The sequence below is a fragment of the Rattus rattus genome, chromosome 15, assembly GCF_011064425.1.
Source record: "Rattus rattus isolate New Zealand chromosome 15, Rrattus_CSIRO_v1, whole genome shotgun sequence".
Classification (NCBI taxonomy): Eukaryota; Metazoa; Chordata; class Mammalia; order Rodentia; family Muridae; genus Rattus; species Rattus rattus.
Window position 1 is genome coordinate 3,614,135 of NC_046168.1, and position 130,499 is coordinate 3,744,633.

The following is a 130,499-nucleotide window of genomic DNA, read 5'->3' on the forward strand; positions in this document are numbered from 1 at the left end:
CCTCTTCTCTTCTCTTTTGGTTCTCAGAGCTAAGCTCCAACTGCATGAAAGAAATTTGTTGATCAGCTCTCCACTTGCCCACTTTCCATCACTCAACCTGGGTCCCTAGACATTTAATGAGTCCTGGCACTTTGCCCACAAGTTGCTGCTTCCCCTCTATCCTCTCAGAAAACTCTGAACACAAAGGGTCCCATGGGCATTTGATAATCAGACCCAAATAAAATGGACAACACTCTCCGAGGGGGGCTTCTCGATCTCTGTTTTAAAAGTCCTAGTCCTTGAATTTCCCTTATGTGCACACCTCTCCCCTCCTGCCTGGGCTGAGGTGCCAGCTGTACGTTGCCATGGTCCGAAGAAGGACCTGTGGGTCTCCCCTGGCAGATGCTGCCACTGTTTTAGCCTAAGGGCCCTGCAGGCAGCCCCTGGCAACATTTTAAATTCAACATCAAACTTCAGCTTGAAATTTTAAAAAGAGGGGGAGAAATGACAAGATGTCAATGTCTCAGAACCCAGCAAGTGGGGTTTGTAAATGTACAGTCTGGGTTTCTTTGAGCTGGGGAAGTTTCTTGTCCTTTAGTGGCCACTGGGAATGACCGTGCCCCATCAAAGAGACCCTAAAGGATGCTGTGAGCGCTAACAGGGGATGCTGCATCTTAAAAGAAGACCTTCAGACCCAGCCAGAGAGTGCTACAAAAACAAAAACAAAAAACAAGGGCAGGTGGAAAGATGGCCCATGTATATTCTTAACTCCAAAAGGTAGGCTATAAAATACTGTATTAAAATGACTCTGTGGGCAAATGTGTGTGTGTGTGTGTGTGTGTGTGTGTGTGTGTGTGAGAATACACATTGAGTAGTCTGGAAGACTCAAATTTTATCTTTCATCGCTGTCTAATTTTTTTTTACAAGGATCATACATTTTTATAACTGGAAAAGAGTATGTATACACAACTTGAAATTTAAAAAAGGTAGCTGGGCTGTAGTGGTTCACACCTTTAGTCCCAGAACTAGGGAGGCAGAGGCAGGGGCAGCTCTGAGTTTGAGGCCAGCCAGGTCTACAGAGTGAGTTCTAGAATAGCCACCCTTGCACAGAGAAACCTTGTCTTGAAAAACTCAATGATGATGATGATGATGATAATGATGATGACAATGATGATGACAACTCGATGATGAAGGTGAGAAAACTAGCCTCTAATTCCTTCAATACCCATTTAACTCCTATAACTGGAATCATGAAGCCCTAACCTGCCCAGGAAGCTCAACTAAGGACTCAGCTCTCCAGCTGTGGTTCAGGGAGATCCAGTTGCAGTTCACCTAGCAAAAGTTTGACCCCAAATGGGGTCAATAGCTCACAACTTCCAGAAGAGTAGCCTTACAGTCTCCCACTGTGCTCATTCTCTTTAACCTCTACAGCATCTCTAGAAAGCTTAGTGAGCTGTTGTTTTTATTTTCAATTTGCATGTAAAGAAACAGACCCAGAGAAATTGAAATAGTGGGTTTGGACGGCAACCTTGTCTGAAGACTTAAAGTCCACAGCACATGGAGACACTGTGTGTGTGCATGCATAGCAATGGGGTAATCACATGACTCTGATAAATGGTGCTTTTGTGGGGCTTGGGGAAAAGTTTTCTCCAGAACCAGAATCACACATTCTGAAATCATTTGTGAGTAATTGCCCCGATAGTCACACTGCCAATTAAAAGGCTCACACCTACCTCTCAACAGGTGTGCTGTGTCGCTTGTCTTCCAACAAAGATCTTGCAGGATCTTGTCTGTTGTTTAGCCACCTACCTCTGGATCCTAGCATGGGAACCAATGTGATGGGCTCTCTCTCTATGATAAGTGAATGGGAGTTTGAGTTGAAGCTTGAGGGGAGGTGTAGGATGATGTTATACAGGTGAAGGCAGGTACAAGATAGAAGGAGGCCTGTCATTGGACGAGAAGGAAGGGTGGGCAGGAGAAAAATTTGAGGGAAGAGGAGGAGACTGGAACTGAAGGAGATGGGAAGAGAAGCCCCCAGGAAAACATGGAGGCTGATGTTAAGATTCCACTCTATACATTTACAGGTTATTATGAATGTTCTTAAGGGATGATGTGTATAGGGCTTTGTGTGTCTAGGTGGGCAATTTTATCTTGTCAATTAGATCAGAGGTTGTTGTGTTGTGTGTTCTTTCATGTGATGATTTAAGTTCAGGAGAGTATGTGGTGGCTGGTGACACTAGGCTGCCATGGAATTGGGATGTGTATGTATGTCTGGCATGGTGGCAACCTGCCTTGGGAACTGGATGGGTAGAGAGATTGCTGCCAGGCTCAGAGAGAGGCATTGGCAGTGTGATATGGGATGGAGCAAAGCGGATGAGAAGCTTTGTTGACTGAGATGAAGATGTCTACCAGATACCTTGGGGCACTGTGGTGCCGTACCTAGAGTGGTATAAAAGAAAGCTTTTTTATAATTTTACAATTTTACAGCAACAGGGAGGAAGGGCCTTCTTTCTCTTTCTTAAGTTTCAAGTCTGGTTCTCAACTCCTACATTCTCAGCTTTTCATCTCCTACCAGACTGACAACTTGTCTCATCAACTCATCAGAACTCTGACAAGGAGAAGGGTGTCATGGAGCATGGAGGGAGGGAACATACTGAGTGTAGAAAAGAGACACACTAAGAAGCAAGTAGAGGGTAATAAAATCCAAGATGTTAAAAATAATCCCTTTACTACCCACCGCCCAGAAACAGTGTACAGCCTCCTCCATCCCCGTGGCTCTGAGAACCAGCCATAAAAATAAAACATGAGAAACAGAGTCGGTTGCTGTCATTTCAAATACAAATGGGTGCCTACATCCAGCCTTTATGACCGTGTAGCTTCCCCTTCCAGCGCTCAGTATTTATTGGCTTTGACTTATTGATAGAACATTCTGGGGCTTGACATCCTCCTTCCCACAGACCTAAGACACCACCAGCAACTGCTCTCTCCTCTCAACCATGAATAATAACGTGGATGATGATGGTGGCGTTATTATTATTCTCATTTGGTATTTAGCCAACGTGTTTCCCCGAAGTACTTAGGCCACTTTATAGGCACTGCCTTATCATTCCTTACAATACTTCCCTGGAGAGTGAGGGCCAGAACAGAGCTCTGGTCTTCAGTTCACTGGGGGCCTCAGAACAATGAAAGGGCTGCCTCAAGGTCACCTGGAGAAATTGGGTTGAGGTCAGGACGAGGACCAAGAGCTGGTAATGGCTGTTTAAGGGCGCCTTCCCACTGGCCACCAGGGAGAATGAGTCATTAGCTCATTCATTGAGTTCTGAGTATAACAGAGCATTAAAAGGGGAATTTTGGCAGACGCATGCTCTAAAGGGAGGCACTAGAGTAAAATGCGAACACTTTCAGAGTGGATGGCTGAGAAACCCCTCGCTTACCTCTAGAGTATTTTGTAAGAGCCACGGGTTAGAGATCCAAGACTTTTGGTGAGGATTTCTCCACACCAAAGGGAAATACAAGCAGCTCATCTCAAGCCTAAGGAAAGTGACTCCAAAGAGATTACTCAAACAGCTTAAAATGAGTCCATTGGTGTGAGCGGCACAACACAAACAGTGTGAACTATTTCTAGACAGCCAAGGAATGAGAGCCTAGCTGGAAGGACTCTGGCCTCTGGATAGGAGCTGGCTCTCTGGAAATGGCTGCTATCCTGGAGTTTAACAAAACAAACATTACAGGAGAGTGTCTTGATGTGATCCATGTGCAAGGGCTGGTCAATGTGCACTGGTTTAGACGTTGCCTTGGAGCACCTTCCTAAAGCAAGAGGACCTCAGAAGTAGGAAACTGGGAGTAGAGTCTAAGATGCTCAAGGGAGCTATGGACAGAGCCAACAGCAATCAGCTAGAACCGGAGTACACCTACCTGTGACAGGGAATCTGAAGTCAGTACCCTATGCTATGGAATCTCCACGGAACTCATGAGAGCCATGAAAACAGTGTCTTTGTGTTTCTACCCAGCTCACAGTGCTGTTCCCTACTGTGGGGGTAAGAACGTTGCTGCTGCCTCTGAGCCCTGCCTTGCTTCTGAAGAGTTAAGGATTCATGTGTAGAATGAACAGTATTTAAGCAGGTATAGGCAGCTCATTCTTCAACTCCAGGTCTAGAGCCAGAGGCGGGAGAAGACGAACATTTTGTTAGAGATCCCCAGATCTTAGCACAACTGATGCTATGGTGGAACTATCATTCAGGTTTTGGCACCCAGCATATAAGTAATAACACCTCCCAAAACGAGAATAAGAAGACCCCATCCATCGAAGTCCATATGGGAAAGCCCCTGTGCATACGAACCTTGCTTGTTGGCTTCTGTAGTTCAGATTCTGGCTACCTGTTCTTATTAACTGAAGAATGTCAGCCCAGCATGTGGTTTTTATGCTTAAGAGCTCACCTTGAGAAAGGTTCAGGACTGCACGGGGTCCTGTCACTAAAGTAGTCACCAGCATGCTAATAAAGACTTCCTACTGGTCTGAACCCATGTGTGAGTAGTCTTCTCTGCTGGATACCTCACGGCATTTCAATAGCAGATAAATTTCTTATTATATGGTGACTGGGCACCTTAATTCCCAAACTGAGGTGATGATGTATGAGTTAAAATGAGTAAAAATTACCTAACATTAAACAAAGAAGTCATATCGCTCATATCTTTCCATAGCAGGAGAATGATTCCTATAGAAAAAAATGAAAGGAGATAGGGTGGTCTGGGAATGTAGCTCTGTTGGTAAAGCGTTTGTTCGGCACGCATGAAACACTGTGTTTGGTCTCCACATACACAAACTAGAAACTGTCTGGAATTCTGAGGCTAGTCTGGGCTACATTAGACCCTGTCTCAAAGACAATGGATAGAGGAGGTGGGAATTAAACTGTACATTTCCTAGGACAAGATATACTTATTCAGCAAGAAAGGCTGATCTCTTTTGGGGGTGGGGGAATCAAGAGTTATACGAGGGCTGGAGAGAAGGCTCAGTGGTTAAGAGCACTGACTGCTCTTCCAGAGGTCCTGATTTCAAATCCCAGCAACCACGTGGTGGCTCACAACCATCTCTAATGAGATCTGATGCCCTCTTCTGTTGTGTCTGAAGACAGCTACAGTGTATTTATATATAATAAATAAATAAATCTTTAAAAAAAGAGCTATGCAAAATAACATGGGTGGACCCACAGCATGTTGACCCAATTGTATATGCATCGTAATAGGAGTTACTGTTCGTTAAATTTCTTTTATATCTTTAATTTGTTTATTATTTTTTATTATATCTATAATAAATATAGCAAACAAAATTAATATATTCATAATAAATATATTTATAATAAATATAATAAAGAAATAAACAACTTTTAATAAATATAATAAGTAATACATATATTATAAAACTATAATTTTAAACATTATATAATTATATACTGTATTATATAACAACACATTGTATATTATGTGACTACATGTAATTATATAATACATTATTACATGTGATTATATAATATAAAACACATTATTTATATAATAATACACATTATATATAATGTTATATTTTATGTATATGTATTACATATATGATAAATTATAATTAAGGTACAATATTTACTATAATGATTGATTGATTGATTGATTGATTGATTGATTGATTTGACACAGTCATTCCTTACTAAACTGACAGGGTAAGGCTTTGACTCTCTACAAAGAGGAAAAGCCAGACTCTTCCAAACTAGTTTTAGCAGGGGTTGAGGTCAGAGTCAGCAAATGAGGATGCTTAGTTTGTGTTAAGCTGTACCATCAAGAGACAAACTGTTACACTAATAACTCTTCCAACTAATTAGGCTCGTTCTTTCACATCAGTTGAGGTGCACAAAAACAAAACTCTGATTCCAAAAAAAAAAAAAAAAAAAAGCTTTAGCCAAAGGCAGGACAACAGAGGCTTTTAACTTATCAAGAGTGATGGTCAAAAACCATGGGAAGGTGGCTTTCCCCAGAGGGCTGTACTGTATCTGTATCTGCCGTAGACCTGAAAGCTACCAGGGGGCGGGAGAGATGGTTTTGTGGTTAAAAGCACTTAACTTCCAAAGGACCCAAGTTTGGTTCCCAGTGCCCACATAGGGTGGCTCACAATTGCTTGTAACTTCATTCAGCTTCAGGGGATCCAATGCCTCTGTCTTCCCTACGCACCCGTGCTCACATGCACACCCCACCCTCACATCCACATAATAAAAAGAACAAAAAAAAATAAACTCTGAGAAAGCTACTGGCTCTGTGGTACAGCTGAGGGGCCCAGGGCTTGTCTCTGTCAGAATCTTAGTGTTCCTTTTCTGCATTCTTACGAGTGGATCCTCTCACCTCTTCACTGAAGGCAGTGTCTTAAAGGCTATCTGTCCAGGACAGCTTTTCTTGAAGCTCTAACCTAGAATAGGTTCCTCTTCCCTTCTTAGCCACCGCCCACTGCCACACTCTACTTCCTTCAAAGCAGTGATCCTAACCTGGGGTTACTGTGTGTTCGTCTTTTTCATGGCTCTTCACTTAGTCTCTAAACTCTGTGATGACCAGGATAATAATGAATATCCATTAAAGGAATTGGACAGAAAAGGAGGTAGGAAGGCTCATGATGGTCTCTCTTGTCTGGGTAGAACTGTCTAATCACTCCATCATATATATGACTTCAGTACCCACCCCAGCTGCTGCAGATGTTGGCTGCTTATTGGCTCTCAATATATTATTCCTTCCTGCTTTCATTCTTTCTGTGTTCATTATCCCCCACCCCTTTTTTTAAAGATTTTTGAAAGGATTTGTCTTTGTTTGCAGAATCCTTCTTGGTAGATGATGCTCGGGAAGTCATCCCATCAACAATGTGTGACATCAGGTTGGTGGCAGAACAGGGAATCCCAGCTCCAGTATTCAGGCTGTATAACCACACAGATGGACAAACTGAGATGCACAGACTTTCCAGTAGGCCTATGCCTAGATGACACTTTTTCTAAACTCCCCTTCTTCCTAAACCCCACTTGTGCCCAGATCCATCTCTTGCCTTCCTCCTTACCCCTAATACAGGGCTCCTCAGAGGGTTTTCCCATAGTTAATCCATTGCCCAAGCGTCCATATCTAAGCCTTCTGGTAAAAACCCAAGGTTTTGGGAATTTGAGGAGGGTAGGCAGAGACAGAACATAGATTAAAGCTAATCAGGGACACCATCACAGTGCCAGGTTCTCTGTCCTGCCCTGTCCTTCCCTTCCTGGTCAGTGGTTCAGATGCCATGACTGTAGCCTGCAGAACTCATCAGTTACCGAAGAGATCCCGAAAGAAAAGAATGTGTATGAAGATCGAAGAATGCAATGGAAGACAGACAGGTCCTACAGCTTGGGGAGGACCTCAGCTACCATGACTGGAGATAGTATCTTTGCTTCCTGTCTGGTGTTGGAGGCTGATGAAGCTGTTCTGGCAAAGGCAGACCATGGTTGGCTGGACTGGTGCTCCTAACCCTGCTTTTGTTGATCAGAGGCAGGACTGTGAGTCTCGCAGCAATCACAGATCTCCCCTGCTGGTGCTCTGGCGTGTGTGTATTGTGGCATATACGTGCATTCACATTCCTTTGTATATGCACATGCGCGTGCTTGCATGTGGAGGCTAGTGGTCACACTGAATAGTTTCTTCAATTGCTTTCTATTTTGTTTTGTTTTTGTTTTTGTTTTTTTGAGACAGTCATCCCCTGAAGCTGGAGCTCATCCATTTGTCTAGGCTGGCTAGACAGAGAGCTTCAGCAATCACCTGTGCCTGCTTCTCCAGTGCTGGGATTTATAAGCATGTGCTGCTGCTCTTCCTCACCTGTCAGATGGGTTTGGACTCTGAGCTCCGGCTCTCATGTTTGTGTGTAGTACACAGTGTGCCTGTCTGTCTGTCTGTCTGTCTGCCTGTCTTAGTGTCTCTGCCCAGCTTTTGCCTGTTTTTTGTTTTGTTTTTCTGAGGCTCAGGCTGGCCTAGAACTCACAATCTTTCTGCCTCTTGAGCGCTAAGATTAGAGGTGTATATCATTGTGCCTGGCTTCTAAGACAGAAAAGAGTGGGAACTTACCTGAACAAAGGAGAGCAAATCCAGGATTCAGGTCAAACCTGAACCTTTTTTGCTCTGGCACTAGGAATCAAACTCAGGGCCTTGGACATGCTAGGCAAGTACTCTTCCATATCCCCAGCCCACCTTCTCAGGACTCTGAGAGATAGATGCAGATACATACAAATTTTGAGACAGGGTCTCACTAATTTATTCAGGCTGGCCTTGATGTCGTTGTTGCCCAGCTAGGTTTGAACTTTCGATTCTTCTGCCTCAGTCTCCCAAGTAGCTGGAATTAGAGTCTGCTAAGCAAAGCTGGGCTGGAAAGCTATTTTTTAAGTAACGAATTAATATGTATGTATTGTGTGCATCTATGTATGTGTAAGTGCACACATGCCACAGGATGCATGTGGACGTCAGAAAACAACTCTTGATTGTTATATCTGTGGGTCCTAGGGCTAAGATTTAGCCTGTCAGCCTTGTTTGGCAAGCTTTTTTAGCCTCTGAGCCATCCCTTGCCCTTAGTCTGCTTTTTAAAGAGCGGTATAAATGAGGTATTATTCATTATCCATCTCTTTTGGAGGACTAAATGAAAAAAGAAAAACAACAATTACAAGTATTTATTAAAAACTTAAAAGAATCCAGTTACTGTACTAGTCAATGAAATAAAGTGAAGCTCAAGCTGAGAACTGCTCATCTGCTGGGCCCTGGTGACACACACCTTTAATCACAGCACTCTGGAGGCAGAGGCAAGTCGATTTCTGTGAGTTTGAGGCCAGCCTCGTCACAGCAATAGTTTCAAACTAGCAACCATATCTAGGTACGCCCACACATGCAAGCCCTTCCATGGCAATCGCTAAAAGTCTAAGTTTTCAGTTTAGTACTAGTGGGGAGGCTGAGAAGACTGCAAGCTTTCTAGAAGCAGGGCTTTGCCTGCCTGCTCTCCCCATTGCAGTGTGGAGAGTGGTGTCTGCACCCTAGAAGGGGCTTGGTGTGTATTCGTGGGTTGGAGGCACGTTAAGTGTGATTAAAGTTAATCTGGCCACTGATAGCAGGGTTCCCTTTCCTTTTTTATCAAGGGTTCCTGGACTTTCTGAGTTTGTTTCCTCATTTGTAAAGTGAGAGGTCGATGACACTGTTTTCTCTGACACGAGTCTGTACACAGGGCAGTGCGCACTCGGCAAACGAGGGCTGCAATTGGTAGCCCTTCTCTGTTTCTTTTTGGGAGGGCCTTCAGGATCATGCCATTCTGGCTGAACGCCATGGCTGCCTCCCGTACAGGAGAACGGCCGAGCGGAAAGGCCCCTTCCCTGTTTTTTTCTTTCTTTCTTTCTTTCTTTCTTTCTTTCTTTCTTTCTTTCTTTCTTTCTTTCTTTCTTTCTTTCTTTCTTTCTTTCTTTCTTTCTTTCTTTCTTTCCTTCTTTCTTTTTTCTGGAGCTGGGGACGGATCCCAGGGTCTTGCGCTTGCTAGGCAAGCGCCCTACCACTGAGCTAAATCCCCAACCCCCGCTTCCCTGTTTCTTAAGACGAACAATAAAAATGAAACTTTACCAGAGTAAAACCTGAGTTCTAAGATTGTTGAATAAACAGAATTAAACGGACAGTGAAATCCCAACTTTGCCGATGAAAGATCAAAAAAGAACCAAGAGAGAGAAACGAAACCACTTTGAGTTGTTATGGAATCTAAAATGGCCATTTTGAAATGGAGCAGGCATCAGCGTACTGCGACCTCGAACGTGTCTATCCATATCTGTTTCAAACGACTTACAACTAAATGATCATAAAAAGATCAGTGAGAAATACCACTCAGGGAAGAAAGCAAGTTATCTAATTATGTATTTGTGAATTATATCTAATTGGAATACAAATTTATCATAAATATATTCATTTATAATAAAATCCGAATGAGAATTTAAAAGCATCCCGTTCAGCTTTGATTTTAGAGTGAAACGCTTAGGCGGGCACACAGATTGGATGTGATGTATCTAAGAGAACCCATGAATATTCATAGTTGGTGTACAGACCACATGTCCACATTCATATAATATACTTCTTATTCAAGCCGAAAGAGGCACCCTTTCTCCTCTGGAAAGGAAATAATTAGGGTGCGGTTGAACACTGTAAAAATCAGAAACACTCCCTTAAATAAAAGTCACAGTGTCCAGAGGGGCTGGGAGCCTAACAGATGTTTGTTTAACTCGCCGGCCACGATGAGGCTGACAGGCCGACAGGAAGCTTAAAGGGAAATCTGCCAAGGTGGCCAGTGCCCCGGGCGTAGGCCGCCTCGGGTGCTTCCATCGGCAATGATGAAAGTCTCAGAAGCCCTGAGTGCTCTGCTGGAAGCAAAGACAAAAATCCGCTGACCGATGTCAGTCAGAGATCTTGCCGGGCCTCTTTCAAGCACAGGCAGCCCTGGTCTTGGGGCTCTGGAGAGACTTACGGACTTCATCCTGCATCTGCCTGAGCCATCTCTCAAACAACTGCCCTGAGGAGATATCTCAGATTACATACAGCGTGGGTTTCTGAGCAAGTGTGCGGTGCGCACACACACAGGTGGACTTTAGTATAGTCTTCAGCTGTTCCTCCCTCTCTCTGTCTCTCTCTCTCTGTCTCTATCTCTCTCTCTCTCTGTCTTTCTGTCTGTCTCTCTGTCTCTCTCTCTGTCTGTCTCTCTCTGTGTCTGTGTGTGTGTATGTGTGTGTTTGTGTATGATGTGTGTGATGTGTGTGTGATGTGTGTGTGTGTGTGTGTGTGTGTGTGTGTGTGTGTGTGTGTGTGTGTGTGTGTGTGTGTGTGTGTGTGTGTGTGTGTGTGTGTGTGTGTGTGTGTGTGTGTGTGTGTGTGTGTTTGTGTGTGTGTGTTTGTGTGTGTGTGATATGTGTGTCTGTGCGCGCGCGCACCTGTGTGTGTGCTGTTGCTATTGTTGGGTGTCTTCCTCAATTGCTGTTCATTTTATTTGTGAGACAGGTCTCTTACTGAACTTTGGGTTCGCTGATTCTGCTAGACTGGTTGGTCAGCGAGTCCAAGCAAGGGGTGCCCCTGTCTTTGCCTCCCCAGCCCTGAGATACACAAGCATCAAACACGAGGCCTCTCGCATTGGGAAACCTGTTCCCTTCAAAGCTCCCTGAAACACTGGTTCTGTCAAGGGCAACATTTCACCTGTACTTAATCTTTTATTTCTCAGCTCTGAGGATTGGACTCAGGCCTTTCCATACGAGGCAAGGGCTCTGCCACTCACCTGCACTTCACCCACCACCATTAATCTTTAACAGCCGTCACTGCTAATGTCACTCCTTCTTTCTGCTTTTAAAAACCAACAAAGCACCCATCTCAGGCAGGACCCGTGACAGGCATAAGTCAAGGGCTGGAATCCAATACAACTGTTTTCATTCATTTATGGCAAGCACATTGGTGGCCCATTTGTGTTCCAATATTAATTCATTTGAATTAAATTTATCCCTTGATGTTTAAAACGTGTTGATTTCAAATAAATGCTAAGGTTAGGGAGATAGTTCAGGGGTAGATCCCTGTCTTCTGTGTGCAAGGTGATCAGCCTGACCCCTAACCCTGCAACAAAAGAAAACCTACAACAGCCCCCTACCTCCCACAGACACACATGAAGTCCTAACTCATTGATACTGTAGGTCACGTGGCTATGCACAAACTGTGAGAACAGCACGCACTGCAGTCTGATGAGGAACTCATCAATGAAGCCAGCAGGAATGGGAGCCTGGGAGGGAACACAGATAGATGCTCTCACTTCTTTTTTGTCTAGGGAAGAAGAAGATCGGCTTAAAGCCTGTCTGTGTGACAGACATAGTCAAAACCTTCTAAGATACTGGTCTTCACACCGAACAACAGGGTGTCTCCCAATCTTGTGTGAGGAGGAAGAATACAGGGAGTATGCTTGTCCATTCTTCTTCCTTAGGTAAGGCTGTTTCGTAATTATATCCTCTTTTGTTGTTCTTTTGTGTGAGTTCATGTGTGCTCCAGCGTTCACTTCAGTGCTGATGGCAGTAGATGGCTATCATCTCTTTGGCAAACCTAAAAGTCAGCGACCTTGTCTTACCAATGCCCTCTTCTGCTCTTTATTGCATATATCATTGAACCTCTGTTCCAGGAGACTTCAATTGCAGGAAACAGCTCACATTCTATTACTAGAGGAAAGAGATATTGATAGAGCCCACATTAGAATTGTGGTCACTCACAACGCAAAGCAGCGAGCCATAAATCCTCACGAGCCGGGGCCATGCTGTTTACCATCAAAGGGATCCTTCTTCCTCTCCAGTGTAACTAAATAGATGGGAGATAAGTGAAGCATGATAGCTGTTAAATTAAAGACGAAAACCGTTCAAGTTACAGAGAGGCTGTTACAAAAACAAACACGCCAACCAGCCCTCTCAAACGCCTACAGCAATGATGTGGCTCTCAATGACCTTGCAGCCTATCTTTCTGAAGACCAGGGAGCTGACAACTCCAAAATTACAGCCCCGCCCCTCTCGTATTCCATCCATAGAAATGAACACTGGTATAAGTGATGGTTATTAGGGATGTACATTGGAAATGTCACTTACGGGCTGGAGGGATGGCTCAGTGTGGTTAACACCTCTTCCAGAGGTCCTGAGTTCAATTCCCAGCAACCACATGGTGGCTCACAACCATCTGTGACGGGATCCGATGCCCTCTTCTGGTGTGTCTGAAGATAGCAATGGCGTATTCATAAACATAAAATAAATAAACCTAAAAAAAGTGAAAGAAATGCCACTCAATACCCAAGAAAGGTAGATTTAGCTGAACTGTCTAACACCAAGGGATTGGTTATACAAACTGTATGTTGCCTTTTCGTGCAAGAGAGCAAGACTAATCAGGCAGTGACTGTGTGTGCCTTTAATACCAGGGATTGGAGGCAGAGGCAGGCAGATCTCAGAGTTCAAGGACAATCTGGTATACAGAGTGAGTTCTAGGGCAGCCAGGGTTACACGGAGAAACCCTGTGAGAAAAGCCAGAGTGAGTGAGAGAGAGAGAAACAGAGACAGAAAGACAGAGAGAGACAGAGACAATGTCATAGAAAAGCACCCAACATTACCAAATATATAAAAATATATTGTTAAAATGGAAGGAGAGATTACAAAATTATAATCTCAAAAGGTTATACAAAAGGAGTCAACAGTAGGCATTTTGTTCATTGAATTTTGGGTTATTTGACAAAATTATTGCTAACCTCCCATTAAGATGTTGCAAAAGAGCCAAGTAAAATATTCGTTTTCAAGAAAAAAAGTATTGTCAAGGTCAGCATTGTTGGCTCATTGGACAGCCATTTACTTATTGAAGACATTTATTAAACCAGCTTCTGTAGGGATTTTTCCAGATGAACCTGAGCAAACTCCAGCCAATCTTTAAGTCTCCGTTAGATGCTACGTTTCCTGGACGCACACCATAACTGTCTCCATGGAAGTGACAGTCCCTGTCACTCACAGTAGTCAGAGAGAACTGGCTTCTGAAAGTCCCCCCTGGCCTCTACAAAGGAGGCAGTGGTACACATACACACACACACACACACACACACACACACACACACACACACACACACAGAGAGAGAGAGAGAGAGACAGAGACAGAGACAGAGACAGAGACAGAGAGAGAGACAGAGACAGAGACAGAGACAGAGACAGAGAGAGACAAAGAGACAGAGAGACAGAGACAGAGACAGAGATAGAGAGAGATATGCACACACATACACCATAATTAAAATAAGGTTTGAAAAGAGAATGTTAAGTGAGAAAAGCACAGAAAAGCTAAAGAGATAAACAAGGACAAATACTCAACACAGTCTGACTTAATTTTTCTTTAAAAGCTGATACAGTACACAGTAAAACTGGTGCTAAGATGAAGGGTGAGCTCCGTTTTCTTCCCTTACTGCAAGGGTGTTTTCTAAAATGTCTATGCTGAAAGGGTACGCTTTTACTTTAAGGGGGGAAAAGCAATGTCTTTAAGCTGGCCCCATTTAACCTGCTTAAATGGGTCAGCAACCCTACTCATCACCTTAAAAGTGTGTGTTTGTGGTCTTGCATTTTGCTGTGCTGATGTGCTTCCCCTAGAACCAAAGGGAGACACGAAACCTCTCTGCAAACTCTTTGTAGATTCCCATCTGTGACTTGATAAATATTTGATGCCGTGGCCAGTCAACATCCCTACATTAGTGAAACTTCTGCCCAGGAGCAAAAACTGCACCGCTCTCAGCAGTGAGACCGGAGTAAGTTAAAAAGAGTGGGTTCATTAACTACTTCAAAGGCTTTGGGTTCTTCTTCTTTTTTTTTTTTTCTTTCCATTGGCAATTTTGTGGACTGGATTACTGGCCCTGCTTTCTATACTGTGAGGACCACAACCACTACTGTATGGAGAAGCTTGCTTCTCCCTGTAGCAGAACATTCTCTTCTTTATGTTCACAGCCAGGGAGCAAATACAGCATGACATCCCTCACCACAACCCAATTCCTACCATCTTCCCCTTGGTTGAGCATCTGTGAAGATTTATTATTGAGTAAGTTCAAGATCTGCATGGTAAATCTGCATGCAGTCTGGTCCCCATATCTGGTACAGGTTTTAGGCAACTGGATGGACCGTTTCCCCTCTCTGTCTGGGTAGAGATGGCTGATCCTAGAAAAAAGCAACACAGTTGTTTCTAAATACTTAGTTGATGGACAAGTGGTGGGGAGCAAAATGAAGTTGAAGCTGGTTTTAATCCTAAATGCAGGATGTTTGTGTGTGTTTCATCATACATATATATGTACACACACACACACACACACACACACACACACACACACAGTAATGGGACACTGTTCTGTCCTAAGGAGAATGCAATCCTGCATTCATAACAACATGGAAGAAATGCAGAACATGAAGTTAAGTGAAGTAAGTCACACAGAGAGAAGTTATATGTGAACTGTCCCAGCACTTGGGAGGTAGAGGCAGTCGGATCTCTGAGTTCGAGGACAGCCTCATCTAAGAACCAGTTTCAGGACAGTCAGGACTACACAGAGAAACCCTTCTCCAACAGGTAGGGGTGAGTGGTAACTAGGATCCCACGGATACCATGTTACAATTGGATATGACCAAGAAGCTGGGGGAGGGGAGTATGGAGAGATGGTTCAGCAGTTAAGAGCATTGGCTGCTCTTCAAGGAGACTGGGGTTCACTTTCCAGCACCCACACGGCAACTCACAACCATATGCAACTCCAGTTCCAGGGGATCTGATACCCTCTTCTGGTCTTTGCAGACATCATGCACACACATGGCACACAGACATAGATGCCTGAAAAACACTCACACACATAAAAACAAACAAACCTTTTTATAAAACCCAAGCTGTGATATGCAGCTACACAAGAGCACCCTCCTGTGACTCTAGGTAGTGACTTTGTGCTGTAGCCTCAAGAAGTTAGAAGAACGGATTCTGAAGGTTTCTGGCATAAAGAAATGAAGATGCGTGTGTTTGACCTGTTGACACAAAGTATTAGTGTATGAAATACTTCCCAGTACTTCATCAATCCACAATTAGTGTTTCACATCTCCACTACATAAATAATTTTTAAAAAATGTTTCTTGGGCTGGAGAGATGGCTCAGTGGCTAAGAGCACTGACTGCTCTTCCACAGGTCCTGAGTTCAATTCCCAGCAACCACATGGTGGCTCACAACCGTCTGCAATGGGATCTGATGCCCTTTTTTGGTGTGTTTGAAGATAGCTACAGTCTATTCATATACATAAAACAAATAAATACATCTTTATAAAAAAAGACACCTTAAAAATTTTAAAAATGTTTACTAAGTAAGAAAGTTGTTATCTTTATCAGAGGACCTGGGTTTAGCTCCCAGCACCCGTACACACGTTGGCAGCTCACAGTCAGTTGTAACTCCAGCTACGGGGCCCGAAAAGCGTATGCACGTGCATCACTCCCACCCCCACAAAAACCAAAATAAACCTTTAAAATGTTATTTTCTACATTAGTTTTTATGACTCTTACCTGCTTCACCATTTTGGCAGAAGTTTGCATTCCTTTTTTTTCCTAATAAACTAGATAATTTCCATTGTCTTCTATGAATATTGCGCTGTTGGTATCACACAAAGCTGGGCTAAATGTGGATAACCCAATGGTATTTTGTGAGGCTCTTATTGTGAGGCAGCAGCGTCCATAAATGCATTTGTTTCCTTGTATGCCCGATTGTTTGCTATTATTTCAGACTTCTTTTCACCCCTTGTATTTGTCCCTGCCCCCCTTTTAGCGAAACTAACACTTTCTGTTCTTTTAATTAGAAGCCTAAGTAATCTGTCTATGAACTCTAATAGTAGGGGAAAATAACCGTGGAGATGGATGGGGGATGGCATAGCACTAGCACCAGCACGCTTCGTCTTTCCACTTTGACTAAAAGAAAGTTCCTACAATTTCTCCTTTGAAATGTTTTACCATGCTATTAAATGCTAATATTCCTGCCATTTTTACAATGAATAAATCAATAGTCAATTATTTGAATCAGTATGCTGTCTCGGAAACACGTTCCCGAGTTCAGTAGGCTTGAGCCATGTATTTCTAGACTCTCCTTCTGATGAGGACTTAGAAAGATTAAGAGCTTTTCTCTTCTTTCCTTGATTCACCAATTTCCTTGGAATTTTTCTTTGGGTAGTGGATCTATCTTGAATCTGCTCCTTCTGAGCTGTAAATTAGATACAAAGAAAACATGCTTTTTTTTTTTTAAGATCTTGTTTGGACCAGGAAGAAAAACATTCATTAGTAAAGAATATAAGGCGAGAGGGGATTCATCTGTCCTGTGGATTTGCTCTTATTTTAATTACTTTGCTCTGCAACTAAATCGTCATTAAATGAAAAGTTTGTAAGACTTCCCTTTGAATGTTATGCAGGCTATGCCTGGCAGAAGACTGCTTTCTGTCATAGCCTGCCATGTAAAAGAGCAAGGGGATACATTTCTGAGCATGCTGTTTGTTCTTTTCTGCCCTTACTCTGAGCTCTGCTTTCTGGCTTTTTAATTCTGCCCCACAGTTTCATTTTGTTTTCATTCTCAATGATACAAAAGAATAAAAGAGGTGCTAGGGAGATGGCTAAGTGGTAACAGTGCTTGCTGTGAAAGTAGGAAGACCTGAGTTCAAATCCTAGCACATAAATAAAAAGGTGGTTGTGACATGCAAATGAATGAATGGTTACATAAATTAAAATTTTAAATAAAAGTAATTGTTTAGTTCTAAATAAAATTTTAATAAATTTTTTATAAATATATATAGATTATTTGCAGTAGTTATGCTCAAAACACATCAGTTGCTAATTTAAAAAAGGTAATGTCATTGTGCTGTCTAGCTTTTTGTCAACTTGACACAAGCTAGGGTCATTTGGAGAGAGGGAGCTTCAGCTGAGAAAATACTCACTTCTCATTTTTGTATTAGATACTTTTTATTGCTAAGATTCCCATGACCAAGCCAACTTACAGAAGAGAGAGTTTATTGGGGACTTACGGTTTCAGAGGGTGAGTCCATGACCATCATGCAGACAGCATGGCAGCAGGCAGGCAGGCACAGCACTGGAGAAGTAGCTGAGAGCTTAATTCTTGAGATACTGCCATGAGGGAGAGAGAGAGAGAGAAAGACACAAAGAGATGCAGGGACAATCACTAATTGAAAATGGTGTGGGCTTTTGAAATCTCGAAGCCCATGTCTACCAGTGACTTACTTCCTCCAAGGCTACACCTCATAAACCTTCCCAAACAGTTCTACCCACTGTAGAGCAAGCATTCAACTATAGGAGCCTATGGGGTCCATTCTCATTCCAATCACCACTCGCTCCTACCCTCCGGTCAGCCAGTAGGCAAGCCTGCGGGGCACGTTCTTGATTAATGATTTATGTGGAAGAACCCAGCCCACTGTGGACAGTGTTGCTCCTGGGCAGATGGTCCCGGGTGGTATAAGAAAGCAGGCTGAGCAAGTCATAAAGGGCAAGCCAGTAAACAGGGTTCCTCCATGTCTTCTGCTTCCGTTTCTGCTTCTCAGCTCCTGCGTTAATTCCTGCCCGACTTCCTTGTAAGCTGATATAAACTCCGTGTTCCTCAACTTGCTTTGGTCAAAGTGTTTAATCACAGTTATGGAAAGCAAACCATAACAGGTATGCTTCATGCTTCCAACTTGCTGTGGGTATACTGTCTCTAACAAGGAAGAGTAAATGTTTACTATTGCAAAATGTTCCTTGGTCACCATGTGCAGCTGCTGCAGACACTGTATTAATCTGAGACTGCTTATGGGTCCACAGACTGGAACTTGGAGAAGCAAGAAAGTGAATGTTCATCACCCCTGGGAAACAATGCTTTATTATGCAGGAATCTATAGCATTGTGACATCTGAGAGGAAGGATTTGACAGGTTAATTAATTTGTCTTTTCTCTTGCCTAAATGCTGCCACAGCTCGAGTTCTCCTACTTAGGACTGTCCTTCCGTGGCATTGGCAGAAGCACAAGCCACAACCATCATGACATTTGTAGAAAGTCACCTTCTGCTTCCAGGACAAAAGGCAAGAAAGAAAAAGGAAGAAGGCAAGAGCATTTGAGGTGGCCTGAACGGTGCATGCTGAGGGCCACAGCTGCATCATGCAGTGGGCACCCACGCTCTTTAGTAAACTTGTCTTTCACTGTGAGTTTGTCATGCTGGACTCTAAGAAGATCGTTCAGAAGGGAGCCTCTTGTCCAGTCTAAAAACTGTCCCAAGAATGATATAAATTCCAACACCACCAAGAGGATAACCCCTAGGTGGAGAGTAGAAAGCAACCCAACCCACAAGTACCTGAATCAATTATGATAAAGAAATCATGGTCTTTGTTTTCCTATAAAATTATACTAACATGCACACATTATTTTATGTATTTATTATTATATTTTAGCTCAAGGTTTCTCTGGGAAACCCTGACTGTCCTGGATCTTGCTTTGTAGACCAGGCTGGTCTCAAACACAGGGATCTATCTGTATCTGTCTAGCTTTGTGTGTGTGTGTGTGTGTGTGTGTGTGTGTGTTTGAAATAGACAATGAAGATTACTATATAAAAGCTTTGATGAGCTTCATTTTCATCTAAAACATTTTACAATACTTTCCAAAATTGCTACTAAAATTTGTTGACTTTATCTTATATCAGTAAAATTGCAATCATCCCTTCTTGATTGACATTTTTCTTCAAGTTTATCATTATAAAAGTAATATGACAAATATCCTTTGGAGGTGACCTGATTTTCTTCATTTTTAAGCTCATGGCTGCTTTTGGTCAATTTTAAATAATTCTTAAATGTTACAACCTAAATAAATATATATATACATATATATGAGTGTATCATTTATGTTTGCATATATGTATATATGTATACATATATACAGGTGTACACATATAAAATATAGACAACATATATATTGTAAAATTGCTTAGTTCTTACTTATAGTTTCATCTTCTGAAGAATTTTATGAACAATTAAGTTATAGGTGAAAACTTTATGTCAGGGTAATCTGTCTGATACCCAAAGCAGATGAAGACTAACCACCGAAGGGAAAAAATATTAACTACCGAAATATTTATAAATTCAGTTGATAAGAAATGTCACATGGAAACATATATTTACATACTTTAATATTTGAAGTATGACATGTATTGAGACAGATAAATATATCCTTATGATACTGCGTATACATGCTAACATATATAATCCATATAGACGTAATTCAGATTGGAAATATATATGTGCAATGTGTGCATGCTGCTGTGTGCAGGTTTTGAAAACTGAAGCCAAACCAGGATGAAGATTCAAGTTTCGCTGACCCCAGTGCCCCTAAACCACACAATCTCCATGAGATTAGAACTCAGCGACGCCTCAAGGGTCATTTGAATACAGGAACAATTCTGCAGATACACAAAAGGGGTAGAGAGGGATTAAAGGAAAAAAATGATGGGGGCTTTTAACATTTATGTACGTCTTAACTTATTTAAATAATAAAAATGGATTTTTGTTATACTTTTGAAATATTAAAAATTAATAAAAAAATAATCTTTTACGTAGTTAGTTGGAATGTGAAATGCCATAGGCTCTTCGGAAACAGCTTGGTACTTGCTTATGGAGTTAAGCAAACATTTAACACATAACCCAACGACCCTCCTTACTTGTTTACCTACGGAAAAAGAAAACTTACGCCTTCAGAAAAATCAGTGCACAGACAGACGTTTCTCACAGATTTATCTGTAACATTTAAAACGATCCACTTGTCCACTTATAGGTGACCGCATACGTGAGTTGTGGTATAATCACGCAGTGAAACAATACAGTGGAAAAAAAGAAAACCAACTAACAAACCCATGTTACAACATGGCTGAGTCACTTATGATGGGTAGAAGATGCATAACACAAAAGGTTATTACGTTATATGGTTCTGTTTTCAGTGGCTCTCAACTTGTGGTCACGACCCTTTGGTGGTCACATATCAGATGTCTATATTATAATTCATAAAAGTAGCAAAATTATAACTATGAAGTAGCAACATGTGTTTGGGGTTGGGGGGGAGTCACCACAACATGGGAAACTGTATTAAAGGGTCAAAGCATTAAAAGAATGAGAGCCACTGGTTAATATGATCCTAAGGGAAAGGAAAATGACATTGTTTAAAAAAAATAAAAAGATTAACAGGGACTCAGTGGTTAAGAGCACTGGCTGCTCTTCCAGAGGTCCTGAGTTGAATTCCCAGGAACCACATGGTGGCTCACAACCATCTGTAATGGGATCTGGTGCCCTCTTCTGGTGTGTCTGAAGACAGCTACAGTATATATACAAAATAAGTAAATAAATCTCAAAAAAACAAAACAAACAGATTAATGGTTATCGGAGGTTGGGGGAGGCGTTGAATAGAAAATACCACAGGTCTCTCGGCAGTGATGGAAATTTTCTATATAATGGTTACATTAGTGATTCTATAGCTGGATATATTTGCTCAAACTCTTCAATGCTTGTCTAAAAGGACTAATTATAAATGAAGTAATAAATTATAGCTTATGTCATGGTTATATTTTAACCTATACTCTTTCCTATCTAACAGCATTTATTATACAGATCATCATAATATTATTTATATTATTATGTTGCAGATTATTAAATTGTATAATAGCATGTAAAACACAGGCTGTCTATTAGAGCCCACAAGGCAGTTGGAAGAAGGATCCTGGAAGTGGATGGCCAGTTCAGATGACAGTTTTGTATGGGCCTAAATGACTTACTTACAGTGGCAACTTGGGCTGAACTGTCAGCTGTACTCTGAAAGTTAATGGCACCAAGAGAATTTGAGGAAGCTCAACTGCTCCAATTCAGGCCTCAGAACTTGTGTTTGAACAACGGGTCAACAAATAAGCCAACGGGGAATAAAGTAACAGTAGTAGCAAGGCACGTAAGTCCTTCTAACTCCTCTTTCCCATAAAAGGATGGCTTAGGGGCTTGGGAGATGGCTCAGTGCTTCAGAGCACCTGTTCTTCCAGAAGACCCAGGTTCCTCAACTGTAACTCCAGTTAATCAACATCGTCCTCTGACTTCTGAGGGTCCCAGGTATGCATGTGGTACACATACAGACATACAGGCAAAGCACTCATACATGTACAATGAAATAAATATAGGTTTAAAGGACAGATTACATAGCAATGTCCATGGCCCAGTGTTAATAGTTCAAAACTATCTCAATAGATGAGACATCCCCCAAACCCCAAATCAGAACAGACCTAAGAAAGCCAACAAGGATAGTGAAAGATGCCCATGGTGTCAGTGTACACAGAAGAGAACAAGGAGGCGCGTGGGTGGCAGAGGTGAACTCGGTGATGAAAATAAGTCATGGCTGAGGAGCAGCGGGGGGTAGTTTGTGAACAGGACGGGACACTGCGGCGGATATGTAGGCACGCCAAAGGGAAGGTCTGAAGACGAGACAGTCTTGACTCTCTGACCTTTCAAAACTAAAAGGCTCCTTTACATGAAAACTTTCTCACTAAAGCAGAATGTGTGGAGAGCACATTCTAAGACAGCAACCCACAGTATGAAAGGAAATAGACCCAGGTCAAAGGTGAGGGTCACACACCACAAAGTTCTTGTACAGACACTAAAGGAAGAAGTGAGGGAGTTGTAAGGGAAGCTATTCTGACCCATCTTTCATCTTAAAGGAAAATCGAAGTTTGTATAAAAATGACAAAAAAAAAAAAACAAAAAACAAAAACAAAAACAAAACAAAACCCTCAAATAACTTGCTTATAAGAAGAAAAGGAAGCCCTGGTCAGAATAGCATCCCCAAAGGGAAGAAAAACCAGAATGAAATGCTTATGAAGACTGAGAACAAATGCAGTGTTCTATTTCAAGGTGGCCGAGCAGAAGAACGCTAGGATAAAGCCAATGATTCAAGTCAGAATTAGGAGCCTCGGAGGGTAAGACTCGCAATTCAAGTTGATAGAAATCATTTTAGATGTGAAGACTCAAAGAGAAGGAACAGAAGGGGGAATAGACAGACACAGCAGAGATGGACTTAAAATAAGGAAAAGTTAATATAAAGAGAAGGTAGAGGAAGGCATCTCAGCCATCAGACAAAATGAAGGTTGAAAAGAATTCCATGCAGCTGTTCACAGATCTACATGACTAAGCCTGTGGGCTCTAACCCAAGCATACCTTCCCCTCCCCTTCCCCTTCCCCTTTCTATCTCTTCTTTGCATAATCTACCCAGTGCCAACTGACTGTGCTTGCCAACACTCTGGGCTTTCCCACTCTTTTCTCTGAAGACCTTCCCTCTCTCCTCTTCATAGCATCTTGTAGACCTTCATTGCTGACCCTAGCTCAAAAGGCATAACTACATCTTTTTCATCTGCCTCCTGCAGGCTGCCGAGATGATCCATGATACCTGCCAAGTTGCTTTTCTTTTCCTTTCTCTCCCTCCAGTAAGTCGCCTCCCTAGGCTACTTTGTACATGAGCATGCATACGCACACACATGTGTGCGCTTGTATGGGTATGAAGGCCAATGTCTTTCATTGGCCTGGAGCTTGCCCATTATGTAAGGCTAGCTGGACGCCCATCTCTTCCTCCCCTGGCTGAGATTACAAGACGGTGTGCCCAACCCTGACTATTTCGGTGGGTTTTGGGGATCAAACTTATGTCCTTGTGCTTGCAAACCAGCACAGTACTGTCCCTAGCCTGACAATTGGAGGTTAAGATCTTTGTATTATATGATAGCATAATCAGTGTTAAACCTATAATAGCAATAATAATAGTAGTAGTAGTAGTAATGATGACAATAGTAATTCAGTTCTATAAAAGAACACCCTTGTTTCTTAGGAGATGAGTGTAGAACTCCACAGTGAAGCTTCACTGAGTCTCTAATTTCCTCTATTTACAGAGCTGCCAGCCAGAGTCTATCCTAGGACCTGAGAGACCTGGCCTGAAAAGATGAGCTGACCTGCATTGGTCAGGATCGTGCAGGCTTCAGGTAACAAGACATCTGAGTCAAGGCAGCTGAGGCTATAAGGTCACCTGATGTAACAAGACGTCCAAAGGTAAAGAGCTCCAGGAGCATTGGTCCACCAGCTCCGGATACAAAGTCCTCCCCTGTCACCTTTCCTATATTGCTTCCAGCCTTACCTCTGTTGCAAAACACCTACTCAACGTTATGTATCGTGCCCTCACATGACATACCCAAAGCAGGCCGGAAGGGCACAGGTTAGAACCCTCTCTGGTTTGTCCTTGTGTCACAGGTGTTATTCTTCCCCGTAAGCCTTGTCCTCTGATGATTTCCCTCACATCTCATCCCCCATACAGTTTAATTATCGCTTACCACCTGGGTATATTCACCAATACAAAACTAATGACGTCTGGTTGTTGGGTAAGAGCTGGCCATGCTTTGTATATGAGCCAATCAGATTCACCTGCTCAGGCATCTACAGGCAGAAACCCAAGTGGCCATTGCTGTCAGCTCTGAGTCAATGATAGGAGACTATGACAAGGCAAGGTCAGGCGAAAGCCAAGAACAGGCTCTATCAGCTACTTGTACCCTGATGTTTTCTGCCTACAATTTCTGTTCCAAGCCACATATAGAATATACCTAGTAGAACCCTACATTGGCCATTAACAGAAAATATTAAAAAAAAAAACCCACCATCCTCTCACAGAAGAGGCAGTAGTTATAAATGCACAGGGATGTCTTAAACCACTAAAGTCCGAAATGTAGTTGTGCTTTAGAAATATTGGGGGCAGATGGAGCTCACACCAGGTGCCTACTTCAAGCCTCTTGCCTCTTTTTTATTCTTATAGTTGCATGAGGTAGACTCTGTTTCCATGTCCCTGTTACCACCTCCCCTCCTCATCTCCTGAATTTGCATTGAGTTTTGACTTCCACTAGGACCCCACGTGGTGGTTGGTTTGTCCCTTGGTCTGAGTTTCAGATTCCCAGGGGAGAGAATCTGAGAGGTGAGGTCAGGTCAGGTGTCCAGTCCACCAAGTCCAGAGGCTTCAAGTGACAACAGATACACATGGAGTAAGGAAAGCATAACTAGACACAAGGATCCTGATGCCAGGCTGCAACAGTATCCCTGAATGCTCTACCTCAGGAGCGGTTCAAAGGGTTGGAGACAAAGTGTCTTCCAGCAGATAGCTGGCAACATCTGGAGACATTGTGGTTATTGCAGCCTGTCTGAGCTAGCTAGTTTTGTGTCAACTTGACACAAGCTAGAGTCACCAGAGAGAAAGGATCCTCATTTGAGAAAATGTCTCCATAAGATCCTGCTTTAGGGTATTTTCTTAATTAATGATAGGTCAGAGAGGGTCCAGCCCACTGAGTGTGGTGCTATCTGGGCTGATGGTGCTGAGTTCTATAAGGAAGCAGGCCAAGCAAGCCATGGGGAGCAGCACCCCTCCATGGCCTGACCCCAGGTTCTCACTCTGTTTGCGCTCCTGTCCTGACTTCCTTCGATGATGAACTGTGCAATGCGGAGGCATAAGCCAAACAGACCCTTCCCTCCCCAACCTGCTTTTGGTCAATCTGTTTAATCACAGCATAGAAACCCTAACCAAGACACTATTTGTGGAAACCGGGATGTCACGAACAATTTAGAATTCTCCTGCATTGTTATGTGGGAAAGAACTGTCTAGCCCAAAATGTCAGCAGTGCTGAGGTTGACAATCCCACAGCCCACTCTTTCTCAGCTGTGTTAAGGATCGAACCGGTACCCGGACGCACTAGGCAAGCGCCCTAATGCAGAGCTACACCACCAGCTCTTTTTGTATTTTTCCTTTTGAGACAGGATCTCACTAAGTTGTCAAGACAGTTTGGTCTTGAACTGGCTGTGTATCAAGCAGGCTTTGAATTTTGGATCCTCCTGCATCAGCCTCTCAAGTTGCTGGGATTATTGTAAGACTGAGCTAGAAAGCCTGGCTCCTTAGGGCTCTTTTGATTACTTACCGCAGCAGCTCTATCCACAGAGCACTGATCTATGTCTGAAGCCTATAAGAATGGAAGGATGTGCTGGCAGAATTAGGTAAATGAAGGCACTATAGGGAGCGGAGACACTATGTCTGACTATCCAGTTTCAGTGAAAGTGTTCAGCCCACAAAGTGTTCAGCCCACAAAAGCAGGGGACTTAAACCTTGAAGTTCTTGCCCTGAGGGGCCGGGAGTTCAAGATGTTCATAAACGGTGGAATAAGCAGAGACAGATGTGGAGAAGAGAGCGAAGCAGACACACCGCTTGTTCTTACTGGAACTGAAGCGCAAACCGCAGCAGCCTAGCTGGGACCTGCTCCTCCCACACAGAAGGGAGAGCTGTAAATCCCTAAATCCTAACAGCTGTGGAGTGTGAAGTGAGCATCTCCTCCCACTCTCCACTCCCGACTGGTTAGGCAGGCAGGTACAGGCTTCAGGCCTTTGGGCTCCTCTTTTGTCTTAGGCTATATAACATCTGCCATCGTTTCTTAAGGGTACGTTGGCAGCTTGAACTCTTAAAACAAACAAAAATGCCTTATAAGTGGTTCGGAGCGAAGAATGCTCCGTGAATAAGGGAGGGGGAAGAGTCTGTGTAGGTGAATATGTCCCTTAAATTCCCGATGAACGCCAGCTTTCTTTCTGACAAAGAGAAAGATGTAACAATTTAGAAAACTTTTAAGAGCAATGCCAGAAGTTAGACAATTGAGGGTCTTTGGTGCCCTCTATTGATAGAAATGAAAACTGCAGGTGGTTTGCTGGAAGACGCGTAGGTTTTTCTACAGAGCCCTGTATTGTGTGAGGCAGGAGCTACAAGCTGAGAGTATGCATGCCGTCTCTCTCCTGGTGGAGCGTGTCGTCTGGCTCAGGAGGCAGGCGGGAGACGTTTTAACGGCGTTTAAAGTGCTCTGAAGTGGGAATAGGGCTTCTCATGGTGCATCTGCAGCCTGAGAACAATAGAAGAAAACCCTGTGTTCCAAGCTTGGGCCAAGAGCTTTCCAGGAGTTAGAGTAGTCCACGGGGACTCCAGAGGCAGAAAAGAACATAGTGGTCACTGAAGTCAGAATAGAAACCAAAGATAATGAGAAAGAAAGACCAGAGAGAAGTGAGCAGGGTGCCAGCCATCACGGAAGGTTCACCGCACACAGGGACTTAATTCTGGATACATTTCTTTTATTCAGAAGCAGCTTTCAAATGGTTGCTATATTTTCATCTTTTTTTTTTTGACAGGGTTTCTCTGTGTTGCCATGGCTGTCCTAGAACTCACTCTGTAGACCATGCTGGCCTTGAACTCACAGAGATCCCTTAAAGGCTTGTGCCACCACCACCTGGCTATTTTCAATTTTTTAAAAGACGTGTGTGTGCTGTGTATACATGTATTTGCACATGCACAGATAGTACAAATAGTTTTCGTGTGGAGACCAGAGGCCAATGTTGGATTTCTTCCTCCATAGCTCTCTACTTATGTTTTGAGACAAGGGTCTCTCACTGAACCTGGAGAGCTCACAGATTGGCTCGGCTGGTTGACCAGCAAGCCTATGTGCTCAGCACTGGGATTGTACCACTCACTCATTGTTTTATATGCATGCCAAGAATCAATATTCAGATCCTTGTGCTTGTACAGAGCGATTTACCAACTGAGCCATCTCTGCAGTCTGAAAAAAAAAAAACCTTCTTAAAAAAAGGGGGTGGTGGTAAGAGCACTGGTTCCAGAGGTCACTGAGTTCAATTCCCTCAACCCAGTGGTCCTGATGGGATCAATTCTGGTGTGTCCAGAGAGGAGAGTGACAGTGTACCCACATGGTGGTAAATACAATCTTCTGTCGGGCTGAGGATCCAATGCCTTTTCAAAGGTCCTGAGTTCAAATCTGGCTCACAACCATCTGGAGATCTGATGCCGCTGGTCTGTCTGAAGACAGCTACAGTGTACTTATATGAAATAAATAAATTGATCTTAAAAAAAAAAAAAGAAGCTCCCAGTTTGTAAAACAATGCTACCTATGATCTAGGGAGATGGCTTGGTGAATAATATGCTTGCTTTGTAAGCAGAGGGCTTGGGTTGGATCCCCAGAACTCATCTTTTAAAAGACTAGTATTGTACACCTGAAATCCCAATGCCAGAAAGATGAAGACAGGCAGGGTCTCTGGAGCTTGCTGACCAGTCAGTCTAGCTTACTTAGCAAGCCATAGGCCAATGAAAGATCCTATCTCAAAACCCAAGGTGGATGGTACCTGCAGAATAACTGCGATTTTCCTCTTGGAGTAAGCATGCATCACACACACACACACACACACACACACATGCACGTACACATAAGCACGCACACATACACTATATGCTTACTACAAGATATTCATGAAAACCTCCCCCCCAAGTCAGAAAGTTTAAAGACTGTACAGAAAGCCGAGCATATGGTGGCACAAGTCTTTAATCCCAGCACCCAGGAAGCAGTGGCGGGCAGATCTTTGAGTTCAAGGCCAGACTGATCCACAGTGCATGTTTCAGGACCGCCAGGAGTTACGCAGAGATGCTGTCTTGGAAAACAAAAACAAACAAAAATATGGAGACATTCAGTAAAAAGATGTTGAGGTGACAGCTGTCCCCTGAGTGGAAAAGGATAATCAGTAGTGGCAGGAGAAATGGAAGGTTTAGGAATCCTTTGGGGTGGGTTGAATACGGAGGTCAGATCTAGCCACAGTTGCTGACGCTGCAGAGGGGCCCTGAGTCTGCTCTGCTCCTGACACATTTGAGAAGCAATGAATTCTGAACCTGTTCCTGGTTCCTTTGGAGCCAGCGTGGACACTTTGCTGTGTCCTGATCAGCTTGGGTGATTAACCCTGCTCAGCAAGGCAGTCCTCATAAAAATGGCCCTGAACCCTCTTACTAACATGGAGGTGCCATAAATGTCAAGCAAGGAGAATTAGTGCCCCGCAGGTTCATAAACGAGAAAGCGTGTCAGGGCTTGAGGAAGCCACAGCGACTGGAGGGCATCGAGCTGTCTTTCCCAGCTGTGTTTTAGTTGCAGGGAGATAGGAAGCCGAAGAGTTAGCTGCTGGCTTGGAGCCTTTTGTGAAAGGCCCAGTTATCAACATGTCAGTTACGCTTCCCTTCTGCTCAGGGCTGCTTCCAGGTGAAATGGGACATATTTTGAACTTGCACTAACTCAGCCAGGAGGAGGAGGAACAGTCTTAACATACCCTGCCTCGGGCAGCCTCGGATTCTGGGGAAAAAGCATCATCCAGTGTCCTACCTTTTCCAATCCTTGACCCACCTGTCAGCTAATTAGTAGGGAGCCCAGGTGTTCTCCCTGCCTTGATCCGATCCCCTGCTAACCATCTGTCCAGTTGGCTTTTGATGCACCCCACATGTCTCGCAGCCCTGGTCCCCTTTCTCTTCCCCCCTTTTAATTTTGCTTTCTCTTTTGCATGCAACCCACCAACTAAAAATCAGTAGGATCTGATGCTAAGTATGTCATTGTGCTGGGCCCTGGAACTAGTACGGGGGAGGGAAGGAGGGAGAAATGTGATCTGAAGGTCCTACCACAAAAGAACTAGCAGCTAGCTATGTGAGTACACACACACACACACACACACACACACACACACACACACAAGCAAGCACAGAGGAAAAGTAGAACAATTGAATAGAATAGGAGCTAACGGCAGTTTTTAAAAAAAAATTATTTATTTTATGTATCTGAGTACACAGTAGCTGTCTTTAGACACACTAAAAGAGGGCACCAGATGCCCATTGCAGATGGTCGTGAACCACCATGTGGTTGCTGGGAATTGAACTCAGGACCTGTGGAGGAATAGTAGTCAGTGAGTGTTCTTAAACACGGAGCCATCTCTCCAGTCCCTGAATGGTAGCTCTTTTTAAAATAAGCTTTATTATTTTCAGAAGTTGCAAAAAAACCAGAATTATAACACACCAGAATTAACCAGGCACAAAGTCTCCGCAACTTAATAAACTTTCGTACAGTTAGAGTTGCCGTAGCTCATATATACCTGAGGATGAATGCTTGCCAGGCCTGCCTCTCGGGGGGCATTGTCTCTGTGCTCTTTAGCTGGGGAGATGAGAGAGCACTGCTGCGATTCCCGTGTTCAGAAGAGGAGGCTGAAGCTTGGTAAAGAATGCTAGAACTCTTTCTTAAGGGCCCAACCCCGATGTTTGCACACTGTTCTGTTTGATGTTTTGGTGTGTCAGCCACGATAAAGAATCTAGGGTTCCTGACAGCATGGAGAGAGGGTGGGGTCTGCAGGGAGCTCATTTTAAGGACACTATGCCCTTTGTTTCCCCCCAACACCTCTTCTGTGCACTCGCAACCCCAACCTGATCCATACCCCAATTCTGAACCCAATCCTTTGCACCCTAGTATCAATTTGATAATGAACGAAATTATATAAGCACTGCTGCGAGCTCACAGAGCATCTTAGATGATCTAGGGACCAGTTCTAGTGAATGTCAACTCAATGACTAATGAACCTTAATATATACAGGTAAATTTATCGATCAACTTTATATCTTACATTTAAAGTTTTGATATGAAAATCACGAATTGAATTTACTTCTTTTTGTTTGTTTTGCTTCGTCGTTGCTGGGTCTTTTGTCTTGTTTTATTTCGACATATGGTCTTGCTATGTGACTCAGGCTGCCCTCTAACTCAGGAGCCTCCAGCCTCAGCCTCCCAAGTATTAGGGATTAAACACATGCACCACTAATAGCGATTGTCAACTTAAAAGTACCTAGATTGCTGCATGGTGCTGTCACAGGCCTTTGATTCCGGCACTGTGGAGGCAGAGGCAGGCAGATCTTTGAGTAGGAGGCCAGCCTGGTCTACAAAGCAAATAAGTTCCAGATCAGCCAGGCTTGTTACACAGAGAAACACTGTTTCAAGAACCATTTGTAGTGACTAATATGGCTACCCTCCCTTCTCTGCATTATTTCTGACAGAAGCAGTTTTTCATTCAATTCTGCTTCACGCTTAAGATCAAACCCAGGGCCTTGCCCATCCTGAGCACTTGCTCTGCCATTCAGCTGCAGTCCCAAATTCTCTCATTTAAAATTTAGAGCTTGGAGGCTGGAGAGATGGCTCAGTAGTTAAGAGCACTGACTGTCCTTCCAGAGGTCCTGAGTACAATTCCCAGCAACCACATGGTGACTCACAACCATCTGTAATAGGATCTGATGCCCTCTTCTGGTGTGTCTGAAGACAGAGACAGTGTATTCACATATATAAAATAAATAAATCTTAAAAAAAAAAAGAGGGTAAAATTAATCACCCAAGAGTAATGTGTGTATCAGAATCGATCGATCTGAGTTGTCTCTGGCATGAAGTCTCTTTGAGGACTGTTATCTAGACCAGATGCAACTTTCCAGGGTAGATTTATTTTTCTCCCTTTAATCAATACTACATTTGACTGCATACAGTCAGAGTCACTTTAAGTTTTCATTTGTGTTAGCGTTGCCAGCAATATCCATTATGAATCGGGTCTCGGCCTAAGAGTTCATATCTATTTCTCAATTAAAGCATTGAGAAAATTGAGGGCATTCTGTGCCACAGAAAGGACTAAAAGAACAGAGACTCAGACTCAGGCATGGAGAGATAAAGACGAGGATGTCCCACGTGGTGGCTAGTGTCAATCGTCTGTGTGACCGAATCTATATCCATCTGGAAGAGGGGCCTTTGGCCTCCTATGGAGGATTATCTTGATTATACCTGATGTGGGAGAAGCCATCTTGACTGTGAATGGGAATGTTCCCTGAGCAGGGGATCCTGGCTAATAGTCTATGCAGAAAGCTAGCTGAGCACTAGTTTTCCTTGATTGGTCTCTTCTTCTTTTTTTTCTTATTCTGAGACTTAATTTAGTTTATGGGCGTGTATGTGCCATACTGTATGCGTGGAGTCAGAGGACGAGTTAGGAGTCAATTCTCCGCATCGATTTTGTTGAACCAGGGTCTCTCTTATTTCCGGTGCTCCATGGCGTACTCTCCGATAGATGGCCTCGTGAGCTAGAGCTGATTCTACCCTGTCTGCTCTCCATAGGAGTATGGGGATTACACACACGACCGCATCAGATCCTTATGTGGGTTCCGGGGATTGAGCTCAGTCAGCAAATGCATTTACCTGCTGAGCCATCTTCCCAGCCCGTCCTCTGATATTTGATTGCAGGTGCAATACGGCCAGCTTCGATTCCTGCTGCGTTTCCGGCCCTGATGAACTGGAGGTGTGATTCCATCTTTCTGGGATTTGAGACAGGAAGGATCGCAAATGTGAGGCCAGCTTCAGCCACACAGTCAGACCCTGTCTCAAAACAACAGAAGAATAAAGACAACAAAAGAAAAAACAAGAGTAAAAAATGGCACTTACAGTAATGCCAACTGTTGTTGTTTATTAGAACTTACTACGAACTTTCTCTAAATACCTGTGGTGGTTCGAGTAGGTATGGCCCCCATAGATACTCCCACAAATTCCTCATGTGTTTGACTGTTGGGAGAGGGCCCACCCAGCCTTCGTGAGGCTCTGGGTTTGATCCCCAGAATCATATAAATCCAGTGTGATGGTATGAACCTACAACTCCAGCCCTCAGGAGGGGGAGGCAGGTGTTGGGAGCGATGCCCTTGAAGCCCTCCATTATTGATGTTATTATTATGGTTAGTGTTAAGTATGACTGAGTTCATGGAAAATCCCCAGCCAGCTACAGAAGACTAATACAAATCTGGTGGTCAAGAAAAATAATCATATGATAAAGACATCCTGCTGACTAATAGATATGACAAACCCGTGACCTTTCTGACAACCTGTCAACATCAGCCTACTCCCTGACCACACGAATATTGTGTCCTTGGCCTGCGTAAATGTTTCTTACTTCCCCCCTCCCTCTGTTACCCATGTTATGGTATAAATTCAGCCTTGGGGAAAAATAAAATTGTCGCCTTGATCAGACTCTTGTCTTGGCGTCCTTCTTCGAGTCCCTTGTCCCCCATTCTCTTCCAGGTACCCTCCAGACCCTTCTCTTACAGGCAGGAGGATCAGCATTTCAGAATCAGCTTCAGCTACAAAGTGAACTTGAGGCCAGTCTGGGCAATATGAGACCCTGTCTCAAAACACACATCAGCACAAGGCAGAATTGTTGCGCTTCCCCAACACTTATTCAGTATTTTCAATACCTTTCTGCATCAGTCTTACAGTAAGAAATGAAGGCAGTCGTGCCTAGACCCAGTCCTGCCAAGGAGCTTGTAGTTTAATGAAGGATACCAAGAAACGAAAGAAACTGGAGGCGTAGATTATAGTTCCAACAGGGACTAGCTTGGGTGCTGGGAGCCAACCGAGGACTGGGACTCAGCTCAGTGCACAGTGTGCCCTCCTCACCAGCACCAGGCTAAATATCCAAGAAGAGGCATCTGTGTCACACACAGTATAAGTGAGCAGGGGGCAGAAAGACAGGGTATGGAGGTATTTGCTCCCAAAGGGTACTACTCTTTGTTTTGTTTTGTTTCAAAATAATTTTTTTATTTATTATTTGGAAATGTCACATCAGGCTCCCTAATCATACTCACCTCCTAGGTCCACCTCCCACCACCACACACACACACACATACACGAAGAAAATTAAAAACAAAATCAAAACCAAGTCCAATTTATGGGGCTCATATCCTCCCTGGAGTATTGTCAAACTCCCAGTTGACGCCCCTTAAAGAAAACAGAGTCTTCCCCGACCTGCACACCTGCCAGAAGCCCTCAATAATGGAGAGCTACACTTTAGCATCTTACTACAATTTTTAAAAATCTATTTATTATGTATAGTGTTCTGCCTGCATGTATGCCTGCAAGCCAGGAGAGGGCACCAGATCCCATTACAGACGGCTGTGAGCCACCCTGTGGTTGCTGGAAATTGAACTCAGGACCTTTGGAAGAGCAGTCAGTACTCTTAACCTCTGAGCCATCTCTCCAGCCCCCTTATTACGATTTTTAAAACTTCTCTCTAATGGTGTTCTGTCTAGGTTGTTACTTGGGGGGGGGTGGTAGAGGTTGTCCTAGAAGTCTTTTCTGTCCTTCTTTCAGTATTAAGAACTTTGTGAAGGAGTCGTGAACACGAACGGCAATAGCCCCTTGATCCCAGCTCACCTAAGTTTGAATTCTGGGTCTGCCTCTTACTGTGAAATTTGGGGCAGTTTATTCCTAGTGCTAAAACATCTTGAAATGGAAGTAACTGTATCTACACACACACACACACACACACACACACACACAAGTTGCCATGAAGGTTAAGTGAATGTAAACCATTTGGGGTGTGTCTTAGTTCAGGTTTTATTGCTGTGAACAGACACCATGACCATGGCAACTCGTGTTAAGGACAACATTTAGTTGGTGCTGGCTTACAGGTTCAGAGGTTCAGTCCATTATCATCATGGCAGGAAACACGGCAGCATCCAGGCAGGCACAGGCAGACGTGGTGCTGGAGAAGGAGCTGAGGTTTCTGCACTTGCTCTGTAGGCAGCAGAAGGTACCGTGTACCACATCGAGCATAGCTTGAACATAAGATCTCAAAGCCCACCTCCACAGTGACACGCTTCCTCCAACAAGGCCACATCTCCTAATAATGCCACTCCTTGGGCCAAGTATATTCACACCTCCACAGTAGACAATACTAGCTTCTGTGGAAGAAGGGGCAGGAGTCTTAGAGACTGTAACCAGTTTTGGCTGTGGTTGTGACCACAGCTTGTGGAGGCCACGCTGAGGACAAAGAGTAGATGCCTGTCATCAAGCTGTGCCACCTAGTAAGGACATGACAATGGTGTCTCTGGAGCAGATATAGAGATCTGCCTTCTCCCTGCTGAGTAAGAAATCCATGATAATTGGCTTTTCCCTAAGAACATCCCTAAGGGATGAAGATTATGCCAGTGCAGACCCAGACTTGGCTGCCCAGCAGACCTGGTTCAAGGATTTTGTCAGTATTAGGGACTACAGTAGTCATGTTGATCTTGATGATAAATGCTCCAAGAAGACAGCCACTGCCATCGTCCTTGTGTGGAAAGGAACTAGGGAAACAAGATTGGCAAGCCTCACAGTTTCACGCAAGGTGACAGGCCAGTGTGTCTCTGTGATGATATGTCTCATCCCTCCTCCAAGAAATGTCCTCTCTGCTCCTGTGCCTAAGAAGCTGCTGCTGCTGGTCAACATAGATGACTGCTACACATCAGCCAGGGGCTGCACTGCCACGCTGGACAACTTTGACAAGGCCACCTTCAATGCCATCTCTAACACCTACAGCTACCTGACCCCCTTGTTGACTTTCACTAACCTGTGCAGATCTTTGTCTTTGAGATCTGGGATCTGGGACCTGGAAAGAGCAGGGTAGACTAAGCCTGACGCTGTGGACAACCTTACTTTAGCTTTAGTGTACTTTATACTTGAAGGCAGCAGAGGAAGCAAAGATCCAAGAAAGGTTGATTGAGTTCAGATAAACATGTAAATAAATGTCAGTAAAAACATAACAAATTTTAACAGAGCAGCCATTTCCCAGAAGTTTCTCAGGACAGGCCAATTTAAAGACAACACCTGCCATGTAGTGTAGGTTATATCTGGGAAAGCCTGAAAGCAAGACAGAGAAGGCCATATCCAGACTGAGGGCACACTGAGGACAGCACTCAACATAGCCATTCACTAGATTTGGTTCTAGAGCTCTATTCTGACATCCAACAAGAGTAAATGTGTCTTATAAGAAAAATGTAAACGTTTGTCACAGGGGGCATGAAATCATATCCAAGAACAATCCAGGGAACAAAATCACTTGAGATAAAAGGCTGTCTACCCTTTTTCCTGGTGCCTCTTCTCACAGTTCCCCAAGGCTTTGTTCACCATGAGTCATTCTTTTGACTGTGCTCCAAACACAACCTCTGGAAAGGGTTGGTGTTTGCCAAGTCTACCTACTTGGAATTCACTGGCCATCTTGTGAAAACACACACTAGAGTCTCAGTTCAGAGGGCCTGGCCTATGGCCACCTCACCTAGGGTTTTTGTTTGTTTAGTTGTTTGGGTGTTTTTTTTTTTTTGTCGTTGTTTTTAAGATTTATTTATTTATTTAATGTTTATGAGTATACTGTAGTTATCTGCAGACACACCAGAAGAGGGCATCAGATCCCATTACAGATGGTTGTGGCTAGGAATTGAACTCAAGAGTTCTAGAAGAGCAGTCAGCACTCTTAACTACTGAGCCATCTCTCCAGCCCCAGTAGGGTTTTAATATCAGAAAAATAAAGTGAATATCTGGGGGAAAAGTTAAACTCTTGGGTCTGTGAGACGGCTCCTTTGGTAAAGTACTTGCCTTTTAAGCTTGAGGACGTGAGTCGTTTTCTCAGAGCTCACGTGACAAACACTGTGCGTGGCATTGGGGAAGTGGAGACAGATTCCCTCAGGCTTGGTGGCCAGACTGCCTAACCTTCTTGGCCAGTTCCAAGCCAGGGAGAGATCCTGTCTCAGAAACCGAGGTGGAGAGCTTCTAAAGAACAACACTCCGCTGCCTCCTCACCCCCGGTTAAATTCTCACAGTCTCTATTTCTTTATCTGTTGAGCTGTGGTGGACAAGGCAATCTTGTAGAGCCATTTCAGCTCTTCAACTCTTTTTTGTAACTTTTCAAGATGGTACTTTGAAGAAACTATAGAGAAAAAGTAGCAGGCAAAATAACTGTATTATCATATGGTCTTAAATAGTATCGTTGTGTGATATATACAAGATCAACAAATTGCTCTTAATTTTGAAAAATAAGAATTTTTTTAAATAGTGTAATTTTAGAACTAGAAGGGAGGACAAAAGAGGCTGCTGTTGGTTACAGGAGAATGAGAGCGGCACTCTCTTTCCTCATGACATTCAGTGGACAAAATAGTACTGACCACGTGGCGATTTGAGAAAGTGTTTGAGTTAATAAATTCTCAGGTTACAGATGTGTTATTAGGGCAAATTTAAAGTTTCTGAGTAAATCAGGAAAATGCATACACAAGCAACTCTAGTATAGCCATCTATTTTTAATTTTAATTTAATTATCACAGGGAAACCACAAACTCTGCTCACCACTGGATTTAGTAAGTGGAAACCTAACCAGTCACGTGGTATCTTACTAAGAAAAGCAATTACGGAAACAAACAGGTAGTCATTCCCCAGCAATGTGAGCTGTGCCTCAGAGACCTCAGGTGGCCTACGGAATTATAGTGAGGGCCTTGTCACTTCATGAATTCAGCAGCCATTGTTTGTTGCTCAATCCAACCAATAGTGACCTGGTCAGCACCAACTTGTTTTCTCCATGTCCTGTGACCAATATGTATGGTTTCTCTAGCGATACTGTTTTACCAATACCTTATGGTGGTCAACCTATATCAATAGCAATAGTCTGTATAGTTTTGAGGTGGTCTCTAGTATAGCTCTAATCAACAGCTCAAGGTCAAGGTCAAGTACTCCACATCTGGTACTGAGTTTTTAATCTGGCAACACACTAGTTCTAGGAGGAACACAATCCCTGTGTGTGGGAGAGCATAAATAGAATTTTTATATATGTTTAGTCATTCATTCTCTCAACCCTCCCATCCTTCTCCACACTTAAATGCCTCTCCCCATAACCCAACCACACACACACACACCATCTTTGTTCTTTACCAAACCTGTAAGAGCTTACTTACTTCCTCTTCCCATGAAGTACTCCAAGGTCGACACTCAGGATATCAATATTCTGAATGTTCACATTTTGGGTTGGGGTTGCCTTACACAGTAGGATGCTTTCTGGCTCTATCCATTTACCTGTAAAGTTAATTTTTCTTTACAACTGAATGAAACCTCCATTGTACGTAAGCATTACATTTTCATGACTCTGGGACCAGCTGATGATGACCATGGCAACGCTTACAAAAGAAAACATTTAGTTGGGGCCTGCTTACCATTCTAGAGGTCTAGTTCATTATCCTTTGCCGCAGGATATTTGATCACAGTGTGAACCCCAAGATTGTGAACTGGAAAAATCTTGTAGTGTGGCTCAGCCTTTTCTGTGGGAGCTTTCTGTTTGTTGTAAACAAGTAGTTACGGCGTGCCTCAACCCTAGAACACACCTTTAACCCAAGAGTTTTCTGTAAACAGGAGCTAAATAAAGTCAATGAGGGATAGGCCAAGAGACAGCAAACACCCAGTTGACGGGGAGTGAGCGTAAGAAAACACAGGAAAGAGAAAGGAGGGTCTTTGGGTTGATGGGCATTTAAGACATCGTGGAGAAGGAACTGTTTTCCTTCTGGGATGTTAACTGAGGAGGAAGGTCATGGGGTGCTCTCTCGCATGTTTTCACCCCAACATTTGCCTTCTGAGTCTTTGCTGGTAAAAATCAAATGGCTGCGATTTTGTTGTTTAAGACAGCATTTTGGTGCTCCAACTTGTGGCCAGACCCCTCAGACAGAGAGATCACTCCAGCTGTCGACAAACTGAGAAGCCATCAAACTTGTTACGTCCTCTGGAAAGGCCTCAGGGAGAAAGTCCAAGATGAGACCTACCATAATAGAAAGCGTCAGTTCCCTGTAAGGTGCCACTGCAGATGGCTTGAAAATAGAAGCAGAAGATGAAGACTAAATGACTTAACTATAATTTGCTCAGTACTGATTATAATTATTATCATTTTGGTATTTTATGCTTTATTTTTAGCAGCCGTAATGGCTTTCTAAACCTGCTCAAAGAAAAAAATTGGATTGATAGAATACAAGCGTTAGAAGGAAATCTGAGAGATTTATAAATGAGAATAAGAAACATACTCAGACACAGGTGGAAGAATTTAAGACAAGCCTTAGAAAGACCTAAGGGGGAAAAATACTCAGATCCAGACGGGAATTTAGACAAAAGCCTACCATGCCACTGCATAGTGAAAGTGAGGGGGAAAGGCCAAGAGTTAAAAGGTAACCTTGGTTTATCCAGTTACTATACACGCCACGCCAGCAGACAATAAGTACCCCCAAGGTTATGGAGAAATAAAATGGAATCCTATAGTGGTTTTAGATCTGAGGAGATTTAAGGACGCAATCGTTTCCTATGGTATACATTCACCTGTAGTGCCAAGTGTTTGGTCCTCAAAAACAAACAAACAAATAAACAAAAACAAAATCAGACAGGAGTCAATCTGATGTAACTGAGAGCAGGGTCTCTATTTTATGGAGTTGGCTGCAGAGCACCTCCAATGTACCACCATCACACAGGACAGCTTTGGTGGTGGGGGAGCCAAGTATCCAAGTGGGGGGCAAGGCTTTAGAATAAGCAGCAAACCAGGGGTAAGTGTATAAGCATCTAATTGGGAAGCTACTGTGGCCTTTAATTGGCTGGTGCTGGAAGTCCTATCATAAATTTAAATTCTGTTCCCCTCTCCATTGGTGGTCGTCAGGCAGGGGGTGGGCTTGTAACCTGGGGTGCAGATTTGTTGTTTGACCTAGAGACTCTGGTCTTGTTGAGGGTGTAACCTGGAAATGCTGGTCTTGTTGGGGATGAGCCTAGAGACTGGAGCTAGGCCCAGGTTTTGTTGGGAGTGGGGACTTGAAAACTAATATTAGGTACCAGCCTGTTAGTTTACCTGAGTTCAAACTTAGGTCAGGTTCTCTAAAATGGAGTCTGAACTTAAAAGATTTGGCCTCTCACATCTTATGTGAAGCAGATGTTAAATCCTCGGGCAGCTCAGAACAGAATTATCTGGTGACACTGAAAAGATTTGGCAACAGCAATATTAGAGGCTGTTCCTCAGTTACCATGGTGAACATGGTGGAAAGAGGAAGCTAGGGCCAGAGAACAACAAAATCAGACTAGAGGCATTGGCACTTCCCAGGATTCGTTGCTAGGTGAAGGCAAATGTGCTGAGTTATAAAGTCAGCTCGAATTTGATGGACATACCATGGCACTATGTCATTTAGCAGCTTTAAATGCTTGGGATAAGGTTGAAGAATCAGGAAAGAGGTCTGAGTCATTTACTCAAATTTTACAAGACCCCAAAGAGGACTGCACTGTTTTTGTTTTGTGTGTGTGTGTTTTGTTTTTTGTTTTTTTGTTTTTTGTTTTTTTTTTTGCAAAGATTGTTTTCAGCTGTAAATATAATACTAGCAGATTCAGAAGTCAGAAAACTATCAATTGAAACTTTGGCTATTGAAAATGTTAACCCAAATGCAAAGGGATGACTAGACCATTAAAGACAGGATAAGCACCAATAGAGGAATGGATCAGAATGTGACTGGTATTTTATGATGCTTCTGTGGTAGGAGAAATAATTTCTAAAGATCTTAAGGAAAATAAAAATGGCAGATGTTTTAACTGTGATAAGCAAAGTCATTTGGAAAAAGATTGTAGGCAAAGCGTTCCCAGAAATAATGTTTTTTTTTTCCCTACACATAATCCAAAAAGAAGTCCCCAGCCTTCTGGAGTATGCAGAAGGTGTGGTAAAGGCCAGCATTGGACTAAAGAATGCAGATCAACAAGGGACAGACAAGGTAACTCTTTGCTGTGGAGGGAATGCCCTATGGGGCCTCCCAAGCCACACCCACCCGCCCCACCCCCACCCCCATCAAATTTGATTCAGTCATTCTTTGTTACCAATGGAGAAACTCGGGACAGAGCAATTAAAAAGTTTACTGCCTGTTCTTAAAAACACCGGCGCTCCAGATGTAATTAAGGTCAGACCAGCTTCAAGAGATAAAACAAAAATTTAGGAAAGATGAGAAAACAAGTATTTTGGCAAACTGCTATAAATGATCAGAGACTAAAGCTGACAATATAAACACATGGCATTGGAATTGAAGGTGCCGTTGACACAGGAGCAGCTGTAACAGCCATTTCGCCAAAATCTAGGTATCCTGATTGGCCTCTTCAGGAGGTAAATACTCAGTTTCTAGGGATTGGAACTTTATCCTGGGTAAAACAAAAGTACAAGATGTGTCAAGTGTACAGAGTCAGATGGACAATTAGGAAAATTAAAGCCATAGAGCCATGAATTTATGGGGACGAGATTTGTCGCAGCAATGGAAAACACAGATTAACATTCCCCCACTCAGAAACAAACCATAAAATAAAGAATGCTAAGAAAAATATTAAAAGGTAATATCAAGAACAGTCACAGACTTTTTAGGTTGTCCACAAGCAGGGCAGGACAGGTGTTGGTCTTTCAAAGGTACCAATTGCCCTACCTTTAAAGTGGTTAACTAGCCACGAAAAAAATGATAATTTTTTTGAATAATTTTTGAATGATAATTTACCAAAGCATACTTGCCTTACTGGTAGGAAATGAAATGTGGGTTTTTTTTAAAAAAACTATTGTCTTAATTCCATGTTAGAATGTTAGACTGTAGATTTCCACATAGCGCATGCCATCTTGGACATCAGCTTTTGAGTCTTCTCTTAAATAAAAGGAACACTTTTTTTGTTGTTGTTGTAAGACCCCAAAGTGGCCCTACATCAGGAGCGCCACCCACAGAGCACAGATTGTCAAAGTGACCGATGCAATAGCATGAGGGTATAAGTTTTTAATCCACTTTTGTGGGGCTGCTCATCCGCGCCAGGGAGAGGCAACTCCGAACCCAATAAGCACACAACTTTTATTCATTAAAGAGGGCAGACTTCAGCAACAGGGTTAGCTGGCTCATTCTCATTGGCCGTACACAGGACAAAGGATCTGCTCAGGTATTGGCTGGCCTGCTCAAGGGGCTGTTCTTGGCTCGGTTGGTCTCTTTCCTCATCCAGCCCCACACCTGGCCTTGGAGAATCACTGGGAAAGGGCTAAGTTGGCATGTCCCTTGGATGTGTGTGTTCACTGGATGGTGGGGCAGGGTCAGGATGACATCTTGTGGTTGTTCTGGGGATTCACTACAGGAAGGGGTAGGGGGGTCTTTCCGAGAACAGTTGTTTTTGATTTGGCTAGTTTCCATTAAGCCTGGTCACTCTGACCACCAAGACCTTGCTCCTGTATTCCCAGAACTTCGTTCTTACAGCTTTGTTTCTCGAATCTATGAAACTTATTTCTTCATTGTTTGGTATTAAAAACACAGTTAAGAGATTTAAAATGTTTAAAGTAAATTCAAAGGTTTACAACAATTCAACTTGTTTTCTAGACCTCTAAGAGTTAGAATGATTTGGAGTTAAGATAAAATATTTGCGCCAGAAGTGGTAGCCCTCGTCTTTGATCCTAGCAGAGACAGACAGATCTCTGTAGTTAATTTCTAAGTTCTAGACTACAGTGAATAAGGTGGTGGCAGTTCACACCGTTAGCCCCAACACTTGGAAGGCAGAGGCCGTCATACAAGAATTAAAATAATTTATATTTAAAAGCTGCTTGTAAAAGGCAAACTAAAATTCAACATGAATGTCCTTTGTGATCTAAAAATCGGTATGTTTGTCCACCAAGGTATATTTTGTTTCAAATTTTCAAAAGAAATTTTTAAAAATTTCAATTGAAGGATAATACTTTTCCTTTTGCCAATAACTATTTTGCCCTAGGAAAGATATAATCTGAACGTCCCCCAAAGGAATCCCCCAAGGTTAGATTTAGGGCAGGGTTTTGCTTTTTATCTTTCCAGGAGAATAAAAGCATCCAACTAAGGAAGCTGGAGACCTCTGGACAATCTGAAGAATATGGGGGATCATCAGGAGAAACTGCCCCAAGAAAAAGAATAAGTTGGCCAAGTACTATCACTGCCCTCTACAGACATAAATGGCAAATGGTATTTATGTGGTCTCAAGTCAATTAAAAATTAAAGCTGGCTTTGGGGTTGGGGCATGGCTCTCTCCTTCTCTAAACCCCACTCATACTTGTTAAAGGGAAATTCAAAATCTTTGCCTCATATCAGAAAAACTACCTGGCATGGGACAGAGGAAAACCAAAAATAAGGGACTATTCTATTGCCACTAATCTCATAGTCTTTTGATTTTCATTTGACACTCTAAAACTTTTTTTAAGTTATGAATATTATCTCAAAATGTATGATTATTATGTATATATAAACTTTCTGTCATGATACTAGTGTCATAGAGAATACTAATTCTAGAAATAAGCTTCATCTAGCTTCCTGTATGTGTTTGCAGGTTTGAGTCTGAAACAAGTGACTAGGAAGAAAGTTTGTGTACCTTGGATGTACTCAATAGACTGTGGTCCTCAAGCTTATCTGAGATTTGCTGAATGTGGTAGTTAAAATGTTTAGGTTTTCTACAAATCTTAATGTAGTGCCAGGGAAATGTTAGTGATCCCCAAAAGCACAGACAGGAGACAACCTGATGCAACTCACAGCAGGGTCTTTATTCTATTCGAGCTAGCTCAGGCCCACCCAGTGCACCACTGTCACACAGGATGGTTTTGGTGGTGGGGGAACCCCAAATGTCTATGGGGCGAGGCTTTAGAGTAAGCAGCAAACATGGAGTGCATGTTCCAGCATCTGTTTGGAAAGCTACTGTGGTCTTTAACATAATTGACTGGTGCTGGGAGTCATATCATAAACTTAATTTCTACTCCCCTCTGCATTGGTAGTCATTAGGCTGGGGGTGGGCTTGTAACCTGGGGTGCAGGTTTCTTGGGCAAATTACCTGGAGATGCTGGTCTTGTTGAGGGTGTAACCTGGAAACACTGGTTTTGTTGGGGATTAGCCTAGAGACTGGAGCTAGGCTCTGGTTTTGTTGAGGGAGGGGGAGGGCAACTTGGCAACTAATGCTAGGTAGGTACCAACCTGTTAGTTTACCTGTTTAAACTTAGGTCAGGTTCTCTAAAATGGAGTTTGAACTTAAAAGATTTGGCCTCACACTAACAGTAACCTTTTAGGTTTTCAAGAAGATGATGGGTCTTCACAATGGCCAATTCACCTGGACTCTGGTAACTCCACCCACTGGGAAAAACTGCCCCATGCTTCTTCTGCCACCAGGTTCTGTGCAAACAGTGGACACCTTTTGGGTTGACTGCTATGTTCTACCTAGTCAGGATTGCCACTAAGTCGACAAACAGATCAGCTTTGGATTACAAACTGCTCAGGACATTCAAATTGCTGAGTCCATGAGATTGACACGAACATTGTACAGGACTTCGATTTCAAAATACTTAATCCTAAAACTGCCAAATACAGCCGAGCTGGACATTGTGGAAACCTTGACAAAATAGCTTTATTAGTATAATTAGCTTTGCTGTGTTATGGTTTAAATCTTTCCTTTTTATTTAGACAAAATGCTGCAGGATATTTGATCACATTGTTCACCCCAAGTCTGTGGACTTGAAAAACCTTGTGGTGTGGCTCAGCCCCAGCACAGACCTTTTATCTAAGAGCTTTCTGTAAACTGGAGCTAAACAAAGTCAATGAGGGATAGGCCAGGAGACAGAACAAACAACCAGTTGACAGGGAGTGAATATAAGAAAACCCAAAAAGAGAAAGGAGGGTCTTTGAGTTGAAGGGCATTTAAGACATCGTGGAGAAGAGAAGGAGCTTTTTAATATATGAACCTGGGGTTGGGGATTTAGCTCAGTGGTAGAGCACTTGCCTAGGAAGCGCAAGGCCCTGGGTTCGGGCCCCAGCTCCGGAAAAAAAAGAACAAAAAAAAAAAAAAAGAACCTATGGGGTCCTTCTTATTCAGACCACCACACCCAGCTACAGTAAATAGAGCAGCTCTAAACATGGGCAGTAGTAGGAAAATGAACCTTGGGTATGGGCCCTGGAGTAGTGTAGTTGGGGCTCGTGGCAGATTTAGCTCATGTTGGGATGATTCCTATGGTGATTTATCCTTACTTTATTAGTAGACTAATGGGATCTTGCAGATTCATTTTTGCTGGGTATCAATTTAAGTACTTTTATTCAGCTTCGTGTTTTGATGGCTCCAGAACATTTTGTTTATTGAAGAAAAACTTCAGGTATCAATGACAGCAAGTACAGTCCCGTAAATCCTCATCATCTGGTTTTAAGAATCATCCATTATAGGGTGGCAAGATGGCTCAGCAGGTAAGGATGCTCAGAGTTCTGTCCCCGGACCCCACAAGGTGAGAAGGAAGGGGACCAACTCCTGATAAACTGACTTCTGTTTCCACACACATGGCATACTCCCTATCTCAAATCAATAAATGTAAAGGAATGGTCATCTGCTGTAGACAGCTCATCTCCTGCCGTCCATGTGCTCCTCGCCTTGTCTTCCCCATCCTTTCTGCTGTCTCTTCAGCCACGTTATGATGCTCTCCCATCTAAATGATGTTTAAACAAGATTGATGTACTTATTGTATATATACGACTACACTGTTGCTCTCCTCAGACACACCAGAAGAGGGCATCGGATCCCATTACAGACGGTTGTGAGCCTCCACGTGGGAATTGTACTCAGGACCTCTGGAAGAGCTGCCAGTGCTGTTAACTGCCGACGTGTCTCTAGCCCCATCATCTAAGTAATTTTTGTGTCAAGTAGAAACCATTATTGATTCGCTTGTTGAACAGTTGCTGTGCACTGAATGCACTACACTCAGGGGGGAAACAGGAATAAAAAAACCACAGATGTGCTCCTACTCTCCGACCATGTCCAAATGGTGGCTGGCGTTATCGTCCGAGTGACCTAAGTTACTGGCCTTCTCAGGTGTGTGGTTCTCAGTTACTTACTTGATCCCTGTCTTAGTTTCATCGTGGGTAAGTAAAAAGGCAGGGTAGTGATATTGCATATGGTCGTTATAAAGAGTTGGGTAATGTGGAGAGATTTGATCATCCTAATGATTTCTAACAGTTGAATATACCCCGTTAATTACTGGAAAGTGACTCTGTGTTTACACTACTACTTAGGAGAAGGAAATTACAAAACTAACAGTTGATATTGGTTGTCAAACCATCATTTCATTTGGAAAACTGTCAAAGGAGAAGAATCCGGCCTTTATTTACTTTTTAATAGAAACTGTTTTAGGGTCACTAAACTGCTCCTGTTATTGAAGGAAACATTTGATTACAGAAGACTGCCTGCTAAGTGCAAGTTACGTAAAATTAGAAAACCATGGGTTTTTTTGTTTGTTTGTTTGTTTTTGTTTTTCTGTCCCTAAGGACAATAGTTATTTACTGAAGAATAAGATGATTACATCATAGTTTAATGGCTGACAGGCCATTCATCTCACTTTGCCTGAGATGGTCCCACTTGATCACTGCTGTCCCCATGTGATTATTGTTACCCACTTCCCACCCCAGGTACAGTTTGTGTGACAAGCTACAGGACCGTTCTAATGAAAGAGGTTTTAGATACCTTTCTTTTCAGAGTGACAGAACACCTGACAGAAACCACTTGAGTGAGGAAGGATTTATTTTGGCTCAGACTTGTAGGGGCTACAGTTTATCATGGCCCAGGATTAAAGACTTGGCTTTGTGTGGGTCAGAGTGTGGGGAAACTTATTCACATCTCCGTGAACCAGGACACAGAAAAGTCAGTTGAAAGCAGTCTGGGCTCTAACCCTCAGAGACTACTGCCAAGAGATTCACTTCCTGTGGAGAGAGCTCTGCCTGTCAGAGATTCCACAGCCAACTAAAGGCTTCACATCCAGTTTCAGCAGCCGGGGGAGCAAGTGCTTAAACACATGAGCATGGGCAAACTAGTCATAGTCAAAACCAAAAGTATTTGAGTGAAGCCAAGATATTATGTGGGAAACAATTTGATTACCATGGAAGGTTCAAGCTGCCATCACTTCCTTCCAGTGTCAATCTTGGCATCACAGAGGATGAAACATCCAGATAGTTGTCTGTTCATGTGGCATAGAGAAATACACAGTACCATCAACCTTGATAAAGTGTTTGATTTGTTATTATTACTGTTGTTGTTGTTGTTGTTATTTTATCAGTTTTTTTTCAAGACAGGTTTCTCTGTCTATAGCTCTGGTTGTCCTAGAGCTCACTCTGTAGACCAGGCTGGCCTCAAACCCAGAGAAAGCCATCTGCCTCTGTGCTCTGAGTGCTGGGATTAAAGGCATGTGCCCCTCTTCATCCCCCAGACTCCCAGCTAAAATATTCAATATAAATCTGACACAGTGGTGTACACCTGTAATCTCCTCACTCAGAATCTGAGGCCAGCTTGGACTCATCGAAAAGCCCTATTTTCAGAACACCACCTAAAAAATGAACAACAAGATCCTATCCAATTTTTTGAGGAAGCAATCAGGCAGATCCAGAGGTAAACTGGTCTTGTCCTCACCAAGTCAGTATTAGAATACAAGGACTGCTCTAGGTTACAAGAATCGTTTAGGAGACATAGCACCCAGATCTACTGTTTGGTTCTAAACTGAGTCCTAATTTGGGCAATGCAGCTGGAAAGAACATTCTGGAGGCAGCTGTGGAAATCAGGTGGATTTGGTATTACTGATAGTCATTAGGTATAAATTATTTTACTATGTAGAAAACTTAAGAGTTTTTTAAAAATGGATTCTTTTCTCTCATGATACATCCAGATTACAGTTTCCCCCACCTCCACTCCTCCCAACTCCCTGTCACCTCCCTCTCCCCCAGACCCACTCCCCCTCTCTTTCCCTTCAGAAAGGAGCAGGCCTGCAAAAGACAACAGCCAAACAAAACAGGATACAATAAGGCATGGCAAACGCCTTATATCAAGGTTCCTATCAGACCCAATAGGAGGAAGAAGTCCCAAGAACAGGCAGAAGAGTCAGAGACACCTGCTTCATTGTTTCAAGTCCCACACCAAGACAACAGCCACAACACATATGCAGAGGATCTACTGCAGACCCACACAGGCCCCATGTTTTCCACTTCAGTCTCTGTTAGCCCATGTGAGACCTGCTCACTGAATTCAGTGGGCCATGTTCTCCTGCTATCCTCTATTCTTTCAGACTCTTACAGCCTTTCCTTTCTCTCTTCCCCGGGGGTTCCCTGAGCTTGGAGGAGAGGGACTCAATGGAGAACTCGAATTTAGATTCTGTCTCCGAATAATGTCTGGCTGCAGGCCTCTGCACCTGCTCCCCTCTGCTGTCAGAGGAAGGCACTTATCAAACAGTCTGAGCCAATGTCATTAGAAATCAAATGCTCTCTTTCTTGTGGCATGGGCCTCAAGTTAAACCAGACATTGGTTGGCCACTCCAGCAAATTCTGCACTGCCATTGCTCCAGCACACCTTGCAGGCAGGTCAGATCATAGGTTGAAGGTTTTGTGGCTGGGTTGGTGTCCCGGTTTCACTTTCAGTAGCCTGCATAGTACCTTCCTGCACCACAGAGACTAGAAGGTGGCGGTCAGGGCTCCATGCAAGCACCAGCTCAACCTTTATATCTTCAGTGAACTGGGCGGATGTTGTCCTCAGCAGCCAGGCCCTGTTGTCAGTTTGTAGAGAGCGACCCTGTCTTAGGGTTTCACTGCTGTAAAGAAACACCATGGCAAAGGCAACTCGTATAAAGGCAAACATTTAATTGGGGCTGGCTTACAGTTTGAGAGGTTAAGTCCATCATCATCATGGTGGGAAGCATGGCAACATGCAGGCAGACATGGTGCTGGAGTAGCCGGGAATAGACTCATCTGCACTGTTTGGAGCCTGTGCATAGGAGGAGGCCTCAAGCCCAGCCCACAGTGATACACTTCCTCCAAGAAGGCCACACCTATCCCAACAAGGCCACACCTCCTAATAGTGCCACTCTCCAGGGGCCAACCATTCAAACGCAGGAGTCTACGGGGGTCAAACCTATCTAAACTCTAACCACTATCTAAAGTCAAACCACTACATACACTTGCATACAACCAGGCACACCACCAGTTTTGCTTGGCTACAAAAGATGACCAGTTCAGACTCCATGTCCTCCATTACTAGGGGTCCTCATTAGGATCACCTTCGTAGATTCCAGGACGTTCCCACTGCACTAGGTCTCCATACTGTTTCCTAATTGCTACACAATTCCACCTATCTCTCCTTGCCTTCTTTTCTATCTCCCCACCCCATATACACACACACACACATGATCCCACCTGCAAAATCTATTTCCCCTTTCCAGGGAGTTCCATGAATCCCCCACTCACTCCTCTTTACCTAAACTCTCTGGGCCTGTGGACTGTAGCTTAATTATCATTTACTTAATCACTGATATCCACTTGTAAGTGTATATATACCATATTTGTCTTCTGCATCTGGGTTACCTCACGTAGGATGATTTTTTTCTACTTGCATCCATTTGCCTGCACACTTCATGATGTCATTTTTTTTAACAGTTGAGTACTATTCCACTGTATAAATGATCTACATTTTCTTTATCCCTTCTTTAGTTGAGGGGCACCTAAGTTGTTTCCAGTTTTTGACTATTATGAATAAGGCTGTAACGAACATGGTTAAGCAAGTGTCCTTGTGGTAGGATAGGGCAATCTTTGGGCATGCCCAAGATTGCTATGGCTGTCTTGAGGTAGATTGATTCCCAATTTTCTGAGAAACCACCATACTGATTTCTATAGTGGCTGTAATGACTATTCCTGGTTGTCAACTTGACTATATCTGGAATGAACTACGATCCAGAATTGGAGGGAGGGCACACCTGTGATCCAGATCTTGAGGCTGGAAGACACAAGTTTCTGATATGGATCTTGAGGCATAGTGGCCATGAAAAGTTTAGGCCCAGGCAAGATAGTACACACTCTCAATCCCAGGATACCTCTGAGTTCAAAGTCAACCTAGGACAAAGCAAGTTCCAGATCCAGGCATGGTGGTGCACATCTTTAATCTGGGCAACACCTTTTCCTGTTGGAGGCCTATATAAGGACATTGGAAGAAGGAAGATTCACTGACTGCATGCACTTACTTGCCCACACATTTGTTAGAACCTACTTCTATAGGAGAGCAGCTAAAACAACTAGCCTCCTGGGACTGAGCAACTACTAGATTCTTGGGCTTTCCATCCACAGCTGACCACTGTTGGGGACATGGACTACACACTGTAAGTCATCACACTAAATTCCCTCAATATAGAGAGACATTCCATAAGTTCTGTGCCTCTAGAGAACCCTGACCAATACAGTGGCTGTATAAATTTGCATTTCTACCAGCAGTGAAGGAGTGTTCCCCTTGCTTCACATCCTCACCAGCATGCGCTGTCACTTGTGTTTATTATTATTATTTTTTGAGATGGGTCTCTCTATGTTGCCTTGACTGTCTTGGAACTCGCTCTGTAGACCAGGCTGGCCTTGATTCTGCCTCCCAAGTGCTGGGATTAAAGGTATGCATGGCCACCACTTGGCTATCACTTGTGTTATTGATCTTAGGCATCTTGACAGATGTAAGATGGGATTGCATTGTTTCCCTGATGGCTAAGCGTGTTGAACATTGTTTTAAAAGTGTTTTGCAGCCATTTGATATTCCTCTATTGAGGATTCGCTTTTTAGATCTGTATCTCTTTTTTTGATTGAATTGTTTGGTTGGTTTCTTTTCTTTTTTCTTTTTTGACTATCTAGTTTATTTATTTTGGATATTAGTCTTATATCAAATGTGGAGTTGATAAAAATATTTTCCCACTCTGTAAACTTCTGCTTTATCCTGTTGATGCTGTCCTTTGCTTCACAGAATCTTTTAATCTTAGTGGCTGAGCTATTGGTATTCTGTTTAGGAAGTTGTCTCCTGTGCCAATACATTCAAGGCTAGTCTTCACTCTATCTTTTTTCAGGTTCAGTGTGTGTCTGGTTTTATGTTGAGGTCTTTGATCCACTTGGACTTGAATTTGTTCAAGGTGATAAGTATGGATTTATTTGTATTCTTCTACATGCTGACATCCAGTTTGACCAGCACCATTTATTGAAGATTGTTTCTTTCTTCCGGTGTGTATTTCTGCCCTCTTCAATAAGAACTAGGTGTCTATCAGTCTGTAGATTTATATCTGGGTCTTTAATCCAATTGATCAACATGTCTGCTTTTATGCCAGCGTCATGAAGTTTTTATAATTATAGTTCTGTAGTGCAACTTGAAATCACGGATGGCCATACCTCCAGCAGTTCTTTTATTGTTAAGTATTGATTAACTATCCTAGGTGTTTTATTTTTCCATATGATATTGAGAATTGTCCTTTCAAGGTCTGCAAAGAATTGTGTTGAAATTTTGAAGGGGATTTACTTGAATCTGTAGATTACTTTTGGTAGGATGGCCATATTACTATGTTAATCCTACTGATCTGTAAGTATGAGAGCTCTTTCTATTTTCTGACACTTTGTTTAATTTCTTTCTCCAAGAGTTGAACGTTTTTATCATACAGTCTTTCACTTGTTTGGTTAGAGTTACTCCAAGATATTTTATATTATTTGAGGCCATTGTGAAGGGTATGTTTCCCTGATTTCTTCCTCAGTCTGTCATCTGTATACAGGAGGGCTACTGATTTTTTCGGAGTTAATCTTGTATCCAGCCACTTTGCTGAAAGTATTTTTCAGCATAGGAGTTCCCTGGTGGGATTTTTGGAGTCATTTGTGTATCCTATCAGATCATCTACCAACAGTGATATTTTGACTTCTTCCACTCAAATTTGTATCTTCTTCAGTTGTCCTATTGCTCGAACTGAAACTTCAAGTACTATATTAAATAGATAGGGAGAGAGTTGATAGCCTTGCCTTCTTCTGATTTTAGTGGAATTGCTTTGAGTTTCTCTCCATTTAATTGGGTGATGGCTATAGGCTTGCTGTAAACTGTCTTTATTATATTGAGGCATCTCCTTTGTATCCCTAATTTCCAAGACTTATTGTCGGTGCGGGCATGGGACTTATCATGAAGGGGTATTGGATTTTGTCACTTTTTTGACACATGATGCAATGAACATGAGGTCTTTTTTTCTCTCAGTTTATTTATGTAGAGGATTACATTTATTGATTTTCATATGTTGAACCATCCCTGCATAAAACCATCCCTGAGATAAAACCTGCTTGATCATAGTGGGTGATCTCTTTGATGTGCTCTTGGATTCAGTTTGCAAGTATTTTATTGAGTATGTTTGTATCTGTGTTCATAAGAGAAATTGGTCTGTAATTCTCTTTCTTTGCTGAGTCTTAATGTCTTTTGGGTATCAAGATAACTATGACTTCATAAACTGAATTGGGCCATGTTCCTTCTGTTTCTATTTTGTGAAATAACATGAGGATTATTGGCATTAACTTTTCTTTGAAAGTTTGAAAGTCTGGTAGAATTCTGAACTAAAACCATCTGGCCCTGGGCTTTTTGGGGGAATGGGGGTTGGGAGACTTTCAATGACTGCTTCTATTTCACTAGGGGTTATAAGTCTATTTAAATTGTTTATTTCATCTTGGTTTAACTTTGATAATTGTCCATTTTGTTTAGATTTTGTGGAGTACAGGTTTTTGTAGAATGATATAATGATTTTTTTGGTGCCTGACATTATGTCCCCATTTTCAGTTCTTAATTAGGATACTCTCTCTCTCCATCTTTTAGCTTGGATAAGGGTTTGTCTCTCTTGTTGATTTTCTCAAGGAACAAATTCTGTTTCCTTGATTCTTTATATTTTCCTCTTTGTTTCTATTTTATTGAATTCACTCCTCAATTTGATTATTTCCTGCCCTCTACTCCTCTTGGGTGTGCTTACTTCCTTTTGCTCTAGAGTTTTCAGGTGTGTATTAAGTTGCTATGGTGAGATCTCTCTCTCTCTCTCTCTCTCTCTCTCTCTCTCTCTCTCTCTCTCTCTCTCTCTCTGTCTCTCATGCAGGACTGAGTGCTATGAACTTTCTGCTTAGCATCGTTTTCATGGTGTCCCATAGGTTTGGGGATGTCATGCACTCATTTTCATTGAGTTCTAGAAAGTCTTTAATTCCATTATTTATTTCTGTCTTGACCCAAGTTTTTTTCCCTTTCAGTAAAGAGTTGTTCAATTTCCATAGCTTTGTAGGCTTTCTGCTTTTTCTGTTGTTGTTGAATCCAGCTTTAATCCACTGTGGTCTGTTAAGATTCTGGGAGTTATTTCAACTTTCTTCTATCTATTGAAGCTTGCTTTGTTTCCAAGTATGTGGTCAATTTTAGAGAAGGTTTCACGAGGTGCTGAGAAGAAGTTATATTCTTTTGTGTTTGGGTGAAAATGTTAGGTTCATTTAGTTTATGAAGTCAGTCAGCTCCAGCATTTCTCTTCTTTACTTTTTATTTGGAAGATCTGTCCATTGGTAAGAGTAAGTTATCAGAGTCTCTCACTAGCCGTGTGTGAGGGTCAATATGTGTTTTTAAAGCTGTAGTAGTATTTTATTTACAAAAGTGGGTGCCCTTGTGTTTTGGTCATAGGTGTTAAGAATTAAAATGTCACCTCGGTGACATTTTTCCTTTGGTGAGTATGTAGTATCCTTCCCCATCTCTTTTGGTTAATTGGTTTGAAGTCATATAAACAATTATATAATATAACATAGATAATATTATAATATACATAAAATAAGAATATATATTAAAATAGTGACACTATTTAGCTTACTGTTTAGATCCATTTGATCATAAAATATTTTTCCAATCCTTTACCCTGAGGTAATGTTGATCCTTGATGTTGTGTTTCTTGTATGCAGCAGAAGGATGGATCCTGTCTTCACATCCCTTCTGTTAGTCTCTTTAGACTGGGGAATAGAGACCACTGATAATGATATTGACCGATGATTTTTCATTTGTTGTTATTGGTGGTGGTGGTGCTGTGAGTTATTGGTGGGGTGTGTGTGTGTGTGTGTGTGTGTGTGTGTGTGTGTGTGTGTGTGCTTTCCTTCTTTTGGTTTTGTTGATGTGAGACTTTTTTATTTCTCGTGTTTTTACAGGTATTGTTAACCTCCTTGGATTGGAGTTTTCTTTCTAGCACTTTCTATAGGGCTGGGTTTGTAGATAGATGTTGTTTAAATTTGACTTTATCATGGGATATCTTTTTTTTTCCATCTATGGTGATTGCACGTTTTGCTTGGTATAGCGTGTGGCTGGCATCTGTGGTCCTTTCTGGCTTTTAAAGTCTCCATTGAGAAGTTTCGTGCAATTCTAATAGGTTTGCCTTTATATGTTACTTGCAAGAGGACTGAGTTAGCCAGAGCCAGGCTGACTCCACGACAGGCTGCAAACTGGCAATTTGGGAGACTAGACCTAAGTTTCTGATTCCCAGAAATGAAAACCTGGATCCAAGAACCTGTGGTCAGCCAACCATAGATGTGGGTAGCCAATCTGAGGACACCTTGACATTTAGCCTGAATTAAGAATAGGTAACTAGAATGAGTAAGCAGCTCCCTGGGAATTCTAACCAACTGTAGAATCAGTCAGACCCCTAGAGATAGTGCTAACCAATCAAGGTAAAAGGTCACATAATCCTCCCTGGAATTCCCCTAACTGAGATTAAAAGCTGGGCCTACAAGTTCACCAGAGGTCTCTATTCCCAAATAGGGAGACCCCAGCATGCAGGAAATTCAGCCGAATAAATACTCTTTGCTTTTGCATACTATTTGAGTCTGGGGTATCATTCTTTAGCTATTCTTGGACCCCTTTGTCTTTTTCCCTTGCAGTTTTTAATATGTTTTCTTTATTCTGTCTGTTTAGTGTTCGGGTTATAATATGGGGAGGGGACTTTCTTTTCTGGTCCAATATATTTGGTGTTCTGTATGCTACTTGTACCTCTATAGGCATCTCTTTCTTTAGGTTATAAAAACGTTCTCTTATAATTTTGTTGAAAATAGTTTCCAGGCCTTCAAGCTGGGATTCTTTTACTTCCTCTGTCCCTATTATTCTTAAGTTCGGACTTTTCACAGTGTCCCAGATTTCCTGGATGTTTTGTGTCAGGGACTGTTTTAGATACATTTTCTTTGACCAATGTGTTCGTTTTCTCGATGATATCTTCCATACTCCAGAGTCTCTCTCTTGTCATCTCCTGTTTTCTGTGGTGAAGTTTGCCTTTGGAGTTCCTGCTCCAATTCCTAATTTTTCATTTCCAGTTCCCTAATTGTGTTTACTTTATCATTTCTATTTTTATTTTCAGGGTTTGAAAAGTTTTAGTTATTTCCTTTAACTGTTGTTTGTGTTTTCTTTGCTTTTTCTGAGGAATACCTCATTTCCTCCAGTTGTTTGTGTTTCCTTGACTTTCTCTGAGGAATGTTTTTAATTCTTCTTTAATAACCTCTATCATCTCTATGATTCATCCATTCCATAAATTCTGTGGCTCTAGGGAACCATGACTAATACAATAGTTTGTTTCCTGTCTGGATATTCAGAGAGTGTGCTGGCTCTGTGTTGCCTGTTTTTTTTTTTTTTTTTTTTTACTGGCCATCTAGGATGGGGGTTTTATGGGGGAGTACTTTCTGTGTTGAAGTTTGGGGGAAGGCAGGATCCAATGCAGGCTGGGCTGTTGAGAAGACAGGTTGCAACTGGTGTTTTGTTACAGCATTAGGGGAGACCCTGTGGATTGGGTCAACAAAGAAAGTAGAGGTGGGCAGCCTACCTTGTCTTCTGGTTTTTCAAGACAGAAGTTTTCTCTGTGTAGCCCTGGCTGTCCTGGAACTCACTCTGTAGACCAGGCTGGCCTCAAACTCAGAGATCTGCCTGCCTCTGCCTCCTGAGTGTTGAGATTAAAGGTGTGCACTGCCACTGCCTAGTGAACACTGTGAGAGTTTTTACAGGTTCATATTGAAATATATAGGAGGTGTTTTAGTTAAGATTATAATGTAGCTATGATGAAACACCATGATCAAAAGCTACTTGGGGAAGAAAGGGTTTTACACTTCCACTTCTACATCAGTATTCTTTGTCAAGGGAAGTCAGGCCAGGAACTCAAATAGAGCAGGAACTTGGAGGCAGGAGCTGATGCAGAGGCCATGGAGGGATGCTGCTTACTGGCTTGCTCCCTGTGGCTTGCTCAGCCTGCTTTCTTATACAACTCAGGACCACCAGTCAAGGGGGCTCTTCCCACAATGGACTGGACCTCCTCACACATCGATAACTAAGAAAATATCCTACAGGCTTGCCTACAATCTGGTCTTATGGAGGTGTTTTCTCAATTAAGGCTCCTTCCTCTCTGATAACTCTAGCTTGTGTCAAGTTGACAAAACTATCCAACACATTGGAAAATTTGGGATGTCCTTAATTTGCTTTAAAATAATTCAGCACTAAAAACAATAAAATAGCCTGGCGGTATTGGCACATGCCTTTAATTTCGGTACTTGGGAAGCAGAGTAGAGGCAGATCTCTGAGTTTGAAGCCAGCCCTGTCTATAGAATGAGTTCCAGGACAGCCAAAGATACACAGAGAAACCCTGTCTCAAAAAACCAAACCAAACCAAACCAAACCATAAAACAAACAAGCCAAAACACAACAACAACAACCCAAAATAAATAAAGTAAGTTCACAGGAAAAACTATGATAAAATATGAAAATGCCACCTAAATAATGCTCAATGTGCCACTGTAGTAACATGTTGCTAGTGTTAAGGCCTAGGTAAAATCTGTTACCTGGCTAGCCTGCTATTTTGTGCTGTTACTAATACTGTAAGGACATTTTTTCATATGTTGTTTCTGCTGTTACTAGGAAGCTTTCTGCCCCCTAAGGTATAATATTCGACTACATTCTCCGCCCTTAGAAACCAGTCACAATAGAAGTCAGTAGAACTGCTTTGTACAGTTACTCACGTTAAGCTTGGGCCTGAACCAACCGCCCAGCTGCACTTCCTGCATCTGTGTATAAGCTTTTATCCTATTTGTTTTTGTAAGCTGCCCCTGGGATAGACCTCAAGATAAGAGAGACACCATCACCAATATAAGAAACTACTTGAAGTAAGACTTTTTATTTTGAGTGGTTGAGTAGGGGTTGAGTGTGAATTTCCAAGACCTCCCTGGGAACTGACATCCTACTTGGCAGAAAGAGACATGTACATGGGTAACTGACATCCTGGTTGGTGAGTTAAGACATGAATGTTGGACAAGTCTCATCTTGGTAGGCTAGTTAAGACATAGATGCTGCCACAGTGAATACCCTAACCAACAGGAGTGGGACAAGCGTACAACACAGACACGTTCCTAAGGAAACCCCACCCCTAAATTCTGATTGGTAGAATAACTTGGCATATATGTTTTGTAGATTTTAGGCTTAAAACGACCTGTAGGATCTTAAGTCAGTGAGTCTGAACCACGGCCTTCATTAATCAGTCCTGGGGCATATGCTCAATAAACTATCCCTGACTGACTGAGATTAGTGTTCTGTGGTTTGTAAGTCTATTCCTGCAGGCCAACAGTTGGAATGTCACAAAGACATGTAGCTTGCTGCAAGAGAATTTAAATTTAACAGGAGAAACCAGATATCTGAGGCACCGGGTTAGATTTTCTCTCTGGAGAATGTTTCCTAGAGAAACTGATGTGTAACTTGGGTCCTGGAGAGCTCTGTGGCGTTGATTCCTGTATACATATACCTAGCTGTTGTGTGACTCCTTGTTTCCAACCCTATGAGTGTGTCCTAGTTTGGGACTTAATCCCACATTTTCATTTTCAGCATCAAAAAAGAATTTCAGTTCCTCAAATTCACTTCTTCATGTTAACTATGAATCTTCTTTCTCTTTCTCCGGACTTGCCTGTTATGGACACGTCATATAAACAGAGCAATATAGCACTGGCCTCTTGTGTCTGGTTTCTTTTGCTTAGTATACTGCTTTCAAGGTCCATTTTTTTTTTTTTTGTGGGTGTTTCAAGGTTGAAAAATATTCCATCATATGGCTGCCATTTTAAAGCTATTTACCAGCAGAGGAATGTTATCCCCCTTTTTAGCATTACGAATAATGGTACTTATTGCTACTCGAGCACAAGTTTTTGAGTTGGTAGAATTACTTTGGACTGTAGTGAGATTTGGATGTCATACTGTTTTGGGTTTAAGGCATTTACTAGTTTCATAGATTGAGCAAGTAATTTAAAACGTTTCTCAATCCCACCCACAAATTATGGTTATTTGTATCACTTGCCTGTTAGTGGGTTTCAAAGCATAAAAGAAACATCAATCCATAGCCAGTGTTTAGAATACTGCATATATATATATATATATATATATATATGCGTGTGTGTGTGTGTGTGTGTGTGTGTGTGTGTGTGTGTATAGTGTCTGAGTAAAATTTATCATTATTTTGAGTTCAGTGATGACAGTGGTCATTTTCACTATGCCATTGAAATCCCTGGGCTCGATTTTTTTCTTTTTTGAATAGAGTATATTTATAATTACTTCTGGTATCAGGGTGTGATAATTTAGACAGCTTTATTTTGAGACTAAAAAAGAATAGCTAACTGAAGGAAAAGAAGCTGTAAATTGTAGAGGCTTCCCTTCTCCAATTTACTTATTTTAATGCAGTAAATTATATAACACTTAGCCTGCAGTTGATTAGGTGAGCTGGAAGGTATGCTTGTAATTATTTAAGAACAAGCATAGACAGCATAGTGATTTAAGCCTCTTGTTAATTACAAGGATGAGAAATACCGCTTTCTCTAGCTACTCGGTAATTGGTTTAGGCGGGACTCACTTCGATTTCGATTGGTTCGTATAACGCACAAGGTCTCGGCCTAAGCTATTAGTGGCTAATATGGCTCCACATCTGGCTCCTGGAAGCCGCGCGGACACGTGGCTACGTTAGGCTGGGCGGAACTTGGGAGGACTTAGCTTTTCTTTCCACAAGAGGGCGCCACTTGTTCCTCCTTGCCTAAGTCTCATTTCCCATAAAGCCTCCAAGCGGCCAATCAACTGACAGTCTCAATACCGCTTTCAAAGTCGGCGGGCCCTTTGCCCAATAGTAAAGCAAATGCCAACCCAACGTCAAGATTGATGGCGAGCTTCACCAATCATCATATAGATTTTGGCTAGTCCCACCTTGTGTGAGTGGGATTGACGATTCCTCCGGCCAATTGGGAACGCCCGGTCGGCGGGTGGATGAACGCGGCTGTCTGTAATGGCGGAGCGTGGCGGGGACGGAGGGGAAGGCGAGCGCTTCAACCCGGGGGAGCTGAGGTAAAGGGTGCCACCTTCCCTCACATCTAGACGAGCTGGCGTCCCAGGGGCTGGGGCTGGCTTCTGAAACCCGAGGGGATGGAGGGGACAGGAGTCGCGGCTGTCCGGGGCCCGACCGCGTGGGGCTGGCGAAAGGGGGAAGGGAGGGCGGCTTGAATGAGAGCCGGGCCGGGGCTGGGCTGCGGCCTCCTGCGCGCGGTGGGCGCACCCGCGTCCAGGGCCCTGAGCCCCTGGTCGGCGCCTCATCGTCAGGCTGCGGCCTGCCTGCCGTGGGGGCCCCACTGGCTGCTCCCCTCCGCCGCCCGGCCGGCGTTGCCTGACCCACCGCGGCCTCCTCCACGCCCTCCGCGGCCTCGCGCCGCCTGGCCTCCCGCGCCACCTTCCTCAGCCCCGCTGCTTTCCTCCGGCCCTCGTTTCCGATTCGTTTTCTTTTGTGAAGATTCGCAGCCCTGACCGTTTGCAGGGCCACGAAAGCCGCTTCTCTAAGGCTCCCCTGCCCGGATCCTCACAGCACGGGTTTGGAGGAGTTGCAGGCGCTTTTCGCAGGCCAGAGGCGGTGCCAGGCCAGTCTCTCGTCTGTCCCAGTAGTCGAGGGGACTTCTCAGAGGGGTTGAGGCCGTAGAACGAGCAAAGGTTGGAGTTGTGAATCCAGGAAGTGGCTCTGTCCGGGTCCCAAGCCTGCGACCTCGTCCTTTTCTACCCACGGCCCGGCCCCACAGAGGCAGTGACCTTTTTTTTTTTCTTAACCTCCTCATTCAGTGCCTTTGCCGTTCGTGATTAAAGTTTGATCACAGTGGTCGGGAAATGCCCTCTCTTTGTTTGATTTTTTTTTTTTTTTTTTTTTGAGAAAGAGAGGTCACCTATTTTATATATGTGCAATTTTTTTTCCCTGTAAGGGAAAATGCCGTTTCAGATATTCAGTTCCCATTCTGAATTGTGCCCCTTTAGCATTTAAAAGGAAGACAGCAGTGTTGATTTTGAGGACTTGTGTTTTCTAGAGTTCGGGGTGAAATTTTCTAAGAAAATGCAGATTAATCTTGCTTAGAAGAAAATAATGACTTTCAGGTTCAGAAAGTCACACAGATATTCCTTCTTTGGTAGGAACAAGGTTTTGTTTTATTTCCGAGATGAATCTTGAATCGTTTCACTCCCATACCTGTGTGGTGACTGACTGGAGTACATTTTCAGGGCCTTCCAGTATTAGCGATAGAAAGTTTATTTTTGATTTTGATCTCAAGAGGTCCTAGGGAGCTAGGAGTGGGTCTTGTACGTAGCCTTGTAGACTTATTCCTGATAGTCTAGACATCATAGACATTGCAAAACTGATCCCAATAAGGCTTTAATTAGATAACCTGCTGCAAGTATTTTGTACCTTAGCTTCTGGGCTTAGGAGCTGCTTGCTTGAGGAGCTTTGTGTGGTGGTACACACTTGCTAATCGCAGCTTTCAGGAAGCTGAAGCAGGAGGGTGGTAAATCTCAGGCCATTGGTTATGTGTGATCACCGTGCTTTCCAGAGAGTTTATGATAAATGGGCCGTTTCTGTGGCTGCTTGATGACAGAAACTGCGCTTTGTTTGCACTTTGCATCCCATATATGGTTCATAGGTGGGGTCTATTATAGAGTCTGAGAAATAAGAGTTTAGTAGATGGGTGGTAAATAAACTGATACTGGGAAATGGTCACTCTAGTGTCTTACTGCTCATTATGCATCCTGTGACAGTTATTGGATAGGTCCTGGTCATAAAGGGAAAAGTCCTTTGTTTCTAAAGACTTTGCAGTTTAATTGAGGTTGATCCAAATTTGAAACTAAAGCCATCAAATGAGGAAATCGGCCTGCAGGTGTGAAGCTCTGTGGAGATTGTTGATTGGGATTGAACTAAAACCTAGGTCCCCATGATGTATGTGTAGATAGCATCTTTAATTTTTTGCCCATTCAACTAAAGGATTTTCTCTAAGGTGTTTGCTTATCTGGATAGATTACTCATAGAAAAATATATTTGCATTTCCAGGTCTTCCTTTGTGTGGGGGTGGGGGTGATAGGCAAGTTCTCTTCGTGTGACTAGGCTTCTTTTCCTCAGAAGTGTTAAAGTAGGATGTAAGATTTCAAGACACTCAAGTGTTTTGAAATACAGAGATCTAATGTCATTCATCCTCTGTGGTTGAGGGCCATGAAAGTAACTTTTTGGAGTTACTTCCTAGGGCCTTTGTTTACTGCTGATACTATGACAAGGTACTTCAGACCTGGGTCTCTTCACTGGAGAAAACAGGAATGGGAATACTTTGGCATCAATAGCGATTAGCTGCCTTGATAAGTTGTTTTTCCTTTGTAAAAAATGGCATTAAACTCACTTTGGGTTGCTGTAAGAATTAAGAGTACAGAAAATGCCTGGTAAGTAGGAAGGGCCCAGGGTTCATGGTCATTATTAAACCATATTGTACAGTGTCAGTATACTAAAGGGAACTGTATGATGGGTAAAGGCAGTGATGGACTGCTTCGTAGCATTTGTTGTACTTGAAAACTCAGAACAAGTGATGGCCCAGAGAACCTGTGAGACAGACGCTAGAGGAACAGGTTGAGATGACATTGGGCTGAGTCTGAATAATGAACAACAGACAGTCATATAAAGATGTGGGAAGAACATGCCAAGCAGAGGGAACCACGAACAGGGGCTACAACATAATGGAGATAGTTGATGTCTTTGATGATCAGGAATACTGGAGTCTGGAAATGTCCACAACTTCCAGGTAAAACGAGGCCTGATAGTAGCTGGCCAATAACAACTTTACAAGGTGTTTCTGTCAGTTGCTGTTCAGGTGCTTTATCTGTTTATTTAGTCCTTACTGCAGACTTTGGTGAGGAAATGCTAGAAGCAGTGTATAACCTCAGGACTTGGTCTGCGTATAATTGATGTCAGAAAATAGTAACATTAGGCTATGGCAGCAGGATATTAAGTGGCAGATTTTAAAAAGAAATCTAGAAAATTAATAAGCGTCTTATATAGATAAAGCATTATAAAGCATTAGGAATAATTGAAAATGATAGCATGATTTGCTGTGTATTGGCTGTTACCTTAAATTGACAGGGATTATCTCATTTAACAGAACTCTGAGGTAGCTTTTATTTGAAGTCTTCATTCATTTACATGGTAGGTAATTCAGACTTGGAAATTATGTAAGTAGCCTGATAAAGAGCAGAGCTGGTATGGCTTAATGGTTCCAGAGGTCAAATGCTTAATCTTGTTTTGGAAGCAAGAAGTATGAAATTTTAAAGAAATAATATAGATTTTTTTTTGAAAAAAAAACTGATCAAAAGGAGATATCTAAGATTAAGGTACATCCATCTATCTATCCATCCATCCTTCCTTCCTTCCTTCCTCTCATCAAGACAGGGTTTCTCTGACTATGTAGCCTTGGCTGGTCTAGAACTTGTTCTGTAGACCAGGCTGGCCCAGAATTCACAGAGATTCACCTGCTTCTGCCTCCTGAGTGCTCCTACTTGGACCTTTGCAGCATAGGCTTGTTGGCTAAATATACTCGTATAGTAAGTAGTTCTTTAGTCTCTCGTTCTCCTGAAGGCACTTTAGTTACTTTGGAATTCTTTTGATGGTAGCAGAGTTGAACTGAGATGTGAAAATTTCGAACATAAAGGGTAATTGTAAGCGGGGTTTGAAAATGTAGGAAAGTTGCACAGAATCCAGAGTGACGAGGAAAGCCTGTAATACTAATTATTTTGTGTGTTTGTGTGTGTGAGAGAGAGAAAGTGCCTCTGTGTGTCTGTGTCTGCCTGTTGTCATGATGTGGAGGTCAGAAGACAACCTTAGATGTCATCTACATTGGCCTCAAACTCAATGGTTAGACTAGATTGGTGCCAGCAAGTGCTAGGAATCTTCCTTTCTTTGCTTATGAAGCATGATGTTCACCACCATGCTTGGTATTTTTATAAGGATTTTGGGAACAAACTGAGGTGTAAATAATGGTTGGACCATCCCTCCAGTCTCTGATTATTTTCAGATATGCATAATATTATTGTTAATCTAGTTTTTTGAATATGGAAATGTGGTTTGTGTGGGTAATGTATAGACTTTAGCCTCCCAGAAGATTGCTCTAATTGTCTTTGGCAAGTTGAAGTTTAGAAAGTATGTTTTCTTTCTTTCTTTTTTTTTTATTATTTATTTATTTATTTATTTATTTTTTATTTAGAGATGAGGATCTTGAGTTGCCTAGAGTGACCTCCAACTTATGATCTTCCTGCCTCTGTGGTCATCCTGTCATTCCCCCTCCCCCAAAAGAGGGTCTCCTATATAGCTCTTTCAGGTTTTTGAGACAGGGTTTCTCTGTGTATCTTTGGCTGTCTTGGAACTCACTCTGACTGGCCTCAAACTCACAGAGATCTGCCTGTCTTTGTCTCCTGAGTGTACCACCTATGCCTGGCCATGAATATTTATTTATTTATTTATTTATTTATTTATTTATTTATTTATATTTTATATGTGTTGATGTTTTGCCTGCGTGTATGTCTGAGGGTGTCAGATGTGCCGGAACTGGTGGTGAGCTGCCATGTAAGTGCAGGAGAGTGAACCCAGGTACTCTTTAAGAGCAGCCACTGCTCTTAAACCACTAAGCTACTTCTCTAACACCTTTTGTGAGTATTAGTGGGGACCTTACAGTGTACTGGGGATTTCTGAGTGAACAAAATTCCTCTCTGAAGGGACTTACAGGACACTGGCATTTTAATTCTTGCTTTACCACTGATCTAGCTCTGAGTGTTTAGGTGCAGCATTTCCTTCTGTGTACCCTAGATCCTTATCTGTAAAATGGGATTAACACTAGTGTTCACCTCATAACCTCATAGAACTGTTGCTAAGTAGCAGTATTTGAAAAGAGCATCGTATTCTCTCTGGCACATACTTAGCACTTTGAAGGATGATTCTTTTAATCACTGAGGGCAAAGGTAACTAATGCTCTTATGACAGTTATTTGTTCAGAAGCCATGGAGAAATACAGAAAGATGTTTGGCCAGAACAGGGAAGGAAAGGCTTTCTCCTTCAGACAAAACAATATTTGAAATGTCTTAGACTATATCTTCTCTCTTCTAATAAAATACATATTTTAAAATATTTTTTGTGTGTGCCACAGTGCATATATGAAAGTCAGGACAACTTGCAGGAGTTCTATTGTGTGGATCCCAGGAATCAAACTTTGGTCATCAGTCGGGGCAGGAAGCATCTTTACCATTGAGCAATTAAATCAGCTCCCTTTGCTCTTCTAAAAATGACAGTTCATCCTTTAATTCCAGTGCTCAGGGAGTAGAGAAGAGGTGAAAGCAAGTAGATCTGTGAGTTTGAGGCATTCTTGCATGTAGAAACCCCCTGTTTAAAAAAATAAAGACAAAAAGGTATTTCAGATTTAAAAATTATATAAAATGGGAGATGTTTGCTTTATTTGCATTCTGAATGCTCTTTTTAGTCTGAACTGCTTATGGTTAAGATACAGAGGGGGCTTGGCTGTGATAGCACACATCTTTAATCCCAGCAGGAGAAGCAAGGCTGACCTTTCTTGGTAGTTCCAGGTCAGCCAAGGCTACACAAAGAAACCTTGTTTCAAAACAAACAAACAAAAAGTTGGAGCATTTCCCCCTAAATACATTTGTGTCTATTTTTTGTTACTATAGAAGTAGCCTAAGAATCAACTTTTCACTAGCAGTAGATCTTGCTACCTTTTATATGTATCGCCTTTGTTTGTATAAACCAGAGATGGTGTTAGGATATGGTTCTTTAGCCTTTAACTTTTTCTATGTGACTCATCTATTTCTGCGTAACACCCCTCCAGAACAGTCATTATGTATACACCACCACACAAATATGACTGTCAGAGGGTAACTTGGGTGACTTGGTTCTCCCTTAACCTTGTGGATTTGAGGGATCAAAACTGGTCACAAGGCTTGGTGGTGGGTACCTTTACCTGTTGAGTCTTCTGACTGTTCCGGTAACATCCTATATTCATTATTAGAGGTTGTATAGTCTTGGTTGGACTGTGTGGAATGTCCCTCTCAGTCATAACTAACCCATCTATCCTTGGGTAGACAACATTAATTATGGAATTGCTTCATTTTTTGATTAAAGTTGTTTTCATTCTTGTGACTATAGGTACTGTTGTGGGGAAGGTATTTTAAAATAATCTAAATATTCTCCCACATCCATTCTCACCTCATTTTTACCAAGTGGTTGCAAAATAAGGCTTTCCAACTCTTGTTTGCATTTGAGCCCTTTGAACATTTTTGTAATTCAGTTCTGAGTAGCTACTTTTGTAATTTTGAGAGTATTCACTGTTCTTTCATGCAGGATGGCTCAACAGCAGGCCTTGAGGTTCCGAGGCCCAGCTCCCCCACCAAATGCAGTGATGCGCGGCCCACCACCTCTTATGAGACCACCTCCTCCTTTCGGCATGATGAGAGGCCCTCCTCCACCACCCAGGCCCCCCTTTGGACGGCCTCCTTTTGATCCTAATATGCCACCAATGCCTCCCCCAGGAGGAATACCTCCACCCATGGGCCCACCACACCTCCAGGTAAAGAATTATAGAGGTTGCCATTTCTTGATTAGTATCAATTTTATATACAGGTTTTGCCTTAAAATTCTGATTCTGTTTATTGGTGTTTAAAGAGTTTTCTTTATTGTTTTTATTGTATGTGTATGAGTTTTGCTTCCATGTATGTATTTATACCAGATACCCATTGAGGCCAGAAAAGAGCACTGTGGTTGTAAGCCACAGTTAACAAGCAGTTGTGAATCACTGGATATGGATGGATACTGGGATCCACACTTGGGTTTCCTGGAAGAAGAGCAAGCGTTCTTTTTTTTTTTTTTTTTAAATATCTATTTCTTTATTATGTATACTTCATGCAGCTTTCTGCCTACATGTGCACCTACAGGCCAGAAGAGGGCATCAGACCTCATTACAGATGGTTGTGAGCCACCATGTGGGTGCTGGAAATTGAACTCAGGACCTCTAGAAGAGCAGTCAGTGCTCTTAACTGCTGAGCCATCTCTCCAGCCCCAAGAGCAAACATTCTTAACCACTGACTTAGTTTCTGTTTTTAGATTTTTTTTCCCCTGTTTTAACATTTTTTCCGTTTTTTAATTTTTTGAGACAAGTTCTTAGTCTGTAGTTCTGGCTGGCCTTGATTTTACTGTGATTCTCCTGCCTTAGCTGTTAAATGCTGAGATTGTAGGTGTGAGATACTTCAGCAGAAATTCAAGTTTTAATTACTTTGAATTAACTAAAGACATGTCTTCATATACTGCTGATGCTCCTTAAGTTGTTAATATGAAAATCAGAACAGGAACTTAAATGGTGACAGATAACTACTCAGAAAACTTAGCTTTAATAGACTAGTTTGTATTTATCCTTAATTTTACTGAAACCTGTCTTCTGTATGGGAAAAAGACTTTCAGATTTTAAAGTATTGAGTGGAGGGTATTTATCTTTCATGGTTTATATTGCTAGCAAGTATCTAATAGTGTAGATAGATATATATATTTCAGTAATTATCCTTTCTAGAAATGATGTCTAGGGTAGAATTCGGAGAATGAAAATAGATTTGGATAATAGTTCTTTTCTTCTGCCAAATATTTTACTATTAGAAAAAGATTTATTATGATGTTTTTCTAAGTAAAAACTTGGGATGTACAAAGAGGTGTTTCTTTTTCCTTCCTTTCCTTCTTTCCTTCTTTCCTTCCTTCCAATTTGATGGGAAGTTAATGTTTAGCACAGGCTGGACTTGAATCCACCCTGTATTCCAGAGTGGCCTTGAGCATGTAGTAGATGTACTGCTTTAGCCTCTGGGTGCTGGGATTGTTGACATGTACACTGTACTTGGCTAAACTTGTATTTGAAGTGGAAGCTTGTCTGTTAGGGATGTGGCGTTGCATTTACTTGAAGATTGGAAAGGTCCAGTTTTTTAGCTTAGTGAGTAGAAGTTTACTACATGTACATTTAGGGTAGAACTTTTATAAATGGAGTTTGTATTAGTGCTGCAAAGACAGGAGCATGCAGAAGTGACAGAAACAAGTTCAACGAAGCAGGGAGTAGGGCAGTGCAGGGAGTACTTAGAGGATAGTGGGGTTCAGTTACCTTGCCTAGTTTAAGGTGCTCTTGGTAATTGAATTTTTATATTACATACAAGTTATAGAAAACATCTTAATCTTTGTTCAAAATGACAGCTACAATATTCATTATTTTTGGTTTATTCTTTCCCTTTATTCAAGACAGAGTTTTTCTGTGTAGCCCTGACTATCCTGGAACTCACTCTGTAGACAGACTGGCCTCAGACTCACAAAAATCCACCTGCCTCTGCCTCCTGAGTGCTGGGGTTAAAGATGTGCACCGCCACACCTGGCTCTTAAACTTGTTCTTGAAGACTCTTTCCTTCCGCTTAGCGTTACCAGGCATAGATGTCACCAGGCACAGATGTCAGAAGCAGCAGCAGCACTTCTGGCTTCATGTACAGCTTGGCGTCTTGTTATATTACTGAAGAATGACTGTGGAGAAATTTTCAGGTTCTTTAGACTCACAAGAGTGGTGTCCTATATGTTTGGTTGATTTCTGAGCTTTCTACTGAGGGGCTTGCAAGGGCTGACTTCAGTTCCCAGTACTAAGACCAGAGCAGAACAAATGAAACCTGAAGGAGTGGATAATTGTTTTCTATATTTGTGAAACTCACTGACGTTTAAAATGATGAGATTTACTATATACTGCATGAAAAATATGGTGGAAAATATCTTAACTATTTTTGCTTGAAGTAAAAAACAATGAAGGGTTTGTGCTGTGTGATTTTATTTATTTATTTATTTATTTTTGGTAGAATATTGTTTATTGTTAGTACCTTCTGTAGATAAATTGTAAAACATTGATAAACTTAGTGTTAAAACATAAGGGGTCGGGATGTAGGTCAGGAATAAAATACTTGCCTAGCATGTATAAAGCCCTGGGTTTGATCTTGATCACTACAAAAGTAAAAACATTTTTAAAGTAGTCTAGTGCATGAAAAATGCAATGAGATATGAAGAACATAAAGTTTACCCATGATGGTATAACCTAGCTCCTGTCAATGTTTTGACATTCTTGCTATTTTATTACAGATTAATCATTTTCTCATGCAGTACTGTATTTGAACAGACAACTGTTTACTTTTATAGTTCTTTACTTTTGTGTAGAGGTATAATTTATTTCCTGAAGGAAAAAAAGTAGTTTATGATTGATAGTAATTGTTTTTGTGATTTCACAGAGACCACCATTCATGCCTCCACCCATGGGAGCTATGCCTCCTCCTCCGGGCATGATGTTCCCACCAGGAATGCCTCCGGGGACTGCTCCTGGTGCTCCAGCACTGCCCCCCACTGAGGAGATATGGGTAGAAAATAAGACTCCAGATGGGAAGGTAAACTAGAACATTTTGTTTTTATGGTGGTGAAGTAGTGAATCTTTGGTAGATTGAGACTGTGGCACCGTGTGCCTCAAACAGTGGCAAGGATGTGACTAGAGGAGGCCTGAATTAGACTCTGCTGCAGTGCTGCAGTTCCGAGATCACATGGAGGTCTGTGTGTCACAAATTCTCAAGACCGTCTCTAGGCTTGGGAAACATTAGCAGGGATCAACACGTAGCTGAAATTACAGTGAGAGAATACAAAACAGGAGAAGGTGCATGAGTTCATATGAAGGAAAATCGACTGAAGCTTCCCAAAATCCTCGGAAGGAATGAAACTGCATGGTTAATTTCTTCAGAGAGGAATGGTAACCAATAAACTCACATGAACCTGTATGGTTTTGGTGGGGTTTTCATTTGACATTGGTCATATATATAGTACTGTTTAGCATATACTAAAATTCCATACTACCAGAAAGAAAACAGACTATGAACATGAGGGGTTTAGGCATGGAGTGCATTCTTACTTGGAAGAAAGAGCATGATAGTAATCTTCTCAGGTATAGTTCTTACATGTTAGGCAAAGGCCAATTTTGTCAGCAAGGCTTTCTCATAAAGATAGTGTCAGGTCTTTGTTAACTTCCTGCACAAAATATAATATTGATTTTTCTCTCCTGTCTATAGAAACAGACATGATTTATGAATATTTTTAACCTTTTCTAAGACTTCCTTAAAATATTTTAAGACAAAATAATACTAACATTTTTAGTACTGGGTTTTGTGATTATCCCTTATTCCTTCCTCTGCAGGTTTATTACTATAATGCTCGGACTCGTGAATCTGCATGGACCAAGCCAGATGGAGTTAAGGTTATTCAGCAATCAGAACTAACACCTATGCTTGCAGCTCAAGCACAGGTCCAGGCTCAGGCCCAGGCCCAGGCTCAGGCCCAGGCCCAGGCCCAGGCCCAGGCTCAGGCCCAGGCCCAGGCTCAGGCAGCCCAGGCTCAGGCCCAAGCGCAAGCACAAGCTCAGGCCCAGGCTCAGGCACAGGCCCAGGCTCAGGTCCAAGCACAAGCAGTAGGCGCTCCCACCCCTACCACCAGTAGCCCAGCACCTGCAGTGTCCACATCAGCACCGACATCTACCCCGTCCTCCACCACAGCTACCACAACAACTGCTACTTCAGTTGCACAGACAGTATCAAGTAAGTAATGGCCTAGTGTGTTTGTATTTAAGGGTGCGAAAACCAAATAAATAGAGTATTCTAAAATGGCTCTGATATTTTTAGCATTACCCTTGATGTTAACTTAAAATATGTTTTGACATTAAAATTTTTGAGTTAGAGAAAACAAGACATTTGTATGAGTAGAGGAAATTATTTTCCCAAGTATAGTTTGTAAAATTAGGTGTAGAAGTACAGTTACTTTGATTGACCAACATTAATGACAAATGCTGTGGGAATTATAGAACTATGTGTGTTGGATCCTATTTTATAGTTTTTTAATTGAGGGTTGAACAAAGATAATGAGGACTGATGTAGTTTATGGGATTGTTAGGGAAGTTCTGAGGCAGGACAAATTCATATTGCTCAGTAGGAGATGGATAGCTTTAAAAATTAGGCAGATGTTCTCGATTGGTCTTCAGATGCTACTTCTGGGTGATAATGAAGTCAGAAGACTTTGTTAGAGTTTTTCTGTAAACTTCTTTTACAGACAGTGGGCCCCAGAGTAAGTTATACATAAATGCTGTATGTATTGGCTTAGAAATTTAAAAAATAAAAGTAAAAGTGTATAAATACCAGATGTAAGGGCTGAAGAGAAGTAGGTTTTTGTTTTTAAACAACTATTCTGTATATTGGTAGTTAGAATAGGAATGGCTCCTATAGATTCATGTGTTTGAATGCTTGGCCCATAGAGAGTGGCACTATTAGGAGTTGTGGCCTTGTTAGATTAGGTGTAGCCTTGGTGGACAAGTGTCACTGTGGAGGTGGGCTTTAAGGTCTCATATAAGCTGGAGTTAAATCCAGTGTGGAATCAGTTTCCTCCTGGCTGTCTATGAGAGACAGTCCCCCTTCTGCTACCTTTGGATCAAGATGGTAGCACCCTGAGCTCCTCCAGCACCGTGTCTTCCTGCATGCTGCCATGCTGATAATGGACTGAACCTCTGAAATGGTAAACCAGTCCCAGTTAAATGTTTTCCTTTATAAGAGCTGCCTTGAACTTCTTGTCCCTTCCTTGCAGCAATGAAACCTTAACTAAGACAGAAGTTGGTACCAGGGACTGGGGAATTGCTGTCATAGGCCTGACTGTGATTATGTTTGGAGAAATGTGGATTTGGGGACTTTAGATTTGTAAAAGACTGGAATACTTTAAGTGGGGCTAAATGGGCCATACTAGTAGGAACATGGAGACAGTTATACTGAGAGTGAATTGGAATTTGGGGGCCTGGCTGTAGAGGTTTCGGAGGAGAATTTTAGTATGTTGCCTAGAGATTGTTCTTGTTATGTTTTGGTGAAGAATGGCTGCTTTTGCCCTCATTTGAAGAGTCTGCCTGAGGCTAAGATGAAGAGATTTAGATTTAATTGCTTTGGCCAGGGAAATTTCAGGACAGTCTAGCATAGATTATCCTGTGGATCATTGTTAGGAAGAGCCTTTTGATCTGATGTAGCAAACTGAGAAAGGAAAAATATAAAACGTTTGGTTCAAAAGTTAAAGGGGCACCAGTAAGTGGAATGGAGCTAAATCCAAGGATGTTCAAGGATGTTAAATGGAATTAAAGAAGTGGTGCCCTTGGGGCATGATCCCACCCAGCTAAACTTATTGAGTTTGCAGTTGTATGAGGATAGTTAAATCATGTTATGTGTTATTTTGCACTGATTGTTGTTTTCATTTGGACATAAGGAGATATGATCATGTGTCAGACTGACAGGATGAGTTGTGATGGCTATTCTCGGTTGTCAACTCTACTATATCTGGAATGAATTACTATCCAGAATTGGGGGGTATATCATAGTGGCCTTACTTATAAAGATCTTGTGAAAAGGAATTAAAGAAAAGCTTAGGTCCAGGTGTGGTGGTACATGCTTTAATTCCATCACTCAGGAGACAGGCAGACAGATCTCTGAGTTCAAAATCAGTATACAGTACAAGTTCCAGGACAGCCAAGGTTAGATAGTGAAGAAAATCATTGAATATAGAAAGCTGGTGAAGATGTACTAGAACAAGGGGGCTATGTTCCTGCCCCGGCAAGCAGAACTTGCCAGCTCCTGCTTGAGAGTCAAGAATAGAAGGGTTACTGGGACAATTGATGTTGGTTAGCTAGAGCTAAGAAATTAGTGGTGATAAAGAAAAGACCAGCAGTATCGCTGAGGAGAAATCTGAGAAATGTTTTCTGAGAGCACAAATAAGCTGTGTTCTAGAGAGAGACCTTGTGCTGGCAGCTGGCAGAGATACTTGGTAATGTGTCAGGATCACCTAGATGGTACTGATTTCAAAAGTATGTAGGGGTCATGGAGAATCCCTGAGGCTTGGCACTGAGAGAGCCCAGGAAAGGCCATTGGTGAAGCTGCAGCCTCAGTGGCATTTGAAGACCCAGGACTGAAGGGGGTCAGGCAAAGAAGTTGAGGCTTGGCGCCATGAAGAGAGCCTGTGAGAGGCTGTTGGTGAAGCCTAGTTGCAGCAGAAGACTACAGTGTATTGGAGATGCCAGTACCGTGGGATGTCTGCCAGGAACATCAACAGCAATGGAGTGGGGTCAGCCAGAGCCTGGAGTGCTACAGAGGTCAGAAGTAACCTTTGGAGGAACCCAGAAGATCATGTGTGGATCCTAGATATTGAATCAAAAAGCTGTGAGGTTGAAGTTGCCTTGGCAACCTTAAGATGTTAGTGATACCAGAGATGAGGGATAACTGATGAGGAAATTTGCCAACAGGGAATGGAATCAACCCAAGAGAAAGAATTGTGTTACAGTCAACAAAGCTGTAAAGAGTTGTTGTATATCAGACATGGAGATGATATCATTGGAAGTATGTGATCTGCCTTTGATTTTATAGGGTATTACAGTTAAGAGATGACTGATAGACTATAGGGACTTTTGAAGTTGGGCTAAACGTATTTCATATTATGTTACGGCTAGAAGCCTATGGCGGCCAGGGAGTGGAATGTGGAATGTGGTAGTTAGAATAGGTTCCTAGCATAGATTCATGTGTTTGAATGGCCAATAAGGACTGGTACAACTAGGAAGTATGGCCTTGTTGGAGTATGTGTGGCCTCATTGGATGAAGTGGATCGTTGTGGAGAGGTGGGCTTTGCGGTCTCACATATAAGCTCAAGTTAGACCCAGTGTGTAGTCCGTTTTCTCCTGGCTGCCTGTGGAAGACAGTCCCTTTTTGCTGCCTTCAGATCAAGATGTAGAACTCTCAACTCCTCCAGCTGATGGACTGAACCTCTGAAACTATAAGCTAGCCCCAACTAAGTGCTTTCCTTTTGAAGTCTCTTGCCTTGATCATGTAGTCCTATCACAGAAAACTCTTAAGACAGTGGTATTCCTCTGCAAACCTTAACTGAGCCCAGAACTATTGAAATGATCTTGATGTGATCATTGTTAATACATTGTACTGTCTGGATTTCCTTATACTTTAATGATTGGTAGTTTCAGAAATTTGGGAATCAGTAATGTAAGAAATACATAGTGAATAAATATAATCATAATGGATTCAGATTTGAGTTTATCTTATTGATAAAGAAGTAAGGTATATGTGATGAATGTCCACAGATAGATGTATATGTCTCCCTCCTGCCCCCAGGACTGGTGACTGAACCCAGGGCCTTAAGCATTTCAGGCAAGCACTCTGAATCCAGCTGGAGACAGTTTGTAGCTATCATTTAGTACCTGATGTTTGCGAGTGTAAGATGTAAATGAAGGGGAATGGTGCTGCCTAACAGGATTGTGATCTTAGCTTACGTGTTTTATGCTTGAGTGTTATGGCAGGAACCTGCCAGTGACTGATGGAGTATGTGGTGGTGGTCATCCGAGCAGTCTTAAAGGCAATTTAGCACCGTGGGCAGGCTCTTGTTGCTTAAGGTCTCTCTATGATGGCTTGGGAAGGGTGGTGCTTCTTTAAGGGACAAACATGGTTATGTAGCTATTTCATTTGTCCTATGTGTGCTCCATTTCTGTATATAAAACCCTCATCAGTGAGTGCCCCTCCCCTTCTTGCTGTTTAAAAGACTTAAACATAATAAAGTCATGCTCCCTTCATTGCTTTTGAATACCAGTTTTGATATTGGATGCCTGAATATTCTGGTACTGTGTCATTCTAGTTTTACTGTTTTTTCATTTATACATTGTCACTGCTCTTTTTTAGACTCCTACCCTGGGTTAAATAGCATGGACTAAGCAGTGTTTTGAACATGTGGAACTCATAGGAACTTACTCATTCTCTTGGCATCGCTCTCGGGTTCTCCCGTGACTCTGCATTGCCTTTATCCTTTTCCTTAGATTCATTACCCTTAAGCAAGGGCAGATACCCTGTTGTGGAAAGTAGGAGTGAGTTGAGTGAATACTTTTTGCCATCTCCTTGGTTATAATCTTTTCCACTTGAAATTTTATGTTCCTATAAACTTATTTTCCTGGCATTGGTCCTTTGGACTATAGCTTAGTATTCTTATATTTTTGGTTGTGAGCCTAGCCTTTAACGGCTGAGCCATCTCTCCAGCCCATAGCTTAGTATTCTTAACACAATATTTTAAATTTTAGTTCTATGAACTATAAATAATATAGATATGTAATTAATTACATGGGAATAAACATTCAGACCCTTTATTTTACTTGAAGTTGAGTATAAGCTTTTTTTTGTTTTTATTTTTTTTGTTTTGCAAGTTATGGAAACTGATCATGAAGTCAACTTCTCAGGGAAATCAGGGAGAACAAATATATCTTCAGTCAGTTTAGTGGTCTACAATTGCTGAATGGTGTATATATGGGATTGGGCAAATGTTGCATGTACTTTGTCTTTTTCACACTGTTATAAATTATATTAATATGATACTGTACCCTAAGACTAGGTCTATGCTAGACCAACAATTCATTCCTGGGCCCCTGAAGATACTTCTTTGGCCCTGCTGTCTATTTAGCCAAGGTGAGTTCCTCATTAACAAGTACAAAATCACTCACATCTTTCCAGCTTAAGTGAGGTTGTTATTTAGAAGCTTGAAGATGGTAGTGGACAGAGTTTTGTTTTCAGGTGGACAATACAATTGGGCGGTTTGTATACAACTTTGCACTTACTAAAAATTGAAGTTGCTTAAAGATTGAGATTACTGTTAGTAATTTGGCAACTTTACTCTTAGTTTGATACAGGTACAGTTTGATACGTTTCTTTCTTTAAAAAAAATCACTGAAAAGCTAGTGAATTATCACAGTGGATTTTATTTGGAACTAGGTGAGTTATAAACAAATTGCTTTATTAAGTGAGAGCTAAAACCTTTAAAAATGTGAAGAATAGATTTTATTTTTCGATTTCTACTTTATTTTTGATAATTAAAAATGTGTTAGCAGAACCCAAATTACCCTGAATTTTACATTCACCCATTCACACTATAAGAAGCACTTAAAATGTTTTCTTAAGATTTGAAATAATGAAGGTATTTGCTGCTCCATTCATTCCTAACCAGACATTAGTTGTGTGCATCTCCTTTCTCACTGTGCTCTTTCTTGCTTAGACAGTTGCAGTAATGTAATTGATCTCTCTTCTTCCTGTGCATTTATCCAGTTCACTCATCACATACACCCTTCATTTACATTTATGAAATCTTGCCAATAATGTGAGAACACACTGTTATGTGCACTAACATGTACTTTGCTACCCCATTTTCTCTGCGTAAGCGCTGCCCTTTACCTGCTCAGCAGAGTAGAGACTTGCTGACCCTTACTCCAGACTTGGTGTGTGCCTCATGTCTTAGGAGATGAGTGTTCACTTGTGATTTGTGACCACTGCTGCTCTCTACCCTTTGCTGTACTCATGCTTCTTTTAATATTTGCTTATTTTCTCTTTGAGTTCCTCTTTCTTTGAAATCTTGACTTGTTGAGGTTTAATATATCTCAGTGTAAAAATTTCTGTATCCTCTATCTGAACAGACTAGGTCTTAGTTACACTCCTATATATTTACTCCATTCCATTTTGTGCCCTACTATTGTTTTTGTCTATATTTTATGTAGCTATTTTTAAACTTCTTGAACATGGGTTTTGTTGACACATTTCTTACAGTGCATGAGATGATGGCCCTTTAAATACTGAGAGAGTGAGTGGGTGAGTGACAGAAGGATACAGTAAGAAGGGTCATGAGGAGTGATACATATTGTTTTCTCTTTCATCAGCACCCACAACACAAGACCAGACCCCAAGTTCTGCTGTTTCAGTTGCCACGCCTACAGTTAGTGTTTCAGCTCCTGCTCCTACAGCCACACCTGTGCAAACTGTACCCCAGCCGCACCCACAGACGTTACCTCCTGCTGTTCCTCACTCAGTCCCTCAGCCGGCAGCAGCAATACCTGCTTTCCCACCAGTAATGGTGCCTCCGTTCCGTGTGCCCCTTCCTGGCATGCCAATTCCACTTCCAGGTAAATGCAGATCACACTTGATGTTCTAGCTGTTCCTCATTGTCAGTTTGTTCTCATGTGTCTGTTGCATTTGAAATTGCCTTGAATCTCACCTGTTTGAGATGGTTTTGAAAGATTCATGGCTAACTGCGATATTTTTTTCTTAAGTTTTGGTAAATGTCCTTTTTTGTTGTTGTTTACATGTCTTAACTAGTCACATTTAAAAATACACTTATTTTGGATAATAGCCTCAATAAACTAAATTATTTTCTTTTGTTTGTAAATATGTTGTTCTAAATGTGATTTTTTTTTTTTTTAAAAAAGATTGAATCTCTGAAGTTGATAAATTACAAGCTATAACAGCTAGCACAGGTCAAGTAATGTACACTGTATATCATTCTAACACATTGTATGCATTCAGTCTTAAGTTTTGTAACCATTCTTAGGAGGTAGGTAGATTTGCAGACTGGTTTAATTATTTTTTTGTCCAGTATCACTTAGTTAAATGGCAGCATTAGGATTTGATCTAGGTGCCAAGCTCTTAGTAATCACGTTGTTTAAAACAGAAATCAGAAGGTTTCTTTACAACGCTTTTGAAGTAAAGTATGACCTGCATTATTTAAAAGTTTCTTTAGGGTAGATTTGTGTGTTATTGACCAGGGAATTGAGGAGTAGAAAACGAGTTTAAGGATTTGTGGAGAAGTTTTCCATTAGGGAATGCTATTGTTGGGCATTCTAGTTTGAGTGAATTTGCCATTGTCAAATCAATGTATTTAATACTTGATCCATGATTCAGTCATTCCTTATGTATTCTAGCTGAAAGTATTGTTTCTGTAGACAAGTTTTACAAGGTTAGCTTGTGGTAAGCATGAAGAGGACCTGGCTTCTGTCTCTAACTTTCACACTTTTCCCAAGGCTTCTGCCACTTATTGGATAAGGTTCTGTATAAAAGCAAAGGTGTGATGTGAATACATTTAAAAATTAAAAATTTTCAAGAACCAAAAATTTAAGAACTGGTATTTTTTTATTGGATTAAAATTTTTTTTATACATTATTGACATAGTGGTAGGTAAGTGCTAGAGAGAAAATGCCCTATATGTGAAGGTTTGAATCTGTAGTCATTTAAAAATATGAAAAGTTGTTTGGTACTATTTTTTTCTCTTGAGTTATATTTAAGGCAATGACACTTGTCAAACCCTTTTTCTTTTTAAAAACTGTTGTTATTATTATTTATTATTATTACTGTGTTGTTGTGTAGCCCAGCCTAGCCTGGGGCTCACTTGTCTAGTCTTCAGGCCTTGAAATTGCAGTCTACTTTATAGTTAAGGACAGCATCAAGGCCAGTTCTGGGTTTGTGTGAGGATGCTGAGCTCTTAATTTGTAGAGAACAGATTGAGAGGTGGCACTATGATCCCATAAAAATATTTCAAAAGATTATTGTCTTTTGAAATGATGTTGACTCTGTTCCATATGCTTTTACTAGGGCAGAGGAAAAAGGCAAAGGGTACATAGTACTAGCAAAGATTTGTGGAAAGTGGGAGTTTGTCCAGTTCCTCATTTTCATACTTTCCAAAAATTTAGAATAGGTGGTAGTGACCACAAACTGAAGATGATTCTTGTGCAATTGGGCAGTAAAAAACACTTAAAAAATGGCAGCCACTAATGATTTTGTAGGTTAACTGGAAGAAAACTGATCTCTCTCTCTCTCTCTCTCTCTCTCTCTCTCTCTCTCTCTCTCTCTGTGTGTGTGTGTGTGTGTGTGTGTGTGTGTGTGTGTGTGTGTGTGTGTGTGTGTGTGTGTGTGTGTGTGTGTTTGCATTTCTGGGGATTGAACTCAGGGACTTGTGCAGGGTAGGCAAGTGTTAATACTCCTGAGCTGTACTCCAAACTCAAGAAATCTCCACCTGTGTAGCAGTGGGGTGGTTCAAGCTTTAGAGGGTGTCTTATAGAGAGTAAGAGTAATATTAGTTGGCACTGAGGCATTTCTGATTTGATAATCATTTTTTTCTCATTAACCTTTTCACTAAATTCTACAAGATGTTTTAGTGAAAAGACAAAAACACTTATCTTCTTCTCCCCAAAGTTTTGTCTGTGATCCTACCTTTCCCCCTTCTTTATGTCAATTCTGTGTTAAGGTGAATTGGAAGGATTTATTTGTGTTACGTATTTTACAGCTTGAAATTCTATTTGTAATAGCATTGTCTGGTTGTAATAAGAATGACTAAGTAGGAGACGAGTAAGATGAAGGAAAGTGGTAGAAGATTTAGATGAACTAAAAGGTGGAGTTCAAGGGTGGTAACAGATTAGGATTAGATGTATCTACTTCTAGAACTGAAATCTTACTTGCAATTTTAAGAAACTGTCATTGACCTCAGAATCCAAAATGCTAAGTGGAATTTTCTAATTTCCTAATAGAGCATATTTTGAGGACAGCATAATTTGTAGGAAAATTGGACAAAAACTTCCCCTTTTAAAAAAGGTTAGTATTTTAGGTATGTGGTTATTTTGTGAGTATTCATAATATGCTTGTAATGTCTTCAGGGAAAGCCTTAGATTTATCTGTGTAGATTGAGAAGAAACATATGCTAATAGTTATGTAGAGATACTTAAGGTGGCTCTGTTGATTTTTATCATTGGCAGTTATGTCTGATTATGAAGATCTTTGATTCATTTAAAGTTACATAATGAACATTTTTTGGAGGATAGTTTAAGAGATTAGACTTTGGAAGAAAGTTTTATCCTAAGGGAAGTGGTGGTTTAATAAATAGGTTGGCAGTTCCTGTAGGTGGCAGTATTTATTTATATTAACTGAAACTTGAAGCCTGAAATTTCTTTTATGAAGTGAATTTTTCTTTTTGCTTCAACATTAGGGAAATAAAACAACGCACCCAGCTTTCTCCACTCGGCATCCTTTTACAGTCAGGGACTTTATTTTGGTTTACAGTTAGTAGGAAGTTTAGTGTTACTCTTTACATGGAATGGTAATGAAATATAAGGCACTTCAGAATTTGGTGCTTTTGTACGCGTGTGTGTGAGCATCATTTCAATTATTTGAAAATGCAGAGTTTTAATTTTGATTTTACTTTCTGAACTAGGAGAGACTTCCCATCCTTCAATGGGAAAGTTTATTTTTAATATACTATTTAACATTTTTAAAATTTGCAGTACCAAACTAAGTTGAGTTTTTTCCAGGAACAAAACAGTAAAAATTATTTCCCCTATGATTCTTCAGATTTTTATTTTTAAAACATTTTAAAATTCACATTCACTTTTGAATTTCCTCAGTTTTCCAGCTTTTCTTTTCACCTTTAATCATCATTCTATTACATCATGATGAGTCTTCCTCCTTCTCAGACTGTATGTAATATCTGTTCCTTAATACGGGCTCCTTCACCCAGCCTAACTGACAACGGACAGTGACTAAGAACATCAGAGGGTAGCTTTGGCCTGCCTTGTGGTGTTTGTGCCATTTCATGTGGTGGCCATTAAACATATTTTGACACTAGTTGAATGGAAGCCACTCTCTCCGTCTGTGCTTTCATTTTAACCGTTACTGCCTGCAGGGGAATATTTGAATCCATTTTATGCCTTAATTTTTTCTTATTCCCCCACCCCCTCAGGCCCTGTCGTTTTCTATTTTTGTATAGTTGTGCCATACCATTCAGCCCCAGCATGTGGTGTCAAATGAGCATCAGGATAGCAAAAACACTGTCAGACAGTACTGTGTGCAGTGCCTTTTACTATCGTGTAAGCATCCATCCGCAGCTGGGTTTGATGTCTGCTCGACAAAGGTCCCACACAAGAATTTACTAGTGTGTAACCAAGCGGGTTTCTTTTGCTGATTTTAAATGTTGAGGCTCCTTCAAACATGAGAGCTGGTAGGTAACTGGTGTTGTAGCTAGAAATAGCATCACTCGATTTGGCACTATGTCCCACAAAATGTCAAACAACTATTTTATTCCATTCTTGGTCATTCTCATTGGAAATAGATTCTAAATTGTAGTGGTAAACTATCTCCCTGAATCCCAGTGGTAGCCGACATACAATGGCAGCTTTCCAACCAATGCTTGCTTATCCATTTTACAGGTGTAGCAATGATGCAAATAGTCAGCTGCCCGTATGTAAAGACAGTCGCTACCACCAAGACCGGTAATTTTAAAACCATCTTAGTTTGTTTTGTCTGTAAGTTGGCATGGTAGTGAATGTTGTTGTTTATCCTTTTATTTATTTATTTTTGCCCTAGTGAGTGGAGCTTAAAAAATATTTTTCTTTTTAATGAGCAGTTTAAATGCAGTTGTCATATTTGGCCAACACTTAATTTCCCAATTTCCTGTAGTATTAGCTTCTTTGGTTCACAAAAGCAAATGAGGTCAGATCACTTTATATATCTTAATTTATGTAATAAGTGTAAACAACTTCATTCTCATATTCATAACATTTAATTTTATTTTTGATGTATGTTTTTAAGTTAAATATAAAATGTCATTTCCATGTGTAAAATGATGTGGTTACACTTGCATGCAAGTGACTATGTGTGTGTGTGTGTGTGTGTGATATTTGTATATAGCATACATTTGCATTTTAAAGTTACCAGAATAAGACTACCTGGATTCTAGGATTTTGTTTTGGATTCTGTTTGTATTCTTGTATCCTTATATTAACAGTATTTATTTAGCATTATAAAAAAACAAAAATTGTGGCTTGTCTTTTAAAAATAGATCAGCCTTTTTAAGGAAAAGGGTAATCTGATAGTCCACATATTTATCATTTGGAGTTGGTAATAGTTGTTTTGCTTTAAAACTAAGAATTTTTATTCTGACCCCTTTAAGTATTTTACAAGTTGGAAATAATTTTGGGTTAGGAATTACACCCAGTGACTGTTACCATCATGATAGTTAGACATTGTCATAGAGCACACCTAAACTTTTGACTGTTCTTAAGGTATTTCTTGGATTCAATTTTGTATCCATTTGAATTTAGACATTAGAATCAAAAATCCAGGGAAGTAGAATCAATACTTATATCTCACCTTTCACATACTATTCTTGTTCCAAGTATTTATTAATATTTACTAGGAAGATTTAGCTTGTGGTCTTATTTTATGTCATGTCTTAATACTTAGGTCTAACTTTTTATTATTTTTTTCTAGGTGTATTACCAGGAATGGCCCCTCCTATAGTACCCATGATACATCCCCAGGTTGCTATTGCAGCTTCACCTGCTACCTTAGCTGGAGCCACCGCAGTTTCTGAGTGGACTGAATATAAAACAGCAGATGGGAAGACGTACTATTATAATAATAGAACACTTGAATCAACATGGGAAAAGCCCCAAGAACTGAAGGAAAAAGGTATAGTTGTTTTGTGACTCAGGACGAATTATGAACTACATAATAAGTAGAATGCTATTTGAAATTTGTACTTTGTAAGCTAAAAAATAGTTTAAAAATATTCATGTATGTTAACACATTTTTCAGCTATAGTGTTATGTTGTTGTTATGGAGGTTTATGATACTAATAACAAAATTTAGGTCTTTGGAACCTAGTATGTGGCAGACTCAATGTTCTATGTTGTGAATTCCTGCTTCTCAACAGTTCAGTATTATGGATGGTTGCTGCGCATGGTATAGGTAACTTGCGAATATGTTCTCTTGAAGTCAGCAGGTTAGAGAGTTTTCTAGTTATATTAGTGACAGTACCAAGAAGGGCATTTTATATTTATGGTTAACATTTAGAAATAGAACATTTCAACTGCTTATTTCACAGAAATTCTTTTAAAAAATACAGATAAACTGTTGAATGACATCATCTTAGTTTTTTAACAGAAAAATTAGATGAGAAGATTAAAGAACCAATTAAGGAGGCATCTGAAGAGCCATTGCCAATGGAGACAGAGGAGGAAGATCCTAAGGAAGAACCTATAAAGGAGATAAAGGAGGTAAAAGGCCAAGGCAGCTCAACTGGGGCCACCCTGAGTTTCCCGGCAGGGTTTACACAGAACCAAACATGTATTTGCCCTATATTAAAAGAGTTGTAAATTTGGCCTCTAAAAGTTTAAAGTTCTAATAATTTTTCCTTTGGAAGTTTCACTCATTTTTTTATAGGTAATTTTTGTTTTTAATACTTTTTCTTTGAAAGTTTCATTAATTTTTTTGGTGTATTTTTAATTTTTTTTATTTTAAAGTAAATGTGTGTGTGTATTTTCATTGCATGTGTTTGTGGGTACCCCTCCACTGAGGCTTTAGTTATAGGCAGTTATGAATTGCTTTTTATGGGAACTGAGAACTGAATTCAGGTACCCAAGAAGAGCAGTGTATACCTCCTACAGCTGAGCCATCTCTCCAGCTCTTTCCTTTTTATACTTTGTCAAGGTCCATTGAAAGACAGGATCTTGGGCTAGAGATTGGACCTCATCTGTAAATTCTTGGCTTGTAGGCTAGTTTGAGTAAAGTTGTACATCTTACTAGTTGGGTGTATTTCATCTGCCCTCTCCACAGTCCTGTCTCAGTTTAGAATGGTCCGCTTGTGACCCTTGAGTTCTGATTTTGGGAGCTGCTCTTATTCTCTAGGATGACAGTGGTAGCCATGTTTCAGTACTGCAGAAGTTAGCAGAAGAGAGAACCCATGTTAAAGGGAGAGGTCTAATTTCTCCATTCTCGTTATTTCAGTTGCAGGTGCATAGCTAGTATGTCTAAGATAGGGCCAGTTGTTGATGCTTGTTTCTGCTGATTTGTGTTTCAGCTTTTTAATGTAGGGCAAGGATGTAGGATTTTTGAGAAATTCCTACTCAGAATCTACTCTTGGAGTTCTTCCAAGAGATCTTCGGTTGGTTTTCGTTTGAGGTATTTGCAGTGACAATTTATTTATTTGCCTTGTGTTATTAATTAAATATAATATTACTTCCCTTAGGAACCCAAAGAAGAAGAGATGACTGAAGAAGAAAAGGCTGCCCAGAAGGCAAAGCCAGTAGCTACTACTCCTATTCCTGGTACTCCATGGTATGTACTTAATCTGACCAATTTTATTTCTTTTTTTATTATACTTGATTGTTTAAATGACATTTCTGTAGGAAGAAAAAAGATTTGTAAAAGTATAGGTCAGATACATTTTTTAACTATTAGATATTTTGATTCTTGTTAGGGTGTTTAGACTTAGAATTCAATTGCCATAAGTATTTTCTATAATTATCACATAAAAATCTTCCCTTCATGGTTCTGTACTGATATTGTTTGAACTACCATGAGATCTCAAACCTGCTTCTTGTTTAATGTTTTAAATTTATTTATGTGTAAGTATAAACATGCATATGTAGGCTCACACTGTGATTATTACAGAACTCTGGAAATAGGACTTTTTCTTCACGTAGGAGAATCTGCTTGTCTTTTCTTCTTGGCTTGGTTTTTCCATTCTTCCTCTGTTACATTAGTGTCTCTTCTATTACTTCTCTTGCTTATTTAACCCTTACCCACTATGTATACACTGATTGCTTTGCTACTTTTATTCCTTTCCCTCTTTGCCCTCCCCAAACGCCATTTTTTCCAGTAGTGGCCCTGCCTCTGTGTTAAAAACCATGTATGTGAGGTAATGTTGAGTAGATACCTTTGTTTCTGCATTGTTTACAAAATGACAAGCAGGTCTTGAATTTGATCAGATAGAAATTTTATCTTTTGAGTTTCCTCAAAAGACTTCTAGTTGTTTGTGTATATGAGTGATGTTAGTAGCTGATACTGATGATCAGATCAGTTATTGATAGCTAGATCAGTGGTTTTCAATCAGCAGTAATCCTCAGTGGACAGAACTGCAAAATGTTGGAGACATTCTTGATTGTTAAAACTTGCAGATTGTTAATAGCTTGTAGTAGAGAAATAGTGGTTGTGTTCAATACCTTACCATGCACAGCTCCTTATGTATAGAAGTTATATGCCCAGCATGTTATTAGTGCAAGGAGGCAAATCCCTAGACTAGATTCTATAAGTTATTAAGGGTTGATAGTGCTATGCCCTTGAATTAACCCTTTTTTACTTTATTAACTGAAGTATCTTGGAGAGATATCCTCCTCAGCATTGGTATCTTAAAGGGATAGATTGTATTAGAAAGGACTTACCAGTTCCAGAATAGTTGATTTAAATGTCTTTATGTTTCTGTCTGGTAGAGGGATTATCTTCACTGATGTTCCATTGTCCTATTTCTGACTTTCGTAAGATTCATTCTTGATCTTTTGATGATTCTTTCATATTTTTCTTTTTTCTGTTGTGACAAGATGTTGAGGCTTGTCTTATGTATTTCCAGTTTGAGACTCAGTCGGTTTTTCAAGGAGATGTAGTTTCTTTTTATGAGAAGTTGCATTTATAGGTCACAGTGTTGAAAACGGGTAGTGCTGCTATTGAATTCTTACTAGTTCAAAAGACTATAGTGGATTTAGATGGAAGACACATATTTAAAGGTACAGTTAAAACTTCATGCTATTTTGTGCCATTGAGGCTTACTGACACTGCCATTTTTCTGAACTACATCATCTCACATGACTTTCTCAATGATTACTATTTGCATTTCTTACACAGGTTACAATATCAGCACTAAACTACCTCTAATGTAATTGCTAAGGCTGTTGAAACTGTCCTCTAGTTATTTTTATGTGTAGGGTATGTCACCAAGGGTTGTAGTAAAAATGTGTTTTAAAGATCCTACGTGTAGTTTTCTGTGAATGTATTTCACTGACTTGATAAACTCATTTAAAAGTAATTATGTAAAAAATGTGTGTGATATAAAGTCAGTTATGAAAATAGTCTAGTTAATATCCAGGCTTTCCTAAGTTTGATTTCTCTGTGTTCATGAACAGTTGAGCAGCTTCACACCTGTTCTGTTTGGGTTTTCAGGTTTCACACATGGAGCTGTCCATAGAGTAGCTTCATGTTCTTTTAGACTTTGTGTAATTATTGCTTCTTTCTTTTTTCTGTTCTGGACCACTTGTAATTTGTATGTCTAGATGTTTGGATCTAGTCTTTACTCTAAGCCCTTAACTGTATTTTTTTTTTTTTTTTTTTAGATTTATTTCTTCATTTAATGTATGTCTATACTGTAGCTGTCCTCAGACACACCAGAAGAGGGCACCAGATCCCATTACAGATGGTTGTGAGCCACCCTGTGGTTGCTGGGAATTGAACTCCGGCCCTCTGGAAGAGCAGTCAGTGCTCTTAACCACTGAGCCATCTCTCCAGCCCTTCTTATGATTTTTATCTTTAGGTTTTTCATCCTTGACCTTCTAACTTACGTAGTGAGTTTCTTTTTTCTTAAGGAGGGGTATGGGTTGCAAGTAGAGGAAGGCTGAAGATGTCTTCCCCATCTGGTATCCTCAGCAGGGCAGATTTCAAAAGCAGCAGTGAGTGAGGAGGGTGTGTGAGCGTGTGACTTCCCCACCATCAGTCTGCTCAGACTCTCCTTTGCATCATCCATCAGCAGTTTAAGGAATCCCTTCAATCAGGGCTTCTCAACCGTGGGTTGTGACCTATTTGGGGTTGCATATGAGATAATCCTTCATATCAGAAATCTACATTATGGTTGATAACATTAGCAAAATTACAGATGAAATAGTAACAAATAATTTTATGGCTAGGGGTCACAACAACGTGAGGAACTGTGTTAAAGGGTCACAGCATTTGGAAGGTTGAGAACCTCTGCCCTAAGTGGATTGTCACTACAGGCCGCAGCTGGCCATCTATCTCACCCACTCCTAGTCCCAGCCCTTTGGGCCACTCAACACATACATGTCTTACATACCACCTTTCTGGCCTCCCTGTTGCTAAGTAACAGTAATGACCATCTTAATTCTATCCAGAATATCAGCTTAGAATGTCTTATAATAAAACTGTATGAACTGTCTGTGGTTTTACACTTTGATCCTTTAAAGGGCCTTTATTATTTAATTTATGCATATTATACCACTCAACTGATCTTCTAAATTAGGTATATGTTTTAGTTATTCTACCTGGTCCTATACCTTTGTTATCAGGTTCCCTTTAGTGTAGATAGGCTGTTATTTACCCACTTGGTTCTCTCACACTCTTGGTTCTGTAAGCCTAGATGGTAGCAGACTCTAGGTTGCTGCCAGAGTGCCTGTTTGAAGCTTTTGTGTTTTTGTCAAACAGTGTTTTACAAACAGGAACATCCAGTACTTCCATAAATAAATAGTCAGCATTACCTTCGCATGAGATCAGCATTGCTCTGGTTGACTGCCCTTCTCTGCACCTGTTCACTGTGCTGGTGTGGTGCCCCGAGTTGAAGTAGGTCTGAGGGTCACTTCTGCTTAAAAAAGATGTTTAGTTGGAAATTGGGAGTGGAGGGGAAGGCTGCCATGTTTCATGATCATATGTAATAAGCAGTCTGGAAAGTTATTAAAAAACAATTCATTTAAAGAGTATATAATAAAGATGTATGAAGTTTAAAATTATAGAATTTGACCTATACCAAACTTCTCTTGTGTAGTACATGTAAAAGACTAAGACCTACTCTCTTGTATTTGGTGTATCTTGTGGGTGTGTGAGGAATATTATTTAACATTTAGCATATTTAGAAATACTTATTTTTATGTTTTTTCACTAAATTTGTCTTAGAAATAATCAGTTTTAGGATATGTAAAGTAGCAATTGTATTACAATGCATACTTTTTCTACAGGGGATTGGTAAGGTTTTTTCTTCTTTGTTTCCTTCCTTTCCTCCCTCCTCTGTGTTTACCAGTTTGTGTTTTTTTCCTTTTTTGCCCATCTGTTTGTCCCTGGCATTATAAAAAAACTACCTTTGGGTTCATTTGTTGATGAACATACTCAACTGTTTTTGTTGTGTTGATTCCTAGATGTGAAAAAGCTGAGTCAAGTGGTAGTAGCTATTTAAAGTTTTGGTAGCTAGAGTTCGGAGGACTTAAAGGATTCTGCCAGTTTTCTCAGACAGCGGCCTTGAGCTCACCAGCTGTTTATACTAATGTTGTGAAATTTAATTCCGTAATTTAACAAAGGGATGTTTATGTATTTACTTTCTGTTTGTTTTTAAGACAAGGTGTACCCTCCTTTCCAGCTCAGTCTTTAGACTCAAGACTTGGCTTTAGACTCAAGTTTTCTCTGTCTTAGTCTTTTGGGTAATAGGATTGTAGTCATTGTCATGGTGGTCGTCTGGGATACTGTACTCTTAGAATGCTGATGAAGTTGAACTGGTTTCATATTTACTAGCTATATTCCTTTTTACAGTCTTTACTAATTTGGGGGTGGGGATTGCTTGGTGTTAAAAAGTAATGTATTGTCTTTTTTGTATATTGCTATTTAAACCTTTTGCTTTTACATGTATCCAGTTTACCTAAATCTGTTTTATTCTGGTAACTTGTATAAATTTTATATTTACTGTTAGTTGAGTATTTAGTGGTAGATTACTTACTGAGAAGTGTGTGAGGATCTGGGTCATATCCCTAGCACCATAGAACTAATAATTGTATTTATTTCATCTGGTTTTAAAGTGGGTGTTTTGCCTACATGTATGACTGCACCACGTGCCTGCTTTGTACCCATGGAGGCCAGAAGAGTGCATTCTGATCTCTTGGAACTAGAGTTACAGACAGACAGTTGTGATTTTGATTCACTATGTGGTTGCTAAAAATTGAACTTGGGTCATCTAGAAGAGCAGTCTTAATAGCTGACTTATTCCTCCAGCCTCAGAATTAATATTTTGATGAGGTCAAGTTAATTGATCTTTTTTATTTCTAATAAGGTCAAATTGGAAGTCCTGTATTCTTATTCTCTAGGAACCAATGAGTTTTTGGTTCTAAGTTTTGAAAGTTCTTATATACACATTTTTAAGGTCACAGACTTACTGTAACTTTTCCATTGACTTATTAAAGTTGTGGTATAATTTAGCTTATAGTTATTTTAATAGTCCTGTACTATTGTGGACAGTGATGACTGCCTTTTTTTCCCATGCTTTATTATTAGTCTATGGCTTTTTGTTTTTTCAAGTCAGGCTGACCTTGAACTTGTTGTATAGCTGAGCGAGATCATGAGCTCCTACTTCCCAAGTACTGCACCATTTCTCCTGGTCCTGTGGGTTTAACTTAGTAAATACTTTCATAGGTAAAGGGAGGCGTCTGCTACCAGGCTCCATGACTTGGGTTGGATCTCTGGAACCCACATGGTAGAAGGAGAGAACAGACTCCCAGAAGTAACTTCCCCTACCCCCACATATACATTTAAGCAGACATGTAATAGAAAAGCTTTTTGAGTTTATCTTTGGGTTGGTTTTTTTCTTTTAATTTACTGAAAATTGCATAGAGCATTTCTGTTTTCTTATTGTTCGTTTTTATTCTCAATATTTTGTTATGGCAAGTTTGAAATTTGCAAATATGTTGAGAATTCTTCAATATGAATTTATGCAGTGTATACATAATGACCATTGAGCTTATGCAGTTTTATGTTGAGTTTATACAGCATGTGCATAGTGACCATCAAGATTCTATAGTTTTACATTGAGTATATGTGTATAGTGACCACTGAGAGTCTCTACTTCTCTATGGAGTATATACAGTGTGCATAGTGACCACTGAGAGTCTGTACTTCCCTGTGGAGTATATACAGTGTGTATAGTGACCACTGAGAGTCTCTACTTCTCTGTGGAGTATATACAGTGTGTATAGTGACCACTGAGAGTCTCTAGTTCTTACTTTGCCATATTTGCTTTAACCTACCTGTCATTCAGTCCATTGATCTTTATTTATACATTGAAAGTTATTATATACCTCATTTCTTAGTACTATAGAAGAATTTTTTGTGTTTCTTGGTTAATTCTGAGGTTCTCTGACAGCTTCTCTGTGATAATGCACATATGTCGTTCCTGTCTTGACTGTAGAGTAATGGAAGAGAGAAGCTTGGTGTGATGTTGTTTGCATATAATCTTAGTACATTAAGCAAGAGGTTCATGAGTTTGAGAGTAGCCTTTGCTACATAGAAGGAAAGTTAGGGAGAATAACATCATCTTTCCTGATTCATAAACATAATTTATGATGAAAAGATTGCCAGTTTAGGCCTTAAATATCAGAACAGTGTTCACTGTAGAATTGGACATGATTTGCTAGACATAGTCCTAGACATTATGATATTGTTTACTACTTCACATATGCCATAGTGGACATTTAGATGTCAGAGGACAACTTTTCAGGGTCCTCTAGGATTACTTGAAACTGTCACCTGCAAATAAAAATGCTTTTCATCTATGAGTTTCATTAATTTTTCTCCTTTATTGATCCTCCTATAGAAAAACGGGAGAGCTTGCCTTACTCCCTCCCTGTACCGGTGATGAGCATGCTTAGTCTTTTTCCTTTGGAAATAGGGTCTCATTCTGTACACCAGCCAGGCCTCAAACTCGAAAGAGTTCTGCTGCTGTCTGTTCCCTAGTGCTGGGATTAAGGTGTACATCAGCTCTCTTTCCTGCCTTTTCGTCCCTTCCCTTTTCTTTTCTTTCCTTCCTGACCTTATGCATGCTAAAATCTCTCAACTACTGAGCCACATCTGCCGTGACCAATTCAGTTTTTTATTTTCAGATGTTAGCTGTAGGTTTCTCAGAAGCCTTTATCAGCTTTAAAAGGTTTTCTTGTTTTAGTAATTTAAAAAACAAATCTGATTCTTTTCACCCACAACATCCCATTTTTGGGAGGAGGTTTCTCTGTAGCCTTGGATGTCCTGGAACTCACTGTGTAGACCAGGGTGGTCCCTAGCCTCCAAGTGCTGCAATTAAAGGCACCATTGCCTGGCTCCTCGTTTTTGTTTTTTTTTTTAAATGATGCATTACACCGCAATGCAGTCTTTGCATTTCCTGGATAAAAGTTGCTTGTATGTCCCTTACTAGGATGTCCTTTGTATTCACAATGCAATCTGACATTATACTCTTTTGTTTTATGTTAAGTTCTTAGGTCATTAACATAACTTTTTTTTTTTAATTAACTTGAGTATTTCTTATTTACATTTGAGTGTTATTCCTTTCCGGTTTCGGGCCAACATCCCCCCCTCCATTTCTCTATGGGTGTTCCCCTCCCAACCTCCCCCATTGCCGCCCTCCCCCAACAGCCTAGTTCACTGGGGTTCAGTCTTAGCAGGACCCAGGGCTTCCCCTTCCACTGGTGCTCTTACTAGGATATTCATTGCTACCTATGAGGTCAGAGTCCAGGGTCAGTCCATGTACAGTCTTTAGGTAGTGGCTTAGTCCCTGGAAGCTCTGGTTGCTTGGCATTCTTGTTCATATGGGGTCTCGAGCCCCTTCAAGCTCTTTCAGTCCTTTCTCTGGTTCCTTCAATGGGGGTCCTGTTCTCAGTTCAGTGGTTTAATGATGGCATTTGCCTATGCATTTGCTGTATTCTGGCTGTGTCTCTCAGGAGAGATCTACATCCGGTTCCTTTCGGCCTGCACTTCTTTGCTTCATCCATCTTGTCCAATTGGGTGGCTGTATATGTATGGGCCACATGTGGGGCAGGCTCTGAATGGGTGTTCCTTCTGCCTCTGTTCTAAACTTTGCCTCCTTATTCCCTGCCAAGGGTATTCTTGTTCCCCTTTTAAAGAAGGAGTGAAGCATTCACATTTTGATCATCCGTCTTGAGTTGTATGTGTTCTATGCATCTAGGGTAATTCAAGCATTTGGGCTAATAGCCACTTATCAATGAGTGCATACCATGTGTGTTTTTCTGTGATTGGGTTACCTCACTCAGGATGATATGTTCCAGTTCCAACCATTTGCCTATAACATAACTTTTGAAACCAGGATTCCTTTCTAGTGTTTGTCCATCATGCCAACTTTAATATAGTTTTTTTGTTCTTGACTGTTTTTTTTTTTTTTTTTGAGGCCCTGTTGGTAAGCTTGTCCACGTTTTATAATTGTTACATCTTGTTTTAATCTTTGAACTCTCCTTTTTCTCTCGTATTCTTTGTCTCGAAGCTTGTTTTATTTATAATTAAAGCCCAGCCATCCAGGGTTGGGGAATGTGGCTCAGTGGTAGAGCGCTAGTTGGGTTGGTCCCCAGCTCCCCCAAAAAAAAAAAAAAAAAAAGCCCAGCCATCCTTTTCTACTTTGTTCAGTGCTGTATATTCTTCAGTTTTTTTATTTTATATTTTGAGGCAGGTCTCTGGCTCTCCTAAAACTAACTCAATTTGTAGATCAGACTGGCCTTGAACTCACTGGGATGCACCTCTCTCTACCTCTTATGAATGAAAAAAGAGAAAGGAAACACAAATAATGAGAGGGCATGACTGCTCCTAGGTGTAGTGGAAGAGAACAGTTTATTGTAGATAAAAGGGAGAACATAGCCTGAGGCAGGGATGTCTGGGAGATTCTGGAGTGGACATGACCCTGAGCCAAGAAACGAGAAGGGAGAAGAGAGGGAAGAGCCAAACCAAGAGGCCAGAAGGGGTTGAAAAAAACCAGGTAAACAAAATTATATAAGGAAGAGCAGCCCAGCTCCTGGGAGAAACTGGTGGCCAGGTCTGCTTTGATAGGTTAAATGGACGCCTCCATTTGTCCCAGGGTTTGAGATTTAACATCCTGAGTGCAGGGATTAAGTGTGAGTACCAGCACACCCAACTCTATTTTTCTATTTTTTATGGCTTTTTTTTTTTTTTTTTTTAAAGATTTACTTATTTATTTCACATATGTGGGTACACTGTTGCTGACTTCAGACACACCAGAAGAGGGCATCAGATCCCATTACAGATGGTTGTGAGCCACTATGGTTGCTGGGAATTGAACTCAGGACCTTTGCAAGAATAGCCAGTGCTCTTAACCACTGAACCATCTTTCCAGCCCGTGGCTTTATATATTATATATATATATTTTTAAAGTAGAATAATTAATTTTTAATAGACTTTATATTTTTATATTTCAACATTACTATGGTTTTATATTTAAAGTGTTCCTTAGAAACAGCTTATAATGTAATGTTTTTATCTACTCTGTTTTTGCTTTTATTGATGTTTTTCAACCATAGTAGTTTTAGCCTATTAACAGTTAATGTAAGTTTTAATAGTGTTGGGTTTGAAATATAATTACTTACTGTTTGTCTTTTCTAGCCTTTTCCTCTCTTCTATCATAATTTCAGTTTATTTAATTTCTTTAGCATTCTGCTTAATTTATTGGCTTTTTTAGGACATCTCTTGTCATCAGTTGTTACTTTAGGAATTATAATATTCATACCTAGTCTCCATTTTGTTTAAATTGAATGTATTATTGTATGTATAAACCTGCTGCTGGACAGGCCCCTTTAAACCTGTACTGTACACACTGACTAATGTCCTAGTTATCCTATACATCAGTTCTGCATGCATTAAAATTCCAAAGACAGAATTTCAAAAAAACCTAAGAAGAAAAAATTTTTTATATTTACCATTTGTTGTGTTTTATTTATTGCTAAAGATGTGGGTTTTGTTGAGTTATTTCAGCATGGAGAACATTCTTCTTAGACTGATCTTCTGGATTGGAACCTCTTAGCTTCTCTTCATCTGAAAATACTTTTCCCCCTTTTGGTTCTGCAGGATGTGAAGTTCTGGTTGGTAATTCTTTTTTCCAGATCTTTTCTTGCTAAGGAATAAAATTGCCTCATATAAGTTTTGCCATTCCCCTCCCCAGTCCCTGGTTGCTCCTAGGATTTTTGTCCTTTGTTTTTTATTCACAGCTGCTCCTAGTCATAAAGTCTAGGCTGGTTTTCTTGGAGTTATTTTTTATGGGGTTTACTAAGCTATACTTCATACAACAAACTGAGAATTAGTCTGTCTGTTATGCCTTTGGAAAAATTTGTGTGGGAGTGTTTTATCTTCCTGTATGTCTATGTACTATGTGCCCAGGCAGGCCAGAAGAAAGCACTGGATCCACTGAGAAAGGCGTTACAGTATGAGCTGTTATGTGGGTACTGGGCATTGAACCAGGTGCCTCTGCAAGAACCTCAGTGCTCTTTATGCAGAGCCATCTAACCCTAAGATCAGCTATTTTAAGTTTCTAAATTTTCTGTTTATCTTTTAAATTTTTTTTTCTATTCTGAAAACTGCTGTCTTTTGATTAACTTCAGATGTGTGTGTGTTTTAATCTCATGATTGAAAACATAGCTTTTGCTTTATATTCTTTGACTATTTCAACATAAGATCCTTTGTTCATTTCAGTATCTAGCTCACTTTGAGCGTGGCAGTGTTGATAATTTCTGATTGTCTGAACTTGTGAAGGGTCGAGAATGGCCATTTCCTTCCCTTATAGTTGCCTCTGTAAATTTTGACTCAGTGTACTTTTATGTATTTAATGTTAAACTTACAACTAATTTTCATACACTTGTTTTTTTTTTGTTATACCTTTAGTTTTCTTATTGTAAAAATAGGACAAGTGGACTGCAGTGGTTTATGGGGGTTTAGTGCAGTCCTTTAAATTTTACATATCCTATAATTAGGTCATGTTTTTATTTAAGAAATAACAACTTATTAGTTACTATGGTTTGCTTTTTAAGCTGTAGAGTTATTTATAGTGTTTTTTTGTTGCCTTTGAACTTATACTTTAAATAGCTTAAAATTTTAGTGCTGTATCAGATTGGGTGTACTGAATTCAGTTCCTAGGCATTTTAAACTCCATCCGCAAATGAATTTGCATTTCTGGTAGTCATTCATCTCTTGTTCTGAAAGCTATTATAAAAACCATTATTAATTAGGACCTATCATTTTCTTACTGGTTACCTGTCCTTTTGCCCTCTTAGAGTTAATATCAAAGACTAAGCTATCCTTTGTAACACAGGAAAATGGTGTTTTATCTTTAGGTGTGTTGTTTGGACTGGCGATGAGAGGGTCTTCTTTTACAATCCCACCACTCGTCTTTCTATGTGGGACCGACCTGATGATTTAATTGGAAGGGCAGATGTTGACAAAATTATTCAAGAGCCCCCTCATAAAAAAGGATTGGAAGACATGAAGAAACTAAGTAAGTTTTAAATTAGGAATTCATCCTCTGAATTTAACCCCCTTTCACTATTTGATGGATAGTATAAAGGCCATTTAAAACATTTAATTTTAAAAAATAGACTGTTATTCTGGTTTGGATACAATAAGAAATGAAAATTAAGGAATTCGGATATAGTTTTATTTTTTAAAACATCCTTGACTTACTAGTTTGAGATGCTGGAGCTGTGCGATGCTTAGCTCATATTTTCAGTGAGTCTGAGATGCTGTTGGGTTGATGCTTACTAATGCTGCTGAAACCCTTAGCCTTTCACTTCCTTTTGTACTAGTGATAGAGTTTGCAGTATTTTTATATTTTCTAAAATTTCAATCTACAAATGCAAAATTTTATAAAACTATAAAAAATCAATTCTGTAGGATGTGGTGACATATACTTTTAATCTCAGAATTTGGGAGGTAGAGGCAGGTTGATCTGTGAATCCAGTCCAGTCTGGTCTTCATATTGAGTTTCAGATCAGCAAGGATATATATCTATAGGTATAGATATAGATATAGATATCCTGTCAACCAGAAAAACAAAAAATTTTTGAACTAGATAATAGCTTTCTTCTTGAATATAGAAATCCTTAGTTTTTAAGGCAGACATTTTAAAATGTACTGCCTCTTCTGATAGTATTTCAGAATACTGGGCACAAACATTTGTGTATAATTTTTGTTTACTTCTTGATGGAAATTTTGCTCAATTTTGTATTATGTTTGTTCAGTGTTTTATTTAGTTTTTAATGGAGCTCATGTATAATGTAGAAATGTGGTAAATGATTTAACATTTCTAATGTGACATCTTGATACATGGAGCATGCACATGTGGTTCTGGCGTTTGTTCTTTCAAGTACTTTGTAGATCATGTAGCTGACTTTCTGGTGCTGTGGCTTTTTTTTTTTAAGTAATATTTGCTTTGTATGATATTGTATGATGACAATACTTTATAGTCATAGTAAACAGTGCCAAGAAAGCATGTGATTTGCTTTTGGACTGTTTTGGGACATTTTCTTTATATTTGAGTAAAATTCGTTATATAAGCATTCCTTCTTAAAAAATGTTCTATGAGTTATGAATTGGGAGTTTTACTTATTGGTAAAGTTAAAACTAGGAAGTTTTACTTGTACATTTTAAAGGTAAGGGCTAGGCAGGAGACCTGAAACCAAATTGATACTACATTTTGAAGGGATGATAAAAATAAAGAATTGTCATCATACTTGGCTTATTGTCTGATTAAAGAGTAACTGTTTGGTAGATATTTTGTTCAGAAAGCTTGTGAATATGTGTGTGTAACTGTTGATAACAGTGTTTGAAATGTCTTTGCTAGGGCACCCGGCTCCGACAATGCTGTCCATCCAAAAGTGGCAGTTCTCGATGAGTGCAAGTGAGTGACACAACTGTCAATGGCAGCTTTTTCATGCATTGAAGTGAATTGTTCCAGCAGTGATCAGCAAAAGAATCAACAGCTGGAAGTTCACTAATGCCTACATATATTTTATTCAGTGTTTTAATGGATTTTTATCTTACAGTTAAAGAAGAACAAGAATTAATGGAAGAAATGAATGAAGATGAGCCTATTAAAGCAAAAAAGCGGAAGTAAGTAATACGTAGTTTGTGCATTTCCAGGTAGATTGACAGTGTAGAGTTGATGAGTTTACCAGTTTGTGATTGGAAGGTAATGTGTAATATCTATGTGGTTAGAAAACAGTAGTCATAATTGCTTTCTTGGACCTGATATTAATTAGCTTTGTTCTATAATGTAGACATGACGTTCTTTGTATTGTTAAAGTTCTGAATACTTGGTCATACAATAGATAATATGAAGCTAGCTGAAATTTAGGCATTAACTGATTAGTTTTCTATAGACTTTAATAGATCTGGAGGTTATTAAAAATAAGATTTCCTTTATATCAACACACAAAAACTCCATTCAAGGGATGTCATTAAAATGGACACCTTTTCCTTCCTTATAGTAACTTGGTTGTTGCTAGAGACTGGTCATTACTCCCTGGTGAGGAGTGGATTGACTCACTAGTTAGAAAATACTGAGAGACACTGAAGAGGTTAGAGCATCAGTGTGGGCAAGATGTGATGTTACTTTATTAGGGGGAGTAAGGTTGGAGTCGAGGATGTATGTGAATGGAATTACTGTTTTTCAGCAAGTAAGAAAGTCCAAGGTCATTATTAGGTACTGCTTGATAATTGATTGAAAGAGGACAGATTGACTGTAGCCTGCCTGATTGTGCTGAAATGAGTAGAACAACTCTAGTTTGAAATAAGTGTTTATTGGCAACAATGTTAAATTAAGATCTTATTAAACAGAATTACAATAATCCTGCAACTGAGGCAGCTGTTCTCATTTTCATAGTTGGCCCTTTTATTCCTTAATCAAATGTATTTTGACTAGTTGTGGTTATCTAATTTTTTGTTGTTTTTAAAAATTGTAGAATAAGACATTTGTCTTAATAATTGTAAATGACTGTATTCATTCTGTTTATGTACCGTAATTTTAGATATTTCTGTGATGTTAAACTTTTAGGTTGTTTTTAATTGTTTGTTCTTATAGACATCTCTGTAAGGTTTTTAACTGCTTTTATCAGGAGAATGTCAAAGAAGCCCTTTATGTGGATTGCCCGAGCTTCTCTATTTAGGTACAAAGCTAAAAGCCTGTTTTTCCTGGCTTAAGTTTTTCTTTTATTTATTTTATTGAGATAGATAGTGATAGTTTATATTGTGACATTTAGTATAATTCTGTAAAGGTTGTTTTTATTATATTTCGTAGCTGTCTTTGAACTCCTTTAACTATTTAAGTAGTTCTTCCGTAAAGAAAAGAGGGTATATTGCTTGGCAAATTGCTTTACCTGTTTATTTTGTGCATGTCTTAGGTCATAGACTATCTCACTAAGCTCCTGAAGGTCATGGATTGTTTTTCTATTTCTTTTGAGCCATCCCCAATTGCTAATTACCTCTCATTGTTAGTTAGGCTCTTAGGTTACCTATATAGCATGGTTTTGACTTTCCAGTAACTTATATCAGAAATATAAGCCGATTTTATTAGTGTTATGTACTTAGTTGATCATGTTTAAGAAGGAAGATTTGTTCAAATACATTTGGGTACATTGGATTTATTTCTTGGATTAGTTATACAGATTTAGGCCTTTTTTAAAATAGTGTATATGTTTTGAGAGAGAGCATGATTTCCCGTTTGTCTCCTTGCGTACACACAAACAGTAGGCCTGCCCCTTAGCCCTGAGGTGCAGTTTTGGATAAACGAGGAGTAGGCTAAGTCATTGCTGAGCTATCCTAATTCCTAGTACTCCTCCTAACCACTCTGTAAACATGTTCTCTGAGACCTGCCCTTCAGCTTAAATCAGCTTGTCACCAGAAAGTGAGGAAGAATGTTAGGTAAGGTGTTTATCTCACTTGCTATATACTTGCCCACAGTATTTTTTTTTAAGTTATTTAATTTTATTCTTAAATATTTGAAATTATTAAGACCTTTTCATAATTTTTAATGGATCTTAAAATATTTTCTGAATTAACGGTAAAATATTTTGGGAAATGCTAATTTTTTAAATATTTCAAGAACTAAAAATATATTCTATTCTATTTGATTCTAACATAGTTTTGTAAGCAATGCCAGAAAACCTTCTTTCTTAGTTCACTTTATATAGCAACTAGAGTAAGACAGCACATTAAAGATATATATATTTTCTTAACCAATATAGCTACTGTAACATTAGAAATGTGTTGTAATTTTATTATTATTAGAATGAAAATTGTACTGTATAATTTATTTGAAATCCTCAGGATGGTTTGTTATGCCAAAAATATGCTGCTTCTAGTGCCTTGAAAATTCCACTTATTTTAAGAACTTAGTACGATTTGTATTCATTGTATTAATATCGCCTTATGGTTTTTTTTTTATAGGAGAGATGATAATAAAGACATTGATTCAGAGAAAGAAGCTGCCATGGAAGCTGAAATTAAAGCTGCCCGAGAAAGGGCCATTGTCCCTCTGGAGGCTCGAATGAAGCAGTTCAAGGACATGCTGCTAGAGAGAGGGGTCAGAAAACAATCTTTGGGGGAGATATTTCTGTTTTATATAAGTAATATAAATATGTCTTGCTAAAAGGTCAAATCTAAGGTTAGTGCTCATTAAATGGGGTGGGAAGGATAAGGGTTCCTGTTAAATTACTGTACACTTCTTGAAGTGGCCTTTTACTTGGCTTACCATATCATATTTAACTAAGTGGCATTTTAAAGTATAAATAGCATTTAACATTTGTTGGGTCATATAATTTCGGTAACACGTATGAGTATTAACATTACAGAATTGCGGACTACTTCGGATTGGTAAGGTATATATGATTCTTCCAATATCTTCAGAACGACTTTTGTTGAAATAACTGATACTTATATTAGAATCTTAACTGAGAAAGAAACGTTTTGGTTGTATTCACAGATGTATTTGAATAAATAAACTGTTACATTTTAAATCACAATGTTGCTATAAGATTGCAGTTAGTATGTGAAATCAGAATGCAAATCCTCAAGGCTTTTTCTGATGTACTAAGTTTAAAATGTCACACAGTAGTGGTTATTTTTAATGAGCAATGAAGTGTGTGTTACTTCTTATAACAAAGAAATGGTCAGAGCCAATTAATGCGTAAATTTGCTGTTGCTAGCGTCCCACTGCTTATGATTTATTAGTGATGAAACTTTACTGTGGTTTTAATGTCTCCTTTACAAACAGATGCCCTGTAGATTTCAAGCAAAATTATGACCTTTCTGGAGTCGAGTATCTTAATTGTGAGGCAATGCTTTCTTTTTATTTTAAAGGTGTCAGCTTTTTCAACATGGGAGAAGGAGTTGCACAAGATAGTGTTTGACCCTCGGTACTTGCTTCTCAATCCTAAAGAAAGGAAACAGGTAAGAGGAATTCTAACTGGAAATTTACCATTTTGAAATGTAGTGTTTACATACTGCGCCAAGCTCCCAGGCTGGCAGTCCTTCTGGCTCTGGGCTCTCTTGTGCAGTGAAAGCATACTGGTCACAGTAAGCCACCGTCTGCTTTGTGTGGTTTTTTAATGTACAATGGTCTGAGGATGTCGGATCCTCTAGAACTGGAGCTAGACAGTTGAGAGCTGCCATGTGGATACTGAGAATTGCACCTAGGTCTTCTAGAAGAACTGATACTTTATTTTTTAACGATACTTCGCAGCATACTTTTGCATCTTAGTGCTGTTAGTGGGTCAGTGTGGAGGCTTTCCCACGTCAGAAACCAGATTATGTCTGGTGCTTTTAAAACTTATTTTTAATGCATTTTATCAATTTGTGCTAATGGTGCAAATTTAGAGTAGAAATTAGCAAAATACAGTTTGGATAAGAAAGAAAAGCACCCATCCATAATTCCCAGCAGACATAACCACTGTTTATTGCCTTCTAAACCAGTGTGCCAACTTGTCTATGCATGTAAGTATATATAGAGAGTTGCATGAGGTAGTCACCTTGTTGCTCTCATTGCCCTAATGATTTGGGACAGTAAGGTAATTGCTTCTTGCACTAAAACATTGTATACTTGTAGTTTAAGAAATATTTAAATTGGGCTGGAGAGATGGCTCAGTGGTTAAGAGCACCGACTGCTCTTCCAGAGGTCCTGAGTTCAATTCCCAGCAACCACATGGTGGCTCACAACCATCTGTAATGAGATCAGATGCCCTCTTCTGGTCTGAAGACAGCTACAGTGTACTTATATATAATTAATAAATCTTTTAAAAAAAAAGAAATATTTAAATTCTCTGAACCATCTGGCTTCTGTAAAATGGTGAGTATCTGAGTCAAGTCCTCATGGTACACTTGAGCTGTGAAGTTTCCTTTGGTAGCAGCGCTATTCATTTTCAATATTTATATTGTATGATCGGAGTAGTTCTTAGCAGTTTATCGTTTTGCACACAGACCTACTTGTGAACATGAATGAAGAGAGAGCATTGTAGAGTCTGTGCTTACACTAGAGTGGCATGGCTGTCCAAGGTTATTCACATGTCCACTTTAAGCTTTGTAGCTGTTTAGTTTTGCACACTTTTTAAACTGCTCAGCTGTGATCATTTCATTCTTGTCATGTAACAGCCTAGTCAAAGTCTGTGAATCAGCCTTGGGTTTTTTTGTTTTGTTAGAGTCTAAAACATGAACTGGATTTTCCTACTTGCCAAGTGTTGGGATTATAGTCATGAACTTGAGTCTTTATTTTCCCTGGTTCTATTCAATGAGTCAGCCTCCAAAACAACATCTAACTAGCTTCTCGCTCATCATTTTCCCTACAAATAACCCTAATCTAAGCGACTAAGGTAGGCTCTTTCCTTGTAGCTCCTTACTGGTTTTCTCTTCAGGAGCCCCCTTTCTTCCTTTCTCCTTTGTTTCTATTCTAGTTCTTCTGTGGTCTCAAGTTTTCTACATGGTAGCCAGAGAATTTAACGTTTAGGAGAAATCAGATTAAGTTGCTACTCTTAAAATTGTCTAGTACATCCCATTTCAATTAAGATAAAACAGATTCTTGACATGTAGTCATTCCTCCATCCCTCTTAAAGTTCTTCTTGTAGCCACACCAGCAGCCTTTAAATAATGCAGGCACAATTGGTCCTTGATATTTCCTTTGCCTGGCCAGTCTGTGTTTACCTTCTGTGCTTTTCGGCATGGTTTTTGAATAGCATTGTTAGCTCTCATCTGAAATGTATAGTTTGGGGCTGGCAACGTGGGTCCACATATAAAGGAATCTTTGTTATACCTGACTTGAGTTTGGTTCTCAAGACTCACATGGTGGAAGAAGAAAGCCAGTCCCTGCAGGTTGCTTTCTGACCCCCATACATGCGCACACACTTACTTTAAAACACAGATACATACATGCATACATACGTACATACATACATACACAAAAATAAGTGTAAATAAAATGAAAGGACAATGTTCATCACGTTGTTTACTTCTGCAGCAGTTTTGTTCCTTGCTCTGTGGCGTCTGGGTCGCTCCCTGCAGTAAAAGCTCTGGAAGACAACATTTTATCATGCATTCTTATGTTGCTCAAAACTTGTGAGTGAACCCTAAGAACTGTACTTTGAATTCAGGTTCTTCAACTTCCAGAACATTTGCAGTTGGAAGAAATTGAGCTCCTTCTTAGAGTTTTAGTACAACAGAGAGAATGCTCTGTTTCAGACAGAGCCTCTGTAAGGGGATTATACCCAAGAAAATTATCTTTAAACTCTAGTGTTGTCTGGGAAGCATGGTGGCTCACACCCATCTGTAATGGGATCCAGTGTCCTCTTCTAGTGTGTCTGAAGACAGTGACAGTGACTCATATACATAAAATAAGTAAATAACTTTAAAAAATATTACTAGCATCCCAGAACCTAGGTAGTCCCAAGTAGTAGTCCCTTAATATTGTATTTTTGCCTATGTGTATAGAAGGATCTTAACTAGGAATTGCTTTTTAAAATACACCCACTCTCACTGTAACTATTGTATTCTTGAGTTGAAATTTAAAAAAAAAAAAAATGGTTGCTTAAAGGGGGAAACATTCAGCCACGTATAATGGAAAGCATGACAGGCGAAAGGAGAGATTTCTAAGTAAAAGAAATTCATAGTAATTCATATCAGTAATTCATAACATTGGTCTGAACTACTTCAAAGGAGAGGATGTTTAATTCTTTCTATTACCTTGAAAGAAAAATGTGATGGAGGCTGGTCTCTGTTTATGTATGTGTATAATCCTGAAACTCAGGAGGCAGAAACAGGGAGGCTAAGTTTATGTTCCTGCCTCAAGGAAACACCTTTCATATATCATGTAATACTGGAATGAGTGAGGAAGGGAGTGGGAGAAAGGTAGTCTGTCTCTGGCAGGATATGGCTTTGATGATGCTCTGTGTGTAGACTGGCCTGGAGAGGGGCTTTAAGGAAATATTTTCTCTTATCTCAAGCAGACATGCTGGTGTGGATTTATAGACACTGATGGTGGAATATAGCCTTACTGCCTTCATTACTTCCAACATTTCCCCTGGAACTTCCTAAATTCCTAGAACTTCATTTGCTTGCCATTATCTAGAAGGCCTTCTCCAGACTTTTATAGGGTTGCTGTCAGTGGTTAACCCATGGGGTGTTTGCTTACTATTGATTGGGGTAGCACTGCAGATGAAGTGCAGTGTTCTGTGTGCTGAGCAAATGCTCTTCTACTGAGCTCATTCATGGTGCTTACATTTTGAGATAGGATCTTCTCTTGTAGTTTGGGCTGCCTTTAGAGTTGTGGCCCCTCCACCCCGACTGTGCCTACTCAGAGATTGTTTTTGTTGGAGATTTTTGCTGCTTTTAAGTGGAGAATGGGTGTTGATAACTACTAAATTTTACATATTTGAGGAAGCCTTGTTTGTACCTTTCTTTGATTGTGTGGCTAACTAAGCACTGTTTCTTAAGTATTTTGAAGGTATTGCTTTGTTTTATTCATTTGGAGATGATTATCATGCTATAGTGTCAGCTGTTGTTTTTTTGAATCCCCCCTAGACCTTGTATGTATGAAGATTCTTTCTTAATCCTTTGTGATCTGATGTTCCTGTAAGACACATTCCAGTAGAAGATTGCAATGTACATTATGAAAACTACTATCTTTCAGTTCTGGAAAATTCTTCCATTACTTTTGTTGTTATTGTTTTTTGAGAATTTCATACTTGTATACAATATATTATCTTATCTACCCTAGACTTTGCAATACCCTCCCCTGCTATGTTTTCCTCCTTGCTCATGTCCTCTGACCATGGCCAAACACAGGCAATTCAGTGGCCTTTCTACTTGGCAGTCTTCCATTGCTAAAGATCTTCATCTTAATGGAGCTACTTAAAGTCCATCTGTGGTGACCTTACACTGGGTTGATTTTACGCAGGTCTTCAGGCAGTGCCAACTTCTACAGGACTCCTTAGCTCCTGCTTTTATAGTAGTTGTACCCCTCTTCCACAGTGTTCCCTGAGCTATGTTGGTATGTGAGCTATGTGATACAGATGTCTCATTTAGGGTTGAGCACTCTACACCTATCTGGGCTCTGGATTCTGGATTCTGGATTCATCCTTAATCTTTCCCTTTTTTTGTGGTATTGAATATTGAACTCCGTCCTCACATGGGTCAGGCAGGGGCTCTGCCACTGAACTAGATGTTAATCTCCTGCCCTCATCCTCGTTCCTGCCTCTTTTCTCTTGATTAAAAGGTTTTTTTTTTTTTTTTTTTTTTTTGGGTTGGGGATTTACCCAGGGCCTTTGCCTTTCCTGGGCAAGCCCCTCCTTCCCCTGGGTTAACTCCCCCCCCCCCCCCCCCCATTTTAAAAAGAAAAAAAAAAAAAACCAAAAAAAAAGATTTTTTTTTTTTAAATCCATTTTTCCTAGCCATTGTCAGTTAGCTTGTTCAGTTCAGTTTTACTTCCCCGTTAGCAGTCTCTAAGGTTTTGGTTTTTTTTTTTTTTCAGGTTTTCTTTTATAGCCATGGTTTTGTAAGTCGCTGAAGTATTTTTTCTCTCCTTTTGAACTTTGCTTTCTGGTATACACTCTGATTTTGCAGTGTAGACCTCTGTCAAGTGCCTTTGACTCTTGCCTCATGGTAGAGTGAAGCACCAAAAAACGGTGTGACACCTGGGCCAGGCTTCCACGATTGGAGACTTCTGCATAGATGCATAGACCTCCTAGGAAGATGAGCCTCTGGAAGTCCTTATGAGGGATTATTTCATTAGCCTAATTGAGGTTTCCGAGTCCCCCAACCCCCCAGCTCCTAGAGAACTGCCTCGATTCTGAGGTACTTAGTCTGACATGCTGCATTCAGAAATCATGTTATATGAGATATTTGTTTTAATTTCTTAAGGGTCAGATGATATGTGGGGTTTTGTGGTCCACATGCTGTCAGTTGTGACTCCGAATCTGCTATTTTAGTGTGGAAGCTTCATAGATAATAAGTAAAACAATGTATGACTGTTTGGATGAAGCTTTATGGACATTTTATAGACCAGACATTTACATTTCAGTTAACTCATCTGAGCCGTACAATACTAAGAGAGGAAAATAATGTAGCATAGATTTAAATATTGAACGAGAATTAAATTATGGGATCTGTGTTACTGATTTTTCTAAAGTGAAATTAAGAGGACTGTGGCTTAGCTTTTATTTATTTTATTTTATTTTTTAAATTTGAAATATGTATTATATCATTGGAGAAAAAAATTACAAAGTACAGGGCTTTTCTTTGCTTTCCTTCTGGAAGGCTACACTGAGGGCCGTGTACTTGTGACTGGTGTGGTGAGGCTTCAGAGTGAGACTTGCTGGAGATGGTCTACGGTTAGTTGTTTATACAGTTCCCATTGTAGTTTACATGGAGATTTTGTTTTGAAATTTTCTATTAAGAAGATTGAGTCTTCAAATTGCTTTTTTTTTTTTTTTTTTTGATAGGTGTTTGATCAATATGTCAAGACCAGAGCAGAGGAAGAACGCAGGGAAAAGAAAAACAAAATAATGCAAGCCAAGGAAGATTTCAAAAAAATGATGGAAGAAGCAAAGTTTAATCCAAGGTATGTGTTTACTGCAGTCACATCGCTGTGGATTTCTCTCTGAACTCAAGTGTGGGTGTGCGACAGAGTGAGTTAGGTCATCAGGTTATACCTGTTTTATAGATAAAGAAAGTAACACAAGCAGATGAGCTGGTTGTGACAGGAGCTTTCCTCAGTCCACTGTTACTCAGAATAGTATAGACAGGAAGACTTGATCATGGTTTGCTTGTGACTGTGAATGACAGCACCAGGGATTTTCTTTTTTTTTTTGGTTTTTTTTTTTTTTTTTTTTTTTTTTGAGCTGGGGACCGAACCCAGGGCCTTGCGCTTCCTAGGCAAGCGCTCTACTCCTGAGCTAAATCCCCAACCCCAGCACCCAGGGATTTTTGTTAGTTTTGTTTTATTTTCCTTTTGTTTCTGAGACAGTGTCTCTCACTATTTTGCCTAAGATGGTTTCAGACTGCTGGGTCTCCCTCCCAAGTACTGTGTCTCCAGGCTTGTACTACCGTGCCTGGCTGTGGAAGTGTATATGTTTAATTTTTAAGGTAGTAAAATTGGTAGTGGAGAGTGGAAAACATGATCAGAATATATATGGAAAAAAAAGAGACATAGACATATTTAAAAAAAAAAAAAAAAAAAAAAAGACTAGAACTGGGAGATTCACATTCGGCTGGCATTATAACACTGATCCACAACTCCAGATCCATGGGGAATTCCACAGTGAGAGGACAGAATAATGGGTTTCTGGATTAAGTAGAGGTTATTTTAGTTAAGCAAGTGTTTTTAGTACAAACAACTCTACAAAAAAGTAATACTATTTGAGTTTATTTAATGACCCCCATCAATTTAATGTAATTTTTTTTAAGTCCGCGGTGTAAAAAATGGTTTTATTAGTACAAAGTACAGAAAACTAATGACTACTTGTGACTCTGAAGAATGTAACTTTTGGGGGTTAGAATTTCATACTACAAACAGGTGTGGGCTTTTTCATAGAATATACATTGTGGGTCATAGTTAAAACAGGATTACAAGAGACATTCTGGGATATGTGAGACCATTTGAATGTACATAGCATGAATTTTCTACTTTGAAATTACAAAACAAAGTGCTTGATGTATCATGAATAAAATAACATTTAACTGACTATGTATGGTTGACCCCCCCCCCCCATACATATTCTCAGTAACTTAATTTTATTTTGGTTGCACACAAATTGTTCAGGCAAGGTTTTCAATTTATTCTTTTTAAAATAACACAGTCTTTGTTTTAACATAGGATATAATGCATTTTAGTTTTTCTAATTAAAATAATTTTAAAAGAGATTAAATGAGCAAGTCTCATTTTCCATTTGCAAAGACCATAAAGAGTGTTGGCTCCCCTGGAAGTGGAATTACGGGTGGTTGTGAGCCATCTGAGGTAGGTGCTAGGCACCGACCTCAGGTCATCTGCAAGAACGGTAATAGTTCATGCACTTAATTGATGAGCCATTTCTCAGTCCTGCCTTTTTACTCTAAACCTGGTGACAGAGAAAATAGCTATGCCATAGTTTTCAACTGATAGGTAGTGTTGGAGGCCCCATTGGGAATTATCCTTCAATCGCAGTCTTCTGGGGAGTCCGGTCTCTAGGACTTCTTTCTCTGCTCTTTTAGTGCCCAGACTCTTGCAGATTTATAGCCACTGTGTTGTATGTGTATTCCAGCTCTTGACCTTGGGAGACTGTGATGGGGGACAACAGTAGGGCGTGCATACCTCAGGAATTCTCTCTTTTCAGGTACCTGCAGCCATCTGCTTTAAGTCAGTTGCTCGATGTCCTTTGTTCAATTCCGGAAGAATAGTCAGATAAGCTTTCCCACTGTGTTCGAAGCAAGCCTTGGCTACACCCTTGAGTAGTTATTAAATTCTATGCACACATTCTTCATTCCTGGTGTGCCTTTATTAAAAAGTAATTTATTATATTCCCCTAATCTGGACTGACAGCATACAATCACTAACCACATTTTCAGTCAGTCAAACGTTCCTTGTGAGTCACTGTTCGAGTTTGGGACCCATATGTCTGTGGCATATATTCTTGTTAGGAAAGTGGGAGATTCCTTTATGCTTGTTTTAGAAACAGAAATAGTCAATTAAAGTTAGCATGGTGACCATTTTCTTACAGAGCTACTTTTAGTGAATTTGCTGCCAAACATGCTAAAGATTCAAGATTCAAAGCAATTGAAAAGATGAAAGATAGAGAAGCATTGTTTAATGAATTCGTGGCAGCTGCAAGGAAGAAAGAAAAAGAAGATTCGAAGACGAGAGGTGAGAAGGTAAGGTGGTTTCGTTCTAGTGGTCTGACTGGTCCACTGCAGTGTTTCCTAACCTTGTTTGTAGCTGTGAGCAGTTGGATGTGTTTTCCTTTAATTTGCACAAGTGTCAATATACATTTATAATCACTTTCTTGTCATAGTGTTTATTTTAGAAACTTCAGTAAACTATATATAGTTGCTTTAAGTTCTGATAAATAAGGTGCCTTGTACACCTGGAACTGGGTTTTAGACCTTCATGCTCTGAGATAACTGAAGTGTGTTAAGATTTCAGAAGTCTTTATAGATGTTAACATTTGAATTTCAAAGAACTTCTTCATCTTTGTATTCTATAAAAATATCACTTTAGTAAGTTTCTAATCTTTTAGTAAACGTATCTTACATATAAATTATTGCTTATCAGAATTAAAGGTCAGCTATTAAAGATTAATGCATCTGAAATGTCATTTGATAGCAGTGTCAGGAACAGAGAGCTTACCACTGTGGAGACAGAACAGTGGGGAGATGACACCAGTGGTGTATGGCCATCAAAACAGTCACTCTCCTGAGTGTTCCGGTGTGCTTTGTAATAGGGGAAACAGTTTCTAGAGCCTAATTATTCCTGACATTCAAAATTGCTACTTACAGTGGGAAGCTAAAATGTTACAAATTCTATTAGGAAACCTTGTTAGGGAAGTAATCCTAAATCTCATTGTTAAGCCTCTTTCAATTAAGATAGTAAGAGTATTAGATGTAACAGCTTTTGACAGTAATAGCAGAACTCTGATTATCTGATGGCTTCAAAGTAAATTTTTATAGAATTATTTTACAGGTGACTTAAAATGATTGTGCTTCTTAAACATGCAGAAAAATCATGCGAACAAAAATCATATTTTATACATTATTTAAAATTACATAAATTTCTTTTGACTTTACATTTTTTTAATATATAATTTAGATTTCACTTTACGTGCATTGGTGTTTTGCCTGCATGCATGTCTGTGTGAGAGTGTCAGAAGGCCTGGAACTAACGGGAGCTGTCATGTGAGTGCTGGGAATTGGACTTCGGAAGAGGAACCAGTGCTCTTAACTGCTAAACCATCTTTCCATCCCTACTTTTGACTTTTAGAATAATGTATTTGATTCAAGAAAACAAAGTGATCATTTGATAGTGTGTCATTGCACTTGCACAAATTAGATTATGACTTAATTTTCTAAACATGTTTGGGATAACTTATGGATTTTATTTTATAATAAGTGATTAGTCTTTTCAGCTTTCTTCTGTGTGGCCAATCATTGAGTTTAGTTTTAAGAGCTGCACATCAGTGGTGCGCATAGTGTTAGAGGATTGCCTCCGGTTGCTGTTGCTTTAGCATCCTGCAGTTCCGGTACTTACTCGTCATACTTTTTTCCCTGATGTCTTTATCCTCTGGCTTATAAAAGACAGGAGATTGAGTCAATTTAAAGAATATAAAATTGATTATTAAACCAGAGAGAATTGAAATGGGTTAAGTTCACTAGATCTCTTGTTCACTTTTTGTGAAGTGTTTGGTTAATGAAAATGTTACCACTCTCTGTATTGTTTCTGCTACTCTTACACTGTGACCTTGTTACTGGTGATACTGCCAGCACTACAGGAAGTAACCGTGTGGATAGTAAGGTTGGTGTCTGTGCTGCTTTCATTTTGTAAAAACCCCCTCCCTAGAGTTGGCTTGCCTTTACTTGGCTTATATGCATGTTGTTTACTGTGACTTACTCACTGTAAATACGTCATTCCTCATACCACACAGTTGATGCTATAGGCAATGGAGTTAACCCTGTTAGAAAATTGGCATTTTTTTTTTCCTTTTTAAATTTTGTGCCAAGCAGTTTAAGTATTTTTGCTCTGGTAAGGTTAGAAAGCAGAAGGGCTGTGAATTAAGAGGATAAATTTCACTTTTTCGCCATTTATTAAGGTATTGACTACTTATCGTGCTTAGCAGCTTTAGCACATGTGTCATGATGTATGAGGTTATCTAAAGTACTTGTTTTTGTATTGCACATTAAAAATTAACTATATAGCTTACATGTTTAGAGACTTTAAGTTAATATAAATTCCTGTGGCTTAAAACAAGTCTTTTTGACACAGAGTATATGTGTTATTTATTTAGTATAAATTCTGCCTTCTAGTTATCAGACACGCCTAGGATTAATATTTATTAGGTACAAGTTGGCAAAGTGAATAGAAAAATATACATCAAATAAAAGTATTTTAATACTTGAAAAGTGGGGTTTCTGAGCATTTTTTATTAATCTGAATTAAGTTCAAGTTCAAGTTTAATAACAGAAAAATCCATAGCTGATTGGCTCCTCTGGTTTGTTTTTAAAATGTTTCTGAAGCTGGAATTCTTTGTCTAAGAACTTTCCAAATGATTTTCAAAAAGAGCATAACCTTCTATAATTGTCTGAGAGGGGAAAGTACAGTTCTGAGAGGAAGTAATAACGGGAAGGGGTAGAAAGCACATCTTAACTTAACACATCTTAACTTCTAATTTCATTCCTAACTCCTCATTCCTCAGCCAGGCAGCAAGGTAGAATATTTAGTCCCATTGGCAAAGGGAGGCTTGCCCAGAATCTCTTGTTGCACTGACTTTGGGTGTCTTCTGGTGTAGCAGTAACACAGTTACTGAGACAAGGGCCTCCCACAGTTCTTCTCTGTTAAACAGACTGCTCTTGCACTGCACGTCTAGGTTTAGTATTACTTGGGCCTTTGACACTAAATGTCATGATAGTACTTGACAAATGTGTATACCCTGAGCTCTATAGAGGAATAAATGGAGGTATGTATATTTAACTAGTTATAAAGCACAGACACTGAAATGCTTTTTTAAACTAGTGGTTATAATTACAGAATTATTAGTTTTCTTATGAAGGTAGGTATAAATATTGTGTTTTTAAAAGCAAATATATATGTTTTTGTTGATTTGTTTTGGGGGTTTGGTTTTTGAAGTGGGTTTCTTTGTGTAGCTCTGGCTGGCCTGGAATTGCTCTGTAAACCAGGCTGGCCTCAAACTCGATCTTCCTGCCTCTGCCTCCTGAGTGCTGGAACTGAAAGTGTGTGCCATCACTGCCCTGTACAAGTTTTTTATCCTTTTATTTTAGACACTTGACATCAAGACAAGACTTGCTATATGTGTTCTGTGATTTCTGAATTTTTCTCTTAATTTTTATGAACAAAAATTATTCATCTAGTTTTTATAAAATAAGCCATTGATACATCGTCATATTAAAGTATTTTTCTGTCACTTCATACACCTAACTTGCTGACACTATGTGCAGCCCCGTTTGAATGAGCTCAGTGGCTACAATCAACCTAGGTGCTGTCTGTTACAGTACAGTAGCTTATTAGGTAATTACTTAAAACATGGAAACTGTCTCATAGCACATCATCCTGTTTTCACTTGTTTTAGATTAAATCAGATTTCTTCGAACTGTTATCTAATCATCACTTGGACAGTCAATCTCGGTGGAGCAAAGTAAAAGACAAAGTAGAAAGCGACCCACGATACAAAGCAGTGGATAGTTCGTCAATGAGAGAAGACCTTTTCAAACAGTACATAGAGAAAATAGCTAAGGTGACTGTTACGCTTACTGCTGCTAGAACCTGTTTGTGTTGCTTAATGTTGTTTAAGAGTGTAAGTTGCTTTGATGTTGGGGCTAGAATTTTTCTCATGTTAAGAAGATGAAATTATGAGTCTCATGGTTGGAAAGACAGTTTGAAATGTTCTGGGGGAAAATATACTTGAATGCTTTTGAAAAAATATTTTATGGGAAAAAATTTTTTTTGTTTTGATTTTCAAACCAAGGATTCTCTGTTTAGCCCTGGCTACCCTGGAACTCACTCTGTAGCCCGCACTGGCCTTGAGCTCAGATTTATAAGTGCTGAGATTAAAGGTGTATGCCACTACTGCCCAGCTTGTGAAAAAAAATCTCAAGGAAGTTGGTATTGGTAACAAGGATAATGTAATTTTATTTTTACAGAATTTAGACTCAGAAAAAGAAAAAGAGCTGGAGAGACAAGCCCGCATTGAGGCAAGCCTTCGAGAACGTGAAAGAGAAGTTCAAAAGGCACGTTCTGAGCAAACTAAAGAAATTGATCGAGAGAGAGAGCAGCACAAACGAGAAGAAGCTATCCAGAATTTCAAGGCTCTTCTGTCTGACATGGTACATTTCTTCCTCTGAATACTGAACTTTGGGAGTCTATTTTATGTCTATGTTCTGTGAATTAATTATGGCATAACTTATTATTTCTAGAGCATTTAAAAATTGAGTTCTTGGTATTAGTGGATTCTCACCCACAGGCTGAAAACATCTGCTTTAGGTCATCACTGTGATGATCAGTTGTTTCCCTGTAGATGGTATGAGATACTGCTGGGTGTTCTGGAGGGTACTGACAAGAGACAATGAATGACTCTAAAGGCTTTCTTAAGGTTTTTTTTCTCTTCTTTCTACTACTTTGGGGGTTGTGGGGCTCTGCATTCTGGACATTTCAGTAATTTGAAATCTCCTTCCTGACATTTCCCTAAGTCTTGTTCTCATTACAGAGAAAACAGTTGCAGTGATTTTTGGAGAACAGCAGACTTCATTTTGTCTCTCCTGTTTACTTGAACAAGGTGAAGGTTCTCCAAAACACCCAGCAGTTGTGTGCCAGTCATATTCAACCCTTTTGTTGCTTTTATTTTAGTTTAAAAGTCAATTCCTTTGTTTGTTTGCTCTGAGGTATGGTTTTCTTTTGTTGGTTGGGCTGGCCTCTGGTGCTGATTCTCTCGCCTTCACGAGTGCAGCACCACCCCGAGTTTAGGACCTTGGATGAAGTAAAGACCATTCATTAGTCCTTGCTTCACTTTATCTGTCCGCCTGCTCTCCTCAGTCCTTGCTGTGCAGCTTTGTTGAACATGGAACCATCTGGCAGCTACTCACCTTCCCACTGCAGTGACATGGTTCTCAGTCTTGAAGAGTGCACACTGGACCTCCCTTTGAGGTCGCCTGCAGCTATACCTTGGTGTTCAACACACACCACTGTAACACAACATTGCCCTGTGGAAAATACAAGTGTATGCTTTGAAAGAAATAATTGTAGTTCCAATGACAAGCACGTATTTAGATGTTTGTTAGATGTTAAAGAACTTCTGTATTTGTATATTTTCTTCTTTCCTCTCTTTCTGTCTTTTCATCCTCTCCCATTTCCTGTCATTGTCTGTAGTGTGACAACTTTTAGTGCTTTTAGTTGCCAGCCAGATCTGTGATGTGCCCTGTCTTTTTTTTTTTTTTCAAAGTTAGTGTAAGCAGTGGGCACAGAATATCATTCACATTGTTTGCACTTTATTCAGTTTTTATCAATGCTTAATAGTTTTTAGCATGCACATAATTTACTCCTTGCTTAAATTTATACTATCTTTTGATGGGGGGTTATTGGTACTACTGTTAAGGCTTGTGAGATTGTTCTCAAACATTTCTGTGGTGACTCTTACGTGTGCCCTTTTAAACTTAATAAAGTTATTGTTTCTAATAGTGTTTAGGTGGAGCCTTTGATTTTTTTTTTTTTTAAATATATAAAAATCAAGCCATTAGCAACTAGCAACTAGAAACATTTTAAACTCTTCCCTTCCTGCTTTGATGAGAAAGAGGGCTGGGGGTAGATATCATAAAACCTCATGTTGTAGAAGAAAATGTTTACCTTCTCACTTTTGGAACTATAAGTCATCGTAGCTGGTCTTCACATTCCCCACATATCCAGTCTATTGAATTTATAAAAATTACTTTGTTTCATTCACTGACTCATTTATGTAAGAAAGTGTGTATGGCCTTGGGCCGTGCATTATATGTAGACTTCAGAGGACAACTTCCAGGAGTCTGTTCTCTCCTTCTACCATGTGGGTTCCTGGGACTACAGTCAGGTCATTGAGCCTGGCTACAAGTGCCTTTTACTTATTGAATCATCTTGCAAAACAAAGTTTGTCTTACTGTGTTTGGGGAGAAGATATTTAGTGCTAAAAGAAGACAAAATTAACATTAAAATGGCACAGGATTTAGAGATACAAAGTGCAGTTTAAACCTCTTATGGGTTGTGACTGGTGGAAGATAATCTACTGCTCATCTTTGTCGACTTGCCCAAGCCTGAGTGGGTATTTATTACCAGGTAACTGATCACTGTGAGTTGACGGTTTCTATTCTAAAGTGGATTGTAGGAGACTTAGGAACTGCAATGGTATTACGGCAGACTTTCACCTAAGATACTGGAAATGAGCATTGCTTAGTGGTTGGTTAATTTGATGGTGATTTTGTGTCCTTAAGAAACTTACTGAACGTCATACTTAAAGTGGTCTTGTCTTTTAACATAGAATTTATTTATGATGTAGTCTAGTTGAAGGGATCTATTTTTCAGGAAATATTTTTCAGTTTCTGAATGTAACTACCTCCTGACTATAATGTTGAGCTTCTATTGTGGGATATGCAAAATCCACTTGGTTCCTTTTTTATTTTTTTTAATTTTTAAAAAATTTTTTAGGTACGTTCTTCAGATGTGTCCTGGTCTGATACTAGGAGGACCCTCCGGAAGGACCACCGTTGGGAGTCTGGTTCCTTATTGGAAAGAGAGGAGAAAGAGAAACTCTTTAATGAACATATTGAAGCGCTTACCAAAAAGAAGAGGGAGCACTTTAGGCAGCTTCTGGATGAGACTTCCGCGGTGAGAGTCTCCTGTGTCCCTACCTTTCCTCTTCTGCAGGCTTCATTTCCTCTTCTGTTTGACGTAAAAGTACTGACATACATTTGAGTGTCTTGTTTAGACCTGTTATTTAAATTTTTAGGTTTTATGACATCCTCTTCTGATTTTTCCCCCTGTTTAAACATGTCACGCTATTCTCCCTAGTCAGGACCTAGTTCTTTTTGCAGCTGTGACTGCCCTTAGCCGCACGTTATCAGTGGGCTGTCCTCCTCTCCCTCCGTTCCTAGTGTGGTGCTGTAGCCCTTACCTGGCAGTTATTGCTTTGTTATCCAGGCTTTGTTCCTCTTTATTGCTCTTTTTGGTGATGGTTTCTTCAGAAGTTATGATGTTTGCCCATGTAAATACAGGGTTTGCAGGCGATTGTCTTAGGCCACCTTGAAAGTATGGCCATGAAAATAACTTGTGACAAGCCAGCAAAAAGAAATTGCATTAAAGCCGCTCCCTGTCCCTAACTAGTCCAGTTACGCTTGGGCATTACAAGAGATTGCAGGTCAGTGTGTACTATTATGTAACGTATGTGCTGCTGTTTGACTCCCTGCATAAAAGGGAACTGTATTTATGGTTTTTCTTCACTTGTGTTTTGAAAGATTACCTTAACATCCACGTGGAAAGAAGTGAAAAAAATAATTAAGGAAGATCCTCGGTGCATTAAGTTCTCCTCCAGTGACAGGGTAAGAGGATTTGTTCTATTTCCTATGGAGCCTAGGTAGACATGAAACAAACTATGTAATATTGGTTGTCCTAATAAACCTCCTGCCTTAGCCTAGAGTACTAAGTACATGCATATGTGCACTACTGTGCTTTGAAGTTTATGAATATTCGAAGGTGCATAATCCTCACTAGTGGCTTGACCACCAAGAAACTGGTCATTTTAAGTGAATTATATTAAAGTATATGAATGTAAACCAGGATTTTAAGTACATTTTGTTTTGTTTTTCAAGACAGCATTCTCTGTAAGTGCCCTGGCTGTCCTGGAACCTGATTTGTAAACCAGACTGGCCTTGAATTCATAGATATCCACCTACCTGTGTTTTTCTAGTGCTGGGATTAAAGGCGGCCATCACCATGTCTGGCTTTTAAGAACATATTTTTAAAAATTGTGCTCCTTGTAGTAATAAGAAAGTAGTAATCTAAAGCTTAGAATTTTAAGGGTTGAGTTTGTGTTTAAGGATTTTACCAATTGAATTAAGCTATAGTCTGTTAAGCCGTGCTGGCAAACCTGTAAGAGTCCTGAGTTCTCGGAGCGGAGACTTTAGAGTAGCAGAGTCTTTTGATACATGACATTTTAAAAGCAGAGTCCGTTTCTTGTGCTCTTACTTTTGTGTAGGAAACAAATTTACTTAATATCTAATATAGAGAATAATACCAAAAATAGCTCACTATATTCTGGTCTGTACCTTTGGCTTTTGCTTCTTATTTTGTCACTGATGGGGCATCTCTAGGTCTGGCATTGAAAAGCCCATAAAACTACTTTTCTCAGACCTCACTCAATTCTTACTTAGTTGAAGTTTTAATGTGTGAACTACAAAATGTGTATGACTGGGAAGGAATGGTGGACTGTAGCTAGGAGGCCCACTGTCAGTTTCTGATTTACCTGACTACTTCTAGGGAACTGATAGCAAGGTCCGTAGAGGTAGCAGTCATTACCACTTTTTTACCAGGAAGCTAAGTGCTCAGTATGTACGTACTTGCTTGGTATGTCCACACCTGTGTCTCATTGCTCGCTGTCTTTATGTTTGAAGATATATGTCTGTAGGAAGTAAGTACCTGATCCATTGTGCCTTCCTCCTGAGGACATTGTGGAGCCTGGAGGAGCTGACCCTGTAACCCACTGAGCAGGGGAGTGCACATAGCAAGCTTTCATGTTCAGCTAGAATAGTCCATATTTTCCTTCTTTTCCTTAAAGATGTACTTTGCATGTTATCACTACAGTAAGTTTTACAGAAAGAAGGACATATCCTTGCCTTGTCTTTTTCTATTTAGAATTTTATTACAGGACTCACGGTTTGCGACTTTAATAAAGTTGTTTTAGAGTTTGTGGGCTTCCCCTTTAATCTTATTTTTTCCCATCCCTGCAGAAAAAACAAAGGGAGTTTGAAGAATACATCAGAGACAAATACATCACTGCCAAAGCTGACTTCAGGACGCTTTTGAAAGAGACCAAATTCATTACGTACAGGTAGGTGCAGTCCGGTGTCCCACTGGCAGCTCCTGTCTCCTAGCCTGTACTCTAATGACCAGAGCATACTTGCACTCACACACATGCTGACATGGTTAATTTTAGGAGGAGTCAGAAGATGCCAGCTTTCCTCAAGGGCAGATACAGGCCACTCCACAGTACCTTTTTTTTTTCTTTTAAAGAAAGGGCCCAGATGTCAATTCTCATTTTGTGTTATGTACATCCAATTTTTAAAATACACTTTTATTTTTACTTCACTGCTTTTTTTTTCCTTTTTGAGGACCCTCAACTCTTTAAGAATTGTAATTCACAAAGAAACTTTAATTCTTCACTATAACTTATCTTTGCCTCCTCTGAAGACTGCTGAGTGGGGTTAGACATGAATGCCTGAATTCATCTTCTTAGGCAGAGAAATAATTTTCCTCCATCAGAAAAGGAGTTGCTATATATACTTATTTTTTTTTTTAAAAAAGATTAAATAAAAATCAAGAGCCCTTAAAAGGAGGTTTTGTTGTAGCACACCCATCACCACTTGTAACCTTTCACCAGGAAAACAGGTTGGCATGGCCTACAGTCTGTGTGGTGTGCAGGAAACCAGTTATGCTTCATGCACCAGCATGTCCTCCTTTAAAAGATGACTGAGAGGAAGGAAGGAAGGAAGGAAGGAAGGAAAGGCAGGAAAGGAAGGAAGGAAGGGTGCACGGGAGGATAGATAGTGCTGAGGGTGTGCTTCGTAGGTGTTTTGTCATTTGGATTTTTTGGTCAGGGTCCTTAATGTTTTGCATCAGCTTGGGCTTTTAAATTAGATGTGAAGTAAGACTTCTTTCTACATTTTTATAGTTAATTTAGTGAAAGATGTGAAAGTGAAAGCTTGTGAAAGATGCTGGGATTGGCAGCCCCGCAGACTGAAGTCCTCTGTTCATCCACAGAACAGGTACAGCACGGGCAAGATTTACCTACCCACCCTCAGCCCTGATCTGGAGGGACCACCAGTAGGGGTGGGAGGGTAATTCAGCTTCTGAGGCCCTTTCACTCCCTGGAGTCTTTGCTGAGGCGATTTACAAAGGTGACTGCTGCAGTGAAATTTTTCTTTAAAAGTGGAAACACAATTAGGAACTAGACGGACATTTCCAGCTCATTGCTGAAACCAGCGGACAGCAGTCGGTAATGCTTGTGCTTCTTTCTTATTTCAGATCCAAAAAGCTAATCCAAGAATCTGATCAGCACCTGAAAGATGTAGAAAAAATTTTGCAGAATGACAAACGGTACCTAGTGCTGGACTGTGTACCAGAGGAGAGGAGGAAACTCATCGTGGCGTATGTCGATGACCTGGATCGCCGAGGTCCACCTCCACCTCCCACAGCGTCAGAGCCCACTAGACGATCAACAAAATAATTCTAAACACCCTTCCCCGGGGGTTGCTGTTAATTGAAAATGCTTGCATGAGCCAAATTTTCAGGTTTTTACATATATGTGCATTAGTCAACCTATTGCAAAACCACCTGATGACAGAAGGAGAAGCAATTGCGGGCAGTCTCTGAACAGAACACTTTGAAAATATTTAATGCTTTTCTTTGTGTGGCATGACTGACATACATACTCAAATATAGGCTGTCTCTAGTAAATTTAAAATCTTGAAGCTAAAAAAATCATCCTTTTCTAAGGTGTGGAAGCCAGTGACTTGGTGATATTTTTACTAGCAGTGTTACTCAGCAAGACAGGAGAATTTGTGGTAGGAGCTTGGAAATAACACAGACTCCAGGAAAACTGAAGTTGGAGTCTGTTTTTGATTTTGTTTTTTAAGCGGGTAAAAGAGGAAACACTGAATTGGATTCTTCCAGAGACTATGAATATTATAACGGACACACTTTTACCTTTGTCTCTGAAGCACAGTTTAGTTGTGTTTGTTCATGTAAGCTTTGATTCTCCCCCTCTTGGTTATAGGCCAAGTCTTGTTTAGCCCAGGAGAAGATGTATTTAGTAATTTCTTCTCAGGTATGAACCACATTCATAAATAACATGTTGGCCAGAATGGAATCCTGGTTTAAACATTCTTTATTCTCCACTGAATGATCTCTACCAATATTCTCAATTAGACAACAAAACTCCCTTTCTGGGCGTTCCCTGGAAACTACTTCTGTTTGAATGTTTGAACTTTTGTTTCTAAAAAGTTTAATTTTAAGATGTTTGAATGTTGAATTTATGTATTTGAACTACAATAAACCAACCCTTTTATATATGTGGATTGTAAATGATTATTGTTACACAATATATTTTTTAAAAACCCTTAGACCTGTTTTTTTTGTTTGTTTGTTTGTTTGTTTGTTTGTTTGTTTGCTTGCTTGCTCATTTGGTTCGTTGGTTTTTGTTTTGTTTTATTTTTTGAAAAAAAGCATGTCATGTGATAATTTGAGACAACTGAATCTTAGAATATAGTTTTTAAAGGCTTGACTATAATGTATTTCTAATATAAAAGACACATTTTTTAGAAAGCCTATTCTCCCTTTTGTGTGCCTGTATGTGTGTGTATGTTTATATGTGTGTATAGTCAGTCTTAATGCTACCTGTTGTCTAATAGCAAAAATATTATAATTCGTTTTCTTAGTTCGCTTTCTAACATTTCAAAGTTTTGTGCCTTTTGGGCATCCTTTCTACTATGCCCAAACACTCTCTAACACTTTCTCTAACACTCAGTTAAGTTTCTCTGGCTTTACCCCCTCCCAGTGCGTGGGGTGTGAGTGTGTATAAATCCTGATCTCACAGGTGCCAGCAGCAAAGTGCCACATAAATATAGGTGTTAGTCTTCCCCATTGTCTCCCACCCACTATGATGGCAACAGAGCCTAGAAAGAGGACTGTCAGCTGACCTGTATTTGTTACATATAACTTCCATAGCCTTACTACTTAATTAGTACAATTACATGTAGTTGAAGCTACGTGTCAAGACTGGTATTAATGGAGCAGACTAGGGTTGAAAGCTGTGAAAGTTGTAAACATTATTCGTATCCTCCCACCACCACTTACACATTTATTTTTATAAAGGAGTCAAATTGGAAGCTTTCTGACCTCCCTAAAACCTTTTATTGTTCTGAGTTCCACATGGTAGTGTCTGCATGCTCACTGCATCCCGTCATAGGAAAAAAGTGCAGAAATTTGACATCAATCGTCTGTGGGATTGTTCCTAGGAGTGAGTCAACTTTTCCCTTGCAGATTTTAAGGAGATCGATCAGATCAGGCCTCTCATGTTCTTTCTTTTTTTAAAAAGTTTTTTTTTTTTTTTTTTTTAATGTATTTGAGTACACTGTCACTGTCTTCAGACACACCAGAAGAGGGCATCTGATCCCAGTTACAGATGGTCATGAGCCACCATGTGATTGCTGGGAATTGAACTCAGGACCTTTGGAAGAGCATTCAGTGCTCTTAACCGCTGAGTCATCTCTCTAACCTGACTCTCATGTTCTTCATGAACGGTTTGTTATAACGTGTTGTTCGGGTATCTGCAGCTTACCCAGAAACCTGGAACATTGTCATCAGGCCATCTCATAAAACCCTCTTGTTCTGAGCAGTGTTTTTGAGAGGATGATTCCAGACACAAGCAGCATTGTCTTTATAATCAGAAATAAAGCATTGCTTTTCTTTCTTTACAAGATGTTATATACTGGAAGCTTACACTGTACTTACTGTGTGTGTATATGAAACAAAAGCTTGCTTCCTCTGATTTTCAGGGTCAGTGGCAAACCCTCATATAACTAGATTCAACAAAGCAGTTATTTTGGATTCTTGGGCTAAACAATTTTATCTGAATGTGAGATCTTCAAATGCAATTTCTAGCAAAACAAAGAACAAGACAGCTGTGGCCTCTGTTAAGAAGAAAGCCACAAACTCTTATCATAAAATAATCCCAAGATTGAGCATTATAAATGGCGGTTCTTTGTACCCTACAGAATATTCTCCAGCCTTCTCCATTGCTTTGTTAGAGGCATTTTCCTTACCCGAGCAGTGGAAATTCCCAGAATACCATTCGTGAAGTAGTTAGGAATCCTGAGTGTATGTAATGCCTTTTATGCTCAGGAGGGGAGAGAAATGCATGCTCACATTTTATTGGTGTGCTGTATTCCGCTGTCAAATTCTCCACATCTAGGGACTAAAAAAGCTTTAATTTATTGTGGTTGCTCTGCACTGTCCTTGTGATTATTCTGTTCTTAACTAAATCCTGTGTTAGCTGTCTGCTGGACTCTGTTGTCTGTGTGCTTTTCCACACTTTATTATGTCTGATTGTTTTTATACCATAGAACCCTGGAAATATTTTAAAAGTTGAGGGTGTTCAAGTTTGTTGATACAAGAAAAGTCCCCATCATTCTCCTTTATGCTTGTCTTTAATCAATAGTTGAATAAAAACCCACTCAGGTGGATTTTTAAAGATTGACACAGCTTTTATACTGTTGGACTTGAATCTACTCCAGTGTGGGCCCCCATATAGCTATGCTTTGAAACTAGTGCAGAATAGAAGAAAGTATTCATTGTTCTGTAGACTTTACTTCAGGAAATTCTATGAATTTTTTGTCAAGTAAATTAACATTTATTAAGCAAGTGAAGAGACCTTACAAGTGAAGTTTACAGTTTTCAAAAACCAAAGGAGATGTATATTAGGTGAAATATAACTTGTTGGGACATTGAGAGTAGCAGTTTCAGGAAGAAGCAGAGTACTTGGGCTCAGTCTGATAAACTATTCCAGCCAGTGCATCACAGGGCTGTGTCTAGGAGATACCCTGGGGGGAAAGTCACTGTGAGCCCTATAATCACTTTGAAATAGTTAGCTTTACATAACACTAAAAGTGATTTCTTTAAGACAGAGATTAATTCTGAAGCATAATTACTACATTCCATTCTACTTACCAGATTTTATAGTTTGAAAGTAAAGAAATATTGCAATATCTAATGGCAATTTACGTCACCAATATTGCTAACCAGCAGTACAAGTAAATACAGTAAAAACAATTTTTTTCTTTGAAACGTAAGTCTGCTAATTGCAGCCCTTTGTCTCTTGGCCTTCATGTTCCCAGGGTATAGGGTCATTGTCTTGTGCCGAAGGGACAACATCCCTCTCGTGCCAAAACTGCTCAACATCAGGGAGGATGGGAACCATCACCTTGTCAGTTGTCTCTTTGCTGGAGTCAGGAGAGCCACATCTGTCTGTGTCTGGAATGCATGTTTGGGTCTCTGGAGATGGAGCCTTACCAGGAAGGGTCTCAATGTTTCCAGCTGGTACCTCCTGAACCTCTGAGGTAACTACAGGCTTTCTGGTTATCATCCATTTCCATATGCCTTTCAAGCCTCCCTTGAACTCTTCGGACATCATTAGAAATATGAGAGGATTCACTGTGGAGATGGAAAACATCAGGACTTGAGACAGGGCTATAAAACCCTGCGGTGGCATTGGACCTCCAGCCTTCAGATGCCAAACCCACAGCCAAGCTATCCATTCGGGGAGCCACAGAAGAGCAGAGGTGACGGCAGTACTCAGCAGCATCACCGTGAGTTGCTTTGAACGCATCTGGTTTCTAAGATTTTGAGTTTTCGCACAGCGTATTTTGCATTGGTTATAAGCTCGCCAGAAATAAAAGCCAGCCAGAAGTAAAGGAAGGCAAAACACCAGCAGAGGGTAGAGCTTACCGAACAGTGACATGAATTCTGCTGCTACAGCTGGCACATCCACGAGGCACATTTCCACACCTGCGTGATGTCTGGTGGTGCTAAAGAACCATTCTGGCAGGGGAAGTAGGCTGGCTACCACCCAGATGGCTCCCAGCAGTGACCAGATGGTGCAGTTGTGGGTACCCACTGGCTTGGCTGGGTCACTTGCGTACATGAAGCACACCTTGGCTACTACAACAAATGTCAAGCTCTTGGCTGCCATGCACATGTGGGTGAACCAGTCAGAGGACTTGCAGACAAACCAGCCTAGATCCCAAACACCTTTGACGTATGCCGTAGCTCGGACAGGTGCGGAAAAGAGCAGGAGAGAGATGTCAGCCAGGCTGAGATTGAGAATCAGGGAGTGGATCATGGATGGCTTTCTTTTCCAAACGCCATGAAGGAGAAGGCCAATCACACATAGGTTTCCAACGAAGCCCACCAGGCACACAGCCGCCAAGAGAGATGGAATGATGGTCCTCCAGCCCTTGGAGTCAGATGGCAGGTAGCCTCCTGCAAAGTGGAGGTGAGCAAATGACTCGTTCATGTTGCTGGAATCGGAGTCAGCAAAGACTGCCAGCGTTGCCTTTCCCATCCAGCTCCTCCCTGCAGATGTTAGCTTCTTATTAGGTTGGTCAGTCTCTCTCTCTCTCTGGTTCTTTTGCATAAGAAAAAAATTTCCTCTGTCGTCATCCACACTGAAGACACCTCTGGACCCTCTCTTTGCTGGTTGGCTGACAGTGGGAGGTTGGCTGCTGAGCTTTTCGGGCTGCACAGAAAATACCTATAGCTGCCTGGAATGACAGGCAGCAGGAGTGTGTTGATACGATTCATTAGCAAGTCTAATACTAAGTACCAGCCCCATAAAGTGATAACACATTCCCATAAATGATAAATGAGGAGAAACAAGTCAGTAGGGATGTTCCCCTGGGGTGAGGGTAGGTGGGGGGGGGCATCGTTTTCAGTTATTTCTAAAATCTTTACTGAATTTCTAAGTACAGACCGGTCTAATTCAGTAACTATGCCTAATTCAAGTTCTCTGCATTTTTACATGCATCAGGATCTCTGATAATGTAGTCTGTGTAGACAGGGTCCAAGAGTCTGTTCTCCAAGTTCTCACGGGGTGCTGCTGCTGCTACTGGGAGACCACACGTTTAAGAACCAGTGCTCTCTTTTCTCTTTGCAGATAGGAACATTCCTCTTCCCAACCCTCACTACCACATCAATTCCATGAATAACTAACTGACCTATAGCAAGCACAGCTGGATAGTGAAAAGGTTGGAAAAGTATTTTTAAATCCAATTATGGATGACCTAAGTTCATTATAAATTTTCTCGAGGTACGTTTAGAACTCTGAACTGGTTTATATAATAATAAGACTTCAATGAATGGTGGCGATGAGGCCGAATGATGATTAAGCTTTTCAGAATCTTTATGTTGAAGACATTTAAGAGATTCGAAAGTACCATTTTAAAGTTGAGAAGCCAGCAAGCGCCACAGCTGATAAAAAGCACTAATGACTTGAGATTGGCTCCCTAGAGTTGTCCTCCCTCCACAGGCACCATGGCCCACAATAACAAAAGGTGCTGGGAAGAGCAACTCAGACAAATGCAGTTTCTCAGGCAGTGTGGATGCAGGCGGGGATCAGAAGGTCGGGTATCACTGAGACTTGAATAACCAGCAGACTGATTTACCCAGAATGCCCAAGGCCTAAAGGGCAGTCCCAGGTGGGAGCAGGAAGAGCTGTCCCTCTTGAGTGTGACTGATGATATGCTTCTAGTGTGGCAATCAGAATGGCCAGGTGGTGAGGCACACCTCTAGGTCCTTGTACTAATTCTGCCATTTTTCCCAGGGAAGGAAAAGGAGGGCACATTAAGAACTCTGGAAGCCACAGTCATACAAGCAGGTAAACAGCCACAAATGTAAAATAAAATCAATAAATCTTAAGAAGGAAGAAGAGGAGGAAGAAGAGCAGGGGAAGGAGAAAGAGGAGGAGAAGAAGAAGAGAAAGAGAAGAAGAAAAGAAGGAGAAGAGAAAAGAAAACCTGAGTTGATACGCAACAGTAACTCGCTGGGAGAGCTGGCCATGGTGCTGAGCCTTGGTTTCTGCTTCCTTTCCCTTAGATATGGGAGGTGGACCTTGGTCCTAAGGACTAGTGATGGAGCTTTCCTTTGAGTTTTGAGGTACAATAGGCCTTTTGGAAATGAGAATACTCTAAAATTGTATTGTGGGGATTTCTGAGCAATTAAGTATACCAATTTACCTTTGCTTGTATATTCAGAACATATAAATTTAATGTGAATAATACCTCGGCTTTTGTTTTTCTTTTTTGTTTTGTTTGTTTCTTTCCTCGTTAGAAACTCCCAGAGTGCCGCCCGCCTTCCAAGTGCTGGGATTAAAGTGGTATGCCACCACACCCAGCTTGCTATATTTTTAATTTTATGAAAACAGTTATTGGAGTGGAGATAAGGTAAAGCTGAGATTTCCATGCTCTTAGATGGCTGAGCAGACCCGGGCTGGAGGTGCATTTTACCCTGAGGCAGTAGGAGGAGGAAGAAAGACCTAGAAGGCAGGGAGTTGGTAGATAGGGTGCCTGGCTTTTCTGGCCTTGCCTGCTTCTACATCATGCTCAGGTCTGAGCCTGTAGCTGCTACCCCCAGATTCTCTCAGCTGGGTCTCATGTGACTTTTCCATGACCTACCTCAATGTTGCTGCAAGGTATCCTTGAAAATTGAGAAGTGGTGGTAAAATAATGAAAAGCTGTGCTCTCGGGAATGCTTCCTGTTTTGAAGGTGGTTTATCCACACTGAGGAAGAGTGGCTCACTCGTGAAGACTTGTCCTACCTAGGAGAATTGGGACCTCTCAGGAAGTAAAATGCCAAGATCTTTCTGTGGGCCAAGAATGGTCTTGATTTATACCCAATAAACGTATCCTTGGACACAGGTGTCTTGTTTTTGTATTTGTATTCTGAAACGTAGTCTGTCATTTGGAGGTCAATCTAATTGTTAAAAAGAATCCACTTCCAGAGCAGTGTGGTGCTCTGGTGATTCTAGCACTCTGAGGGCTGGAGCAGGAGGACTGCAAGTTCAAGGTTAGCTTGGGCTATAGTGAACTCTTGTTATTTTTAACACTGAATTTAAAATTGAACATTTATTAAAATAAAAGACCTTTTTCTCACAGTACATTGTTCTTTTGTTGGCTTTCCCCCTTCTCATATCTCCTTTCAAATCTGAGCCCTTTATTTTCTCTGAAAGCTAAGATAGTAACTGAAAGAAGTTACATCATCAAATGGACAAGAATAACAAATCTGTGTTTCTCTGGGATAAGCATGGGGAGGTAAGCTTCCCCTCATGTGCTCCATTCAACAGGACTCCGTGCAGACCTCATTCCATGTACATTATCTGTCACTTCTGTTGTTACTGAGGATTTCACCCTGTGTGTGTCTGTATGATATGCATGCATGTATGTGCATGATATGCAGGTATGTATGTGTGTATGATGTGTTTGTATGATATGTGTGCTTATGTATGTGACGTGTGCATGTGTGTATGTGTGTTGTGTGACATGTGTATGATGTGTGTGTGTGAGTGGTGTGTGTGTATGAGTGGTGTGTGTGTATGATGTGTATGATGTGTGTGAGATGTGTATGTTGTGTGATATGTATATGTGTTTGTAAGTTATGTCTGTGATTTGTGTGTATATGATATGTGTATGCGTGTGTGTGTATGTGTATGTTGTGTGATATGTATATGTGTTTGTAAGTTATGTCTGTGATTTGTGTGTATATGATATGTGTATGCATGTGTGTGTATGTGTATGTGTGTATGTGATATGTGTATGTTTGTGTGTATGTGATATGTCTGAGCATGACTTGGCACAAGTGTGGAGCTCAGAGGGTAACTTTGTGGAATTCTCTCCCTTCACATTAATGTGGCTTCTCTGGATTAAACTCAGGTTTTCAGACTTGTGCAGTGATCACTTTACTCACTGAGACATCTTGTCATACCCTTTAAAAATAGTTTTATTTGTATTTTTAAGTTAAATTTCAAAATGTATATTAGTTTTTACTCTTAGTGTGGTGGTGGTTACTGAGTCCTGTAGAGCATGCATGGAGGTCAGAGGATGACTTCCTGGAGTGGGCTCTCTGCTTTCACCTTTATGGGATTTCTGAGATCAGACTGAGGTTGCAGAGGCTTGGGCTGTAGCTTCTTTAAGTACTGAGCCATCTTGCTAGCCTGATAGCAAGTGTGTTTTCTTGTCTCAAACACACACACACACACACACACACACACACACACACACACACACACACACACAATCACAAAGCCCATAGATATGACTGTTGTATAATATCTGTTTCCACATTTTCCTTTGAGTTAGAGTTCGCATAGTCAGTCATTAAATTAGGTAATTCCAGATTTAGTGATGTTACATTCTCCTATTCTTCCTAGCTAGAGTGGCCAGCCTCTGTGATGATCTCTTCGACAAACTGGAGCTGTTTCCATGGTTACGAAACCCTGTGGGGAACATGGCATCTAGACACACACTTCCAGCATCCCTAGACATTAACTAGCTCAAAGTGTTGAGTGTTCACTGCCTTGGTTTCTTGCTTGCACAGGAAGAGAAGCTCCATTGCCTCCTTTGAGACTGATGTGCATCCCACTTATGATTTATAGATACCATTTGTTGTTGTATAAATATAAAAAATGTAAAATGTATTGTGGTCTTTTACCCTGCTAGGTCCGGCACCTCAGTGTCCCAAGATATCTGCTAGATATCTTGGCAGAAACACATCCCAACTCCTCGGCGGCCCAGTGTCTCTTGCCACCACACACTTCCCTACACTCAAACTGTCACATAACCATAAAGAACACAACACAATAACCTTTGACCCAATTGGTAAGATATAATTGCCCACTTAAACATACAAAGTCTGGTACCATCCATCCCTTAGGAATATTAATAACAACCTGTAAATACACAGAGCAGAATCTTAACATCACCTGCCATGGCTTCTCACCCTCTCCTCTCTCCTATCTCTCTCTGTTCTAGTCTCCTCTTCCTTCAAACTTCTCTCCCGCCCATCCTTCCTTCTCCTCCAATGACAGGCCTCCTTCTATCCTGTACCTGCCCCTCATCTGTACTTTACAAATTCAATGGGGAGGTTCTGGTGAAGTCACCTGATTCCTGAGTACAAGACTAGGCAGCTGTCCTTGGGGCAGTGGAATTAGCATCAAAATACAGATAACTTCAGGGCAATCCACAACAACCCTTGGTGTTGCAGACCAAGGATATCAATTGATGAGGTTTCTCAGGGTCTCAAAATAGCCCTAAACCCTATGCTCCTAGAGGAAGATGTGGCACTTCAGCCATCTCTGCCTGTGGCCACCTCATGAACTATTTTTACTGATTGGTTCCTTTAAGGTGACATTATTTTTCAACATTGCCAATAACAAATGCACTGGGGAGGAGGATAAATCAGAAAACAGCTACTCTGACCGAGGCGGAAAACTGTAGAAACTCCTGCTAAATGTTTCCACTTGGGAACAAAGTGTTACACACTCTTTCTGCTGAGTACAATGAAATTAAGCAAAGTTTGAAATACCTTGTCTATATGAATGTGTACTGAAACAGACAAACGTCCAACAGTTTTCACTAACGTCCTTCTACTGTGTGCTTTATTTTATCCCCCTGCAACTGAGAAATAGAAATATTTCCAATTTTTATTTCATGACTTTTTAATTGGAGGAGGTGGTTATAAACATTAAGAGCAGGAGGAGGAGGAAGAAGAGGAGGGGGAGGAGGAGGAAGAAGCTGAGGTGCCTCAGACCTGATGACCTGTTTATAGTTACAAAACTGCTTAGATGCTGAACTGAGGCCATTTTTTCTTGCCCAGATCAAATTTGCAGGTGTGTGTGTGTAGGCGACATGAAGCAGGTGTGTGTGTGGGGGTGTCTAGACAACATGAAACAGACGTGTGTGTGGGGAGATCTCTAGACAACATGAAGCAGATGTGTATGTGTGTCTGTGTGTCTGTGTGTCTGTAGGCAACATGAAGCAGGCATGTGTTGGGGGCGTCTAGACAGCATGAAGCAGGTGTGTGTGTGTGTGTGTGTGTGTGTGTGTGTGTGTGTTTGTATGCGTGTGTTTAGGCACCATGAAGCAGGTGATGTGGAACCATTGGCCCTGCTTTTAAAGTTCCACTCATCTCCTGTTGCAGCCCTGAAGTCCCTCTGTGAAACTCTAATGAGCTGAGTGAATCCTAGGATGAGGAAAAGCAGTGGGTCTGGTGGTACAAGCCTAGAATCCCAGCATGTAGGAGCCTGAGGCAGAAGTTCTAGTCTGAGCTAGGTGAGACCTGTCTCAAAAAGAAATGCTTTAACGATAAAAGAAAAAACAGTTTTAAATGCTTAGAGACAGGAGAGTGCCTGGGTCTATCAGGAGAGGCTCTGTGGGAAAGATGAGATATGTCTTCCAGATTCCTCCACTTATGTATTTTCAAATACACTTTACCCCTGTATAAGATTCTGAAGGGATCCTATGATGTTCTGCTGGAAGGGACGGGGACAGAGACACTGCTCAGCTGTCACCCACAAGCCAGGTCCTTTTAATCAGGGACCTCGACTCAATTAAAACCAGATCCTTAGCTTCCATGCAGAAGGAAATTTCAGGTCGAGCCAGCAGGAAGTAGATTGAAGGTTATTAAAGGACACTTTGAAACAGAACTTTGAAACACAGGGCTTCAGGAAATGAAGACTCCTGGGGAGAAAACAAAGGCATAGCTGAGAGCGTGGGTGTGGGCTTCTCAGACAGTGGCATCTCACTGTCTTTGCAAGAGCCACAGGGACCATTTTGGAGAGTTTGAAGTTATCTTCAAAAGGTTGCTAGGAAACTGAAATAGGTCACACGTCATTCCCTGAAGGCCACCGACATGAATGTAATTGGTAAGGTAAAACTCTAGATCAGAGGGAAGCAGGGAAATTGGGTGGCTTTACTGTCAACAGTCACCTTGTTGCTTGAGGGTTGGAAGAGGAAGGAGCCCTGTGCTGGCTAGTTCTGTGCCAGCATGGCAAAGGCTGGCATAAGAAAGCAGGGTGAGCAAGCCATGGGGAGCTGACCGGTAAGCAGCACTTCTCTGTGGTTTAGTGCCTGCCTCCAGGTTCCTGCCTCCAGGTTCCTGCTTCCAGGTTCCTGCTCTGACTTCCCTTAGTGATGGAGTGTGACTCCAGGTTGTATGATGAATTAAAACTGATTATTGCAGCAATAGAAGAACTACCTGAGAAAAGGCCCCACCCACAGTCAAAGGCCTTGAGATGGCTAATTTTATGTCAATTTGATACAAGTTAGTCATCTGAGAGGAGGGACCCTCCATGGAGAAAAATCCCTCCTTAAGATTGGGCTAGAACCAAGGCTGTAGGGCATTTTTCTTAATTAGTGATCAATGTGGGAGGGCCCAGCTCACAGTGGGTGGTGCCATCGCTGAGGCTGGTGGTCCTGGGCTGTATAAGAAAGCAGGCTGAGCAAGCCATAGGAAGCAAGCCAGTAAGCAGCATCCCTCCATGGCCTCTACATGAGCTCCTGCCTCAGGGTTTCTACCCTTTTTGTTTTTTCTCAGTGGACTGCATAAGTGAAATAAATTCTTCCCAGAGTTGCTTTTGGTCAAGGTATTTTATCATAGACCATAGCATAGAAATTGGTGCCATGATAATGGGTGTTCCTGTGACAGATCTGGCCATGTTGGTGTTGGGAAGATTTGTGGAGGAACTTTAGAACTTTGGGCTAGCGTTGACATTGAGTGTTTAAAGCTTGGTGAGCGTTTCTATGGGGACGTGGAAGATATGAATGTTGAGAGCAATGCAGACAATGAATATCTTGCTGGAGAAGTTCCAGAGAGAGGTTTGAGAGTCACATAAAGACTCTTGTGAGGGCTGCTTGCTATTTTGAGTTGAGAATGAGTGGCTTTGGTTAGCTGGGGCTAAAGAATTTGCTGTGATTAACTAGAGACCAGAAACACCAAAGGAAAGCCTTTATTTTTCTGGGACAGTTGATGCTGGTCAGCTGGAGCTAAGAAATTAACAATAATTAAGAAGAAACCAGCCTCATTGAGGTGTAGTCTGGGAAGTATTTCCTTAGAGTTGGCTTACAGCTGTGTTCCATAGGTGGCCAAGGTTGTACCTTGCACTGGCATATGAACTTGGTAGTAAGAGTCACCCAACTGGTATCTGTTTTGAAAACATGAAGAGTCATGGGAAGCTGTTGGGGCTTGGCACTGTGAGAGGCCAGGTTAAGCCATTGGAGAAGGTGCAGCCTCAGTAGAAGTTGAAGGTCCAGGATTCAAGGGGCTGAAAAGAAAAGTTGAGGCTTGGTGTCATCAAGACCCCAGCATTTTTGGAGATGCCAGTACTATGGGATAACACCAACAGCAGTAGCAGGGTGGGATAGAGCCTGTCACAGCCTGAAAGACAAAAGCTCTGTGTGGGGCAGAGGGTGGAGCCAGAGATGCGGGATTCAAGCCTTTTGAGGAGCCAGAAGATCATGGAATGAATTCCAGATATTGGACATTGAGTTATTTGTAATTGTGTGGTTTCTTTAATTTTGACTCTGCTCTGTCTGTCCTTCTTGAAGTCCTTTGATTTGCAGGCACACACAGTTAAGAGACTTTTACACTTTAAAAATAAAAGAGATTTGGGAATTTTTTACAGACTTTGAATTTTTAAAGAAACTGGATATTTTTTAAAGAGACAACTTTTTAAAGTGTTTGACTGTACAGCTGGGTCGTTTTATGTTTGTAAATGTTTTATATCATGATGTCTTTATTGGATATGTGATGGTGAGATGAAAAAAGGCAGGACAGGTTGTGACTCAACAATGATGTGCTTGTGTGTTAGGTTGACTTGACAAAGGGTTAGTTATGTTGGCTAGTTTTGTCAACTTGACACAAGCTAGAGTCATCTGACAGGAGGGTTGCCCAATCGGGAAAATGCCTCCATGGGCCGTAGGCAAGCTTCTAGGACTCCTTTTTTTCTTTCTTTTCATTCCTCTGTCTGTCTGTCCATCTGTCTGACTATCTGTCTGTCCATCCATCTATCTATCTATCTATCTATCTATCTATCTATCTATCTATCTATCTATCTATCTATCTATCTATCTATCTATCTATCTACCCTGAGACAGGGTTTCTCTGTGTAACCCTGGCTATCCTGGAACTCACTCTGTAGTCCAGGCTGGCCTCCAGCTTAGAGGTTCACTTGCCTCTGCCTCCCAAATGCTGGGACACCACCACTGTCCGGCCAGCATTTTCTTAAAATTAGTGATTAGTGGGGGAAATCCCAGTCCATTGTGGGCGGGGCCACTCTGGGCTGGTGGCTCTGGACTCTATAACAAAGTAGTCTGAGTAAACTACTAAGCAGAACCCCTCCATGGCCTCTGCATCAGCTCCTGCCTCTAGGCTCCTGCCCAGTTTGAGTTCCTTCTTGGCTTCCCTCAAAGGACTGTGAGTATGGATCTTTTTTTTTTTT

At 40.5% G+C, this 130,499-nt stretch overlaps 3 protein-coding genes across 9 annotated transcripts; 2 read left to right on the plus strand and 1 right to left on the minus strand.

The window, feature by feature from the left end:
* The first annotated feature begins 34,423 nt into the window (after nucleotides 1-34,423).
* LOC116884901 (40S ribosomal protein S2-like) lies at nucleotides 34,424-34,933 on the plus strand. The gene has a single exon (XM_032886128.1). The coding sequence runs from the start codon at nucleotides 34,424-34,426 to the stop codon at nucleotides 34,931-34,933; it is 510 nt and encodes a 169-aa protein (XP_032742019.1).
* A 23,456-nt stretch (nucleotides 34,934-58,389) lies between these two features.
* Nucleotides 58,390-117,576, plus strand: Tcerg1 (transcription elongation regulator 1). 7 transcript variants are annotated; one of them, XR_004385901.1, is made up of 24 exons: nucleotides 58,395-58,488; nucleotides 64,829-65,054; nucleotides 67,774-67,926; nucleotides 68,721-69,117; nucleotides 75,291-75,533; nucleotides 79,599-79,661; nucleotides 80,662-80,862; nucleotides 81,337-81,449; nucleotides 82,421-82,509; nucleotides 93,318-93,478; nucleotides 94,823-94,879; nucleotides 95,025-95,091; nucleotides 96,096-96,146; nucleotides 97,426-97,561; nucleotides 98,338-98,427; nucleotides 103,962-104,080; nucleotides 106,215-106,365; nucleotides 109,791-109,955; nucleotides 110,362-110,544; nucleotides 112,889-113,068; nucleotides 113,695-113,778; nucleotides 115,186-115,286; nucleotides 116,127-116,220; nucleotides 116,480-117,576. XR_004385901.1 is itself a non-coding variant. In XM_032886054.1 (23 exons), the coding sequence occupies exons 1-23, from the start codon at nucleotides 58,430-58,432 to the stop codon at nucleotides 116,679-116,681; spliced, it is 3,291 nt and encodes a 1,096-aa protein (XP_032741945.1). In that variant the 5' UTR covers nucleotides 58,395-58,429; the 3' UTR covers nucleotides 116,682-117,538. The 7 variants fall into 7 exon arrangements, 6 of the variants coding, with proteins under 6 accessions (XP_032741946.1, XP_032741945.1, XP_032741949.1 ...); XM_032886054.1 differs by lacking the exon at nucleotides 116,127-116,220 and having other exon boundaries at nucleotides 116,480-117,538; XM_032886055.1 differs by lacking the exons at nucleotides 96,096-96,146; nucleotides 116,127-116,220 and having other exon boundaries at nucleotides 58,390-58,488; nucleotides 116,480-117,538.
* Nucleotides 117,577-119,848: 2,272 nt separating this feature from the next.
* On the minus strand, nucleotides 119,849-121,611 carry Gpr151 (G protein-coupled receptor 151). Its single transcript, XM_032886021.1, has one exon. The coding sequence runs from the start codon at nucleotides 121,572-121,574 to the stop codon at nucleotides 120,309-120,311; it is 1,266 nt and encodes a 421-aa protein (XP_032741912.1). The 5' UTR covers nucleotides 121,575-121,611; the 3' UTR covers nucleotides 119,849-120,308.
* Nucleotides 121,612-130,499: the final 8,888 nt, after the last annotated feature.

Bases quoted from the DNA above. Each gene is read 5' to 3' on its own strand.
- Gpr151 (XM_032886021.1), bottom strand. From the start codon at position 121,574: ATGGGAAAGGCAACGCTGGCAGTCTTTGCTGACTCCGATTCCAGCAAC.
- Tcerg1 (XM_032886054.1), top strand. From the start codon at position 58,430: ATGGCGGAGCGTGGCGGGGACGGAGGGGAAGGCGAGCGCTTCAACCCG. The intron at 97,562-98,337 runs GTCAGAAAACAA...TTTATTTTAAAG, and splicing joins ACATGCTGCTAGAGAGAGGG to GTGTCAGCTTTTTCAACATG. The intron at 113,779-115,185 runs GTAAGAGGATTT...CCATCCCTGCAG, and splicing joins AGTTCTCCTCCAGTGACAGG to AAAAAACAAAGGGAGTTTGA.
- LOC116884901 (XM_032886128.1), top strand. From the start codon at position 34,424: ATGATAATTGGCTTTTCCCTAAGAACATCCCTAAGGGATGAAGATTAT.